The 144,179-nt window shown below is 27.0% G+C and overlaps 12 protein-coding genes and 1 pseudogene across 17 annotated transcripts in view; 8 read left to right on the forward strand and 5 right to left on the reverse strand.

Moving 5' to 3' along the window:
* The window catches only part of LOC132929339 (ADP-ribosylation factor-like protein 13B), a 5,773-nt gene extending 5,083 nt beyond the window's left edge, over positions 1-690 (forward strand). Inside the window, exons 7-8 of the mRNA XM_060994631.1 lie at positions 1-391; positions 469-690. The exon at positions 1-391 is cut by the window's left edge and continues 60 nt beyond it. Coding sequence (XP_060850614.1) covers positions 1-391; positions 469-596 — 519 coding nt within the window. The 3' untranslated portion in view covers positions 597-690. The remainder of the gene's footprint in view (positions 392-468) is intronic.
* A 9,042-nt stretch (positions 691-9,732) lies between these two features.
* Positions 9,733-45,853, reverse strand: LOC132929232 (proteoglycan Cow). Of its 2 annotated transcripts, none has more exons than XM_060994425.1 (11): positions 45,297-45,853; positions 19,633-19,702; positions 17,708-17,993; positions 13,528-13,673; positions 13,228-13,451; positions 12,959-13,160; positions 12,733-12,895; positions 12,570-12,667; positions 12,223-12,360; positions 11,970-12,136; positions 9,733-11,149 (listed from the first exon to the last, which is right to left on the reverse strand). In XM_060994425.1, the coding sequence occupies exons 1-10, from the start codon at positions 45,405-45,407 to the stop codon at positions 11,997-11,999; spliced, it is 1,578 nt and encodes a 525-aa protein (XP_060850408.1). In that variant the 5' UTR covers positions 45,408-45,853; the 3' UTR covers positions 9,733-11,149; positions 11,970-11,996. The 2 variants fall into 2 exon arrangements, with proteins under 2 accessions (XP_060850408.1, XP_060850407.1); XM_060994424.1 differs by having other exon boundaries at positions 13,528-13,676; positions 45,297-45,852.
* Positions 45,854-56,079: 10,226 nt separating this feature from the next.
* On the reverse strand, positions 56,080-57,321 carry LOC132929258 (frataxin homolog, mitochondrial). The gene is made up of 3 exons (XM_060994474.1): positions 56,765-57,321; positions 56,579-56,693; positions 56,080-56,491 (listed from the first exon to the last, which is right to left on the reverse strand). The coding sequence occupies exons 1-3, from the start codon at positions 56,977-56,979 to the stop codon at positions 56,240-56,242; spliced, it is 582 nt and encodes a 193-aa protein (XP_060850457.1). The 5' UTR covers positions 56,980-57,321; the 3' UTR covers positions 56,080-56,239.
* A 165-nt stretch (positions 57,322-57,486) lies between these two features.
* Positions 57,487-61,166, forward strand: LOC132929008 (3-hydroxyisobutyryl-CoA hydrolase, mitochondrial). 2 transcript variants are annotated; one of them, XM_060994022.1, is made up of 3 exons: positions 57,487-57,617; positions 59,852-60,842; positions 60,906-61,166. In XM_060994022.1, the coding sequence occupies exons 2-3, from the start codon at positions 59,852-59,854 to the stop codon at positions 61,037-61,039; spliced, it is 1,125 nt and encodes a 374-aa protein (XP_060850005.1). In that variant the 5' UTR covers positions 57,487-57,617; the 3' UTR covers positions 61,040-61,166. The 2 variants fall into 2 exon arrangements, with proteins under 2 accessions (XP_060850005.1, XP_060850004.1); XM_060994021.1 differs by lacking the exon at positions 57,487-57,617 and adding an exon at positions 57,628-57,838.
* Positions 61,167-61,416: 250 nt separating this feature from the next.
* LOC132929009 (uncharacterized) lies at positions 61,417-62,702 on the reverse strand. Of its 2 annotated transcripts, XM_060994025.1 has the most exons (5): positions 62,600-62,691; positions 62,462-62,528; positions 62,175-62,376; positions 61,933-62,091; positions 61,417-61,861 (listed from the first exon to the last, which is right to left on the reverse strand). In XM_060994025.1, exons 2-5 carry the CDS (start codon positions 62,491-62,493, stop codon positions 61,640-61,642), a joined length of 615 nt encoding a protein of 204 aa, XP_060850008.1. In that variant the 5' UTR covers positions 62,494-62,528; positions 62,600-62,691; the 3' UTR covers positions 61,417-61,639. The 2 variants fall into 2 exon arrangements, with proteins under 2 accessions (XP_060850008.1, XP_060850006.1); XM_060994023.1 differs by having other exon boundaries at positions 62,462-62,702.
* A 120-nt stretch (positions 62,703-62,822) lies between these two features.
* LOC132929010 (V-type proton ATPase subunit G) lies at positions 62,823-64,580 on the forward strand. Its single transcript, XM_060994026.1, has 3 exons — positions 62,823-63,057; positions 63,945-64,045; positions 64,116-64,580. Exons 1-3 carry the CDS (start codon positions 62,976-62,978, stop codon positions 64,296-64,298), a joined length of 366 nt encoding a protein of 121 aa, XP_060850009.1. The 5' UTR covers positions 62,823-62,975; the 3' UTR covers positions 64,299-64,580.
* Positions 64,581-67,430: 2,850 nt separating this feature from the next.
* Positions 67,431-70,622, forward strand: LOC132929320 (uncharacterized). Its single transcript, XM_060994597.1, has 4 exons — positions 67,431-68,081; positions 68,141-68,344; positions 68,407-68,451; positions 70,264-70,622. Exons 1-4 carry the CDS (start codon positions 67,975-67,977, stop codon positions 70,502-70,504), a joined length of 597 nt encoding a protein of 198 aa, XP_060850580.1. The 5' UTR covers positions 67,431-67,974; the 3' UTR covers positions 70,505-70,622.
* Positions 70,623-72,010: 1,388 nt separating this feature from the next.
* On the forward strand, positions 72,011-75,348 carry LOC132930556 (uncharacterized). 2 transcript variants are annotated; one of them, XM_060996491.1, is made up of 7 exons: positions 72,011-72,204; positions 72,294-72,357; positions 72,483-72,724; positions 72,845-73,124; positions 73,195-73,353; positions 73,552-73,696; positions 73,787-75,348. In XM_060996491.1, exons 3-7 carry the CDS (start codon positions 72,618-72,620, stop codon positions 73,957-73,959), a joined length of 864 nt encoding a protein of 287 aa, XP_060852474.1. In that variant the 5' UTR covers positions 72,011-72,204; positions 72,294-72,357; positions 72,483-72,617; the 3' UTR covers positions 73,960-75,348. The 2 variants fall into 2 exon arrangements, with proteins under 2 accessions (XP_060852474.1, XP_060852473.1); XM_060996490.1 differs by lacking the exon at positions 72,294-72,357.
* Positions 75,349-77,207: 1,859 nt separating this feature from the next.
* On the reverse strand, positions 77,208-91,472 carry LOC132928775 (synaptic vesicle glycoprotein 2B-like). The gene is made up of 12 exons (XM_060993640.1): positions 90,883-91,472; positions 84,466-84,519; positions 84,174-84,335; positions 83,543-83,705; positions 83,008-83,129; positions 82,547-82,785; positions 81,820-82,028; positions 81,478-81,743; positions 79,473-79,632; positions 79,125-79,252; positions 77,920-78,035; positions 77,208-77,723 (listed from the first exon to the last, which is right to left on the reverse strand). The coding sequence occupies exons 1-11, from the start codon at positions 90,884-90,886 to the stop codon at positions 77,980-77,982; spliced, it is 1,563 nt and encodes a 520-aa protein (XP_060849623.1). The 5' UTR covers positions 90,887-91,472; the 3' UTR covers positions 77,208-77,723; positions 77,920-77,979.
* An 8,545-nt stretch (positions 91,473-100,017) lies between these two features.
* Positions 100,018-101,019, reverse strand: LOC132930037 (uncharacterized; annotated as a pseudogene).
* A 2,936-nt stretch (positions 101,020-103,955) lies between these two features.
* Positions 103,956-112,571, forward strand: LOC132928777 (ras-related protein Rab-13-like). The gene is made up of 6 exons (XM_060993641.1): positions 103,956-104,142; positions 107,507-107,567; positions 110,354-110,492; positions 110,658-110,747; positions 110,997-111,110; positions 112,201-112,571. The coding sequence occupies exons 1-6, from the start codon at positions 104,025-104,027 to the stop codon at positions 112,297-112,299; spliced, it is 621 nt and encodes a 206-aa protein (XP_060849624.1). The 5' UTR covers positions 103,956-104,024; the 3' UTR covers positions 112,300-112,571.
* A 2,815-nt stretch (positions 112,572-115,386) lies between these two features.
* LOC132928778 (uncharacterized) lies at positions 115,387-121,331 on the forward strand. 2 transcript variants are annotated; one of them, XM_060993642.1, is made up of 5 exons: positions 115,387-115,656; positions 115,745-116,295; positions 118,626-118,781; positions 119,737-119,904; positions 121,140-121,331. In XM_060993642.1, the coding sequence occupies exons 2-5, from the start codon at positions 116,221-116,223 to the stop codon at positions 121,314-121,316; spliced, it is 576 nt and encodes a 191-aa protein (XP_060849625.1). In that variant the 5' UTR covers positions 115,387-115,656; positions 115,745-116,220; the 3' UTR covers positions 121,317-121,331. The 2 variants fall into 2 exon arrangements, with proteins under 2 accessions (XP_060849625.1, XP_060849626.1); XM_060993643.1 differs by lacking the exons at positions 115,387-115,656; positions 115,745-116,295 and adding an exon at positions 118,083-118,175.
* Positions 121,332-131,741: 10,410 nt separating this feature from the next.
* On the forward strand, positions 131,742-132,913 carry LOC132930038 (tigger transposable element-derived protein 4-like). Its single transcript, XM_060995694.1, has 3 exons — positions 131,742-132,072; positions 132,133-132,196; positions 132,301-132,913. The coding sequence occupies exons 1-3, from the start codon at positions 131,742-131,744 to the stop codon at positions 132,911-132,913; spliced, it is 1,008 nt and encodes a 335-aa protein (XP_060851677.1).
* The last annotated feature ends 11,266 nt before the right edge of the window (positions 132,914-144,179 follow it).

Below are 144,179 nucleotides of genomic sequence, written 5' to 3' on the forward strand. Positions count from 1 at the left end.
ATACCACTTAGAAGTGAATCTGATGAGGAGTATGAACCACCTGATCTTCAACCACAGCCTGAGCCAACTGCATTCCGAAATAAAGTCGCTCCAACATTACCGACAAAAATACAAACAGAATCAATGCCATCGGTCAAATCGCGATCACCACTTTTTAGGGCCAAGTCCAGAGAGTATGATAGGAATTTAGTCGAAACCGTAACGACCACCGCTAATACCACTACCGCCATTAGCTCCACTGAAATGTTTATTCAAAACGAATCTGCAGGCACAGCAAAAATGAAACGATCTATTTTTAGCAATAAGTCAAATTCAGCTGGTGCTAGTGGTAGTGGTACTACTCGTTCATCAAAACCTAATCGGTCGTCTAGTGCTAAGTCATTAAAGAAAAGTAAATATTCAAAATAACCTTATGCCAGCCATATGGTAAAGAACATTATATAAAAATTGATTTTCGTTTTTTCACAGGTGAATCATCTAACAAACAAGATGATAATCAGAAATCTGAAAAGTTGTATCCAAACGATGAAGAAGATGTGGTTGTACAACAGCCGGATGTATCAATCGTTAGTTCAGAAATAATAGGCCATATGTGAATACGACTGATGGTTATAAGACAATTTACACAATTATTATTGTTTTATTGAATAAAAATAAGCGACTGTTGCTTAATAAAATAGTTTAAATGATTATCTATCTACTTCTATTTATAAATTATACAATTCTAGTATTGTTAATTTATATAGAAAATGGCCAAATCCATTTTTAAAAATCAGATTTAATATTAAATTCATTCATTTGGTAAGAGTATTTTTAATTTTAAATAAAAAATGTATATAATATAGGCATGCTATTATGCTATATTTTTTTATTCAAGCTTAAAAATTATAACATTAAAATAGATGGATTTATTAAAAAAAGCAAACAATTTTGTAAATTAAATTTTGTATTGTAAACTGTACATATATAAGTAATGTATACAGTACAATATATTAATTATTAATAAACAATTTTTTAACATGGTATATCATATACTTATACAGTCCATGTATATTTAAATAATCATTAAAAGCGTATGTACCTATACACAATACAATACTACCAAGACAGATAGACTGAAAATTAATAAATATTTAAGTTTTTTTTATTAAATTGCATATAAATTATTAAAATAAAAATGCATAAATAATACTATTGTTTGACGTTTTTATGAATAATTACCTAAGAATTAAGATTTTAGAAAACAACTGTTTACAAAGAATTTGATATACAATAATATTATAAATCGAGCTTGCTTTATTGACTCTCTAAAGTGGTTTTTAGTTGAATATAAAACATAAATATATACCTACATATTACATTAAATGTTAAACGCGTAGACATACAGCTGCAGATAAGAATAAATCATAGCAATAATGTAATAATTCCACTAATAAAATTACCTTTTGTAAAACGAGCATGGTAAACTCTTACTTTTAAACTCCATATAACTTATTAATTTTCAAATAACTGCACGCTATAACAGCTTAAGGTACGGTTTCCCTGCAGCGTCCAAACGCGGCGTCTAGCGTCAACTACCGGTCTGGACATAGGTAAGCGTCTAGACGCAGCGTCATGACGCCATGCTATTCCACTCTTTGACGCTGCAGGGAAACCGTACCTTTACATTAGTTTTTTTTTTAATAATAATTTAATGCTTATTGCTTTAATTATAGAATTGAAAATTTGATTTTAATTAATGGTATTAGTCATTATTAATTGAGGTGCAAAATTAAATTAATTAATTTTATTTATAGATAATGATAGTATAATCAAGATTCAAAGTAACATAATAGGCAATATAAATAAAAAATACTTGTTGAATGTTGATAACTAATATTAATCTAAAAGAGATCGAATTATTTTGAAAAATAAGTTTCTGTATGCAAGTTTCTTCATTATAGCATTATCTGAGTGAAGGAATTAGTTTTGACTTTCGAAAATTCACATCCACGATTAGGTTTGTTGCCAAAACGACATACGCATATAAAAATGTAAAAAGTCACAATTTTCTCATATGGTCCACGATCCCATATTAAAAATTTGTTGAAAAAAACTAATTTTATGTCTTTTTAAGATTATAGACTGGTTGTGAGACTTCTACAAATAGGCTAGGTTTATATGTATACATTATATTATATGAAAGAACGTCGCCCTATCTTTTAAAACAGTAAAAATTTCAAAAATCTTAAAATTCACCATGAAAGTCCTCGAAAAACCGTTTTAAAAAAAAAAAACTATATTGTTTCTTCTCAGACTGAGCAGAGTGAATTGTATTTTACAATGATGTATGTTATTTTTATTTTTTATAAGTTGATATTATATTATGGTAATGGTAAATATTTATATTATTATAATAATTAAATATCAATAAACAAAATATTTTCAGGGAAAATTATATGAATATACCATAGGATTAAAAGTAAAATAAATGATTTTAATAGTTAACAACACATAACTTCATATATATATATATATATATATATAGGTATATCAAAAATACATATAAAATATAGTTTGTAATTTAGGCTGATACATCGTCTTCGCTGAGAAACAATGATAGGTATAATATTGAATTCAAATTTACACACCCATAATAGTAACCTACTCGACACTTAATGTGTAGCAGAGCAGTATACCAATATTTCAAACTTTTTTTAACGTATGAACTTTACAATAAAATATTAATACTTTCAGCACTCTCATTTTTTTTTAATGATTAAATTTTATTTCATTCTGTTAACAATACATTCTCTAAAATCGATAGATGACACGGCTATTTTAATATCATTATACTAGGAATATAAAAATGTATCTCGGTTCCTATACTACTATACATAGTATAGTATATATTATGTAACATACCTATGTATACTTTAGAGTTATGGTTATAATATAATGTACGAGTATTCTGTGTAAGTAGGAACTTACCAAAAATGTATAAATATTAATATATTATATGTATCACGTAAAGTGTAAAGAACAATCAACAAAGTTTAAATATAAAAATTACTCAAATAACCATAACTATAATAAAGACGTAGATATGAATTCATGATATAGCTGACATAAATATTTGGTACGTACGCGTTTTACTTTGATTCGTTATAGGGTCTTCGAATGGTAATCTTCGGTAAACGGGTGAAGCATTTTTTCGAAACAGAAACGACGAGGATCGCAAATTGCAAGTATAGAAGGTATATATATATTATACATACAAAATTAGCTCTGCTGGAATATCATCGCACTGTACACATGCTACATCACTTTTATACACATTTGTAAACAACGACCGCGTAAATTGCCGTTCAGATCGAACGGTAGAAAATGGTACGACAAACGCGGAGAAAATTTCCAGTGACGGCTACGTTTTCTAAGATTCACTGTTTAACGGCGGGAATCATCGGGATTACCCGCCCGCAAGTATACCGTCGTAAACAATGTGAACTAAGGTCATGGAATTTATACCACAGTCGAAGTGACCATTGGTCACCAGCATCCTTATCATAATATGTCGTTTACGTTATTAATACATATTTTCTAAACCGAGTTTATAACTATACATCATCAGCCATGTCGTTTTTATCGTATTTTTTAACTGCAGCAGATTGGCTGTTCTACCCCCCACACGGCAATATTATATTTTGAAAATATTTTCAACACGTTGCAAGAAAAGTTTAAGTATTAATATAATATATACTATGCTAAAGTTGTGTCCAGAATGTTTTTGAACGACGTCAACGTATCGTCACATCGTGTTTTGTCAACACCTTTTTAGTAAAACTTCGCAACAGTATTATCATGGTGTATATTTTCAACATATTTTATGATATAGTTTGTGACAACGTTTGATTGTATTTATTTGCCGCAATATTATAGGTGTACCATACATTTTATTACGTTTATATGCGGCAGTCGGCAGTTAATGCACATTAAGTTAGTCCAAGACTCGGGTGCATATATAAACGCATTTTTAATTCGCATTAAAGTATTAAACTAATGCACATTTATTATTTAATTCAATTCATCAAATCGAATAAACTCTTACTCCGGGATTGAGAAACGCGTATAAACGCTTTAATGCGAATTGATAATTTTAACAGGAATTTCATAATGTAAAAAAAATAATTATTTTGGTCGTGGGATTCCAAGTATAAATCGGGGACTTAAAAACATTCGCGTTAAATTTTAATTTTATTCGGCATCTAATCTTTGGGTGCATATAAACCAGTTACCTAATGCGAATTAACTCGATACGCATTGAGTTAATGCGCATTAACTGCTGCATACAAACGTGATGTTTGTAATAATAATCGATCGTAAATATTATGGTCATTATATCGTTAGTATGCGTTTGTCATATTTATTATTTACTATATACGTCTCACTACGCACTACGGTATCATTCACTAACCACGATCTACCAGAAAATTTCTAGAGTCGGGTAGAACTCAAATCCTTTATACACGACACGATAAACGACCGACGTATACCTACGTCACGTTATATTATTGCTATAGCTGCGAACCCGACTTAATTCGCGAGTTGGAAACCGCGATGTTTTCTGTCGATCCGTCTGTCAGTCTCGAGGGAAAACGGCCACGGTGACCGCTGACTGTTTTTCTCACGTCACCCACGCCGTCCGATTCTCGTTGAAATTGTTCTCGCAGCCCCGTGACGCCGTGAGTGATGAGTGAGTACCTATATACCTATAAGTGTTGTGCAGTGCGACGACATTTGAACGCTACGACATCATATATACCCAGTTATAGTGTATAGTAATGTTTATTTTTGCGAGGCTCACCACTTTCGGTCTATAATGAAACGTTTTCGAAAACGGCACTCAAGGAAAAATGGCAGAGGTATATCAATCAACCACATGATATTATGTATGTTATATATTCACATATTTTTTACGTATACTTAGCACTACCGCTGTTTAAAATGTATTGTAGTTGCACATAATGCGTGAAATAAATACCTATAGTGTGAGATGTGAAATTATAGGTTTGTAAAACGCCAAAATAAAGCATTGATAAAATATTTATGTATAATCACCAAAACCTTGCTGCTCCCATTGTTGATATTTGTTTTATTTGCCTAAGAATAATTCATGCTATTTTATTAATACGTACCTACCTGTCTAAATACCGCAATGGAATATTTGGAAAAAATATCTACAGAATCCAAACTTAAGTATTAAAAAAAACACCATAAATCAATATTTGAATAAATTTATATTCTAGCCGTAAGAAAGGTTCAAAAAGTATAATGTTCAGTTAAGTTTGTATACCAATATTGTTTTAGTTTTGTCATATGAACATCACATAAATTATAAAGTAACAGCAAGGCTACTTGAAAAGTGCACTCGGAAAACAGTGCGGTTGGTTGGCACGTGTATTATATATAGTACATTATATATTATATACACTATTATTGTGTATAGTATATATATATACGGACATACGGTGTGGCCTGTGCCCTACTCGCCATCGATTTTTAACACCCATACAACGACGCAGTACTGCAGCAGATAGTATAGTTTGAATAAGGTCCTAAATATTTACATAAGACCTATATATTACACGACATGTATCCTATGGTATTCATTATTTGTGACGATTTTAATAACTTAAATCCATCATTAAATATAATATATGTAGTCTACGATAATTAGCGTTCATTATATATGTTATATACTATTATATCTAATCTAACCTTACTATATAAATTGGATTAAAATGCATAGGTACTTTCCTCTCCGAGCTATACCTACAGTAAATAAAATCTAATTGAAATAGACAAGACTCACGACTCGAATCTTGAAAATTGAAGTTAAATAGTAAAAAAATATTGACGCTCAAAAAAGTAAATTAATCAATAATAATTAAAATAATATGCATTTAATAATTAAATAATAAAAATGGAGTAAGTATATAACCGCTCCGCTGTACAAAAGAAATCGAGTGGGCCTTGTCATTTAGTAGGCATTGTAATGAGTAATGACTAATGGACGTGTTAAATTTAAATTCAATAATAAATCATTTTATACAATGAAAAACTATTCTGAGCGAAGATGTTCTATTTAAAGTTACCAAATAATTATTTTAATAATAATATTGACATTTTAACAAATGTTCATAATATTTTTTTATTTTTTTATTATTTAAAAAAATACTGAGATTTTTCAATTTTCACATCCCAGAAGTACCAACTAGATCTAATTTTGTAACAAAAATCTCCATTGAGATAGACGATCGGAGAATTGTTCTACTAGAAAAAGTTTCTTCAAACACAAAAATAAAAAAAATCACATATCAGTGTAAAATCAATACATTTAGCGCTCTGTTCAGAAACTAAAATTGAAATAATGAAATAGGTATACAAATAATATTGGATTGTGAGCTTGTACCCCTGTTATTGATGTTTAAAAAAATGTAAAATAAATAGTAAATAGACGATGGTATGTAATAGATATTATAAAAAAATTTAATATCGTAATAATTATGATTGAAGATCTAACCATTCAAAACAAAGTTAATTATACAGTAGGTGATATAATATTATGTATACACAGAAAAAAAATATAATATGTATATTAAAATGACCTTATACTAAATAAGGTATAATTATAATAAGTCATCCTACAAAACAAAAAATATAAAACTAAAATAAATCTATGTAGGACATACCCGCAATAGGTACCTCCTAATTATCATAGCATTTTTGCTTAACTGTTTAACTGAAATAATAGTAGGTACTAAAAATCATATCATGTAATACACTAACACGTAAACTTTTTAGTTTTTCGATAAATAAAACAATAATTTGTTCAAATGGTAACTGCTGCTATTTTTTCTAGTATAGATTCAAGAAAATAAGAGCCCTATGCGACAATATGTGCGTTTTCGTTTATTGATCGACTTTAAAATTATATTTTAAGATTTTACATTTCGTTCCATCTACTTTTACAATATTGCAATAATAATATCATTGTCGAAACGACAAAAACCACTTTATATACGAATGTATACGAACCATTCGGTACACAATACACATATAGACCATAGATCTAAAGATAGGTACACCTAGTTTTTACTTAATGGGCTGGGTCTTGGGTGACGTCAATTCACTCAATTCGCTACACATAAAAAGCAAGTAAATTTTTAATAATTGTTGACTGTTTTGTAAAGATACCTACGCGGTTTTTGATATTACATTAAATTGTTATCGTACTAATAAGTACATTCAAAAGCCATTCAAACGTCGACTAAGTATCGTCTGAACGCTTAAAACACCAATTATCGTTTGAGTACTTAACACAAAAACAATAAATTATAATCGACCGTTATTGTTGTTCCAAAGTATACGGTTGAATGAGCATAATACACCGCGTATCTACATCTAACATAATTTAGATTACTGCGGTACAATTAATATTAATATTGAATTATTATTATTGTTATTATTATATATCAGCTTACACAATAATAGTCTTACTTTATTCATCGTGTACAAACCTTTTGGCCATTAGGAGGTAGGTACCTATGTATAGTATTATTAGTATTATATTATACATTTAAACACTATACTTCGATCTCGTTTTGAATTTCGTACTTGATCCGTCTATGGTAGGTATATTATTTTTGCAAGATACCTATTGCTGAAAGTACCTACGCATTTGTCTCAAAGTGAATACCTACTGAACACAGAAATCGACTAAATAAATGTCAGTAATGTCACTTTAGCCATAATTATTTGACCACGAACTTGGTATTTACGTAGGTATGTCGTGTAACACGTTCTACGCACAATATATAACGATTATCTATTAATGCAATTTCATTAAGGACCGTAGTGTCCGTAAAGATATTAGAATATTTTATTATTATTACGTTTTATAAGGTAGTTACATTATCACTATAACTTATCCTTCTCATTAATTTACTTGCATATTTTGATTATTATCCTATATTATTTGATGATCGTGCATTGTACAGAAAATGCACGAGAAAATTATCTTCATAAAGGATAATAATATTTGTGTTTTAGTTTTATTTAAAATTAGGTTTTTTATTAATTAAATACTCATCAGTCATCCCTAATTCGCCGTTTACTAAACGTTCAAATAAATCGATCTGCAATTCCTATTAACTGGTATGAGATGAAAATAAATACTTCTTTCACTTTTAAAAGCAGTTATATAATAATTAAATAGAAACTGAAATAACTGCTAAATATTCGTGATTTCACAAATATAGTTTTGAATATTATTTGAAATCGTTAGAAAATTACATTGTTGGTTGTGGCCTGTAGGAGCCCTGAATTTGTAACCCAGGTTGCCCTACCTTAAATTCGGTCCTGTTCCCGTCCCATAATGTTTTTAAAATATAGATGTGTTTAATATGAAAATAAATAACATAATATAAAATAAATGAAGATAAATAATTGTTTACAAAAAGTGATTTTAAGTGGAGACAGTTAGTAGAACTTGTGGTTCTATTTCAATCGATACAATATAATAATTTCTACAATCTACAAACATAATCACATAATAATTAAGTATGCAAAAGGCAACAATGGAACTACTTGTAAGTTACTTTAAATTAGTATTTAAATATATCTAAGATTCATTATTTAAATTTTTATCAAATTTAATTCAAATAAACCATAATAAACCGTTTCAAAATGTCTCAACATAAAAATGTACTGTACAATTTTACTATAAAGTTGTAGGAGTAAATTTGGTTTGTTAGAAGGGGGGGTTAAAATTGTAAACATAGAACAGTCTAGCGGAGGGCTTGCCCCCGCATCCCCTACATATAAATATTACAATTATTGTATTATAACATTTATTATATATAGGTATAGAAGATTATAAATACTTCCAAAATTATTTATTTAACAAAACCATACAAATTTTAATTTAGTTATTTGTAAAATTTTCTTCATATTAATTTAACATTACATATATATTTATGTTCATCTATAAATTGCTTAAGAATTGTCTGATCGGAATGATTTTTCCGATTAACGATAATAATAGAGGCTAAATACATTGCATGTCGCCATTTATAGAAATTAATTTTGTTATGGCGTACATAACCAGTTATTGTTGCCGATATAAAATATTAACGTAGCTCAATCATTCAAATTTTATTATAAATTTACAATACAAAATGCATGCATGAACATTAAACGTTCACATAACACATATCTATCGAATATCCTGCTTAGGAATTACGTAGTACATTATTATAATTTTATCTAATTTAATAAATGAAATTTGTTAAATTTAAAAAAAAATGTAAGGGGACTATACAAATGTTTGTAATTTACACCTATATAGGCTATATATAAAGTATCAGCTAATTTTAATAAGAAAAATAAACAGAAAATTATTAATAAAAGTGAGATAATGATTGTAATAATTATTTTTAATATTTGGAAATATATGCACAGGTAACAAATTTACTTAATTCAAAAAAATATTTCAAACATTTTAATACAAATTATTTTTCTAGTGAATTTCAATGGATAATTTGAGGAATTAATTACCAGTATTAGAAAAAGAATAATAAGATTCATAAATAATAAATTAGTGTTTTGTTCAAATTATTATAGGAACAACTGTCTCAAAGGAATTTTGAAATAAATTTGATCAGGTATGAACTGAATAAAAGTAACATGAGCTTATTTCAACTTATACCGATTCATATATTATAATTTTAAGTTACAATAAATAATATTACCTAATAAACATAATAATAATAATAATAATTATAATAATATAATAATCATAATGATAATAATTAAATTAAAACCCACTGACGCGAGAAAATGACAAAGTCAATAATAAACACAACTCTAAACATCTATACAACAACAAGTCATCTATAATGGCAGAAATGGGCCTACTTATACTTTTGAGAAATAAAAAATTTCAACATTATAATGATTAATAAATTTGGTACAAATAATTTATTTTTAAATATTCTATGAAAATCTTATTTGATAAGTTTTGTGTTAATCAGATTAGTAAGAACATAATGATAGAAATATGGATCATATATTATTGGTAACAAAAAAAAAAAAAATAATAATAATAATAATAATAAATAATAATACAAATAATACAAATTAAAATCATGGACGGCAAATCTGCGAATGTGAATAATCGTACAATATTTTGTAGTTTTTAATAATAGATAACCTTATTAATTATAAATGGACAAAAATAATAATATCAAAATTAAGTGTTTACAACTACATTGATATTTTGTTTAGTTAAGTAAACTATGTATAATTGGACGATTACAATTTAAGAGGTTATTTAAACTAATTGATAGCAATTTAGTCAACAAGTGAAACAATGAAGAATATCATATTACCCATGTAATCTATTGCTCGTCCATAGCTATTAAATAATATTATGTAGTCTATGAAAAAAAATCTCCTAATATACAATTAATTATGTGACCTTAAATTTAATTACAGGAGTATTTTCATATTATGCTGTTTATAAAACATATTAAGAAAAATTGTAAAATTAAAGTGCAATACACTATACTTTTTATAAATCATACAATTAAAACATAAATCATAAATATAATGTATAAAAAAAACGAATATAAAATTAATATAATGACCTACTGAAAGTAAGTATATAACATGTTAGAGGAAAGGGTTTGGTGAAAAAAAAATGGCACAAGGTAGAAGGGGGAAGAGGAATACAATTTAATAATCTGTTATCTATCTAATAATTTTTACTTTTAATACATTCATTAAATAAAATGGGAGTACACACAACCGTACATTTACTATAGTAGTTAGTTAATAATAATAATTAATACATATAATACGCAAATTACTCTGGAGTATAAACATTGTTAATCCTATTGAGAAAAAAATGTTTTTGTTAATTTTAGAACACATACACAGCATAATACCTAATTTATAATACTAATAAAAATTGTTCAAAAAAAAAAAAAGCACTGAATCTAAAAACTGCATTGTAGTTGAGGGTTATGATAATTATGAACTTAGACAAATTTTGTTCACTCTTTACTTGTTGGAAAATATTATTTATTATAACTGTTCAGTAGTTGTTCTGAAACATAAAACATAATGTCATAATAAATTATAAGTTTTTTTCATTTTATCATTGGTGTATTACATTACTGTGATAAAATTGTTATTTAATATTTTAATGGATAAGAATATGTATTAATTAAAAGTATACATAATTAAAATTCACATAGCAGAATACACATAGTGGTTGGAAAATACACATTAAGGATTTGTTAAGCTTTCTCGTGGTTAAAAAGTTAGTAAGAATATGCATTAATTTATAATTTATGTTTAACAGCATTTACATGTTAAGCTCAAAACATCTATATAAAAACAAAAAGGTTTAGGTATCTATAACTCTAATTATACAACATTCATATTATTATCATCAGCAGGGGGTTAAAATTAATTAATGACACAAACCAAGTAAGTTAATTTATTTGCTTTTATTTTTATAAAAGTTGAACCATATAAAACTAATGTTCTAAAAAAAAATTTTCTAAAACTAAATTTATTATTAATTATTATGCTTCAAAAGAGCAATAACTAAATATAGCTCAATTGCTGGCTGTTAGTAAAATACAATATTATGTAATTACTAAACAATTATTGTTACAATAATTAACTAATATTTAAAGTTTATAAGTTTAAATTTACTCTATACCCATCTATATTGGGTATATACATATATTTTTAAGTAAGAGCTGTTACAGTTTATTCTTATTCTTTTGTCAAATGAAAAAACATGGATATTATACAGGCTCGCATTTATAAAGATTTGCAGGTGATAAAGTAAATTATGTTAGAAAGTGGTACCTAAATATATGTATGTAAAGTAAATATTAAATACTTGAATTTACCAGAGTGATTGATGATAGAATTGTTTTTTAAAATTCCAAAGACTGATCTGCGCTGCCTTCTACTTCTGAGTCTCCATCTTCGTCATCCATATCAGTATCACTGTCTAATATACCATTATCCACTGATTTATCTTTTTGGTTATCTTCTTTTCCATACCATAAGGCTGCTACAAAGTGAATTTAATTCATGTTTAGTACATTTATTACATTCAATTGTCTAGATAGGTTATATAGACTATAATAGTACACTTACAGCAATTTGGTTTTCCTCGAACACGCGAGTTAGGCACTTCTACACCATGTTTATCTACACACCAGCACATACCTACTGAAGAATGACATTGAGTATGTTCATAGTATCCTTCTGCATCACAAGCTGGGACATAAACACCTAAAAATATACATTTATATATAATATAACAAATATGGTTTCTTAGTATCGTTTTTTCAAACATAAATGTACCAAAAGTAAAAAAAGCATTAATTAATAGTCTATTAATTGTATAATTAAGAAATATAATCAATTAAATTTATTATAGTATTACTACTAGTATTGCAGGATTTCATTGTACATTTATTGAAATTTAAAATTGTTAATACCTAGAGCATTTGGTGATATTCTTCGTTTAATAGCTGTGCATGGGCGATCAGTTTTGTCAAAACATCGACACCATTCATAAGGGCTCACAAAAATGTCACTAAAAGATAAATATTTAGAATGAAATTAATTTTTTAGAACATATATTTTGTATGAAATCCATACCCATCAGTATCACAAGTATCTAAGAAAGGTTTAATGCACATTTCATTTTTATCATGTTCTAAGTCGTAGAGTTCTTGTAATGACAATTTTCCATCTGAATCCAAATCCAGATGTTGGTACATCCAACGAACTTCCCACTTGCATCCATTAATAAATTTTACCGCTATAAAACATTTCAAAGTAAAATACAATGTACTTAATAACATTATAACATTAATTTAACTACCTTTTCCCTTATTCTTTGTACGTCTGCGTTTAGCATCAGCCATGATCACTGAAAACCAATCCAATAATCGGTCACCCATGGATTGCAATGCAGAAGGTGGGCAGTCTTTGTTCCAAGAAGGATGAGATATTTGGTTTGTTGCAATAATTTCATTATCCATTTTTTCATGGCGTTTGTCTTTTATTGGTTCAAAATTAGAGTTCTGTAAGTAAAATCAATAAATATAATAAGATAATACATTTGTGGACAAAGACTATTAATTTACAAACCTTGGATATTTGATTGTTGTTTTTTATATATTTGATGTATTTATAATGTTTGTTTTCATACTTGAAATCTTCTGGTGCAAAAATATACTTTTCTTCATACTTGGATACTGGAGCAACAGTACTCTGTTTCAATTTCTCACTTTCCAGTGTAGCTTTGTATTTGTTCATAAAGTTTGTCATACGTTCAGCTTGTTTTTGTTTTTTACGTTCAACATCTTCTTGTTCTGTTAAACGATAGAATTCCAAATAATAATAATAAAAGTATAATGACTTTATAAGTACTAATTATTTAATTCATACCTTTGCACGGACAAAATCCCTTGCAGTTTACTTTAATGTTTGTAGTATGAAGACAATTATGATAATCTAGACGACATAGTGAACTATATGTGCGATTATCAGAACCACATAGGAATGTAGGCTTCATTACAGGACATGGGTTGCATCTACTGAAAGTTTAAATTTAATTAGTAATGATTAAATAATAATTTAAATTTAAAAATGTCTGATTCAAAATCAACAACGATATTATTATTAAAAATTTCAGGCTTTTTGCATATTTCTGAAAAATCCAATTGGAATAAGTTTTTTAAGGTAGTAATTGATAAAATATTGAAATATTATTTTATTTTTTTGAAATTGAAAAAAAAATCGTTCTTTGTATTTACTTTTTGAATAATTTATACTCGTAAATGTTTTAACATTATTATGTTATGAAACTTTATCTTCCAGTTTCTGCAATTAAGCTTTACAGTTGTTAGCAATAAATACGGCTTATATAAATAACTAACAATGACATTATTTTGTCCCTATTTAGTTTATAGTATACACTGTATACTATTAATTATACTGATTTTATAAATTTATTTTTTAAATTATATTATTTAACAAGTATCTAAACCTAAAGTGTTTTATATTACAATTGTAAAATCTTGAAAATCTGATACTTTATTGCCGGAGTATTTGTACGTTAAAAATGTTAAGAACATGTGTAATTTTATGTTAGTTAAAATCACGGGGTACCAATAGTAACACGGAGCGCTGTTTTTGAAAACTTGGATTGGCAGAACATTAGATGGTTTAACAGGGCTCTCCAAATGTGTATACCATATTGTGACCAAACTGGTGGTTTCATTATGGCATTGTATAGAAGTAATTCTATACATGATTATAAAAATACCTATACGTTAACCTTTTAGTCATCCGTGATTCAGAAATATTTTTATCCTTATAAAATGAAACTTTTTGCTATATTTTTATTATTTACTGCATGTTATGAAAACATAACTCTGATGTTGTCAAATAATAATATGTATAAGTATCTAGTTGTTTTGCACTAATATTATGTATATATGTACATTTCTCTTTTGACAGAAAAAAAACTAATACTATACCTACATTTTTGAGCTCTTTACTTTTTATGAGCCTTTGTTAAGACGATAACAATTTATACCTAATATTTATTCCATTGAAGAATATTTAGAACTTGTTTCCCTCCTTTAAAACTTGGTCCCTATTCAACTTTTTAAGTGAAACAACCAACAAAGGCCTTTAAACCGACGTGTATAAGGCGGGGATAAAACTTTCTTGGCGGATACCTTTACGGAAATAAGAACATTATTTTCCACAAGTATTCTACCATAGACATCTATATTTTATTTTTTATCCCAACACGAATTAGTCATAAATGAGTTTCTCAGTTAATAATAAAACATACACCTTAATACATAATAAAGTAATAATAATCTTCAACTCACGCCTAATATTAATATATTAGAGATTAAAAACTGAATAAACTATAATACCTATAGGCAGGCATACTATAATCAAGAACCATTTAAAATATAAACATGTTATGCATTTTGTTGCTAAACATCAGTTTAATAAGGCTTATACAATTCATATGCTTATAAACATATTTAAATATGTTACAATAAATGTGGCACAACAAGAATATGATTCAAAATAGACGATAGTCAAATCAATATAAAATTATAAACAATAAAGATAATATATATATATATCTACTCAAGTTTATTATTTAAACATTTATTTATAAAATATCACCAATCATAATTATTAATTACAATTACAAACTATATTTATAATTAACTGGTTTGGTTACCTAGGTATTAATTTTAGATTCAATTAATATTGGTTGTTTCACATTTGTATACCTGTAATAGGTATTAATATAACAAAATGTTAAAAAAATATATATATTGTTTTTTGAACGAACACATAACCTCACACTTATGTATAATTGCAATAATAGTTTAGTGGAAGATAAATTAGAAACTCCTAATTTTTGTCAAAATAAGTTTTATACGAGAAAGCTGTAAAATTATTCAATGTGGGATGTGTCCAATGTAAAATATTCAGCCCACAAAATATAATTACATTGTATTTTGTAAAGTAGACAGCGCTGTATAGTAGGTATATACAAGTTACTATATATGGTTACTTGTTAAACTATGCGCAACATATAAAACTATTTTTGCATATATAAAAAATATATGGGTAATACCGAATGAGTGATAAAGTTAATAAATACTTTGCTTGAATCTTTTGAAATTTGAAATTTTAATTAAACTTATTTTTCGAGTAGTCTTAATTGAATATTACGTAACTTTTATTATATTGGCTCAACTATATCGAAATTATATATTATAAAATATTATTTATACGTTTTGATAGGTAACTGATGTTTATACATCGTCTAAAATACAAATTTCTTTTAATAAACAGTTTTACTTTAAAAATTAAATTTTTTATTAACAACATAATAATAAAATGTATAACTTTCAAGTTAATAACGAACAAAATCACAAGGTTTCTTGAAGTTTGCTATAACCCCATAACCTACAGCGATTTTATTGAATAATAAATAATTAATAAAAAAATAACTGAGAAAATATTTTTTAATAGCTATCTAAAAAAGGCAATATTTAATATATTTAAACAGGCGTTTTAATTTTTAACACCCCCCCCCCTCCACCGAAATGTCACGAACAAAAAATAAATTACCTGACCTATAAATGAATAGTATGATATTGATGAAAAATTTTCAACCCCCTCCCCCCGAAATTTTCTCCAGCGTTCACGCCTGTATTTACATAATGAATTGTTTTGATTATATTTTCATTTTTCATGATATTAATACTATTCAAAAGTATTAAAGACATTTTTTTGTTACAATTGATCATTTGATCCACATTTTAAGTTATAGCTTTGTAAAATACCTATTATTATTAAAATAATTTCAATAGTATTTATATTTTTGAGGTCCAAGAATAATGAATTATAATACATTTTTTTCTACATTATGTTTCATTTACTATTAACGTGATTATGATTACTTTTTATTTATAAAACTGTTTTTCATTTTAAAACAGTATCAAGTTATTGGTAACCATTACCCTTACTTTAATATTTTGGCGATAATTAATAAAAGTTAAAGTAAAAAATTCGTTGATTGTAAATAGGTTCAAAATACAGATAAAAATAAAATAACACATATAAACTGCGGTGGGTTTTTTTTTTTTTATCTAAAGTGAAAATAGTCGACGGAAATTACGTACTGTTTATTATCAGTTTATCACCATGTATAGTTAATAAAATAAATAATATAATAAATACAAATTATATAATTTTTGACTGTCGTGGGATACTTATTAAAATGTAATAATATAATTTGCATTGCAGTCATCAGGTTAAATAAATTAATAGTAAGATATAAATGATATAAACACGTTCATTGGCCATTGATATTTTAATATTTCATTATTTGTATTTACCAAACTTTTGGTTTCATTTCAAGATTTAGAAAATTTTTGTAACTAAACTGTTCTTTTATTTAATAAGTCTCTATTTGAATAAAGACTAGAATAAATTAATATTGAGAATGTTAAGTTAATCTACTAGCAGATCAATGCCACTAGATCATATAATATACTGATTAGATAAGATTATCTTAACTTTCTAAGAGATAACGTATATTATAGGTACAGTCGACTCTCGGTAACTCGAACCTTGATAACTCGAAATTCTTGATATCTCGAATAAATAAAATTCCCCTTCAAATAAACATACTTTTTAAAAGTTTTTGATAACTCGAAATTTTTAGTAAGTCGAATTTTTTTTTTCCCCCTTGAACTTCGAGTTACCGAGAGTCGACTGTATTTTTATAAAAATCATGATTTTGACTAAAATTAATATTTCTTTACCTAGTCTAATTTCAAGTATTTGTTTCGGGTACCTATACAGTTTACATTTAGTAATTATTATAACCTAACCTGTTTAGTACAGTCAATAATATTTTACAAGTCAATATTTTACTAAAAAGTTGAGCAGTTTACGTATGCCCAAAAAACGTTCATACTAAAGAGAAATGTGTTATTAAAATTGAGTTGTATGGAAATAAAGTAGGTATATCTCGTTTATATAATTAATGAATTTGGTATAAAAAAAAATATTTTACTTGTTTGTAGACAACGAACTGCTAATGCCACTATCATAAAATATATCATCGTCATCTTCCTCATCTTCTTCGATATCATCACTATCGTCTTCATCATCCTCGTCTTCAGCTAAAGCCTCTTCAAGAGCTTTCTTTCGAGCTGCTTCTTCAGCCATAAATTTCTCTCGGCTTATGATCACATCGCCATTCTTGTGAATTTCTTTTTTGCTCACACATACTGCTGTATATGCATCTTCAAGAAGACAGAGTTCTTTTTTTTTGCAACGCAGAGGTGTGCAAAGGTCACCTAAATTTAAAATTTGACTGATTAGTAAAATATATAAATAGCTTAAAAGCACTATATATACTTTCTATAGAAACTTAATAATAAAAGTTTTACAAGTTCAGAAAATAAACTGTATAATATATTATTTTGTAAATCTATACTTTCAAAAGCAGACTGTTGGCAATTTTCTACCGTTATTATCAAAGAAAATAAAAAAATCGTGAATTTTTATGTATCTTGTACATATCAAAAAGCACTTTCTTCATGACTATAACATTATATTACTTCTTTTTCTCAACGACAGTTTCTCGATTGAAATTTTTCTGGGTTCGAGCCAATCCAATATAATCCCATAGCAGTCAGTACATAGAAGTAAATAAATTCACTAATACTATAAGAGTAACGTGTCAATTGAATAAATCGATATTTTAATGTTAAGAAATACAGTGATTCATCACTATAATGTATACAATTATAAATAATGTGTAATAAAATAAGTAGGTAATACAATGATGAGAAATGAAAATTTCAAACATTTTTAAAATTATTATCTTAATAATTATGTATAAAATTAAAGCATATTGTAATAAAAAAAAAGTAAATATTATCATCAATTGTTATAACTAAGATAAAATATAATTAAGTTAAAATACGAGGCCAACTCCCATCATAAAATGATGAGTCAACCGCGAAAAATTAATATTTGAGTTAGCTATTATACAACTAGAGAACTAATTATTATTAAATATTAATAAGTATTATATAAATAATAATAATAATAGTAACTATAGGTATTATTAAGTAGTAATATTGCTGAATAATACCTATAAGTGAAAACTGTATGGATTTAAAAATAAAGAAGCCAACTATATTATCGGTTTTTAAAGTTGTAATTTTGTATAGACTTCTTATTAACTTAAATATTATATTTCAAAAAAGTAAATACTATACTAAAATAAATAAATAAACGAACTGAGATACACTTCTATGAAAATCAACTTCATAAAATAGCAAAGGAATTTACATTTTAAAATTAAATGAAAGGAAGCAATGTATATTTATTTAGATATTTCCGTGGTATTGTCTGCAACACTTGTGTAGCCCGTGTTTTCTTAAAATACAAACACGAATTTGGTCGATACCCCATAACTGAAGTATAAGCATTTTCAGTACCTACCTACGCTTAGCTTCTTAACCTGTCAAATATGGAAGACATATTAGAACCGCACCCATTTTTATATAAATAATAATGTTTCAAAAAAAGTATGAAGTACCTAACTGCACGTACCGATAATGCGCCACACCCTATAAGACATACACATCACACAAATTCGACACCTGAGAAGACTTTTAAGTTATGAAGAACTACAAGGGGCTATAACGATTTCAATCTTATGAAATAGTCTACCAGTTTTAATTCATACCCCATTTCGTCTACAGTCGTAAAGATCTTTTATTATACTCTGGAGATTATATTTTTGAAACAAATGTAATACTTCCCCCGTCACAATACCATTAATATGCAAATTCGAAAAGTTCAAATAACCTATATTGTATACATATAATGTTATATGCAAGACTTAAATCTTTTAAGAGTACAAAGTAAATGAAACATCCAACTTCCAAAAAAAGAAACTAATTAATTGAGATTGGCACTTACTATTCGGATCATGAATCCATCTCTTTTTCTCTCCAAACTTGCCGATATCATTTGCAGGCTTTGAGTTTTCCTGTAAACAATTAATAACAATTATTTTTTACTAATTCATTTTTAAAATATTTGTAAAAATACCTATTTTAATATAAACTTGAATAATAATTTTTACGATAATATCATAAAGATTATCATATTTTATTAAATGTTTAACTAGTTTATTTTTTTATTTAACTATTTTTCTATATGAGATAAAATAAACATTTTCTTTTTTCATCAGTACTCATTTTTTATTCAGATGAAAGCAATTTATTTCTAAAAGAAACTTTGCATGCCAGTCAATGTGAAATATATGGATTTTCACACAGTGAATGTTACTACTTGATTATTTTCTTTTTGAAGAATTACATTACTTTAAAATATGTATGACTATAATTGTTGATTAAAAAAAAATATAGAAAAAATTAATTTTATTAATTATCAATTATTAAATATAATTTATAATAAATACCAGATTTAACTTTGATATTAATATGCATTTTAAATTTGTAACTTTAAAAAGATTTTAATACAATTAAGAAACTATATGAATGACTGGTGGTAATAAATAAAAATATTATATTATAATTAATTAAAAACAATAGTGGTGTATTACAATAACTAAATTGTATTAAAAAAATAGTAAAAAACATTAAATTGTATTGTTTACCAGACATTTTTCGTAAGGACACTTTTAAAACCATACGTAGGTAAATTGTATAGTAAAAGTATAGAAAATTTGTTTGATTTTGAAACCACAAATAAATATAAATAACCTGAAAATTAAAATGTGTTTAGGTAAACATATAAATTATTTTTTATAATATTTTATTAAGGTTTAATTTTTTAATTGTGTATATTTCATATTATTTAATCGAATTTTGGTCATAAATTATAATATTCGGTAAAAGTGCTCACTTTCTTACTATATACAATATGACAATTTTATTGTTAATAATTTAATTTATTCTACATTCTATCCATCAGTATAATCGTATTTTGAATAATAATTATTATAATATCTTATAAAAGCTTGTTTAATGTATTTATTAATTACAGATATTATTTATTTTTTATTATTTTTCACCCTATCAAATGCATATTGTACGTAAACTATTAAATTTCAGAAAATTTATAAATTAAAAATATATTGACAGTAACAATACATATTATGTTTCACGAAACAACAGCAACATTAAAATTCCGTTTACAATTCTAATGCAATTTACATGGATGATACGGATTAATGACCCTTTTATACTTGACGTATAATCGCCTAGTCTATAGTAATTGGGGTTTAATATCGTTATGCCCAAACGAAACTATTTTACACATCCATTGTCACTATGACACTATATAATATCATACATTTATAAATCGATTATATGTGAAGATTAAAAATGCAAATGAAAGCTCAAACAAAACCTCATCACGGATAAACGAACGTTTCGAGAAGAAGACATGCATTGTTATATAGTTGAAGGCTCAATTTAAGGTTTAAACCTTAGAATATAGTATATGAATGAGTAATCCACAACTATACGTATACGACGTACCAATACATAATAATGCTAATGCTATATAGTATACCTATTATAGTTACTACTTACTGCTACTAAACCTACCCACTCGTGTGTGCACACGATTACACGAATATAATTTAATTTGAATGTCGCTTATCCACGCGTATTACACATTGCGCAAACGTACCTATGTCCTATACACAACGAGCGCGGTTAGCGTTTATAATAATGTTACATTATACAGCCGAAGCTTTTGATATAAATTTATAAAGCCCGACCATAGATGTGTACCTATATAGATACCCCATGACTGTGTGGTACGCAGGGCGAGCGCATACTATCACAGTCGAGTTATCCGACGCCATAAATTATTCTAAGTCACATAGGCGAAAATCCTATTTTCAATATCGCGGTGATTTGTCGAAGCCGCATGCGAGTAGCGTCGATCACCCGTGACGGGGCCCGCGCAAGGACGAAGTGAAAAAGTCTGTATTTACACGTTTATAATACACGCGCAATACACACATAATATTATATATATTATATACACAGATCGGAGAAAACGAGCATCAAATGTGACGTTTAATTTTGCGCATAATATACGTGTACACGAACTTACACTGCACCCGTGGAAAGCCAAACAATAGTTTTTAATATTTTTTTATTTTTCACACGTTTTACGCATTCTATTTTGTCGCAGCGTGCAGTAATAATAATAATATTTCATAAATGATTAAACCACCCTCCGACCATCACCGTCATCACGTAGTCGAAAGAATTTTTTTTTCGCGTGCCACATTATAATAATAACGTGGCACTCGACGGCGGTTACCTATTATAATACATTATACATAATATTTTTAAGTGCGGCAGTAAATATATGTGTAATATCATTCAAACTGCACATACACGCACGCACATGAGATACAAATTACTGGATTATAATTATTATAACATTATACCAGTAGAAAGAGCATGTCGTTGTTATACCGGCCGAGGGGGAAAATCGTGCAAAAGTAAAAGCTAAGGATGTTGATGATGAAAATACTTTGCACACTACGTATACGCGTGTATGTGTGTTGTGAGCGCGTAAATGGGTAAAGCCACGTATAAAGAGTACAAGCTGCCGAGAGGACGATGGGGTTGATGATGAGGAAAAGGATGATGTAGTGGGATGGGATGGCCGATGTGGTGAAGGGGGGGGTGTGGTAGTGGTGTCCCGCACCTACCCCGTGCCGAAGGACGCGGAGGCGGCAATCCATGTCGGCGGTGTATTGATTTTTATACTACCACTACTACTACCTACACTACCACTACCACCGCCGCCGTCGCTGCCACCACTACTACAGCGGCGGCGGTGGCGGCGGCGGCGGCGACGACGACGACGACGACGACGACGACTACGACGTCGCCTCTGCGCGCCGGTTGCTCGTCGTGGCCGCCGCCGCGCTACGTGTCCGTACAATATTGGCCTCCAAAAACAGCATTTCAACCCTCAATCCCGACGAACCGACGCTGCACCCGAACGGATTTTACGCGCCCACACCTGGCGATTACCCCATTTACCATTATCGGTCGATATCCATTATTGATGAACCACCGGTCACCGTATATAGTTGGGGATCGATGCACGACGGCCGTGCGAGAAAAATATGATTTTTTTCCACCCTTCCAGCACAATGTTATTATATATTATAATGTATACCGACGCAACTGGGCGTGCGGAATCAGAGACTGGGGCGAGTTATGTTAGCTAACGTTAATATAGCCCGAAATACCTATATGCACGTTATATATGTACGTACACATATACTCGTCTTCTTCACGACCCTATATAATATTATATACGCATAAACTGTGTGTGTGTGTGTGTGTGTGTGTGTGTGTGTGTGTGTGTGTGTGTGTGCATACTCATGTATTACGCACTTCATATCAGAGACGCAAACGATTACACCCCGTCGAGCCTTATTGTATACTCGAAATGAATTGAATTTACATAATTAGATAAGCCACGAGAAATCGCCGTCTTTCCAAAGAAACACACCCACACCCACACACACACACACATATTTGTATACAATGCGTTTGTGAATTTAATACACGACCGACAAAATTCGAACGATCTGAGGTCTGAACTTATACATAACTGTCATACATAATATGTAAATAAATATTACTCAAAAGCCATAGTAGATATTTTACAATAAAGTACTTTCAGATTGATGTCTTGAAAAATATGTTCTTTATATGCGCTCGTACAAGTCATATAATATTATTATCTCATAACTTATTACGGACTATACCTACAATACCACATACAAACCAGCAATTTCCGAGTGCATAATATATTATAATTTAATAATTATACATATTATTATAAGTTTTACACAATAATATATTCAACTTATTATTTTTAAATCATCAAGGACTCAAACAACTTTGACCAGGAAAAAATGTCTTATAATCTCTAAAATAATGTTGAAACAATCCATGCACTAACTTATGTATAATAGTATGAAATGCTTTGAGAAGTTTTCATACAGTTCACTACCTAATTATAATAAACTATTAAGAAATATTAAAGAATATCGTACAATTAAGACAGTTATAATGCTAATAAAAAATCAAAATAATTATTAGAATATAACAATTAATTTATAAATATTTGGTAATATATATTTGCATACTTTTCAATAATGAGTTATTCAGTAAAATGTTATTTTTTTTCGTAAAAAGAAATTTATTTAGTTTCATTGAAAATACAGTAATATATTATATAAGTACTGATATATATATTACATGAGATTAATTTAATTGTAGTACTTAATATAGTTTAATATTAAATACTTGTATTTTTTTCTCAATTAAATAAAATAGTATAAATTGGATATTTGTATACCGGTGTAGTACCTATAGTATAAAATCAATTCAAATAACTATTATAATACCCTTTCGAAATTAAAATCAAGAAGCGCATAATATACATTGATGCACTTGATAACTATCTTTACGACGGATAATAATGTAATTAAATTATATTTGATCAAACGCACTTTATATAATGATTGTGATATAATTAATTGCATTTTTTCCCCTCGACTAATTCTAACAATAGCCACGAGCATCATACAATACAATTTATAAATTATAACAAAGTTAATTTACATATTAATTTTCAATTATGATATAAATATATAATATCATTAAATTTAATAAAAATATAAATGAATATATAATAATATCTTATTTACCAATCTTATTCAATTTAACTAATTAGGTAAAACTATATTTTTTAATGAAATGGTATCTTAAATTAACTTACATTTAAAGATAATAAAATTTAGCATTTAGAATGAAAGATTGACCTTTCAATAAATGTAATTATTGTAATTTAATTACTTATTAATAGAAATCAGTAATCGAGTTTAAGATAAACAAAAATGTATACTTTTTAAATATTCTTATTAATTTATTATAAATTTATATATTACTAGTATCTAAATAATTTTTAAATTGTGCTAGCCAAATATGTACTCGTACGTTAGTAATAACTTATTTGATTAAGAACTACATTATAAGTTAATTATATTTTTAGATTTCAGATTTATGGATAACAAGATACAATGATAAAATAATTTTGAGAAATGTGACAATACTAGTATACTAAACTTTAAGACAGTATAACTAGGTACGTATAATATCAATAATGTATTAAATATCTCGTTATCGAACAATGTGTCGAGTATAAAGATGAGATATAGCTACAGCCGCTACAGGCCACGGTACAAACTAAACAATTTCTGAAATTAGTTTGTTTTCAGTTCTAATAGATTATAATAGTTTTTCTAAAACTTGTCTTTATAAAAATCATAATTTTTAATTTTTATAATGTTTGAAAATGCAATACAAGCTGGAAATAGTATTAAATGTATTTAACAATGTATAATGTCATATATACCCATTGTATTGAAAAATTCTAAGTGTTATAACTACTTATAAAATATTTTTTTTAAGTAATTTAATTCCATTGTCAAACTATAGTTTTAAAGTTTTTATTGTTTTAATTTTTTAAATACTTTTTTTGAAAGAAAACATACATATTTAATTTCGATTCAGCAGCATACAACACTGACATCATAAGCGGACATTTGATTGAATTTTTATGGGGGCTAAGCCCCCCTAAGTCCCCCCGATGTCTGCTATGAGTGACACTATATAACCACTGAATAACTATTATATTGAATCTAATCTGAAATATAACCACTATAATAAACACGTGGATGATAATAATATATTATACATAAATATATAAAATTTATATATATTTACCAGTATACGTATAGTATATACTTCAAACTTTTATCACTTTAAAATCTTATATTCATGATACATATTGCATTCATTATAATAGTAGTTAAAAGTAACACTACATTTTTTGTTACAAGAAGAACTATACTAAAATTCATTACAAGTGTACTTTACCCACAAAAATACTAGTTATTAAACATTAAACAAAAGAAAATTGTAGTAAAATACCATCATCACCGACAAGGATTTTTATTTTATAGTAATATTTTAATAATCTAACGCTGTTAGTATTTGACCCATACACCCATACATAATACATTCAAGTGTGTAATACGATGTATGTTTAGTAAAATCTGTTTTCAACAATAATGAATTTATTATTCGATTATCAATGTGTTCCTCGATTATACCAACTATAATTATTGTTATTTGTTTATTTATGTATTATGTATTTATATCTGCATTTTTGATTTAATTGTACGTATTATTACGGTCACAGCATAATAATAATAAACTACGCATACAATTTAAAAGATAATAATTATTTTTATGAAAATATTTACCACCTTACACAAAAAGAAACGTATTGTAACTATATAGGTATATGTACTATAAATCCAATACCCAGCTAAAACTAAATGCACGCATGCAGTGGTTATAAATTATACACCATACGCTTCATCGCTACATGAAGGAATAACGAGCTAATATTGACGAGGAATATTGGCTTTTAATGTTCAAATAGTAACAATTTATTTTTACTTTCGAAAAATAATAGAATCAGTTTTAATGACCCGATGTTAAATGTTAGAGATGCGACTGTGTAACAATAGGCTATTGTTAACTGATTTCGTTTCAAAATATGTTTGTGATATACGATGAGTTTGATGAATACGAATGACATATATTATATGATTATAATATATATAATATATAGAAAGAAAAATAGAGAGAAGACAGACTGCAGAAAACGACAAAGACAGAAGATTCCATTTAAAGGTAGGTTTTCTGTCAACGTTCAACGTGAATAAGTTGAAAATAATTTATAAGACGTATTCGAAAAATATTGGGGCGTTCCGAAAAGTCAATATGGTTATTGAAAATTGAAATCCTTACAGAGGAATATATTACACTATATTACTTAAACCCAGTTTATTGGTAAGGTCATCGAATTCTAGTGCAATGCACCTACCGTACGCGCGTATAGATAATAATAAATTATATAGTATTCCTAGTGGCTTTTAATGTGCAGTATACATTTTACAGACGTATAGCATAAAACAGCTGTGTACAAGGGGCGCGGGGAGACGTATGACAGCGGCGACGGCGAAGGAACGCAGCAACAATACATATATATAATATTTATGTGGTACAAACAAAAAGGATGACAGGTAAAGACTCTGTAACTGGCAGCTGGCATACATGATATCATAAATGTGGAATAATTAATGTTCAATTTTTCCCATGGGGTTTTTGAACATATATATATAATTTTTTGTATCGACCTATTACGTTGAGAAATCTCTGTGCCACTGATAAAAACGTGTCGAACCTCCTCCGGAAGAATAAAGTATATATATTATATTATATGACGACGACCTTATAATTGTTGTAGGTATACACATTGTAATGTATTGTAACGCGCATCACGTTCGTCACACACATAGTCAGACGACTAACTGGCGCAGACAATATTTTTATTTTATCTCTCTTTTCCTATGCATTATCACTTATATTATGTTTTTTTTACATGTTTCGGATAATTTGGATAATGAATATAAAAACTGAAAAACGTATTGTTCAGAATTACAAAACGCAATAAAATAAATTATATTTACTGGATGTAAGATGAAGACTGATGTACTGAAGTATTATAAAAAATAACGTACCAATATATATATATATATATATATATTCTTCAAACACCATTGATCATAAGTAAGGCTAAGATTTATATGTTTTAAATAAACAAAAATATGTAGTATATAAATACATGTCGTGTGGTTAGTTATTCTATTAATCTTCTAAAAATTTAAAGTTTGCAAATGTTTACATTAAATCATATTTTTAAATTATCGTTTGTTTGATTTTTGATTAGAAACTGCTAAAGTAAGATCTGACATTGCGTTGCCATCATGACCTCTTTTTTTTTTAAAGTCATCTATTTTATTTTTAAAAGTTTTCACGGTAGTATTTTACTGTAATAAACCATGTCTTATGTGTACATTTATTTTAACTTATCTACGCGACTTCATACTGAACACATAAATAATATATTAATTTAAATTGAAATTATTGCCGAAAACATCCAATTATGTATAAAAATATGACAAAATATATAAAAAATTATATTTTTGTAACGAAATATTTAAATATATGTAAAACAAAAATAACTCCATTATTTTGAAACAGATTTTACACCTTTCAATGCTGGTTTATTATACTTTATAAAAATATTTATTTACATACCAATCTGAACCCTAGTCATCATTAGTAATGAATCAATACACATTATAAATCTTAGTAAGTACCTATTACCTGGCACCTACTCCATCATTCTAAAACTTTTGAATGTTAATAACTTCAACATAAACATTAAAATGTTTAATTTATGATATAATTTATTCATATGAGATGCACATTTTGATTAATCTATCTTATGAGTTATGACTAATTATACTCAAAACTTTAAAAACTGTTGCAGATTGAAACAGTTTTCAGATAATTTGTACTTTTATGATTTGTTTAAAAAACTAAAAATAGCAGTGAAGGTTTAAAATTTTATTCATTACAACATTTTTAATTATGACATTATTACACAGTAAAATATATCATATAATATAAAATACATATCATTATATTAATAAAAACTTAATAAAACTAATAACGTTAGTTAGATTAAAGTAGTTAAACCTCATAAAACTGCTATTTTACTTGGTTTACGTTATATTATATGTTAACATTAATTCAAGTATCGCAGCGATAAGTGCTGAACTCATAACATTTTGGCAGATACTGAGTTCAAAAATAAAGTTTAATTTTTTTCCTTTGTTATTTGCTTTAATATAAACTATAATACTAATTATTATTTATTTTTATTTAAGTTTTAACAATATTTTTACTGTAGATATATTTATAAAAATTCAAAATTTAAAGTATGAATACCAAAGTTAATTATGAATTATAAATTTATTATCTACATTGATTCGTTATGAAACTCTTAATCATACTTGAGATAATTTACAAATTTTCAAACTTTTTTGTTAGTCTACAAAAGTTCAAATTACTTTTTACAATTTCAAAAGTAAAAACATTTTACAAACAAAAGTTTTAGTTTTATACACACAATTGTTGAAATAATTTATAATTTTAACTTAACTTATAATACTGTGACTTGTCTGAAAGTTTTGAAAGAAATTGACTCCTAAATATTATATGTTATTTGAACCTTATATTTTTATACTCGACTTATAGTGAAGTACTTAATATGTATTTTAAAGAACTTGTAAAAAAAATGTTTTGATTCAAATAGATTTTGATATATTTATTTTATGAATACACTTTATTGTCGTTATTCGATATAAAATTAGTTATTTACTATCAAAGTTTCATAAGTGTATAACATTTCCAAGAGTTATCAAAATTAAAAATCAATACACGTAATATTATAATAAATTTAAAATATTTTGAATACACATACATTAATTAATAATTTTATTTTATTGATTAAATACCTACTTTATACTTACCCTTGGTTATTTGGCATTAGATTATACATTTCATTACCTAATTATGTTAAAATACTTGAAGTACATTATTTATTATTACACTTATATAGCACAAACAATAACCGTCTATTTTATATGCATAAAAATATATTAATTGAATACAAATCAAAAGCAATGGTATTAAAATGTTATTAATTGTATAATCAATCGAATATTATAACTACACATTCATTCAATTAAATTAAAACATTAACTGACGTCTGACAGATTGATTAAATTAAATTAAATTTTGAGTAAATTTATTACCGGTATACATATTATATTCTACTTATTAGTCAGCGATGCGTGTGTAGAATGTAAATATTTCATTTTTCAAACATTGAAAGATTTATATTCGGCAATAATGTTCTACGTTTACTTAACCTAACTTACCTACTCTATTTATTCTGTTTTTATTATCATAATATTATTATACCCTTTATACCCACGACCAGAACGTATAGATTTTTCTATTCTGAAACACGGTGAATATCAAGTATTAGAACCCTAAGTATTGCCTTTAAACATTATTATTACGAGTTAATATTTGTTCTTGGAAAATGAATTGGACGAAAAAAGCGGAAACGATTAAAAAATAAATAAAAAAATACCAGTGCTTGGAGCGAGTCGTGCTACGGAATCGTCTGAAAAAGGCGTGCACGACGAGTATAAGGACACCGCAAGAGCAACCGAAGTGTACATCACGCGTACCCACCACTTCCGCGAAAATACCGCGGGACTGACGGACGAGACGTTTACGGTGTCAAACCATAATAAGTACCTACAATAATAACAACGTCCAACAACAACAATAATAATAATAATAATAATATTATAATGTATATTATTATTACCCGGACGTTTGGCGGGTGTTGTCGTTTGTGCCATATCGCTTAAACGGGATCACGAAGGTTAAAATATTATAAGGTAGCAGCGACGGGACAGTACGTGACGGGGTGAGCGCTGGCGAGGGGTGAGTCGCGGGACCCGGGGCGAGGGTTGACGACGTCTACGACGATAGGGAGTACACGATCGCGTCCGTGGCGGCAGCAGTTGATGGTGCGGGGCGAGGCGGGGGAGGATAGACGCTTGTGTACATATGCACAGACCTAACCGAGACGACGTCGACGACGTTACGACCGGCAAACGGAGAGACAGCGGACAGGCGCCGCACGCCGTATAAACACGCTATATACGTCGGCGGCACACACAACAGCGGCGCCCGACGTTTATAATGCACACACAGACACACGCGCGCGCGCGCGACCTGCAGCCACTGCCGCCACTGCCTGCCGGCCGACCGTCGCAGTCGCGCGTCGTCTCCAATAGACGGGACGACCGCCGACGTCTAAACGCGTGTAATAAATCCAAAGACCGTCCACTTCTATTCGGTCGGAGTATCGTTTTTTATTCTCTCTCTCTCTCTCTCTCTCTTTCTTTCTTCACTCTATAATATTAATATATTATTCTCCTTACCGTCGTCGCCACTGCCCCCGCGTTAAACGCTTCCACGTATATATCATACGCGTCACATATCGCAGTCGTCGCCGAAGACTACTGCCTCGCCTTGCCGCCGCGTCGTTCGGAAATCGCCACCGACCGACCGACCGTTACTTACGGCGGTGGCGCCGCATCTCCGCCTCTGCGTCGCGATAGCTATATAGTGTTCGATTGAATGTTAGGCGGGTGGGGGGGGGAGAGGAGGGGAGTGTGTTGACGGTTACATGGCATGTCCTCGAGCGACGGACGAGGGTACGTTGTTATTATTATTATTATTATTTTTATATTATCTTTATTACCAGTATTATAATAATAATAATAATGCTTTTATAGGCGCTTTTTATTAGCCGCGTGTTGGACACTCGCGGAGATTATATCAGGTGGACGGAGACGCGTCGTCCATATAGTCTCTAATCTACTTATATACGCGTCGCCCGATTTTGTAGCGATCCAAATGCTCTCCGCATTATATGGATGTTCAATTATGGTACATTTGATAAATACACAACGATTTAAAAAGACGTCACATATTATGTGTTTTGCCTCCGTCTTACAAGTGTACAACTTAGCTGCAGATTTCCCACATGCCATGACTCGCTTAAAAATTAAAATACCGTAACCAACGAGAGAACACAGCTCTTATACTTTTGCATTGAATTGTATAATATCAATAGGTCAATTCCCTCTAATACTAAACCTTATAAGTTACAACACAAACATTGAACTTATAAACACAAATAGCTAGAGTTATATAATCCTAATAATGGTTTAAATTAATCAAAAGAATCTTGATTCATTCAACTATTCAAGTCCAAGGAAAATTAAAGTTAACTCAAGCACGAAATCCAGTTTATAAGATTAGTATACCCATAGGCCTAATCTACACCCTCCCTTTACGATACTAAATGATGCGTAACATGAATTCTTTAAATATATAATAATTTAGATCTCCTGGAGAAGACAAATTTTACTAATATTATAAAAAATACCAAATACAAACACACGCTATATTATATGACTATAGTTTTATTTTGACTTCAAAATAATAATTAATAGAATTTAAAATATTTATTTTAGATTCAACGTAGCAAAATTTAAAATTTATTGAATTAACAATGAAGTAGTTTTTTTATGTCTGTCTTCACCTTTTGGAGCAGGAATAAAGCTTCAATTTTTAATTTTTAAAGTGGGATTTAGTGACAAATGGATCTAGGAAGTCACAAATAAAAAATTCTAAGTTTATTTCTAAATGATCAATAAAAATAAAATTAGGGGAAGGGATTAGAACATATGTCTAAGTAAATTCACTAATTTTCAACAAGTGTTTTATTATTGCAAAATTCGTCGAAAATCAAAAAAATATTTAGATTAAAGTTAAACTATATTTATATCATAAAATTAACTACACCTAGGTAATACAGAAAACTATTCTTTGCATATTATTTGAGGTATTTAAATGTTTCAAATTTAGATACACTCTTATTTGATCAATCATTTTGTTCAATTCAAATATTTTAGGAAAGGGATATAATAGATATTTTTTTAAGACAATAATTAATTATTATTAAATACTTGATAAATAGTCATTATCAATAATGTTTATAAACAAATTAAATTTGTTTACCAACGGTAAATTCGAGTAGCAAATACTGCTTAAAGAGCTTTTAATTTGAGCGTTCTGAACATCAAAGTAAATAAAAATATTTGTTGATAAGAAGTGTTATAATATATTATTGCCTACCTATTTTATACCTCTTCAATAAATTCCTTCTATAAATTTAAACTTATATTTTTAAATCACAGCGATAGTGTGTTCATATAAATTTCTAATTTTAATTTGAAATTTTCTAGATAAAATATTTTAATAGTATTGAAATATATAGGGTACTTATTCATTGTATCAGTGAATAAAATTAAATTTAACGAGTTAAATTCGTTAACAGCATAATAAATAAATATTAAAATATGAAATATTTATTTTAAATTTGTAATTAAAAATAAAACAAGATATAAAAATTTCAAATTTACTAAGTAACGTAAAATAAATAGTTTTTAGTATATCTATATTAGACCCGTAGTCAGCATAAAGGGTAGGTACAACGACTTGGGCGACGGCCAATGATTAATTAGAACCGAGAGAAAAAAGAAACATATTGATAAGAAAATAAGTTACATTCTGAACATTTCACATGTATAAATTATGCATTTAGCTATGCATATTTAACGTGTTTGCTATAGTATAATAAAAGAAAATATAGCTAAGTACACAGTTTTAGCTTCAAAATGTCAATATTTATATTTCACTTGAATTAAATGAACATGTTAATAAATAATTATTAACAAAAAATACTCCAAACAATCACACAACATATTCTAAAAAATTATACTCTGCTTATTCGAGTTATCTTCGTTTGAGCGAGTTATATTAAGATAAATATACCAGTATAAATACCATCGTTCATTAAAAACGTACATGAATGTATACTAGCGTTTCCCATTCCGAGTAAATACAGTTGGATTATAACGGTGTTGTAAGTTGTATCGATTATTTGCTTTCCATTAGAGACTGTGATCAGAGAAAGAGAGACAGAATTTCTTAAAGGCTAATTCTGTCTATATTGAACGTATACCATACGTAATTCTAAAATTAAATTAATTGAAAATCTTCGTCAGTCAGTTCATTAAATAAAAAATGCAGTTCAGTATTAAAGAGCCTTTAAATAGACGCTAAGCAATAAATATAATAAGTAACATTTATAGTCCAACGATGGCCAGTATCGAAGATGAATTTATATCACAATACTCTTATGAAAAGTATTTCAAAAAAAAAAAATATATATTAATTATTAACAGTCGACAGATGATATTATAATGAAAAATATATTAAAATTTACTTAAATTATAAAATTTTAAAAATTTTTGCATAGGTTAACGGTGTCCCATACATACAAAATTATTAAAAACATTAAATCATATATTATAGCAGTGTATTATATTTTACTGCTACTCTTTTAAATATACTTATTCAACAAGATTCAATTCAATTTTTAAAGGTATTATTCAATTTTTTAAATGTACAAGTTATTATTTAATAGATTATAATTAGGACTCGATGAAAGTTAGGAGTTAAAATAGATAAAATATGCATGACAAAATTATTTAAAATTTAAAAAAAAGATTTCTTTAAATTGAAAAAATATTTTTATTTAAGAAAATACTGTACAATTTCAATTGTGTACAACAAATTCACTAATAAATAAACAAGAAATATATTTACGATAAGTTAAATCGATAACATAGCGAAAATAAGATAATATTTCGACATATTAGCGCAGTATAGAATATAGATTAAATGGATATCGCATCGTTTTCGTCAAATTAATAATTGATAGCGAAGATGACAATAAATACCTACATAAAAAATATTAAGTTTTATACTCAATATTCTTTAAAGTACATAGACTAAGAATTTTCATTATCGCAAACTCAAAATAAATATGGGTTACGTTTTGATATAACTTTCTATTGACGAGACTTGATTCTTATTTACAAAAACAATAACTAAACCAACAAGAAATTATAAATATATTTTGAAAATAACCAAAGAAAACATTGAAAGACTAATAATAATTTAAATTATTTATTTGATTTATTAACCTAAGAAGGCACTTCATAAATATACATATAACTATTGTAATAATAAATATGCATATATTTTATTCCATAAAAAAAATGTAATGTATTTCCTAATGTCGATTATACACATCACTGTGATAAATAAATCAGTGATATAGATAGCATAATATTTTTAATTTTTCAAAATTTAAACGAATTAAAAAATTTGTCTGTCTTAAATTTATGGTTTTATAAAAGTAATTTTCTTAAATAAATACTGCTAATTATGCTTATTATAGTTATTATCCTTTTAAACATTTTTATTTAATAGGAATATTATAAAATAATTAATTACATTACTCGATACAGCTACAAACATAACATAATAAATAAAATAAAAACAAAAATATGACATCTCTAATATTTTTTGTCGGAAAATTGAAATATTTTTTTATTACATCATTTATATTATTATACAAGTTACAACTACAGCCAATCCGAGAGCCAATCATTATTCCATTTTTATTATTATTATTATACATATTTTTTGTAAAATCCATAAATAATAATTGAGTACTATGGGCTGTTTTTGACGTACTTATGCAATGTGTATTAATACAAGAGAAGAAATATAACGGATAGATATAAATTTAAAAAAAAAGGAATCTGAAAAAGTCACGACATGATCTTGAATACTTTTTCCTGATTAGACCTTAGAGTTTACAACGGAGTCTGAGATATAATAATACATAATCTTCTAAGTTAACAATATATCTCCTTCGAACGATAAACCACCTGCAGCTTCAGTACGTCTGATCAAGTATAAAATATTATAATATGTTATTAGACACCCACAGTGCATGACTATTAGGAACAACCTCGGGAACAAGCGACAGATCCATAACATAATAAAATATCTCACATCGTCACCATACTGTTTTTACCATACTAAATGTTAATGTTTATATAATAATACCTTATTTTTTACTTATATACCATCAGTAATATTGGCAAAAACAATTAAACAATTGTTAAGGCGCAAGATTTTGACCTTGGTATTTTCAGATCACTAATGGTCACCAAACTGAAAATACAAAGGGTGTCATACGTCAACTACAAAATAGTATTCGAGAGCATATAAAGAAGATCTTCATTCATTTCCATTCAAACCATCCAATTGTTATATTTTTCTTTCTCAATTTCATGAGAGATGATAAGGACTCAATATATTATATATAATAATATATAAGGAGAAAAAACACAATAGTGTATATACCTAGAGTATATTCAAAAAGTGGTCGAGTAAAATACTCTAGGGAAGAATAAAAACAGCATCTACGCGCGACATACAATTCGTGTACCATGGAATATTCTTTCTTCTTTTACTTTCAAAAGTAAAAAGCTTTCAATTTTTTTAAAATAGAAAACTTTTTAAAATAAAACTATTTGTCATGATACTTTTTCATATACGTTATTTTATTATCGACATGTGTATACACGATTACAATAAGAACATATTTTTATTCTCCAGTAGTCTTTCGTCCAAATTATATATCTACTCTCTTTCCAAGAAATGTAGTCGATATGCAATAAAATCACATATACAAGACCGTTCATAGAAAGGAGAGTCAGAGGGTACCACCCCCTCACTTTTTTAAACAATGTTTGTATAGACTATAGAGTATATTTTTAAAAGCATACATTAACATATTTATTTATTTATATGCATATAATATATATATATACATTTCCCCCCATTCCAAAATGTTTATGAGCCCGCCCTTGCGTATGAAAAATAAAGTGTAATATTGATAATATACTCACATACATGGTTCATGCAAGATACACCTGCTGTATACATAATACAGGAGATAATCATACAAAAATGTGTTTAATACTTAAAAATGAATTTAATTCAAAAAATCTAATTTAACTAGTAAAGGAGTAAACAAGGAGGATAAAAATAACTTGGTTTGGCACCTGTATTCATTTCCTCAACTCTACTATTCGTATAATAAAATTTTAATAAAAACAATATATTTCAAGAAAATACTTCATAAATTAAAACACATTTTATAAAAAAAATTAATTTAATGAACTAGACGATCCTTCTATTATGTCAATTGAAATTTATTATCGAGTACTTAATTATTAATAAGTCAGAAACAATATGTTGTATAGTATTGTACATTTTAAAATATACTTGTATAAATCAATATTATATTAAAACCTACGTCAACAATATAACTTATTTAACTCCTTTAATTTGAGTTTCAAGTTTAATAGTTAAACATTCGGTAGGTACTTATTCACAAATGTTAAAGAATAAACTCTATTTTTTTTTTTTTTGTTTTAACAGTTTAAATAATTTAACATTATTGATTAGCATTAGCTATTTCAGTTAAGAACAACATTAAGCGGTTTAGAAATAAAACGTTGATTTACTGCAGTAGTTTAATATAATATGCCATTTATCTGATAAAAGTAAAACGGAGGATATAAATAATGAGTCCAATTCCACTGTTTTTGAAAGTTAGCCAAGAAACTAAATCCTTCTCATCTTTTCTTTATATCGAATTGGTTCGGTTTTCGAAGTTTTCCACTAAGACTATTTAGACATGTTATAGTGTGCCTATCGTATAACCTTTTACTTTTATACATGGACATATCATTATTTCTATCCCATTTAAAACTCATAAACCCAAACTGGCGTTCCATTCGTTACATCACTTACATCAGTTAATATTTATTTAAATTAATTTCATTGTTAATAGACAAATACAAAAAATAAATTTGCTAATAGAAATTATTTATAGAAAAAATCGATAAGGGCTCTATAGGTAGGTACATAGTCCTGGCATAGTCTGAATAAATTAGCAATGTAGGAAATTCATCAATAAACCATAATATCTGAAGTTGGACATAATTTAATTTTTATAATGCCTAGTAAGTATTTTATTATTTGTTTTCCTAGTCAAAACAACAAGTAAAAACGAGGATTTATGTCACGTCATATAATCCATATGAAGAAAAATGTTCGTGTTTGGCAAGCTGACAATAGTAATAGTAATAAAATATATATCACGTCAGAAAAAGACCATGAAAACCATTCAGTAATAAACAACACCCCGGTATCAGCCTTCATTCCAATCACGGTCAATGTCATCTCATTATTAATAAAGTATTAAAGTATTTATGCGACCTCACTACAAATATTGCAGTCCCTATCCGATGCTTTTAATATGCATTAAATCAGTTAAATTATTTTACAAATAATTAACTTTTAGTTTATTATAGGAACTATTTTATTCAATGTGTGATTAAAAGGTGAACAAAGCGACCGATTACCACAACTAAATTTTCAGATATTTTTAACGTATTTTTAAACCTATTTTACTACTATACCTTATTTATTCTAAAAGACAGGTAAACAATTTTATAAATGAAAATTATTCTCATACATGGAGTATAATAAATGAAGATAAATAGAACATATTTGTTTGCAATGTTAAATGTATTTTGTTAATTCCATTGAAAGTATCTAGGACAATTCACCATCATGGCCATTTTGAAGTAGCCGTTTTGACGTAGCCATTAAATATTTTCTAATAATATAATAATAAAGGTTGAAAAATAATAATACAATTTTGGTATATTTTGTCATGTTCATAATTTTCAAATACTATAATAATAAAGGTAATCAATAATAATGGTAGTGAGGTATTATCGGGTATTATATATACTAGAAATAGGTATACCTTTTAAATATGAAATATATAGTCTTTATTGTCATATTGTTGTATTATTTTTAAAATGCATCTATCTAGAATCTAGATCGCTAATTTTTTTAAATTTTTTGAGTGAACTTTTTTCTGTATTTAACTGAGAATAAAAATAATTATGGTCAAATTGAACTTTTTAATCTATAATATACCTAGATAAACCTAACCTACAGATTTCTAAGTCGACTGTGAGTTGTGTCACCAGGGAATGGAGAGTAATCAAGGGCCCTTGGGTAAAATTTTATATTTAAGTAAAAATTAGGTAAAATATAGGGTCTAGTTGCTTTGGTCGGGCCCGGGCCCGAAGCTACAGCCCCGGCTGTCCCCCTCTCGTCGAGCATGGGCTATGGACGATGAGTATAGGTTTTAAAATAAGATAAAATAAATAAATAAAATCCAATAATATCAATAATAATATAACATAACATTATACACATGGTAAATTAAAAATGTTTGGTTCTAACTATACACAATTTTTCGACCACAACAATATGTCCCTACGACAAAACAACTCATTGCGAAATTTCCTCCAAGAAAAATGGCTCTCTGTCACATTTCATTGTTTAAACTGTTTAAAGGTTGAATATCTCCTGCGATGTCGCTTAGTTTTGACTTAGTTCTAACATGTTTCTTGTTATAATTATAAATCGGAATTTAATTTAGACATTTTAGACAAAAATATAAATACGAATTAAATATATTTTAACTTATTAAATTTGAATATACTTATTATAAGCAATTAACTTAATTAAAATATTTAAAACTAGACTTTATTAATAATTCATTAAAAAAAATATACTAATAATATTACCTATATTACCTACGAAAGTGCACTACCTTTCTGATGTTTGAGAAATGATATACATATTATTGAGGATATAAATAAAGGGTGTAGGGGCGAAAGTATATTAACTAAGGAAACAAATATGTTTTGTATTATTACAGTACTTCTACTATTTATTTTTTAGGTCAAACACAGATTTTATAATACATACTTGATATATATATATATACATATATTATATTGCTCTAACATGTATCATAAAAAAAATTATAGTACATAACAAAATAGATATGCGTTGACGGAGTAAAATTAATTTTTTTGAATTTGAATTAACTAAGTGTTTGATAATAATTCAGGTATAATTGCATAAGTCACTAATTATTATTATTAATATTATTATTATTTTAATTAACTGTTAAGGCTTCAACTTCAACTTGTATTAGCCTACTTTTAGCTTAAATATTTAAGTTATAGATAAACCAAAAGGAAGAGAGTTTACAATATTCATAATTATTTACAATTTTTTACTTAAGTTTATACTATTGACACTAAATATCATAACTATAGTTTAGGTGTTAACTTATATGCAATTGATATATTTTTAGTCTCAACCTCTCCTTTATAATAAGGATAGAATATAATCAACAGAAATATGATTAAACAAATATTTTTTACCGCTTTTATATGTTTGAAGAAATATTTCAACCTAAATAATGATTAATTAAACCAAGTAGAACGTATAAATATATGCTGCATTCACGTAATAATATTGGATAACTCCATTGGCGGCATGATGTGTCATTCAAATATTAATTATTTATACGTCTCTATCCATCGACAATATAATGTTTAAAAACATGCAATACAGTCTAAATTAACAATATCATATTTTCTTATTGACATGTATTATAAAATAAATAAAAATTAATTTTAAATTCTAAGTGGATCGGTAATCTTAATGAGTGGAGCGATAATTTTAGACATTTTAAGTTAATTTTTTAAGAAATTAGTTACTTAAATTTTAAATAAAAATAATAATTCTAATTTTTTTGTATTAATTGATACTTTTTACCAATATATTTATTATTATTTATTGTCTATACACTATAAAATGTTTAAAATATTTAGATTAATTTTAAGCTATATATTATGTATACGACAGCAACCGTACTGTGCGTGCGTATTTTCTTTCTAAGATACATCGTTGTTAAGTTAATAACAATTATATGGTATATAGTAAATATGCAATGTTTTAAAATAATAATAATAATAATAATATCATGTTAATAATAGTAAGTAGTATAAATAAATTATAAAACATCCTTAGAAATAAAGACTGATCAGTTTCCGCTCAAAATCGTTTTTTGTTTCCCCAGATAATAAATTCAAATTTAACAAATCCATTAACCAATACTGCAGTGACCTACTCAATGACGAAGTATACTCGAAAACCTATACTGTACATCAAAACGACGACTTTTTTTTTAACCTAGGCTTAGTCAATTTTAACTTTAAAGCTTTAAAGGTAAATTCTTTAAGAAAAAAACATTCAATTTAATTGTGCGAAAGTGGCACGATTATTTGGATGAAAACGACACGAGGGTGTCTCAATGTTTCCACGAAATGAAGAAAAAGACACTTTTATTTACGCTCAGTCAGAACATTCCATTTTCTGAAACGTAGGACAATAATAACAAGGCAATGGCTTGAGGGCTTCTATCATTTCAGTTGACGCTGACAAATCTCCGGTTCAGCCAATTTCCTTCCATCTACTCGCCGATAAACCCAAACTGTTTTCTCTTGAATTTGGACAATAATGACCATTGTTTCTGCTACCTACCATTATTTTTTTATACGGTTTTTCACTCCCCTTAGTTTTTAACACCGACAAAAAACCGAAGTTAATAAATGTCCGCTTGTCAATATTACACAGTGATCGATTATTCGTTGAAATATAGTTTGTGGCAGAAAAATTTTCCAAACGAATGATCAGTGATCATTGAAGTTTACAATAAAAAAGCGTTAATAGTTCTGATACTCCTAAAAGTGTTTTTTTAATTAACAGTAACAGCTACTAAACATAACAAATGAGCTTTTGGTATACTATTACAGTCTGCATTGTACCGATAAAATAAAATAAATTATAAAAGAGATTATATATCTTTGTTCCTACTTCTATAGGGTAATATTTCCATTATACCTTCACTGCATAAATTTTAAAATTTATAAAATTGTATTAATAACAAACTTAAATGTATAGTAGTCTAAGAATAGTAGGGTGGTAAGACTGGTGTTTACAAGACATACCAAAAATATAGTCATATATCAAAAAAATGAAACAATGTTAAAAGTTGATAGATAAAATAATTTATTTTTATACAGGTATGTTGTACTTATGTTCAATAATTATGTATTATAATGGAAATAATAATATACCTACTAACTTAAATTAAAAAATATTAAATATTGAATTGTATCACCAAATCTATATTGTATATAATAAAAATATATTAGATACCTACAATATTTACAACCCAATTATTATGATATTAACGGTTCAGTTTAATAAAGTAATTTACTTACAATATAAAATAAAAATAAATAAATTTGTTTAAATTGTAACAGTTATTTCAATAGATAATAAATAAGTGTGAAAAACAGATAAATATATTAAACGCTAAGTGACAAAAAAGTACATGTTATTTTTTTTCAATTTAAATAAATACAAGTAAAAATAGGTGCATTATCAAGATTATAAAGGTCAGTTAAGGTAACATAAAATATCATCCTAAATATTTTTAGAAATCTTTGATTGAATTTAAAATTATTTATACAGAATATGTGGTACGAAGCTAATAAAAATAAAATACAAACATCGTTTTGGAGTAAGAAATAACAAAAAAAAATAACTCTACAAATGACCAAAGTATATTAAATCAGAGTTAAATTAAATTCCTTAGTAAAACTTTTTTTCAGTGGTTTTTAACCAAATTTATAACAAAATAATATTGTACCTCCAACTGGGATAAATATAAAAACTAAAACTCGAACTAAACATTCCTAAACATGAAAAACGAAGGCAACAAGATTAATTTTTAAAAAAAATAGTTGAACTTTGCCTAAAGGGGTGTTGTTACATACATTTTATCTCGAATTTTATGTACACCTAATCAACGTACATGTTTTTCACGCCCATTTAATCATGAACACTAATGGAAAATTATTATAATTCAACATTTCTATTTATAACACTTCATAATAAAACCTGGTTTAAGGTTATATCCCGAACATAGTTAGATGGGATAAAGAATATATTAGAATTTAAAAAAAATTATTTTATTTTTAACAAAATGCATAATTTATTAACTAAATATTAACTACTATTAATAAACAGTAGTCATCTCTTTGAGTGTGTGGTTTTAATTTCTTTATTTTAATACGTAGTTGAATAATTATCTTTATACGTCTATTGGAGTATTATAACATCTCTGTAATTTTTACTTATTGACTCGTAATACTTGAGAAATTCTTTCTGTACTTTTTACCCTTCACTAATCAACGAATTCGCATTGTATACGAACTATATAATATATTATATTTGTTTTAATAATCAAAATTATGAAAAACATAAATAAAAACTAAAATTATATAATTATTTTTATTTATTTATTTTTATATTTACCTATACCAGTATTAATTTAAAATTATTACTAACACTACATTTATACGAGATTTTCGAAGCAAATTAAAAGCGAGATTAAAATATAAACGTTCAACAAATTATTTTAATTTTCAAAGACCATATGGGTTTACCAGAGAATATTTACCTATAGAGATAATGTTTTTATTTCCTGTATCGTGTTAATGAATAATATCAACCCTTTTCTGTCTCTGTCTTTCACTCAATACATTAAACCATAATGACAAAAAAAGGGTATGCCACAAATATTATGCGTTGGCACGGAGGACCTGCTATGGCTGCCAAAAGGACTGCGACCGGTGTCTTTGTCGAGTTTGTCGTCCTTTTATAGCTTTATTTGAACTAATAAAGCATGGCTCGGGGCGACGATGACCTGTTCCGTTTTATGCGTGTATACTGACACACACAATCACCACAGTACACAACGACGCACATACAGTGTTTGTGTGTGTGAGGTCTCTAGAAAACCTGTTACTAACAAAAAACCAGTCCCTATGTGTCTTCACTCTTTCTCACTCCCACTACAATTATACTTCGGTACTGATAGCCTCTATGTACGGTACACGCATACAACGAGCACTGTTTTTTCACCCCGATTCAAGGTTAAACTAAATGTAACACTTTTTTTTAATAAATAATAATTATTAATATTTTTGACATTTTGACAACGTGTTGTGGTTATCTATAGGTACTTATCAAAATGATTAAATTCTGCGATAAAACATAAAAATTAAAGCGCAAACATCAAAATCGTCGATATACAATTATTATGCTGCTTGTTTCTAGTTGGCCATACATTATAAATAAGAATTTTAAAAATATAACAATATATAATACAACTGTTTTGTAATAATTACTAATTATTAAAGTATGAATAGTATCCAAATTGTATATAAATACTAAAATCTTTTATTAAACAATAAACGTACATATAATATACTACGTACACCACAATTAGAATTATAATAATATTATGTTTTCCAAAACATATTAAACACATTAAAGAATATACCTTTAATTGCTGACGACACTGTCGACACTGGTTTTTGAGTAAATTACCGTTATATTGTTAAAAATAAATTAACAAGCACAAAATAAATAACACTATACATATAATTTACTCCGTAATTTACAATGATTTGTACCCACTGTCAATAAAATATACGTGATGATTTCATTGGGAGTATATGGGTGTGTAAAATCGTTGAATACCTATCAGTTTATAGGACATAAATATTTTTTGTCTAAATTCATCCCACTATTAAAAACAATACTATTACGATATTACATCTCAATCAAAACACGACACCCGCGCAATTTATTTTTAAACAAGGATACGATTTGAGTAAAAATTATATACCATATAACCTACTGAATTAAGCATATAATTAGATATACGTGATAAATTTATTTGCTATTTTCTAATTAGTAAATCACGTCATGTTAACTCATATAATAACGTAAACAGTTTACGACTTGCAGCAAAATACAACGAAACCGGTTTGCGTTAATACATATTATATATTTGTAAGTATAGTGAGTGTATATATTAAGCGTGTATTTTAAAATATAATATATAATATTTTCTCATAAATAGTATACCTACCTAATAATTAGAAGGCGGTCACTTTTTTCATAAAAAAAAAATAAAGGTTCGCGCATACAAATACAGTTTTAATGATAGATTGTCCATAACGATGTTAACAGTCGAAAGACTCAAAGACACACGTTGGGTGAAAAAGTCTTCGTATCGATAGTAAGTACGATACCTATCTAGCTATTTTGTCTGTAAACGGAGAGTAGGAGAAGTGTGTATGTTATAGATAATACTATTATAGATTTATTGACGTATCGATATTAATAAAAATAAAGGGTAAAAGGATTTCGTATTCGGGCCAAGGTCGAACGTAGTAGCATGGTATAGTCGTCCTCAGTACCTGGCACAGACATTGAGGAAACTTTGTTGTTTTTTTCCAAGAATAAAAAAATCCAATACCAAACACGCCAGGCGGTGTGGCTTTCTAAATAGTGACCGGGGATTATCGTTATAAAGACGGATGTGTCCGTACCGCATTATAATATACAACAATATTATAATATATGTATATATATATATAGGTAATATTATCTAAGCACACGGGTATAGGCGTATTACAATGATAATAGAGCACCGCCTAACAAAGAGAAGATGCGGCGCACACAGGATAACACCTGGACCCGCCGCTGCCGCACGACCACCGTGTGATCTGCCGCGTGCAATATAACACTATTATAATAATATGTACCTCCTACTCGGTGAAGTCGCCGTACAGTCTACACGTGCACAATGAGCCCCGGGTTCGCCGAAAATCCGTAAAGATACGCGTCATAAAAACACGCATTATCGTGTACGAGGTACCTCAAAATACAATGTACAATATTTATGACCTAAATGCGTGCCTATAAATAATAGCACGGTGTACCCCAATGATAAGTATTATAAATAGTAATATCGGCATGATGCCTCGCGGTCACCGCCGGTCCAGGTCTACGAAAACGATCAGTAGCGCTATACGATCAACGGTACCTACGGTGAGGTGTTTATGCACAACTGCTGTACGTTTCCATTGATAAAACTATAAGTGTGATAGCAAACAATAAGTAAGCACGTACCTCTTCGAATGCAAAATCTTCGTCGGCTTTCCACTTTTTTTTTGCGTCCGCTGCGCAAGCGACGAGCAGCAGCAACACAGCCGTGCCGGTGGTTAACCACCACTTGTTCATCGTCGTCGTCGTTGGTTAACGACAGCAATGATAATATTCGATCGCCGGTTTCGTGAACGGGCGCGCAAGTTATTTACCGTAAATCGCGGACAGAAAAACAAAATAAAATAAAAAAATGAACGCCCGGGCAAGCAATCTGATAGGTATCGCCTGAATAAACGGAGCGCTTTCTATTTTTTGATTTATTTACTCTTTCCCCCCTCACATTTACACGCGTCCGGCGACAAAAACGACGGTCGAACGACCATAAAAATTAAATCCAAATTGTTTGGGAAAATTTTTAAAAACGTGACTGTCCGAACTTTTACACTCGGCGGCAGGGCAACTGGTGAAACACAATGCGATGCGTGCGGCGCGGGGCGATCGACTGCAGCGGCGGCGGCGAACGCGCGAGGTCGAGGAAAATACGAAATAATATTATCGTGCGCGGTAGAACGCTATGATCGGCGGTACACTGCTCGCGGCCCCCGCCCGCCAGCCGGTCAGTCAACGTCCCTCGACGAACGAACCGGGAGCTGCAGTGCGTACTCCACGACCATAACGAAATTACCGTAGGGTCGTCGTCGTAGTCTCAGCGTGGTTGCCCGCCGCATGTTTATCGATTCGATAAAAATGTGTCGCGCACGGTGATAAGGCAGTAGGAGTCAACCGAGTCAGGAGACAGTCGTTTAAAAGTTAATGCTGCCCGTGGTAATAGAGTGTATTAGGTAATAGTCAATAGACATCTACCATCTAGGCACTAGGCAGTAACCAATAAATTATAAGCACGTACGTAGATTCAAGTGTACAATTGCAATTTGGAAATCAAATTTAGCAATTGATTTTAATCGATAATACATAATTATTATTAATACACTATTAAATGTTACATCTACCTACTATTTATAATAACACCGTTATTCATTAATAGCTGTTTATTGTTATCGAAATATCGTCTATTGTTTATGTTTAAAAACAAAAAAATGAAATTGCCAACTACAGAGTTCATGACATAAAATATAATAATCTAGTTGCGGAAATAAAATAATATAGAAATAATACAATTTAAGTTTTTTTTTAAAAACTTGTTACTTGCTCTATTTCTAAGACTATTTTATAATAAATGAGTTTAACAATGATGTATGTTATTTTTTATTTTTCTATCTGTCATCACCATTTGAAGCAGTAAAAATGTATTTGAACTTCAACTTAAATTTTTCTGATAGAAAAGTAATTCTTATTGGTATTTCAGGGTCAGAAATTAAGATCTAAGCAATTTAATTATTGATAATTGAGAAAAAAATAGAGAACAACGGAAATTTTTACGCAAATCCAATTTTTGACAAAACTGATTTTGTTATTTTGTAATTATTCAAATGGAATGTGCAACTTGGAATATTCTTACTAATAGTACTTAGAAAATTTTAGTTATTTTGATGTTTTTACCGATAGTATCTAAATTAAAATAATGTACTAGGGACATTAGGGTAGTACTAAGCTTACTATTTAATTGATTGACTTATATTATATTCTTGTACATGGTACTAGTACCAGTAGTACCTACATCAAATATTATATTTATTATTTATATCATTATATGTACGTTACCTTCGTGCTTCATTTTTATAACTATCTATATTGTACATTTGTTTTCTTGTCCCATCGCAGACGTAAATTATTTTTTATAAATAAAAAATAATTTATTTTGAGCTTTTTATAAGACATTTGAAATTTGCTATTATTTTCTATAAATGTCTTTAAAAATTGTTTACTCGATTAAAAGCTTAAAATGTAATACAATATTTCTCGTAAGTTGTTATTACTGAAATAAAAAAGTAAAACGTATTATATCTAAAAACCCATAATAATTATTTATTATACCTAAGTTATTCAAATTATTTTGTAGTTTTCATACAATTTTAAACATTTTTTTTTATAATAGTTTATATCGTTTTGTGAATTCGAATGACAGAGCTAATGAAAATTTAAAACTGCCTGGAATTTTAAATTTTGTGTTGTTTTTTCATAGGTGTAGTTGAGATAATAATATCCCTTTGAAAATAATAGTCTTCTTAACTGCATGCAGAAAGACGCCTTTATAGAAACAGTTAGTACAACATATGCTGTGAACATAATGTGTTCAAATATTGTACGATAACGATCAACAATTATTGTAGAAACTTCGATTGATCCAATATATGGCAATATAGAATACAGATTGGTGAAGTCAGATTTATACTAGCAAGCGGAAAGTTAATCGGTGAAGATTAATTAATGGAGATCAGCCACTTTTACTCGGGAGAAATAAGGCTGAAGTATAGAGAAGAATAGATGGACCCTTTATTTTCTGGCTCAAAAAAGTTTTTGATTGCCGATATTTATAGAAGTTTTATAGATGGGATCGAAACGCGTTACGTCGTTACTTCCGATAATTCAGTAAGAGGGATTTGAAGTGTTCCATACCGAATTCAACTGTTATACATTCTGCAGACGAATTATAGGTATATATTGGTAGATGTTTAAATAGTATCGAGTATAATCATCAGCAAAGTTAGGTTGATTCATTGACTGATGCTTACATTTAAAGCATAGAAAGATCATGACATGGATATGTAACCCAACATTTTGAAAATATTGAGAGGCACTTCGCACTTCGCAGTGTACGCACTAATGCCTAAATCCTCCAATTCCTCTTAGATCAATATTGTTGGAAGATCCCAAAAATAGAATATAGTTTGACTTATATTTGTTGCATTTTTAAATGGCATCCGAAAAGTTTATCATTTAAAGTATAATATTAATAATTGTATAATATTTTTATAATAAGTCTTCGTGTACGTTTTTATAATATTTATTTTAAAATTATAATTTTTTTATTTTATTATGTTCAATAATAAAAGAAAATATTAAATAGTTATATTTAATAATAGGTAATAATTATATGACATCAGCGCATCAACCAATTTATTAGTGTAAACTGTAGATCACATCATTTCAAAGCCAAAACACGTTTATAAACCATCAACGATAATTTATATCCGAACAGCGCTCATTTTTGAAACTTTTATACCAAAAAATACATTTAATCAATGCATATATTAAAAAAGAACTATAAACAACCAGTCTTTTCAAATGTATTAAATAATTATTAATAATGATAAATAGCTTAAAATTATTCTAAATATTTTTTAAATGTTATTGTGTAACTATAAATATGTACCTATATAGAAAATTATAATATAATATATATAAGTATAATAACTAATAGTGAGTAAAATGTTTCAAGTTTATATAGTGATTATAAAATTATTAACTGTACGTTAATATCTTCTAAATTACAACTAAAATCGTTACATTTGAAATTGTAGTATTCAGTTTCATCAAAAAATAGGTTAAGTATAGATAAGGATTATAAAAAAATAATTTGAAATTTTTTAAATATCTGTGATTTAAACTTATATAAGGATTCTATTATATTGTATTATATTTTCAAACTTTCACCAAGAACATACTATTATAATATATTATTATATAAATATTTTTTTCAAAATATTAAGTCTACATTTAATCCTTTCTAAATTACAATAAAAAACAAAATCTAGCGATCCGTAAATATTCCTGTTTCACCGTTTTTGTTATTTTTTACCAAATTATTCAAGAAATATTTCCTACTTTTGATCATAAAGTAACTATATAGTAAACTCAATTTGCTACCAAAGATCGCCCACAGTATTATAGATTGAAGCATTATTTTTACTCAAAAAACTGACAAATAAAAAAAAATCACTATTATAAAATCAATATAGCAAGGTATTTACATAATGAGTTCGCCCAGAATCTAATAATATACCTACACATTTATCATAAATACTGTATTTAACATATTTTAGAAAAATGTTATTTTACATATTTTATGTTGTGCGTCATTCTGGACTCTATATTAGGGGGCACCAAATTATGGTACCCCGCGGGCCGCATACAACCCACGGGCAAATTTTATCAGGCCCACAGACAAGGAAAAAAGTATTACTTAAAATTCTATTATAATAAAAAAAAATGTTAAAAATATATACTTTGAATTTTTCTGGCCGGCAAAAAATTTCCAAATTTCTTATGTGGCCTTTCAAAAATACTAATCAGTAACCCCTACTCTGCAGTAGGTACTCTAGAACTATAAAATTAAATTGCCCAATATTTAATTAACTTTATTGTAGCACCAGTCATATAATATAATGTATGAAAAAATATCAGAATTTGTTAGGATTCCGTAATAAGTGCATTTAATAGTTAATTTCCCTAGATAATTTAAAACAAATGAACAATTCTATAATCGACCTTCTTATATTAACATTCGTTTTAGTTTAATAGTTTTATACTAAAATTTAAACAAATTTTAGCTTAATCGCTTCGATGAATTTAATAATTTTATCTTGATGAATTTTTTTTTTGTGTATTGGTACATGATAAATTATTAATAAAATGCTCGGATTTTAAAAATGGATATATTTTTGAGAAGTCAAACTTAAAAATGCTTAGTACTTATTTTTATAATTAGGAAAAATGAACAAAAAAATAATAAAACGCGAGAATTTTTATGTTAATCCATTTTTTGACAAAATCGATTTTGTTTATTTTTTCAGTTAAATAATTCGAAAACAAATAACTGTAGGTACTTAATATTTCCACAAAATGTTCATATTATTGTTTTTCTATTAATAATACAATTTTAAAAATATTTTTGAGCTATTTATTGGCATAAGAGTTATTATAATAATTAAAAATTATTTGCTGAGCAGAAACTCTTGAAAATTTAATCCAAAGCTCCTCATAAGTAAATTATTAATTTCTCAATTACAAAATATCGAAAGCCTATAGTCACAATACTTTATTATAAGTGTTTAAAGTTAGAACTTTGATAAAATTCATAAGAATCCAGAATATTAATTAATTATTTTGCAGTTAGAAATTCGTAAATTTTTTTTTTTTTACCTATAAATACAATGATAATTTATATATAATAATACAATATAAATACAATTTTTTTCTAAAAAATTGTATCAACCTACTATTATACCAAAAGTAAAATGAATGACTTCAATAGCTATATTAATAAACCCATCACTTGGTGATGTAGGCTTTTCGCTCTGAATCGTTTTTCGAATACTCATATATCATTGAATGCAAATTTAACAGACCTATAATATAGTGACGCACTCGACACCTAATGTAAATTAGAGAGGTACCCACTTATACAGTTATACAGTTATACCTACTTTTTTTTAAAAAGATCTATATCGTAATCCCTACAATAGAATATTATACAAATGCATATTTTCCTAACTATATGGACTAAAAATTATTTCATTCAATTATACAAGTAATATAGCAGTCTAGTGTTTCTCTATATTGGGTCTTAGTATATTTTTTAACTAATTGTATGTAATAATATGTTATATGTATTTGCAATTGGCTTATAATGGAAATTTACTTATGTATGTTGAAAATTAGTTATGAGTTATGGCCTATGGATCTAGCAACTAGCTATAATATGTTATATTTTGAGTAATTTTTAAGCTTTGATAAATATTTATAGAATTTTATAGTGAAATAGAATGCAATTTCAAAAAAAAATATATTTTTATTAATTTAAAACAAATATTTGTTATTTTTTTAGGTCATTTTTTAATGTTTTTAAGGTCATAAACATCAGAACTCCCCTACTAAAATATACAGTATACGGTCTATACGTCTGGTTTAACTGCCAGATGAGTAAAGGATAAGTTTGTAACATACTTGATAACGATAAAATACGAATTGGAAAATTTTTGGATAAAATAATTCGGCCAGTACATTATAAAGATGCATTATTTCTTTTATAATTAAAAATAAAAATAATACAGTCAATGGGGGATTTGAACCCCGTGACCCCCCCCCACTGAGCAAGCCCCTGAGCTATATAATTGTACTTATATACCTATCAATTATTTAATATTACGTATAACTTATACGGTATAAGTAAATATTATGCTATGTAAAATAAAAATTACTATAAATGTATTAATTAATATAACATTAAAATATTTTATACAGCTATAGGAGTGGTACAGCGTACCTATTGATTTCCATACAATTGAAGTTAATTAATAAGTAGTATTAGCTAGGTCTAGTCAACCTAATAATTTCAAGTCACCGAGTAACATAACAAATAAATTGTATGGCTTTTACAAATAAATAATGTCGCAATAAATTAAATCAAAATCTCAAATACTTAAAAATATATATAAGTACCTACTGTGAATTCATAATTTTAAATTAAAAAAAAAACTAAGTATTTTTTTTCATAATATTAATATAATACCCAATACCCATAGTAGATACTATTACTGAACGGTTCCCTCTCTTAAGTTAAACTACATAATTATACTTTCATATCATTTACTCAATATTTAAAACTAACTTAAATTAAGTTTTTTCAGTGAAAAAAAAATAATAATAATAGTCAATTACTACAAAAGACGTAAATTAAAATTAATAGGTATAGCCTTTTATAATAAAGATTAAAGAATGTCGGAGTGAACAAAAACAACATATTATTATCCTGAAACAGTTATAAAATTAAAATGTTAAAAGTTTAATAAATTAGAAAATAAAACGATTATAATATTATGCAAAATAAGAGTATACTGTACAACATGCATGTATGAGCTATGAAGGGTCTAGTTTCAAAGTGTACAGTTTCTAATTTTCATGAAGAATGAAATAGATGTCGTTTCATAATATGTAATTTTTAGCACTGAATTCGAATAACTTACTATTGTCGAGCAAAATGGTTAAATTCCAGTAGATTAAAAAGCTTGAACATTACATTTAGTATCAAAACGTATAATATCCAATGATAAGTATGTTTAAAACATCTCTTTTGACCAATATGATTCTGTTTATAATAATTAGTAAGTACTTATTACTTACGCAAGGCCGTGTTTAAAAATTTGACGCCCCCGGGCATATAATTTATGTCCCCCACCGGTCTCACCAACTAACAATATTTAATTAGTATAGTATTAATTTTTTACTAATTATTCCATCCATGATCAGGATTCTTTAATATTAAAATCTAACTTATCAATTACTAAATGAAAATCGTTTAATAGTTTAAAAATTTTTTTTATTAACAAATTATAACATAATAAAACATACAAATTTCTTTTTTTTAACATACATTTTTCCAATATTCAATAAAATGAGATTATTTTTTTTTCCATTACATTTTTAAAATTAATTTCGCTAAAATATTTTGCCGCCCCCGGGCCTGTACTTACGTACTATCGTAATGGTGTTACATTAATTATATATTTATTAATATTATAATTATTGTGGTATTCTTTGATATCATCGATTACTACAAAAAATATAATATTACATTCTACACCATTGGCAGGGTTTTTCATGTTTACTCATATATTGTTCATCAGCGGTATATAATGATGGTGTGCTTATATTCATAATCAATAATTATTTAATAATTATTATTTTTAGTTTTTTAAATAAAAAATGAATAATGAAATCTAATACTGTAATAGTCTTGAAATTAATTTTAAAGCAAGCAATCTCCTATTATTTGCTTCATGCTACACAATCTCTAACTAAAAATATGTTGACATAACCAAGATAAAATCTTATCCTTTTAAGCAAAAAACTAATAAATTATCTTTCATAACTATATATAAAAGTTTAAAAAATTAGTAAAGAAAAAACATTTTTTTATTAATAAGTTATTCTTTTTGTTGGTTTTCTAAAAATTTAATGAACACGAAGATTGTACACTTTGAAACTAGACCCCTTATATATATTTATATACAAATAGTATTTGGTTACGTATACACTGTACAGTATTATGTTACTTAGGTACATAGTTACATATTGTGATAGGTATGTAAGGTATCTATTATCTATAAGTTAAAATATATTAATATATATTTTTTAAATACTACAATAAATAAGTATAATTTTATTATTTAGTATTTTGGTTCAATTATCTAATTAAATTATTCTCTGTAACTTTTTGGGATATTGTTTTATTATAATATAAATGTATGTAAAGGATGATTTTTTTGACGCAGGACACATGATTTCAAAAAAATTAAAATTTTTAAAAAATATATTACATTTAAGTTTTATCTTTTTTATAGTTTTTAGTGTTTTTATAATATATTTTTTTGAATTACTTATTTTTTTGATTACCAATAAGTAACCTATAATTTCATATTCCTAGCAGAATTTTTTTCAAAGAATTTCAAGGTATTCAAATTAAATTTCGAGCTAATAGTTAATTAGTTACAACTTACAAATGTTTATAGATTAGATGAGCGATGAGTTATGGACCAACATTTGGTGGAATACGAATACCAACTACCAAGAGTACCTAGAATCTAGATACCTTACTACCTATACATTATCTAACTTAAAAATTTTAAATATTATTTTATATTTTTATGTTATAAATATTATAATTTATCAACCAAAATTCTACTTTTGTACATTGACACTTTCGAAATATTTCTATGAATATTCTTCTTTAAATATGAAATTAAAAATGTATGTTATAGTTAAAAAAATAAAAATTTCTAAATTATTACGGTAAAAAATTGTTAAAATATTGTTTTGTAAAATTATCAAATAATATGAATTTTGAACAATGTTATAATAAATAGGTAGGCAAATTTTTGAAATTATGAGTGATGTTCTTTGATAAAGCATCATTGTACTTGTACATACGAAAAATATGTATAAATTCATTTATTTTTTTTTTCATAAAATGATATGTGTTAGTATTATTAGTAATTGTTAGTTAGATATCTTTACATACTTGTTTAGTGTCTACCAATGATTGCAGATAAACAACCAATAGGTATAAGTTATCAGTTTATCACTTACCTATCGGCTATGGCTATCTATTCGAGTCTCGAAGTCTATTATATATTTATATATATATTATAGTACAACGTACTATGATTTTTACGTTTTAATTTTTCAATGTTGAATAATTTCTATTTTTCTTTTATTCTTAACACGGTTTATGAATAGAGGGAAGGCGGACTAAAGAGCTTGAATCTCCTCTTATATAGCTCTTCGAAATCACTACTATAGTGTTCGAAAAAAATGCTTCATTTAAAGATACATAAGTATGTTGAAATGTTTAATGTCACAATTCTTTAGAAAATAAAATCATAATATACGATATAATATAAACAACAGAATAAATTATCTAAAGTAGGTATTTCTACACATCTTTGTTAGATTTTAAACTAAAAACATAGGCAATATTATTACACTATTTTTAATCAAATATCGAATATTGCAGCGCTATCTAGTAACATAATGACTAAAATAAAATAAGATATTTTTATTTTTCTTTAAATTATTATACCTTCACTTTGTAAATCATACTTTTTATAGTATGATATTAAAATATTATGATCTTATAATTGTTTTTGTACATTTATTTACCTGTGAGATTTAATAAAATAAAAATTAAACTAGTAAAATTAATTTTTTAATAGGTAAAATAGGTATATTGCTTTTTATATTTATATTTTAATATTAGAAAAAGTTATAGAAACTTGGTTTAAGCAGAATTGTACTTAATTATATTTGGCATAATATAATCATAGCATTTAAATTATTTTTTATGATTTAAAATTAATATTGATTGGTAAAAGAAGAAGTAGTTAACTATTATTAAGGACCAAACTAAAATCTTCCATAACATTTATGATATTTCTTTCTTTGTAGCAGTGAATTTTTGGATTTATTTATGATCTTAATGGAAATACAATAACTGTATTCTTGTTGAACAAAACTGATACTTGAAACTAGCTAAATTTTAAGACATTTTATTTTGGTTCTACTTTATTTAAACATTTTTTTTTTAAATTTATATCATTTTAGCTTAGAGCTAATTTAATTATTATATTATATAATATAACTATCCTATGTTAAATCACAATAATAATTATTTTTTTTCAAAAATTTAAAACAATTTTATTTGTCATATATAAAAATGTATACATTTTACTTGATTATTGAGACATAATGTTAATAACTTTAGGTTCAATGACCACTTTTTCATAAATGGCTTGCAATATTAACCTATCAAGATAATTCTAAAAAAAGATGTTTAATTTAAAAAAATAATATGTCATATTAGTAAATTTACTCTTTACTATTTAATACAAAAATGTTCTTTCAGAAATTAATATAGGTATTAGTAAGCATAACTAAATATAAAGCATAAATGGCAGTTTTAGGAAATTTATTATTTTTTCAGTTTTTTAAACTATGTTTATAATTTAAAAGTAACAATCGACAGTTAAGGTAAAATATAGTACATATTTTTAATGATTAATAATCAATTCAAAAAAAATTTGGGAAAAGATTAATCAAAAATTATTTATCAATTATGTTAAAATACAAATTAATTGTTAATTAGCCACTTGCAGAACTGAAAGCAAAATATTGAAATTTCAACAGCACCAGTTATTTTGGATTATATAAAAAAAGCCATCGGATTGGGAAGGGACAATATGTCCTCTTTCTCTACGTGAAAACACCCATGGGTACAAATACAAAGTACTTAAACTCAGCAAAATGCCAATTCTAAACTCTATATACAGTAATAAAATAATAATAATAATATGGATATTCAATATCTTTATTCCTCAAAATCACGTCTAATCAAGTACTTAATACTTAAAACCCTTGATTAGAAACTGTATAAACATAATTTATATTTTTTAATTTTTAACAACATAATCTAAGATTCCTAATATTATAAATAATTGAACAAAATATAACTATTTACTTAAAGTACCACTAAATATGCATTTAGAAAAGTTTACATTAAATGAATATTCTTTAGATAATTCACAAGTCAATAATTCATGTAAGCTGACACCATCATGTTTGTAAACCCATTTTATACCATTAAAATCATATCGTTTTGGACCACTTATTGGTGAACTCAACCAAATTTGTTTATTTGGTGTCTGTCGATTAATAACATATGTGCCATAAGGTTCACCTAATTGAACTGTTAATACACCATCCTATAACATTTCATAAGAAAAGTTAAACATAATATATTTCATTGAATAAATAATTATAAATACGTATGTTATTTATATTATACATACACTGAATAAAATGTCAGGGTTTTCAAGATGTGGATTATCTTCCACGATTTGTTCAAAATATTCACATAATGATTCTAACGTTTCATTGCACGTCTGTTCAAAATCTATTTCAGTCCTAAAGCAAAAACAAATAGATTTATTTTCAATTTATCAAAATTATTATTGTATATAATAGTAGTTAAGTACTGATTATTAGAAGTAGAAAATTGTTTGGACATAGAAAACTTTTGAATGCTGAGGCTGTCATATGGGTTGCATTTTATTTGATGTAGAAGCGAGTAATTTTTAAACTGTAATCGATTAATAATAAAACAACAATACTCCCATTTGGGTTTAAGTAATATTTTGGTAAAAAATTCATTTTTTGAGACTATTGATTGTAATATCTTCAAAGACGTCATGACAAAATTTGTAATGATTGAAGATAATTGTATTAAACACTACAGGGCACAGATAATAAATATTGTGTATAAGTTATAAATATATATTGTTGACCCAAATTTAATCACAGACACAAATACAAATACTAAAGCATCATACAACTATAAAAATATGGCAAACTGCTAAAGAACTCAATCACAAATTTACAAAAAAACATAACTGATGTTGATGGAACATTATAGAGAATATTAATATAAGTATTATAGTTTAATTACTCTAAAGGTATTATACTATTATATTCTAAGACTTATGTAGTTGTAGTATGAACTTCAGGCTGCAGTAGTGCAATCCTTCTTGCTTATTTACAGATAACCGTGTGCTTATCACATTTATAGATATTAGATAATATGTTATCTGTATTACAACGTGGTCTTTTCCTTATCACGGCATATTTATTTTTTAAACTCTTTCAATTAGATAATAGGTATCTGATAAGTGATAATATGAATGAAAACATTTACCAGTTATTTTTTTTTTTTTTAGGAAATTTTAACTTAATCTAGTTAAAGTTAAAATATTTTTAAATTATATAATTTAGTATTTATTATATAGGTACATGCTTCTGCGCTGATTCTTTCTATGGGCCATACTTATCTACGTAATATATTAATCAAACATTAGTCAATAAGCATATGATAATATTGGTAACATCTATTGAGTATCCATCAATCACTATATTAATAATTATAATAGTGTACTTTTACATTTCCATAACCAAAAAAATTAACCTAGCTTTATTATTATGTTAGATAACATTTAATTTTATTCAAATTTTACACGACTCCATTACTCATTGTATATATTTATTCGAATAAAAAGGTAAGTACCTTTACTATAGTTAAATTAACACATACTATAGTCTCTAACATTTTAAATTTATTAGGTTCCTTAACCTTAATTCTTTAAGACTTGAATATTGAAATATAAAAATTAATTTAGCAAAATGTATATTATTATTGTTATTATTGTATCTACTTATGTCTTTTTTATAATTACTTAATGATTAGTATTGTAAATAAAGGGTACATTAAAATTATATTTAAAATACCCCTCACCTCCCTTCTTGAATCCGCATTGGTTATAACTTATAAGCCATAAGGTCTTTATAATTAATAAATATATACAATTGTCCGTACAAAATTATAAATACCGAACTTGTTTACAAATAAAATTAACAATTTGAAAATAAATAAATTCAGTATATAATCGGTGTTTGGTACCAATAATAAGTAGTTTGTTAGTATTTGAGAGTTGAGACATAGTCACTATGTCATAAGGATAAAGTTTCAGGGAGTTAAAATTAAACTCAGCACCCCTAGGTAAGCTTACTTCAAAATGTTAAAAATAAAAATTGTTTTTATGTTATGTATTACCAAAAATAGTACCTACCTATATTTGACATTGGCTCGTAAACGAAATCGACGGGAAGGAGTTCTGATTTAGGACCCCTACATCTGAGCATTCTGAGCCGTTATGCCATATGAAATAATGTATCAATCAAGTTTATTTATTTAATCTAGAGTATACCTAGTGGCTAGGAAGTAGTATGCCTAGTAGTATGGAATAAATTATTAACTTGTAATAATTTGATACACAGACTATAAACAACTATATGATTAATATAATGGCAATTTGCAATATTTGGCACAAAAATCAATAGTATGGTTAATATTTATATAAAAAATAAATTTAAATAACTAATCAAACACCTATATAGTTAATACATTAACAAAATTAATATTTATTTTTATTATTAATATTTTTAAATGGTAATTTTTTTCGGTAAGAACTACATTGTTTCATATTCAAATTTTAATGAAAAGTATTTCGCTCATCCTGACACCTTGAAAATAGCAGGTGAACAAGCAATAAAAAGATTGATTATTATAGACAAATAGAAATTACAATATAATATATATTATAATCAATAATAATAGGTAGGTATGTAGAATATTAAGGACTGCCATTTGACTGATAATTGTAGTAATGATAATTATCTATTTATAGTACCTACTTATATAACCCACTTCTTATGAACCTAACCTTACCTATAATATAATCTTTGAGGACGCCGCTGCCACAGGTGTTGTTAATTTGTTATACCAATTCAAATAAATTGCTTATTACTCGATTAAAAATTGAAATATTAATAGAAAACATACGAGACTCGATAAAATTGTGTCAATTCACTATTATATATTAAATCTAATATTACAAAAAAGAATTTTCTACTTCTACTGAATACATATTTGTAGGTTGTAGTTAGTTAGTGCGTAATTATGAAGAGACAACACATGTGGATAGGCGTCTTCTTAAATATGGTATTTGGACGTTCCCTCCGTGTATTTCCCCATCAGTTGATTTCACTTGTACTGGACATTTCCTCTTTGAATCAAAATATATTTTTTTATTCTTAATATAATAATCGGTTCCGTTTGAGGGGTGGGAGGAGGTGTGTCATTCAATGAATCGGGGGTCAAAAGACACTGAGAGAAACGTCCTAGATTTGTACCAATTCGTTTGTCCCTTATCCTTATGACATGTATGTATAACTATTTTTTTAGAAATTATTTTAAATACGTATGGGTATACTATACTATAATCCTGTTGACTCGACAGCCTACAGGTATCTTTCCAATAAATAACGTAGGTATTTAAATTTCAAAACCTACATATTCGTACAATAATTGAAATGCACGGTTTTACCTAAAAGTAATTTAATTAGTTAAAAAATATTATTCTCGTACACCGAACATCATACACGGTGTACGCGAAACACGAATAATACGTCGTCTCGACTTTAATATTATATTGTCGTCGTTCTTGTCGCAGATGATTTATTGGACTCGCCTAGGGTTTTCGAGACGTTTGTTGGCGTTTAGACGGAATCTTTCAACCGCCGGCATGGACGACGTGCTATTCGAAGTCAAAAACGACGTGGGCATCGTCACGCTGAACAGACCGAAAGCGCTGAACGCCCTCAACATGTCGATGGTCACCAAGATCTTGCCAAAACTGAAGGAGTACGAATCGCAGGTGCGAATGGTGATCGTCCAGGGTGCCGGCGGCAAGGCGTTTTGCGCGGGCGGCGACGTGAAGTCCATCGTCCTGAGCGGGGTGGGCGCCACGTCGCTCGAGTTGGGCGCAAACTTCTTCCGGACCGAATACTCGATGAACAGCACGATCGGCAAGTACAAAATCCCGTACGTGTCGCTGATCGACGGCATCACGATGGGCGGCGGCGTCGGCATATCCGTGCACGGCAAGTACAGGGTGGCCACCGAGCGGACGCTGTTCGCCATGCCGGAGACCGCCATCGGGCTGTTCTGCGACGTGGGCGGCAGTCACGTTCTGTCCAGGCTGGACAGGCACCTGGGCGTAATGTTGGGCTTGACCGGGTGCAGGCTGAAGGGCGCCGACGTCGTCAAGGCCGGCATAGCCACGCATTTCGTGCACAGTTCGAAGATGGACGATCTCCGGACCAAGCTCATCGAGGACGTCCGGGACCCGGGCACCGTGCTCGCGGAGAACACGGAAGACCTGAGCGCCGTGGAGTTCACCATGGCGCCGTTTGTGGAGAAAATCGATTCGATATTTTCCCACGAGAGAGTCGAAGCGATTGTCGACGCGCTAAAAGCGGATGGTTCGGAGTGGGCGCAAGGGGTGCTCAAATCGCTCAACGAGGTCAGTCCCACGGGACTGAAAATCACGCGAAAGGAGATTTCGAAAGGAAAAAACCTCAGTCTGGACGAATGCCTGATAATGGAACACCGATTGGCGTACAGGTGCACCGAAGCCAAATATTCTGAAGACTTTTTCGAAGGTTATATTTTTATTTATTAACTGCTATTATTACTGTTATTTTCATTTTTTTTTTCCTGTGCAGGAGTCCGAGCACTGTTGATTGATAAAGACAAGAGTCCAAAATGGTGTCCAGCTTCGTTGGAAGATGTGAAAGATGAAATTATTGACAAATATTTTGAACCATTATCAAAAGATAAAGACCTGAAGTTCTTATAAATAAATATTTAATAATACTATTTAGGTACTTATAAATTATAATTTACAATTGTTTTTTTTTATATATATATATATGTATACAGACCAAATAAATTAATAAAATCTAAATTTTTTTTTAATTTACAAATGTGATGTTCTGTAATTTTGTTAAGATGCTAATTGGGACAAATATAATATAAATTATACCTATAATTTAAAAAAAAATATATATAATATTGAATGCTAATGTGTGGTGTAGTCTTGCACTCTTGCCTACCAGAAACTGCAATGATTCATTGCAACCAAAATATTTCAATGTTTTATATTACATACAATATTTTCAATATTTGTTCATCATAAGGGCATTAGGCTATGGTTTGTAATATTTGTACACTCAATTTTATTTTTATTTTTGTATACATAAGATTTTAATGGTATAAAATAACAATTATATAATTATAAAAATAGAATTAATAAAAATAATAATCAACAAATTACATAAACTATGGCCAAATTTGTATAAAAGATTTATACTTACATAAAGCGTTAAATATCACTATTGTTCATATTATAGTGAATAAATAAAAATATTTTATAATATATCTTAATTAATCACACTTATTATTGTGAAAGTGAATCTAGTTTTACTTGAATTGCTTCTAATGTATCGTAGAGATTCTTCAACTCTTTTTCATCTAAATCCAAATTAATTTCTTTGATTTTGGGTTCATTGTGATATTGGCTGTCTTCAACTTTTAATTCTATTAAACATCTAGGTTCCGGATCAGATAATTCAATTCCAACATTTGATGAAATATTCAAAGCCCAATTTACATCCTTTAACTAAATAAAAAAAAAAAACTATTCGCATTGAGTATTTTGTGTATTGTTTAATATAGTAAAATTATAATTACCCTGTATGAATGAGTTAAGTTTTGTTGAAGCCTAGACACAACTTGTTCAGCATTTGTAGACCAACATTCACAAAATAATTCAACTTTTTTCTCATTCAACAAAAATAATTTAGACATCACATTTCTTAGTACCAAAGGTTTTGTCACATCACTTATAACCTAAATAAATAAATTGAAAATGTTAAAATAAAACAAGATAAGAAAAATTTGATTTTCAAACAATATATTAACATAATATTAACTTCTTTCAGTAATTGACTTAAGCAATTCAGTAAACACTGACACTGACTACTATTCAACTTTAATGATTTTTCCATAGATGCTAGTTCGTGTTCAGAAAATGAAGATAATCGATTGGGTTCAAAATCTCGTATCATCCTATCAATCAAACGAACAAACTTCTTGTCATCGATATTGTTCAATAACTCTAATCCCGAAACAAAACTAAAATTAAAATAATTAATTTTCTATCATTTGCAACATTTCGAACGATAAATAAATAAATATAAGCTAGACAGTGAACACTTACGATTGATCTTTGGCCAGATTTTCAAATGACATAATGTATGATTCAATATTTCAATAATTATTAATTGCTGAAAAGTGTAAAAAGAAATAATTAATAATTATTGTTTATAAATGAATTTTGCGGCGAGTCGCCGAATACTTCGATTCCTGGTGGGATTTGAAATTTGAATTTCAAACGATTGATGTTTCGCAGTTAAGTTTAAAGTTAGTTTTTAGTAATTGTTATCGTAATATCGTTCATCGATAAGTGATAATAGTCAATCATGGAGAATCCAAAAGTAAAATAACAAGTCAGCCTGACAATCAGCTGTTTGTTTTGTAAAACCTTGGCCCGTTGGCGACACCCATTTATTTTCCCAATTCCCATTTATTTACAGATAAGTACAAGGCGGCAGGCGCTCTTGTTCCCGTATCATCAGCTCATCTCTGCTGGGTGCTGATTGCTGATCGTTCCCGTCATTCGTAATATTAAAAAATTGTTTTCGAAAACAAAAACATTTTAATTATTCATCGTGATGGCCAGCCAAACTCAAGGAATCCAACAATTGTTGGCTGCTGAAAAGAGGGCCGCGGAAAAAGTTGCCGAAGCTAAGAAACGTAAGTACCAAGTCGACAAATTTAAGGTGTGGCTGATATCATCTGATATAAGATATGTTTCCAATTAGTTGAAAAAAATCCAAAAACCATTAACTATCTTATACATGGAAAATTTTAATACGGCTTAACGTTTTTTTTTATTGATTTTACAAAAAGCTTTTCAATAGGTAGGTAAATACATATTTGTATGACCTCTTCGGTGGGCTCACCGAAAGCCACACCTTATTCATTTAAAAATTGTTTGTGATTTGTATAGGTACAATTATCTTCAATATATACAATATTTTGGTCTATATCATTCTAAGTTTTAAAATAAAATACCTAGTTATTTTATGAAATAAAAATTTTGTTAAAAACCCATGTTATTACAATAGATTTAGTAGGCGTGGTTTTTACCAAGGATCTCATTATTGGTTAATTAATGATGACGATTAATCAGTTTTTATTGTTTTTGTGTATTTAATCAATATTAAACAAAGATTCTGATGCCATGATAAACAATCACTATAAATCTAATGAAAAAACTATTAGCTAATAGTCCTATAAACTCAATTTAGTGACCTATTAATAGTCCTTCTAATTTTAGTAAGTCATTAAATCAATAAATTTTTTATGCAACAGCATGTGCATAACAGTAAAATCATTAGATTGGGAACATGTTTTTTTTTTCTTGGGTAGTAAAAGTTTTATGTAGCACCACTAGATTTGATATTCTAACACTGATGCATTTATAAAAATGTTTCAGTTGTTATTTATTTTTGTTGGATAACTGATAAAGAAAGCTTTGTTCAGAAACTTTTTTAATTCAATGATTTGTGATTGCTTTAAAATGAAGCAGTATGTCACCCAACTTTGATGTTGACATTTTATTTTATACTTATTTATAGGCAAAGCAAGACGTTTAAAACAAGCTAAAGAAGAAGCTCAAGATGAAATTGAAAAATACAGACAAGAAAGGGAAAAACAATTCAAGGAATTTGAAATTAAAGTAAAAATTTAATTGTGTATAATATTATATTATATGGTTTTAACAATGTTTTTTTTATTTACAATTTTAGCACATGGGTTCCCGGGAGGATGTTGCTGCTAGAATAGATGCTGACACTAAAATAAAGATTGAAGAAATGAATAAGGCTGTAATTGTTAATAAACAGGCAGTCATTGATCAAATTCTTGAACTGGTTTATGACATCAAACCAGAGTTGCACAAAAATTTTAAAGCTACAGCTAACAAAGAATGATATGTGTGTGTCATAGTATTTTTCTTTTTTTTTTCAATTCCATATAAGAAATATAAAGGTGTACAAATTTAATTTTGGTTTTAGTTTTCGTTTCACTGAAACATTCCATATGTTGTTCAATTTTATAGTGTATTATTATCATGATTATTTATTTGTTTAGGATTTCAATATTAAAGTGTTAAGAACATATTTTGTTTTGTTTTCGGATGTCTAAAAAAAATGTAATCATATTACTATTGTTCCATGTTAAATAAAATGCTGTGTTATTTTTTCTGGTATAAATACAGTTTTGATTAAACATTTAAAGTTTAAACACATAAACATGTAAATTGTTAGCTTATGATATAATATTGGTTCACATATAAGAAAACAAAAGAATAATCAAAAACCTGAAAAACAACATCTTATTATTGATTGCATTGTTAGTGACACAACATAGTCATCTTTGAAGTTAATTGTTACTAAATTACCCCTCTAATTAATTTTAAAAATGTAATCATTTTTACTTTAGTTTGTTAAATACCTAAAATATACTTTTGTAGTTTAAGTAACTTAAATATTACCATAATTCACTCATTTTTGTCAGTAATAATAGTTTTTATAAATACAAATCATATCTTATATTCAAATGTTGAGCACATTTTACTTGTATCCAATTTATTTTGCTTAACTACTAATAATTTTAAAAATGAATTTTTTATTTTTAATAATTCAGTAATTTAATTTGAACACTAATGAGTGCTTTTGATAAAATTTTAATGTTAAATTACAAACTTGTACACAAATCCTCTATAATATTAATCCCAAATAATTTAATTATCTATTGCACGACTAAAAATTAGTATCACTCGAATATTTATAATTCTTTAAATTTTAATGTGAGAAAAAAATATCTTAATTATCCAGTATGATTTTTATCTAGTCTGGTAACCTACTTAACTACTTGTATTTAAAATAGATTATCCCAAAGAGAAATATAGGAAACCATACTATTTTTTTTTTAATTAGAGTATTATAAATTTAATACCACATCTTAACTAAATAAATATTTATCTCAAAATATTACCTGTATTATAAATCTATAAACCACGGTATATTATATACTGAATTATAGTTGTTTAGAATTTTAATTGTGGTCTAACAGCTTACAATAGTTTACCTATTGTACCTATTGTATAAATAATATTTTTATGTAATGTTTATTCCAATTTAGTACTAGTATTTTTTACCATAATATACAAAATCAGTAATGGTCCATTCAGATGTAAGTTTTCAATAATGTATAAGCAGGGATGCAATTATAATAAAAATAAAAACTGGGTAAAAAATGAATCCTATTATTTTTAGTTAGGTAGACTTGTAATTATGGATTACACAATGAACAAAGTTGTCATCTCCACACCACTGCTATTCGTCTATTAAATTTTTAATAATGGCTTTGTACTGTATAATGTATTAATGTATATATTATTATATAAATTATTAAAATAAAAAAAAGAATTGGTACACTTTGGAGAATGCTTCATCCAAATGCATTGTCTCCGCCTTGACCGTACAACATAGTAAAACTGTTTCATACGAGTAAGAACCACTTAGGCTGTAGTACAAGTAAAGCAACCAAATTTTCACACTAAAAAGAAAAGATTTTGAACTGTGTAACATCGTTTTTATATTTCCAATATCAGAATTATAAAAAAAGTTATTCAACTTTTAAAAACACAAAAATTATGGATTTGGAAACAATAAGAACTTTTTTCATATTAGTCATGTCAAAAAGTTAGAAACGATGCAACATAGACAATATTTTCGTTATTATATAGTAAAATTGAGTTTATAGCTTGGATTACAGCCCTAGTACCTATTTCTTGCCCGTATGAAACGACTTACTATGTTATACATTTGTAAGGCGGAGACAACTCATGTGGGTGTGACGTACTCTTAAGTATAATTAATAATGTGAAATTAACATTCTTAATTCTAGATATTCTAGTATCTGTTTTGCACTTAGGTTTGTTGCCGCAGCTTGTTTAGTGTGTTCACATTTTTTATATATCATAATAAAATTAACTTGAAAAAAAATAATAATGGCAGACATATTCAAGCTTATAGCCTATATTCTTGCTTAATGCTTAAATATACAGAGTATCACCAATAGGTATTGTGGAATCGGGATGAAACTATTTATTAGACAAAAATAAGTTAAAAAAGCACGTAATGCATTCAAAAAATTGGAATCGCGATTGCCGTTACTGCTGGAGGTGGATAGCGAATAGCTAGAGTCTAGAAGGTTGGTTTGGGAATCAAAAACAAATAAGAGTATATATATAATAAATACAGTAGTTACCAGAGACTAAAGAGCTAATGTTAGCTAATTTTAATACCTATTAATTATTTTAGATGAGTCATTTTTACCCACTAACCCACCGGCTACCAATCATTTTTTGATAGTTCAAAATGTTCAAATATGTAGGAATACACTACGTCACTACAGTATATCAGTATTTACTATTTAACATAATCTAAGAATAAAATAGATGTTGCGGACACACACACACTTCATTGAAATTAGAAATCTGTGGTTGTGGATTATGGATATCACTGTCTCTAAGGTCTCAGATCATACAGTGTTATTAGTGTAGGTCACGATTAAAGATATACACAGGGCCGGATTTAGACTCCCGGATGCCCTGGGCAAATCTTTTTTTGATTTCCCTGACAGAAAAAAAATTAAAAATACCCAATATCTAAGTAGTTAAGGAAAAAAATTACAAATGTGCAAACTTACACATTATGTCTATTCACCTAAAATGTATTTATTTCTAGTTTGATATACCACTGTTCAAGTATCACAAATTTAAAAATTCATTTAAAGATCTCAATATTATAATAATTTTATTAAGCCTTCATAATTTGAAGAGTTAAAATAAGTATATTAATCTCATTATATTTTATTTATTAAAATTTTGAAATTTAACCTTCACACTGTTACATTATTAATAAATCAATATTTAATTTTTTAGTATTTCAATATTCGGATGCCCCCAAACATCTGTTGCCCGTGGCAAGTGCCCCCTAAAGCCCCCCGTCAAATCCGGCCCTGGATATACAGAATACAGATTACAGAATATATATAAAGTATATCTTTATTCGTGCTCATGAATATTAGAGAATTCTCTAATGTTCATGTTCGTACTGCATGTCAAGAATTCAAGATCACGATTAAAAATTGTACAATCGTTTCATTTCCCGGTAATCATAATATTGTGTTATCAGTTATCACTGAACCATTCAACACGATCATCACGGACTCCATCATTTTTTACCCGCGCTTTTTAGCTCGTTCGAGATACGACGACGAAATCGGAATATTAGAATACTAGATTCTGAAAGAGTTGTGAATTTGTGATTCGTGGTCTGTCATCTGCATTGCGTTTTTTCTGCTTGTTTTATATAACCAGTAATTATTTTTTCTTACGAATTTCCCAATATTAATTAATGATAATATTACATGGTCGTACACTTACTAAGTTACGAATACTATATAAGATATATTAATATATATAGCTTGATTCGTACCAACTCATTAGATCTTTGACTAATCGTACTTACTTTGTTTTGATGACAGAATCATAGTTTAAAACCAATTGTTTTCGTTTTTTATTTAATTTCTGGAACCATGTCTAAGCACCTTGTTGACATGGCATCCAAGCAAAAAGACGTCATGTTTAATATGTTGTCATTAAAGCACAAGTTATTGATCCCAGAAAAAGAATGTGAAAAATGGTATGTAATTTTGTATTTTTGAAATTTTATTCATTAATCAGTTGTTTATTTTGTTTTAGTGAACAATATACTAAAGATTGGTTGATTATTAACGTCTGTCATCATTTACTCTGTATAAATTGTGCAAACATTCAGGACGGTACAAACTGTTGTCAAATATGCAATATCACATTCGATCCAAATACACAAGTCAGTACAGTTACTGAAATGAAAATAGCGTTTTCTCAAGTTGAAGATCTAGTGTGGAAAGTAATTGCATTAGAGTAAGTTGTGTTAGTAATTTGTTTACTTGATGATTTTAAATGAATATAATTTCATTTCATAGGAATGGAACATTGGACGAATTATATCCCGATGAAGAATTTAATAAGTAATTATTGATATGTATTTAAAAATTAATAATATTTAAAAGACTTATTATATGTAGGTGTGCTAAAACTTATACGCTTAAGATGCTTTTATATGCTTATTAGTATATAATGCTTGCTTGGCTACTACACAACAAGAATTATTATCTATTTAAAATAAAAATTCTTCTTGTTAAGTTAGTTAATTCTAAGTGAAAAGTTAAGTGCCCCTGCATTTAATCTAGACTAAAGATATTCAAAATATATTATTAAAGATGTGTTGTAACTTATAATTTTATGAGTGTTTATCAACTATATTAAAAAAAGGAGAATCAAATTTATATAAATATATAATATTTCATTTTGGTTTATCTTACTTAACCAATTTTCTTTTCTTATTATTTATGAATAATATATAAATATAAATATAAATGTTATTATACTTGCATTCATATACACATTAAATATTCTGTCATTAATGATTTGAGTGCCTCTAGAAGTCTAGACAAAGAAGCTATGGGATCAAAAAGTTTACATTCTTCTAACTTAGACAATAGAAATCTTCATCCTTTACTTTTAGCTCAACAGCAAGTATTATGTGACTAAAGGTTACACGAGCATCAGTTTTACTGTCATTAACTTAGGCTAGAGTAGCTTAAAATTTTTTTCAATTATTTAATCTCATTTAATAATGTATCATACCATTTCTCACATTTTCATGTACTTTTTGGATTTTGATAATTTGTAATTTTGTATAAAAAAAGACTGAATTAATGATCTTATTATTATTGTGTATTTGATTCAGGTTTTTTATTGTCGGCATATTATATTTATTAACTTGTAAACATTTTCGCTGTTATTATATTTTTAATACTGATAACGTTTATTTAATTGTAAAATAACTGTATGACAAATGTATTACCTATGTAGATTAAGGTATAATGAATTGTCATACTTATACCATAATACTATATTGTACACAGTGGCGTATCCAGGTTGGGATGCACAGGGGCCATGGCCCTCCCTCGTTGGCTGTATTTACTATTTTTTGTTTTAAAGATTTATATTTATTTGTATACGTGAATACATACTACAATATGTCTTAAAAAATTTTAGACAGTGTGTGTGTCTCCCCCTAAAAAAGTTCTGGATCATATTATATTACGTTACTAATTTTTTTTTACAAATAACATAATTATGAATTTTAATTACCGCCAAACTAAATTTTAAAAGTGCCTATTATTGCTTTGAATTATTTTACATGCATTATTTTTTTAACATTTTAAATTATAAATATATCTATATTTTTTTGGTACATTTGTTTTTATACATAGATTTATCTGTAGTGATATAAAGTAAAATATCTAATTTTTTAGTTATAGTTAATGAAAAATAATTTATTATCATATTGATAATATTGTGCAAAAAAAATTAATTTAAAATCTTGAACCCATATCTATTTATATATACAGTAGAAACTCGTTTAACTGTCACTCTCTATTATCTGTCTTCGGTCAATATCAAAAAACAAGTTGATGACGGATTATTATGTTGAGTATATTTTAGTACGTTATTATTTTTGTCTGCAAATGGTGTTGTAAAATATTTGCGTTTATTGAAAAACCTTGTTTTGTATTATTGTATTTCTGTTAACAGTCTAATCGATTGACTGTCATTGTCCCGGCCCCGACAGTGACGGTTAAATAGTTTCTACGGTATATATATTGTTATTTGAAACATAAAAATAAAATGTAATAATTTAATAATAATTCTAATTTTTATTATTTTTTAAAGATTTAATTTGACTAATTAGTTTAATTTATTGATTATTACAGCAAAAACAAACCAGATATGATTCATATAAACTCAATTAAATCTTCAATGCAAAACCATTTGTATAGCCAAAATAATGAATCTAACAGAGATTCTAATTTAAGTTTATCTCAATCATCAGTAGATCTATTTGAAGAAACCGAGGACATTGAAGTTCCAGAACAAGAAAAAGATAATCATCAGTCTAATGGATCTGTTTCTATTGGTGTTAATTCTGATAAAAACGATGAACTGGTAAAATAGAATTTTCTATTAAACCTATAGGTGATAAATTATCATATGATACAGTTTTAACATTTTTGTTTTTTATTTGATAATAATATGTTCTTAACAGATTTGTAAAATAGTATCTAATTGATCATTTTTGTTTTTAGTTTATCCTTTATTAATATGAAGATAGTATATAATAGGTTACCTGCCATTACTAATAGCTTGACATTATTTACTCCAATAAATGTTGAAAAAATTGTTATTTGTACATCCCCATTTTTTGGAAATATCTATTTATCTACATTAAGTTTACTAGTGTTAGGTGTATAATATATGATGTTTGCTTTGTACAAATGAATCACCATTGATTATTTTTTAAATAAATTTAACTAATAATTAGGCATCAATTATACTTATTTAAAATGTTTAATAATTCAATAGGTAGGTAATAAAGTTAAACTTCTACTCCCTCAGTATTGAAAACACTGTAGTGTATAATCATAGTTAAATGTATATATTCTTTTAAAACAATAATGTTTATAAAATATTTGTAGTTAAAACTAGCTTGTTAGTAACTTATATTATATAATATAATGTATTAAATATATATTCATCATATTAATTTATTTTGTATACAACTGTGAATTGATCATTACTATTAACTTATATATTATATTTATATTTTAAATTGTTTTAAATAAAGTAACTACCAATGTAAGATAAATAATTATTAACCAAATGTGGTTGTTTGTGTTTTGTGAAGTAATTTTGTAATAATTCTTAGTTGAAGAAAATTTGTTTTTTATTAATAAAAATAAAAAAATGTTTACAATCATATTTTTTTGCACAATGAGGAAATACTAAATTTGATAAACATTTACCTTAACATATTATTTTAATTAAATTATTGTTAGTTAAAGAGGATTTCAAAAAGAAAAATAATTTTTCATAAGCTATTATTTTATTATATTGCCATACATTATATTCCATATTATATTAAATAAATACTAAACTGAATGAAATTACGGAATTACATACCTAAATTAACTATAGGTACTGCTAAATGTTAACATTTAATAATTTATTAAATGCAAATATTTGCATCTTAAAATTCTAGTGTCATGCACCTGATATTTAAGATATATATATACAAAATACTATTACATCATGTTCCTTGGACCATGATATTATTTACTTATATCGTGCCCAAGGTGGATATATTATATGGATATAACCTCCTTGATTGTACCTTTGACAAATCTTGTAAAATTGTAAGTTGTAACTTGAATATTGACTTGATTAAAATTTAACTAAATATAGTAAATATGTACTAAATTAGTAAGTACAAAATACAAAAATGTACAATATTACTACGATTAATAAACTTGCAGTGTATGCATTTTACTGGAAAAAATTTGAAATGTGTAACGTCCACACGCGGAGGTCCTGCCGCTCGACCATTTATGGTATATACCGTTAAAAATGTGGTAGGTTGTGGTATTAGTCTGTAGATTCTAACCGTGTTATTTACTTATTCAATTATATGTATCTTGGAACCTGCACTCGAGAGATGAGATAAATAACCACTTGTTTAGATTTTACCGCTCATATTATTATTATTTTATCTTATTTATTATATCTACATATTGTTTTTATGTAATTTTACAAACATTTTTCATACAATTATTCTATAGTTTTCAATTAAATGAATCGTTAAACCAATGAATCACTCGGTACGATCTATTTTATTTACCGTTACGTTTATAGTTTTGTTTTGGTATACGGAACAATATTAATGTTGTGGAGTTTGATGTTGTTTTAGCTCTATGAAAACCTGGACATGGCTGCAGAATGCGGACCATGACTTTACTGCTCTGTTTTATTAGGTTATTTCAACATTTTAACTCGCATATTAATACCGTATTTGTGTAGTGTAATATAACATGATAATGATAACCATGCTTGTACATTTCCATTTTACTGATCGTTGAGTTATCTATATTTTATACAGACTGCGAACGTTCCTGACATTATTGCTGAATGGGACACCGACTCGGACTCTGAAACTATTATATTAAGCGATTTGCAGATTGAAAGTTCTACTTTTATCAGTTCCGACTTAGACTTTCAACACCAAGATCTAAATATGAACGGTGATGATAATTATGATCAAAGCGCTACAGATACTAGTAACAGTGACAGTGAATCTGAGGATGATGTTGTCCAGGGAACAATAGACAGATGCAGTGTCTCGTAAGTCATAAATATTTATTTAAAAGATGTTATAGTATTTACTTTCCCAACCACCAACATAATTTTATGAACTAGTGATATATAAAATTATTATTCATATAAATTTAATGCTGTTTTTAGTAACCCTTGGAATCATTCTGTAAAAAATAAACATATAGTTGTAACATATACCAATATTGAAAACGAAGATCTTGAAGTGATACAAGAGTTGGTGGATACGTTTAAACTAAATGCACACGTACGTTGGAATGATAGTGTTACACATTTAATTGTGAAAATTCTTCCAAATGGTAAATGTGTTCGAACTAGAAAAATTATGAATGCGCTATTATTAAACTGCTTTATTGTTAGTTTTGAATGGGCTAAAGACTGTATAACTTCTAAGACATTACTGCCAGAGGTATATAATTTTTATACAATTTTAGTATTTTTAACAATTTTTTTTAAAAATATATTTTATTTCATTCAAGGTAGATTATATACCACCCGATTATTCTGGCGAACCATCCCCATTAGTGTCTTGGCGTGTGGGACGGGGAATAATTGATTCACCAATGGAATGGACTAGAAAATGCATTTTATATCTTCATAGTTCTATTGAATTCAATGAGTCATATACGGACATAAAAGTAAGGTTTTCAATTATTTTAGTTGTTTTTTAATATAATAAATATTATTATGTTATAAAATGTTTTTTTTTTAAAAAATCTTATTGAAATTAAATTAATTACCCAATAAAGTTCAATCATGTTGAAAAAATTATCATCTCAAATATTCCACCTTAAATTGTAATAAAAAAATATGATGCTATTATTATATTTTGTCAGTTATGGGCTCAAAGAGCTGGTTTTGTGTTGACTAATGATTTGGGAGAGTTCAATGATGACTACAAATTGCGAATTATATTGGCTGATAAAAATAGTACAACTAATGATGTTCGAGCTAAATTACCCAACAAAACAGAAATTACAAGTAAAATAATTTTTTATTTAATAAATTGATAAAATGTATAATATATTTGTAGAATTGTGTATATTTTATAGTTAATACAATTTTTTTTAGGTTGGATATGTGATTATAAAGCTGTTACATTATTCTTGGATTGGTTTCTTGAGTGTTTGTTTCAATACAAATTTGTTGAAATTGGTCGCGATTACCAGATTATGAAACTAAATTCAAACATGGTAGAATTTACCAATATGGAAGAATCTCTGTTTGAATTTGAAAATTGTTGAATAATACATTTTTTATGTGTAAATTAAATATTTGTATCATTAAGATATTTTTGGATTATTAGGAACCATAATCATGAAACAAATATTTTTATTTTTATGTTAAGTTAAGTTTATTATGTAATTTATTTTGTTAAATTTGTGTTACTTCTTGGTTTCATGCCATTTGACTACAGTGTTTTTTTTTTTATTAATTTTTTATATAATTAGTGTTTAAACAAAATAGAGTACAAATGATAGTGACAAAATATTTTATTGCTAAGTTTTACTCTGATGAGAAAAAAGATGTTGAATAAGTTTAATACAAAATTAACTTAAAATATTTTAATAATAATACAGTATGATTATTTATTGAATACAAATAACTGTTGATTTATTATAATTATATTACATTATAATTGATTTTCCAACTAGAAGTCTAGAAATAATACAATTCAATGGTTTTTTAGCATAAGTTTTTCATTGTACATCATCATTTAATTAAACCATATTTTTAAAAGAATTGTATATTTTTGTTTTATATATCTAGTAAATGCCAAATATAATTAAATATAATACTTTAAATGGTTTGGCTAATATACATTTTATTTTCCAATCATGATATGTATAAAAAAATGTTTTAATAAAAGCAAGCATAGCGGGCTTTAAATTATCTTTTTTCTTTTACCTCAGTCAAGGAATTCTACTAATCAACAAATAAAACATGTTTGTAATTTCAACAATTTTGTATAAATAATGCTTAAGAATTTAATAATATTAAGAAAAATGTATAAGTTCTTTTGGTGAAATATAATTGCACCTTATTTTTTTGTCGAAAGACAAATAATAGTCAATTATATTATAGAAATTTAAATCAAAATTATTGTATACTTTTTAAAAATAATAATACTTGTTACTTAATGCATAGGATATTAACTGCAGTACTGATATAATTAATAAATATTATTATGTATGACCATGAATTGAGATGACTAAATACTTATCAAGACTTAAGGTCAGTATTCTCTTAATTTGTACGTACAGTGTTTTTAAAATGTAATTGTTAACAAATTGTATTGTATAAAACAAATATAATTAATCACTGTGCACTTTATTTCATAAAGAGTAATCCTAATGATCTCTGCCATGCCTGTTATACTTCTCTGTTTTTATCGTACAAAATATCATACTTAAATTTCATTAGGTAGGTACCTAGAGTCAATTGAAAACTTAATTATATATTATGATCAGTGGTGTAGTCGTAAATATTTTTTTGGGTATACACCTAAATTGAGAAATATGTAATACGTAAGGCTCTGCCCCCCACACCACTCGTTTACTAATTAACTTCAATTTATCTATTATTATAAATATATTTAAATACATAATAATATATAATTCTATTATAGCAAATGTACTTATTTATTATTTATAATTTATAAATTTTTCCACTTTATTTTTCTAATGGCTCCATTTTTTTTTAAGGTTATCATCGGCCGATCTGTGCTGCAACAGCCAGCTTCCAACATATTTGGTTGGGTTCTCTATACTAAGAGGTGGCCCATTTATATTGATAAACATAAGATTTGTTATATATTTTAATTGTCAATTTAGATCTTAGATCTGAACATTAATCCCCGTTCACATTAGTATTAGTATATTTAATTCCTGTATTTCTTCATTCATTGTATTATTATGAATAAAGTTTCTCATTCCTTGTACTAGTACAGATGTATTCAATACAAATCTACGGCCCAATTGTTATATTTCATTTTCCCCATGTCTTATATTATATATCATATTGCCGTCGTCATAACTCATAATATTAATTTAATTTTAAATATTTGTTTTATTATATTAAATGTAATAAATGACAAGCATGTACTATCACTTATCAGTATCTATTACCTAGTATCTACTAGCTGCCTAATTTATTATGTTTACATAGTATTCAATGTTTATAGTCTATGATTTTGAAAAAAATCAGAAATGTTCAAATTATATGTATATTATTAATAAATTATGATTATATGGTTATCATCCAAAAGGCTACGACCCTCCCTACACCACTGAATTTATGATCCCTGGAAGTTCTTCCAGAAGAATATCTGACCAAACTCCAGGAGTATCATCAGTGCGGGCAGTTTCTTTTCTCAATAAGCCATCATGCCAAGGTTTAAAATACTCTACATATTATATTATATGAAAAATATGTTTATTGTGATTGTAAAAGAGAAATAAACATCAATACCATACTTACTCAACTGGTTTTGGTTATAAGTTTTTAATAATATTTCATTATATTTTGTCATATTTTTAAATATATGATTAATACCTATTATATAATATGTGCCCTATAAAAATGGAAAATTATCACAATTCAATATCCCTCTAATATATTAAATAATTAAATTTAATAATAGCTTTCGGGCTGTAAACGAGTTACAAGTATAGGATTAATATGCAATATTACAGCATGATCCTTATGAATGACACTGTCATAAAATAATAAAATTATAATGTGCATAATAAATAATAATAGATTATGACTGATTATTGATTATAGACATTTATTGTTTTATATGTTAAGATTCCTGTATCTACAATTTTTTTTTTTTTAAATTTTATTATGTATTAAAGCAGATGAATTAAATGATATGACTTATAATAATATTTATACCTCCTTAAAGCAAGATTGTGTTGGTGGTAGAGAGTTAAAATTTTTCAACAATTAGATTAAAATAACAATCATAAAATATAACTATGAATACATATAAATAGAATTTTAAATTAAGTAATATTACACATTTAATATTATTATTACATATACATAATATACAAACTACTCTAATGATGATATGAGTAATCAAATATATATATATATATATATATATAAATATAAATATTATTTATTAATATCACAAAATAGAATGAACCTATATTGCCTATCTAATGTGCCGTCCTACTAAATCTATAGTGATATCACTAAGACATGACGAAATGAATAAAATATATTGACTCTAAAAAGTCTAAAATATATTATAATTTTTAATACAATTTTTACGTAATAAATAATTCTTCTAAAAATCATATATGTACTTATGGATCCAGATTTAAAATAGTAGAGTTGAAAAATATATATCATACAGGTTGGTTAGAAAAAATTACTTTGATGAATAACCGGGGAACTATTTTTGTGGACTAGAGAACTTCCATTTTTATTCAAAGAAACCGACTAATCATCAAGTAGTGTTAATAAAAGAATAATAAAATATAAAAACACATTTTTACTTCATTTTATAATTAGTTATATATAATATAATATATATAGTGTATAATATTATAATAAGTTTTAATAAAAATCGTTATCATAATAATAATAACAATCGAACAAAATATGTTATATTATATAGGTAAAACGGAATAAAAATAAGGTAACATTTCGTAACTTCATAAATAAAACATAATATTTTAATAAAAGTTACAAAATCGTAGGGCGTATTATAACTTATGCTTAAAATATTATTTTATTTATTATCTTATAACAATATAATATGAAAAAAAAAGAATGAAAAATTCACACATGATAGGTACTTAAAAATTAAATATTTATCGGATACACTTATTTATTTACAAAAAAAAAAATAGTTGTCACATTATAATTAAGTTATAAACTTACAAATAATTTTTTTTCCAAAAATAAATATTTTGTAGGTATCCAGAAGAACAGTAATTCAGCACACTCACGCTGACATTCTCCGTGAATTCAACAGCAGTTAAAGCAATATCTGTAAATAAATAGATAAATATAGGTACAATGTTAAATGTACACTCTACAGTTTTATTCTAAAAGGCTAAAACCATAAATCATCAAAAAAACTGCATAAATGATAGTAGGGGATTAGATACAGCCCTACTCCCTAAATGCTTAGTGCACTAAAATAAAAATGTTATATAGTTATACATTATATCAGCCGTACTTACTTTATCTATGCATATTACCGAATGTATATATCCGATGGAGTGGTCTGCGGTTACCGACCGCTAGTCTAAGTCTTTGTTGTTTCCGTTTGGAAGAGCCAAAGAGAGCAGTCCGCTTACTGCAAAGTGCAAATACAATTATATATATAAATAAATAAATAAGAATACGACTGGCATAAATGGTTTCTATTTTATTTTAGACGATAGAATGCTAAATTCCTGTGGGTTTTGAGATAAATATCAGACAAGTTTGAAAGAAAAATAACGAGTTTGAACTTATTTGTTTTTCGTGTAACTTTTTTCCTCAACAAGAGACTATTTTTTTATATAAATATTGGACAAGTAACTTTTAACTCAACAACCGTACCTAATGTAAACTTCTGGTTTTAAAAAGTCTTGTGACATACATAAGAGTATATAATACAGGCGATGCGTTGTTCATGTCATTGTCATATACTTTAATTTTATAAATTATCAGTTGATATACCAGTGTTTTTTTCAAAAACATTTTGATTTAAATTTTTTCATTTTGCGAAGTAATTAAATTGTTTTTTCTAAATTTATCTTTATAATATTATATAACCCTGAAATGGTTGTTTTTATTACCATACAGGATGATATCACAGGTGAATTCATATTGCATTGCTTAATTTTCCGGAGAGGGGAAATAATGAATTACCTAATCTAACAGGAAGTCGGATTGTATATATTAACTTACTGTTCCATAAGAAATACCAATTTTAATCGATATCGATATGTATAAGTATATAAATACACTGAGTACAATAATAATTTGCGAGTATCTATTAATAGTGCATTTTTTATTTATATCCAACAGGAAATACAGAAAACTTTCCGTGTAATTAAAAATTCGAAAACAATAATGATCATCGTATTTGAAAAACTATTCTGAGCGGCTTTTGAGTTTTATATATACGATGACTATTGTAAAAAGTTTACCTACATGTTGCTTATAACAATAATATTTATGTGGGATTGTATATTTATAGAAGTTCACTTCAAAAGATTTTTAATAATTAATTTATATTTCAAACTTTCAGAGCTGCATTTTACACAAAACTATAAATGGTTACATAAATAAATTGAAAATATTTTTAGCCCACCGTCATTATAGGTTAGGTACCTATTTAATAATATATTATATGTTCGAGTTATGAAAACTTTTCGAATTTAATATTAATACGTACTTATCAACAACGAGCTGAATATGATGATTAGCAGAATGCAGTGAGAGTCGATGAGCAGTCCGAATGTGATGTTGGCCATCAATGATCCAAGGCGGCCGAACGTCGCTGAAGCCGCGGCTGCCATTACTCTACACGCACACCAAAACGTATTTTATTCAATATAATTTTTTTATTTTTATTTTTTTTATTAATTATATGCCAAATAGTCTATTGGATAAATAGGTATGCACAAATAAAAAAGAGGAATGTTGATACATTTTATGGAGAGATTTACTAGATTTAGCATTTTCTAATGACTTTGTGTATATGCCCTAATTTATAATTTATATGGCTGGCGATGGGTCTTACCTCATATTGGTGGGGAACAGATCGACCATGATGCATAGCAACACACTGATTCCCAGTCCGCTGAATGCTTCGAACAGGCACGACAGTATGAGGTTTTGCAAAGCGTTTTTCACGAAGTACAGAGCGGCGGCCACAATTCCAGATACAAATAGGCACATCACTGTAGGTAGTTAAATAGTTTAAATATTATTATTATTGACTTTTGTGTATTGTTATTTCACTTTTGATCTAATCAAAACTAGACACATTTCAAATATTTTCAATGCGTCATTTTCACTTTTTGTTTTATAAAATTTACTACTAATTGTTTGCAATGTGATTAATTTTTCCCTTTGCCTATGTTTTTTGGTCAGTGGTAAATCCACATGACTGTTTATTATAGTGTAAAGTTGCGGTAAACTCTCTATCGAATAAAGTATGAGTATTAATGTGATGTCGGCAGTAATGCAAAATATTCTTAAACTAGGCCAACCATTAGTCATTACTCATTACCGTGTTTCAGAAAAGTAAACGCTAATACGGTATAAGGATTATGATTACAGGGATAATTTATGTTACAGATTTAATATTTAACCATTTTAACCAAATGGTTGTTTCGACCCTTCTTATATTTGAACTTGTGTTTCAATTGATAAAAATTTCCTAAGCTAATTGAATTCCCCTTCCTATACAAATATACAATCTAATATTAGGATTGCTGATAGGGCAGCATACAGCTGGTCTCGATAAGCAGTTAACATATTTTACTCTCGCAAATTAATGTTTATTCCAGTTTATCAGATGACTCGGTAACCGATTTTCAAAATTAATACTAAAGTGATTTCCCATATGATGAGATCAATACATTTCCCACGATGATATTTGATTATTTCATCGTCTGGTATTCGTTTAGTTTAGTACTGGAGTTATATCACATAATATGTTAATTCAGGTTTCGATTCGATAGTAGACAGGAAATTTAAAAACGCCGGAAAACATTCTCGAAAATGTTCTATTGGTAATCTGATTGAATTTTGTGTTCGTGTATATTTATATTAATCGAAAAATTCGCCTATATTACTCATACAGTTATTTGCAGGTAATAAAACTCTGGATGAAATTTATATTTTAAAATAATATTTTTGTGTGGAAATATATACGGCTAAAAATATTGCAAAAAAAAAATATGTGTCGATATGACAATTTTATCGTAAACCTGACGACTAGGGCATAGAATATTGTTGTATTATTTTTCAAATAACTAATAATGTCTTAATTGCATTATTCTAAGCACTGATTTATCATATATCATATTAAAATGTGATTTAACGATTATTTTATAGCTTATACGCTTATAGATTATTATATTTGTTGGGTGATTTCTTCACGATATTTCACAAAAATTTGTTGAAGTGTTTATACATAATATACTTTTAACATATCGTAGTAATTTAGGTTTTAAGACATTTAAATACATTACAGTTACAGCATATCAGCATGCGTAACTAATTTTCCTATGCATTTTTTTCCAATTATTTTCATTTATATATCAGTCTCAGGTATTTGAGTTCCGCTCTTCCTTACACTAAATTTATACTGTTTCCAAAGATCATCAAACTTTTCAATTATGAATATAACTGTTAACCATAAAATAAACTTGCATGAATCTACCTATAATAGAAACCATTAACTGCAGTATACTGGATAGGTCGTAATAGTATCATTATATCAGGACTTATTTTTTGTTTGTAATACTAAATTTATTATGTGTCGAACTGGTTGAAGTGTATTACGAAATTATGAAACTTGTACGTGTATTAAAGTGAATAATGACTAATGTGTTACATTATATTTTAAAACAAACTACAATATTTGTAAAATTGTTTAAAATAAAAATGGCGAATAAGTTTATTATCTTTTTTTTTATAAATTAAGGTATACTGTTCCAAAAGTTTGTAATTCCAAAATGACCAAAAATTGACCCCGCTTTTTATGTATAGTAAGTTAAGTAGTCTTGTAATATTACCCAAGAAGAATTTAGCGCCAAGTCGGTGCACGCATAGGGGCATCCACAGTGATGTGGGTATGCATGCTATGCCGATCCACAGAGTGTGCGTGTACACGGACTCGCCAACTGCTGATCCGCACAAGTCAGCCGTGTTCAAAGCGCCATCATGTTCTATGTACACGGATGACACTTGACACACTGACACTTCTACTCCGGGTTTTTGGCGTTCGAATGTCTCGAACCTATTGAACAGCTCCGGGAACCACATCATCAGCGTGTAGTAACTGTAACGATAAGATATTATGTATAGTAATTATTTAATTTCTATTCCAGCTTGTATTTAGCAGCAGATTAGCTTACCTGGAAGTCAGTCCAAACTGTATGAGGCACGTGAGCAACGTGTTCTTTAGGTGTGGTGGTTTAAACATTTCTTTAGTCTGGTACCACACCTCGTTAAGCAGGTTCTTGAGGTCCTTTGGCGTTTTGACCGTCTTCATGCTGCGTAACGAACGCTTTGACTGTATGCTGATAACGCTGCATCGGACTTCGTTCTCTATGAGACTCCGTACCTTAAACATAAGTATATAAATCAATTCATGCTATTTTAACAAAGCGCGATGTATGAGGTATTGAGGTGGAATAAATGAAGTAAAATGCAGTAACTACATACATGCATCGGGCGGGGAGGTTTTGTATTATTTACTTAGCAGCATTTACTTATAACAAGAAAAAATATTGTTCTTAAAAACTCACGAAGATATGATCAGCATCCCTAGTTAGAATAAGGATTTTATTGGCTTAAACTATATAAGTTTGAGCTAGTTGTAAAAAATCTCCTTTACGGCCATTTGGATTTGTATACAGTGTATTCGCAAGTGCAGCAATGTAGCCATAATTACCATTATAGGTACAGCTATCTAGCCAATATAAGGTTAAATCCACCATGCACAAACGAATTACAAAAGTTTCTATTGTTTGGTAGACGAAGTGTAAGCCATGCTCACATTCGTCAGTGATATGAGTATATGACCTATCCGTTCTTGGACATTATATATAATAATAATAATAATTAGGCATTGTAACGTACAGGATATGCGTCTCCTGGTTCGCCGGTATTCTCCGTGTAAATCCGCTTTAGACATTCGAGTGCCTCATCAAATTCACCGCACTCCAACAGAAACTTTGGGCTTTCCGGGAATCGGGTCAGCCACAAGGCCAAAAGGATACTGGGCAATGAGCACAACGTTAGGAACAGATTCCATGACGAATACCTGAGTATCCCGATAGTGTAGTTGGACGGCAACGGGATGATACCCCAAGCAACCACTGTTGATGAACACGATAAATGATGGTTAAATATTTTATTATTATTATTATTATATTATATTATAATTATTGTTAGTTACTTATACTTAGTATCTATTATGTTATATAACGTATGCTATAAAGTACCAGTAAATAATTGTAGGACCCTTCAGGTTAGTAAATCCTATTATTAGGATATCGTCTAAATGTTCTATATTATGATTATCATACTATTATACATACGTGGTAGCAGTATAATGCCAACTGTCCAAAACATTTCCAACCATGACAGCACTTTTTCTCTATAGATTTTCGGCTGAAATTCACCCAAATACGAGAAACAAATTCCCAAGTATCCGGACAGACTATAAACAAATGTCATGATGATGTACGATTTGAATAATATAAGTACTATTCAATGCTTATTTAATGAATATAATATTTTTATAAAAAAAGAAACGTCTGTAGATATTTTATACTTTTATTATACGTGCGTACTTATAAAATAAAGTAATTTACTACAATTTATTTGGATCTGCTGGATGCAATAATAAAATACACATTACAATATTACCATTAATCATAATATAATATATTACAACATATATACAGTTTTTACGATTATTAAATATATTTTTAATTGAGTTAAGATAAAGTCAAAAACTTAAAAGATAAATCCTCGTATAAATTACACATAAAAGTGATATTGTTAAATATTAGTAGTATTTAAATATTAAATAGTAGGTATACTATTATTATAATAGTGTATTGTACTCACCCGAAACCACTGAAGAAACGACAGAACAAAAATGGCCAAAAGAAAGTGAGGAAGCTCGAAAGCAGGCTGAATAGGCCATCCACGAGCAGCGCTGCGATCAAAGCCTTCTTTCTACCGTGCATGTCGGCTAGACAGCCCCAAAAGTACGCTCCCAGGAGCATGCCTATAAATTAGGTATATATATTATATACAGAAATGTCGAAATTCAATGAGTTTAATTTAGTTTTATTTACTAACGCTAAGCGAAAGTTTTATAACTTTAAAAGTAAGCAATATAGGTAATTACATAATAAACTTGTAACAAAATTAGACTTAGATACATAATAGCGAATAACCGATAAAGTACAAATGTTGTAGTTACGTTTTTTTTTATGAAATATTATTATATAAGTAATATTATTATCAAAGGTGTACAAGTAACTGAAAAAAATTAACTTGAGTTCGTTTATAGTTAAAACAATGTTACGAATGTTAAATTATAAATTTAAATAATAGTTAATTGATTGACCATAAATTATACCAAAACATTTAAATATAATAATATTGAGAAACACATTAACTTAACTAATTAAAAAAAAAAAATTAATTAATTATGATAATGCTTAATCTAATTATTATATTGTATAATTACCTAAAAGAGGCACGGCGTTCAATAAGCCCTTGTCTGATGAGCTGAGATTGAAGTCGCATTGCGCCGAAGGCAGGACGAAAGATACAACACTTACGGATATAGCGCAGTTCATGTAGATGAGACCACATAGTGCCAATAAGAAATAGTGGAATCGGCCGAATTCTGTTGGGTGATAATATAAATAAATTATCGATGATAAGAAAAATCAAAAAAAATCTTTGTTTATAATTTAAAGTATTAATATAAAGTAGCTTAAGGTATAATATAAGTGTTGGAAAAAATAATTTATTACCTGCACACGTTATGGCGTGCTCAAAAATTGAGCCATTATCCAAGAAATCCAAACCTAAACGTATAACAGAGAACAAATCATAAATTGTACGAGTTATAAATGGTGTAACATAATATATTTATGAATGATGATAATTTAATACGTATTCATAGGCTATCGAAGCAATTGAACACAATTAGTTTCGTATTAATGACAAAATACTGTCAATATACTCAATAAATTCTCGTTAGATAAATTCCGTCAATTATAGCTTGTGCGTTAATTAAAAAAGGCTTAAACATGTAGCGACAACATTGACTAAGATTTTACACTTTTTTTTTCAACAATTTTCAATTGAAAACCAAGGAGTAAACGATAATTTTGTTATTTATTAAAGACGACTGGAAGTACTTATGCAGCATTAATGACAATTTATTTATTTTTTATTTTCAATACATATGTATTATACATTAATTACCAACATAAGTATATTATGAATAAATGGTATCAATTTTTTGTCTATCAGCTATAGAAATGTCGTGCACTGAAGTATAGGTTTATGTATTATTTTTATTTTTCGTCATTAATTTCTTCTATTTCTAAGTGAATTGAACAATTTTTAGAAAAAATCTCTGAAGTTTTTTATTATTATATCCGATTGAAAACTAGCCCAAATATTTTTGATGTGTTTATAAATATAAATTACCAACTCATTATTTTCTGTTAAAAATACAAAAATAGTTAAAATTTGTGAAATCTTTTATCACGAAATGAACATTTGATTGTTATAAATTTTTACTATGAATGTACATAATTCTATGATAAAAATATATATGCTGTTAACTTATTTTTACAATTTTGTTTAATGTATATATTTGTTGTTTTGTGTGAAGGACATGCACTATCATACAGAAGAGTGAAGTGCACAAATGCACAGTATTGAATATATATATTTATACATTTGTATGACTTTACTTATCAAATAAACAAGTATGTATGTATAATTACAATAATTATAATTTTATATAATGAATTTTTTCATAAACATGTTATACATAAATACATAATTGTACTGGGAAATTCTTAGTTTCTTACAATATTAATCATTTATCTTGTATAGAATCAACATTTTAAAATAACAGTTGTATAATTATTGCTGTTATATTTTATCAGTTTTTTAGCTATTTGAATGATTATAATACGTTTTAAATTTCGAAGCAGAATATTTTGATAATATAAAAAAACCGAATTTTGATCGAGTAATTAAATAATTTCAAAACTTAAAGTTTTTATAAGTATTAAAAAAGTGGAGTGTTGCACCCCTGTACAATTTTGATGCATCACTTCACCCATCTAAACTAATTATTTACAACCAATTAAATTTTCGTTAAAAACACGATTTTTGACCATCAAAATTCTAGGAAAATTATTTTGATTTCAAATTGTTAAAAAAGATATTTTTAAATAACTTTTAAACTTTTTTTTTTAAATTGTTTAAAATTTTCAAAATAATTAGTGAATAGCAGAACAGGTAGTGTTTTTTGTTAAAAGAATCACTCAGTATGTATAGCCACTTCTGCGAATACTTTTTAACTTCATCGCAAACATTAATTGATTAATTTTTTTTTATTGATGTATTTACACAATATTATATTAAACCTAACCTTACCAATTGCTTTACCGCAATACTAATTAAATAATATTAATCATATTTAAACAAAATGTTTTAATCTACACACTTCATGAACGGTTTTCAAGTATACATATTTAAAAAAAAACATTGAAAAAAGTTAGGTGGGTACCAATATATAAAGGGTTTAGAATTATTACATACTATATGAGTATGATTACAATAATATTACAAGATAACTTTTTTAAATTGATTGTGTAACAGAGTTTTTTTTATAATTATCCGTTATTACGAGTATAATTAAATTGTTCAGTATTTATAATATCATCGTTGGGTTCTTAACGTGTATTTAATAAACAAAAATGTATTATAGCCATGATATTATGTTTGCTATATTATTTGCAGATTAGTGTACAATAACTTTATTATTCTTTTTTTCAATATTTATCAGAGAACCTAATTATATTGTAGAAAAAACTAAATGCATATATACATATTGATATACTTAGTTACTTGCGTTTTATTATATACGATTTTAATGTAAAAATGGAATTTTCTTGTTTCCATCTACTGTAAATCTATTTTTATGAACCTATATTTAAAAAAAAATTAAGTTGATGTCACCAATATTTGCTCTTTTATCAAAAATATATAAACGTAGCCATGTAAGTTTTTAAAATTTTAAAAATATTTTTGATAGGTATATTTTTACTCTACATACAATGTTTCTATTGTAACCGAAACATATAAATACTGCGTGCAAAATAAAATAGATTCTTATATTGAAATATACTATTTGAAAGGTTCTTCAGATATTAAACATTGTGTACCGATGAAATTACTTTTTGGAAAATTTCGTTCAATATTGAATTACAAAAACAGCAATAACAAAAATATTGAGCACTACAGGTTACCTCAAAATTCAATATCAGACGGAGAATAAATAGATTTGAAAGAATTTATTTTGCAGGGCAAGGTCACAAAGATTATTATACGATATTCAAATGAAATAGAGATTGTTATTTTATAAAAAATGTATTACCTGGCCATCTAAATATTGATTATTAAATGAACAATCTTAAACGACTCTCAAAATCGCAATAATATTTTGATTGAATAATTTTGTTATTACTTCTTCAGCAGTGATAGAAAAATGTCATGTTGAAACAGTTTAACAATTGATGACGAATTCGGCGTTTAAGTTTATAATATTTATATTATTTATACAATTATAATATATATTATTATATATACTCATCTAGAGTAATTTAAATACTTGAATATAGCCATTACGCATTACATTGCCCCTGGCGTCATAATTTTCATATTTTAAAAACGGCGTCAACTATTTTTAGTGCCACTAACCTATTATTTGAAAAATTGATTTTGGCTCTGGCGTCTTTAACTCTTAAATCTATCGCTGCCTACATATCGTTTTCTCTATTTATTTACCTTTACATAACAATTCATAAAAATCGTACATGGATTATATACATATAATGATGCAGTCAGCTTAAATAGGTATTTAGTTTATTTATTAATTTATTATCAATAACATATTATAAGTCTAAATACCGCAGTAGAATGTAGATGTCAGCCATCAATGATTCAAGGAACGTTAAAGTCATTATATTCGATCTTTATGAAAACATGACATCCCCTTGGACCAAATCATATCTTAATGTTATATTTATTATAGGTATATGTACCATGTAAAATATTATTTCAACTATTGGTTTATAAAAAAATCATGGAAGATAAAAAAAAAAAACCATAATTGTTTCTCCTATGTGTAATAATTTCTCTTGTATTAACTAGTCTATTAGTACATTTAATAATATTTTACTACTATATATTATTATATACCGAAATTTGGGGTATTAAAATTGTTTGTGTAATTATTATTATAATGTGATGATATTATTTGTTCATACAATTATATTTTAGTAGTTCATTTACATGTTTGTAATATTGACTAACGCGTATGTTAGTCAACACATTATGCTAATTCACAAAAATATCTACTTTTATAAAAGTAAGTAAAAATTTATGTAATTAGTTTATTATTAATGGTATGTTGTTCAAATGATAAACTTGCATGGAACAAATCTAAATGTAAAAAAAAATGATCTATATAAATAGAATCCCGGAAAAATTGACAAAAATAAAAAAATTTATTATTTTAAATTTATACTTTTATTTTCTATAGTTAATATTATATATTTAATATATTTTTTTTAAATATTGAAATTTTAAATATTTTGTAAAAAAAAAAAAATGTGTACCTATACTTTTTAATCTAATGTGAAGACTAAAAACGGTATAAGAGATATAGACATTTTTTAACGGCCATGTATCACACCCAATACGATATCAATAATAGGTACATTTATTTTCCTTATGATAATGTAAAGTGCTTCTGGGCATTAATTCTTATATGATTAATAATTATTTTTTTCAATTGAAATTTAATATTTAAAATTTTAATGCATTTTAAATTGTAAGTAAAAGTCAAGTATCGAAATCTGTTAAATACTTAAATATAATTTATATTATTAGTAATCCTTTGAAGAATGCAAAAACGTTGAAACTCATAAAATATTATAATATTATAAAATATTATAACGTGTGAGTGTTGCAGCTAACTCGATTTCGTTCTGTATTATTCGCTCATACTGTATAGTGATTTAACCATAGATTCTTGCATGTAACCCAGCTCCTTTCCGCCCCATAATGTTCTTTTACAATATCCTACTATGTTTGTTCGACTTATTGGTCACGGTTTGGATAAACGTCGACTGTACAGGTCTGTTTCACTGATAACTGGCTTACCGATCGACGATAAGCACCGCTGCCGAAATCACCCGTTAACTTTTTTTCGTAATTCAGGGAGCTACTAAGAAAATAAGGTTATATAGGTATACCGTATATTTACAATGTTTAGACCTCGCTTTAATTGTCTGTATTAATTTTTTGAAGTGATGGTATTATATTAAAACTTAAAAATTTAATGAAAAAAAAAACGCTTGTCAAGTCAGGGGTCGGCAAGTAAACATTCTTAATTTTCGATTTTTAGAAATTTATTATTTGTATGCAATATGTATGTACTCGTATAATGTATTTTATTTTCATTTTCATTTAGTGAGATAGATCTTTGAAACCGGAGAGCAGATTTTATTGTTTGGGGTCTTGGTAGATTCACATTGGCTATAGGAGAAGTGCAGTGAAGATTTTCAGAACTTTATCTTTTATAGTTAATTCACTACAGAGCTTCAAAAAAAAAAAAAATTTTAAAAATTTTATTGGGCGTTTTTTTTTTTTTATGTTTTTCAGCTTTATAGCTCTGTAGGGAGTTAACGATTAAAGATAACGTTCTAAAAATCTTCACAGCACTTCTCCTAGACAATGTGAATCAAACAAGACCCCAAATAACAAAATCTGTTCTCCAGTTTCGGTAATCTACCACGGTAAATGAAAATCTAGCAAAAAATAACTATTTTTTTAACTGAAAAATTAAATAATTTTTTTTTGAAAATTTTTAATTTTACATTTTGTATCTACTTGATAATTCCTTTTTAATGAGCTATCAACCAACTTTTTAGCTATAATGGTTTTGGAGAAAAGTTAAAAAATAGAAATTTGGGACTGTTTACGCCGACGTTTTTGTGGATTCAAATCGTTATACACTTGGGTGTGATTTCGGGTCTCTCTCATTAATATTTTATGTTAAAGCTAGTTTAATTATCCACCTACTCATTACTGAGTTACATTTTTATCATTTTCCTATTGAAAAAAAATTCTTGAAGTTTTAAAAATTCAGACTTTTTTATTTCAATTTCCATACTTACTTGATTAAAAATCAAGAAAGTAAAACATTTTTTTACTCAAATTTTTAGGTCTGAAAAAATGTTATATAAGAACAACAAATATTAAACATTTTGTACTTCTCATTAAATTATTTTTATATTTGTTGAATCACTGTAATAATAATTCTTCCAATATTCATGAAAAATATTTTTAACAATCATTTGTTAATATTTATAATATTTTAAATGATTTATTTCGAGAAAAATTATAGTTTTTACAATTATTTATATGGTTATACATCAACTTTCAATTTTGTTAAATTTACTCTAGTTACCTTTATTGTATACGTTGATTTTTAAATTATTTTCATATAGTTTAATTTTTATTTAAACTCATTGTTAGAAAAATTAGTTAGTATAGATGCAATTAGCTAGGGGGTTCTTAGGGTGTATAAAGTACCCTTAAATATTTTTTTATAACATCACATTCAGTTTTTTTTTTATTGAAATTGTGTCTATGTTAGTTAGATATAACTTAACCTAATACTCACGAGCATTTAATATTTAAAGTAACATTAAACAAAATGCAACTTATCAGATTATTAGAGAAAATATTGATGTCTTCTCCTATAAATGTATCAATAACGGTAGATATGACTAATAATGATTTTTTATATTGTGGTAATATTGGCAAGTTAAAATAATGTTTAAATATAATAAAAAAATATATTTTAAAATTGTGCTCATAATTATTAGGTATGTATATGCTGTATTATTTGTATAATATTGTAACAGGCATTATGATAACTACTAAAATATGATTATTTATTCAGTATTAACTAATAACAAATTATTTTTCATCTAACACGGAAAAATATGATAGTCTGTCCTTTATATATAACGTATTATAACTTATAAGTTGTAACGTGTACCACGATATTATAATATTTGAAATAGTGTATGTTAATAGTATAATGTTATAATAACTAATAAGTATATTACCCATCACGTCCCTGGTGCTTCGTAAGTCTGTAGTATGAGTTTCTGCATAGATGAACCAAAACCGAAAAGTATAGTTGAAAATAAAAACAAAACCAAATCAAAAAATTTCAATCAATAACAGCGTACAAAAATATGACGTATATGTAATAATAATATTATAATACAATATTATGTGTCTTAGGAAAAAAATAACGTTTATCTATTACACGGACACATGTGTATACGCGAACGAATACGAAGACGACACGAGGATAATAATTACAATGTAATATTATATAATATTTATCTGTATGATAATTATTCGGATCTGGTCGGTTTTTCAACTTTTGCGGGCGCACACATTCACGTGCAAGCTCTAACTAAATGTCGTGTATATAATAATATTATATCGTCGTGGTAGATTTGGGTGGTTTTTCGGTGGTATTATCGCGATCGGGTACCGCGTACCTATAATTGTTGTGGTAGACTGCCGCGGTGCGCGTACAACATATATGTAAAAACGACGGCCCGAAAATAATAAGTTCAGATAAAAACACGAGTAATAGAGAGATACATCAGTGGTGGCGGTGGTTTACTGCGTTTATCGAGTCGGTGGTCTGCGTCGATCGTGGTAGGAGTATCATATTATAATATAGAATCAGAAAACAATAATAATATAATATCTGACGACTGTTTTTATTATAGCTTTTAAAACGACAAATCGCGCACGCACACACGTACACACTCGCCGACCACTTTAATATAATATATATTTATATATTATGAAGGAACTGAGTTAGGATTGTTTCTGTTCACTTGAGCCGGCGTGTGAGGAGAAACAACTATAGATTTATAACCAGCACCTCAACTCTCGTACGAATTTCCGGTGGTTTTTGTGCAACCGACAACGCCAAAATTATACCGCTCACCTCTTGCCGGAATGCCTAGAATATATTATTATTAATATAAAGTATATATAATTTATTGTTTAAAATTCGTCACCATATCATCGGTTATCGCCAAGGTCAACATAATTTATTGTTTTTATATTTTAATAATAACAATAATAATATTATGTCATCATCTTAATATACAAATATTCGCGTATAACCGCAAATAGGTTATTTGTATTGTTTTTATTCCAATATTATGAATTCTCGTACATTATACATGGATGGACTAAGGTGGATCTAAGGGACCCAAGGGTCTTAGTTCACTTAGTCCATTAACCTTCCTTTGATATTTACAAAAATTATCTTTAATATAGTAGAATTTTTTTAGAAGCTCCCAGAAATCAACCCTAGATCTACCAATGTATAAAAAGAATTCAATATTTATTTGTGTTTTATATTTCCTAGATAAATAACAATCGCTGCTTTCCAGCAGCAAATCACGGTGGGTCATTTTGTGCAAGGATGCCGATATCATAAATCAATTTGTCGAGTTTATGTAAATACATTATACCGTTTGTGCTGTTATAATAAAATTGGTATAATGTATATTGCGACCATAATCACTATAGAAGTAATTTGGTGATTTGGGCAAAATGTATTATTATTTTTCGTATTTAATTTTATGGCCCCACTCTAATAATTCAGGCTATTTGTTTTCATATACGTTTTGATGTTTCGACTTATTATTGTCTCTGCTGCAGGCCTCTGTTCACCACGTTGATACTTATTATAATTTTTTTATTATTATACTGCCACTGTATGTCACGCGTACAGGTAGAGATAGTATCTATATATAATGTGTTTATATGTAAATAAAATTGCACAGAATAATTATATAGCTCATCTATCTATATTCTATGTATGCTACAGGATTATAAAACTTTGTGCAAACAATAAACACTCGACGCAAAATCAAACAAAAATAAAGAAATAAAATAAATATCGGAGATACGATGACGCCAATACAATATAATTCGACGACTACCATTCCAGTTGAGTGTTTTTGTAATCGCAACTCACTAACCGCGCGGTCGGTGACGATTCTAGTATAGAATATAATATTTTATAGGCACTATAGGTAGTAGGTAGGTATTGTTATCTATTATTTAATCAATCTTTTTTGTCTACTATAGAGCAATGCGATTCAATTTAAATGTATTGTATATGCCAATCGTATCTAACTAATATACGACATATCGTGAATGTTAATTTTCACGTCTTTTACATTTCATGTGGTGTGTACGATTGTGCAGGTTGAACGAAAAACGTTAGTATAAAAATGCTTTATGCCTGTATATTATGATAAAGAAATAAATACATATTAAATTAATACATTAATTAAGTACATATGTATTTATTATAATATATAGTCTCGTGTTTAAATACGTTTCTGTTGAAGTAATGGTGATTTTATAGACCTCTTAAATGTCTTAATATTATTTTATTCTTGAAAATATTTTGTCAATACAAAGTATTTAAATATATGGTAAAATTAAAATTATGTTTTAATAATATATTAAATACATGATAATTTGTAGTAAACAATCAACGAAATAAAGAGTATATGCACATTTACCAATACGCTTTAAGACAACATGATTAATTAATTGAAATTAATAAATACCTAAGAAAAAAATATTTAAAATGTTTAACAGTTTAATTTTAACGTTTTAGAACAAAGAAGTATTTATACTATATTATTCAAGAAATCAAGCGGACAAATAAAATAAGTGATTTAGTACATATAATTTGTATTATGACTGTTAAATGATTATAACCTCGTAGATTGTAAGTATAAATTATTTATAAAAATGTAATTGTATCAGTATTAGTATTAAGAAATAAACTTAATATTAATACTGCTAGTGAATAGAAGATACTGGATAGAGTATACGTAGATACTTTACTATTTACGGTTTTCAAATCTCAATAGTTATATAGAGACGTACATCCTGTATCAGTGTTTTTGAATTACGATTATTGATTACCAATTTATCATATAATATTTAATACAAAATTTAATAAACATACTACAAATCACATACGTAGAATGTGTGATGTGTATGTGATTAATGTTTTGTTTTAATCTTTTACACATATTATACGTGCTTGAAATTATAATGCTCAAAATCCTCTTCGAGACTGTAAACGAATTAATATTTACTTATTCGATAAAAAAAAATAATAGGTACTAACCTAAGTTCTTCCCGCGTCATATAATTAAAAAAAAAAACAACACCGAGACTATTATATTAAGCCACCACGACGATATTGTAGACTTTAGTTTTTGCGCGAGATTAAAATATTATATTTATCCTTCTAAATAAATAAACGGAACTGAAAGACTTATAAGTATAACGTATTACTAATTATTATATGTCCCCACGTGCGTAGAGTAATAATGGTTACACTCTCATCTCTGACTATGCAAAGGTACGCATTTCAACCCATTCTTAAAAATCTGCGTCCAATCTACGTCACTCACACTCTTATCCCAGAACACCGTCATAATAACACTTAGATAGTGTCGGTGTAGGCTTGGCACAAAAAGTACAAATCAAATATAATATTACAACACCGATAATTATAATAATAATAAAACTATAACAGTTTAATCATTATAGATGTACATTCGGGTGTTGTCAGCATATAATCGGTTAATTATAATTTATAATACATACTTTAAAAGTATATGATATTGGATAAAGTAAAAATTGACGAATGTGAACATAGATTGTGATTTAAACACACATTATTTTTTTTGAGAAAATGTGATTAAATATTTAGTGTATTATTACCTAATATATAATTAAATAAATTGTTTAATAAACCTTTACCATTTCGGAGTATGTTATGTACAAGTACATTTCAGGAAGCAACATTTTCGTCGTTGTATTTGTTGTCTAATTGTGCTGAGAAAAAGTTTATTGCGTTGTGACCCGGGACTTGTGAAGAATAGTACTCGTTGGGAGTTTGGGACTATAGTAGGCTGCAGTACATTCTTAAATTAATTTCATTTTCCCCGAACCAATAACATACACATCAACTTCACGCCCAAAACATTTGCAATACTTTTGTTTAATTTTTAAATAAATTAAATCTAATAAATATTTTGTAAAAAATATAACATAATACCTATTAATAATGAATACTTCTTCATTTTGATGTCCACTTATATCTTTCTTCGCCAATTTTGTTGAATCGGTTTCCAGCAGTCGATAGATTGTTTTTATATTTGGTTGAAATGGTCACTCCTATTTCTGCACCAATAAATGTATTATTTTTTTTTAAATATAAATTTAAAATTAAACTAAGCTAATTAATTTATAATAATAGGTACTTGTGTAATTTATAATATATTCTCTTAATTAACATTGACGTGGCCAACTATTTTATAAGGAACACCGATATATTTTTTTAAACTCCACGAATGGGAGGAGAATATACTTTTTTTAAACGATTCATTAATCATTAGGTATTCGATATTTATGTATCTCTGTGAGAATCTCTCTGTATATAATTATATATACATGTATATAAGTATATTTCTTCATTAAGTAATGCAGAATAATTGTATAAACAATTATAAAATTGAAATTAAACCAATTATGGACCATAAAATCACGTTTAAAGAATTGTAAACTTAATAATGATTCATTAAAAGTTTAGTGATTTGTTTATATACACCCCAACTATCACAGTACATTCAGTACAAGCATATAATTATACTTAGTCCACAGCCGAATAGGTAGGTAAGATGTACAATTTATTTTTTGGATCAACATTGATATAATAGTATATGTGCTATATGTGATACGTATCGTATATTTTTTTCAATACAACTCTGCCACTATCAGCAAATGTACTTATATCCATATATACAATGACATCTGTGGTAAATGAAGTTGGTATATCACTTTTTTTTTATTTCTAAATTTATTGACATTGCAGGCTATAATATATTAATAATTATAAATAAGAATAATAAATAATTAGTATATTGATATTATATTGATGATCATTTTTTTCTTTTGCAAATAATGAAAAAAAATTATAGTTTATGATCCTACAAAAAACTACTATTTTCAAAAATAATTATAAATTTTTTCCACCACACGAATTATATGATTTTTTTAATTTGTTTTGTTCAATACCATCGTATAATCATAATGACAAAAAGTAATAGCATAGTGTAAAGATCGACTGAAAAATGATAAGATCTAAAATAAGATTATTAGTATTGGCCTATAAGCTATAGTATCATTAATTCATTATATTTACCTCGATATATTAGTTCAGAGCTTGATAAGAGATCGGTAGCGTTATAATATTTAGGATAGAAATGAAAATATTCGTCAATTTACTATAAGTTTATGAATATTGCTCACCTCTTTTATAAATTTAAATCTGTAACGGTGAAATTGTGGAAATAGATCTGATTATTCTTGTATAATTTTTCACTAACAAATTTTAAGGATTTATTGAATTTACGTACGATCCGAATAATAAAAACTTAATGTGTAGAAAGACCAGGCTATTAGTCTTATAAAAGTATTTAGAAAAAAAATGAACGATTATTGTGCTGGACTCGTTATAGTTGAATACAACAGGTCACACCGGGGTTAGTCTAAGAAAAACGGAGTAATTACATTAAGTATAGTATATTAGTATACTACTCGTCTACGCTCAGATTCGTTCTTTGGAACGGTCGCGATATTGCCATCATTGATAATTTGAATAAATAAATGTTATCTTAATCATATCGTGTGGTATAAAATAATTACTACGAACGTATTATACATTTATAAATATAAATATATGCGTGAATTAATTAATTTTAATGATAATTAAATTATTGATTGTAATATGTATTATAATAATTAATATGTCAATACAATTTTTAAATGTTAATATATTGAAATTATGAGGTAGAGTGACCAACGATCGTATATAAAATAAATGGAATAACATTAATATGCTATGTTCATTCAATTATAATAATGATATTTAACGTTAATACGTTAAAGTTAGGTTGTGTTGTCAGCGTGTATTATATCTAATCTCTAGTGACTAAATAAAATATACTATGTAAACATAATATAATACATATTCTTATAATATCCCAATAAATTATTACCTAAATTCATAAATAACAAATTTTATAATAATTTCATATGGACAGTTTGGGATGATGACTATTAAAGAAATTTTAGGTAGTGATATAGACCTATAGGGAGGTTTCTAAGTAATTTAGTATTGGACATAGAGAAAGTAGGAAAATGGGATTTAAAAAAAAGAAAAATAAGTGGATGTACTTTAAAGTTTTGTAAACATTGAGCATAAGCGAAATTTGATTAGCTTATTTAGAGGAGTTGAAAGGTATTATTTTATAAGTTTTACTATATACACGAGTAAAATAAACCTAATATTAAAAAAAAACATTTGAACTAACTAAAGGACTAAAGGAGTTAGTTTTATACTTGAGAGGGTAGTTTTATCGATTTCGCCGGAAATTCGTAAACGAATGTTGATTCCATATGCATATTGCATATAGACATATAGTACGTCAGATAAAAACAATAATTTATTAAATAATAAATATAATGACTCAAATATTGATGGAGGCTATTATTTTTAAACAAATTCAAATTAAATTGTTATTTTTCAAAATAGTGATTATTGATTTGATGCCATTGTATCTATCGATTTTTTATAACCGTGAAATATGTTTGATATACAATATACATATATTGTTTTTATTTCATAGATTTTGTTTTTGCTGATTTAATTTATTTTCAGTTCTCTTATTATTATAAATGTATTAATTTGTACTTTTTAATTTAATACACGCAAAAACAAAAATAGTATTTTAGTGATTTGTGAGGTAAGTTTTGATGAAACGATTCACAAAGGTTAATTTTTCGTATCAATGGTAATGAAAGCTAAAAGCATTGCCCATATTTTCGAATTACCATTAATGTGATTATCACATAATTTTTGTTAAGCCCCTTGTTATCAATTTTTAGTAAAAAACATATAATAATATATACTAACAGAATCAGCATAAAAAAAAGTTAGATGGAGTCGATAGCCGGCACAATCGATTAGTTTCTTATAGTTATTCATATCGTATTATTCTATACTTATTTGAGTAACAAATCATTATTTTACTTTTTCTCTTCAAATAGCTTTACATTTTTTTTATTATTATACTTAGTTGTTCCTAATTTATTAACATACACTATGTATTTAAGTATCAACCTAATATATAATATCCTATATACTAGGTACCTATATTGTCTTTAAAGTTTTAATTTCTAAGTTTTGCATGTTTTCTTTTCTTCGTGTAAAATTCAATAGCATTAATAATCACAGATGATTCATTTTTTGAATAATTTTATTAACAGTCTTGTCAATGTAAATTTTATGAGCAATGTAGTGTAAGTTACACTTAGTAATTCATAATTCATATTTCACTTAATTCCTATTCTATTATCAGTTTTATTTTTACTTTTTCTACTCTATAATATTCATTGTTTCGAAAACCACCAAATATCCATCGTCAAAGATGACTCATCTCGAGACTTAAATTGTTTATTTTTTTGTTTGGTTTAAAATAATAGCTGTTAAATTGCGTACCTATACAAAAATAATTTTAAATAACATTGAATTCTCAGGATTTAGAGTTGCAAATCAAGTACCTATATAGTCGCAGGTATGAAAGTAAAAGCAAGATATTTTTAGTCAAACAAAATTTAGTTATGTCATTAAAAATAGTCATTACTATATTATCTCATAAAATAATGAAATCCATTAAGTTCCTATTTGTTTTGTAGTGCATTCAAATGTTTAAACCAACGCTTTAATTTATATTTATAAAATATATATTGATTAACCGCTTGTACATGCATTTCATAAGACTAACGTCTCCAAACCAACTGCAAACGTTAAATTATGACATTTATGTAGCATATATAAGTACAATGCTACTTGTATAATATTATACAGTTTTATTACTCTTAAATAAATGAGAAAACAAATTACAATTTTGTAGTAATCCAATGGTAATGTTGTAAACGTATAAAACTTCTTATATTACTGTTTGGTTAGTATATAAGCTACATTTGTAAGGTTATCCCCTAAGATTCAAATGGCCTTCACATGCCTTTGGTAACATCTATCTCATTATTATCATTATTATTTTACTCTTTCATACTTTATACGATAAGCCATAAGCTAAATTATATAGTTCTTGATATATAGTTATATATATATATATATATACGATAAAATTAGCGACATTTCTTTACAGCTATTTTCATTTTTCGAATAAAAACCAAATATATAAGAGTCGTCAAAGTAAATTGCTACACACAGATACAGTTATATTAATTTGCATAGGAATTTTTCAAAACGAATATAGACGTCTATATTATACTAAGTCTATATGTTTAAGAATATAGCCCAACGCATAGAGTTGGTATAGAACAGTGGTTCTCAACGGAAGTGACAGGGTCCCAAGCATATTGGCGACAAAAAATAAAATAAATAAGAGAATTATTAATTTTGTCGAATAAAATCGTATTATTCCCAACGCTAACGTTAATCACCACCAACGCCGAAACAACATAATAATAAAAATAACTGTTTACACTAAATGGCATATCACAAAGTTTATATCTTTATATTAATTCTATTTATTTTTTAGACCGAAATGTCGATATTCATTCAACACTACAGCTAGAATAAAATGTATAATTATTATTTTTTTACATACTGTATTTTTTAAAGCACTCATATTTTTCTTCTAAAATGTACAGTAAAGTTTAGGTTGTTTAATATTTTGACTTTAGGGCGACGCAGTATTGACTTCTTGCTAATAAGTATTACATGAATCCAAAAAGGTTGAGAACCACTGGTATAGAATAATAATGTAAAAAATATAATTATGTCGCTAATAACGATCTACAAAACTAAATAAAAATCTTGTAGAGACGATCACGCACATATAGACTTAGTGGTAACGGTCCAATATGCGACCTACGTCATAAATGTAAAATACAAATAATTTTAAATAACCTTTTTTTTTCCACTTCTCAGTGTCGTCTATAACTGTATTAGTTCAGTTCATATTGTTATAAAACGTATTTTTCATATTGGTCAAAAAGTTATCAAAAATGGTTTTTGGATTTTGACACGATCTCTACCACTCTTCTTGGAGTTGTCTATCTAGTAAAGGAGACGCCCCGTTCTTTTTAATATTATATTTGGATTTTATAATTCTCCATAAGCCTTCAATTTGTTGAGTGTGTGCTCTTGTTTCCGGGTCAATAAAAAATTCTGAATGGTTAACTGTTTGATGAATATATCCATGTTGATTTAATGTTGAGTACACTCTCCGTTGGTCACTATAAATTGTCGTTCCCGTTTTTATTTCATTTTTAATAATTTGTAAAAGAGTTTCTCGGTCCCGTTTTTCTACGATAAAAAATCGCCGTTCTAATAATAAGTCTGGCCGTTTCCAACAAATACCAAATACCCATGGGCCTACTATACGATTCCCGTAATTTTTATTTGTGTATACTATTTCATTTTCGTCAGAATCTTCGCTGTTGGAATTATTTATTTGCCTTAATGGCTGATGGTCCCCACATTGTAATCGACCACGGTTATACTTTCTTTTATCTTGAAAAAGGGATTCTTCAATTTGGACAGTACAACCATGACCACCCATTTTCTCTCTTTAAAAAAAATAATTTACTGGTATATCTCTGCAAAGATTATACCAATCAATGATGGTGTTTTTGCTTCTGCTAGTCCAATTTACAGCTTGATTTACTGGAACTAAATTAACCCAAAACCAAACTATTTCAATTATTTCACATAGTGATAGCTGACTATTACAATGGCCGTTAAGACCCGTGTAGGTAAAAAACTCATTATCTTTACGAATCGATTGATAAGTCTGGAAATCTCGTTTAGTACATCGTAATGTTACAACTTTTTTCATGGTACCGTCAGAATTTCGTTTTTTACTATTTCTTTAATATTCCACAAGTTGGCCATTACATATAACACCATCTTTCACCTTTATACATGTCATCGGATTATTGGCCAGTAATAACCTTAGGTCTTTTAAATATTGAACACATGTCACTTCATCTCTAATAATGTGCCTATATAGGTTGCCAATAGTAGATGTCATGTTAAACAAAGTACAAAATAAAATTCACAAAATTCACAAAATGAGCACACACGAATGAAATCGGAACTGTACTGACTAAGGACGGTAAATACAAGTATTAATGATTGCAAGTATTGGGGAACAAGAATAAAATAGAATAAAATGACCATAACGAAAATAACCGCGATAAAGAAACATGTAGATCAACACAATCTTATCGGTAGGTCGAGTAATATTTGTAGGTCACATATTGGACCGTTACCAACGTATTATTGGATTGATTGGAGTACAATCCAATCATATTTTACAATATATTTTTATTATGTATATTATATTATGTGTGTCTGTGCTTGGTGTAGGTATACTATTAATGATTATTCATTATTATGATAGTGTTGTATGCGATAATGTATAAACTTATATACAATAATTACGTATTGCGGTCACGTTTAGGGAGGTATAAGAAAACAAATATGAAACAATAAAGCGCGACAGCTAGGAACTAACATAGAAATAAATAATAATAATCAAATAGCGTGACATAATTAACACCGCAAAATAGCATATTTTACGTATATGGCTGGTGCGGAAATCGCACGAAACGAATTTACGACGCGATTTTTTTTTTAACATTTTTATTTAGAAAATTTACAAGCCAAGAGGCGCAATATAAGCAAATTATACATCATAACAAAAAAAAATGATTTTGCGTAAAAATTGTGTTTTTTCCTTATTTTATTTTTATTTTTCATTATTATTATTATTATCAGAAAAATACAAGAATTTATTAATTTTGACCTCCCAAAAATTAACAACAATAATATAATAAATATAATGTTTTCGGGATAATTAATCCACCATACCATATTACCAATAGTAAAATAAATTATATTTTAAATACGATATAAATATACAATAAAAAATAGTTAGTAATATAGGCTTCGCTCATCTTCGCTCAGAATCGTTTTTCGCGTATCCAATGATTATCATTGAATTTAAATTGAATACATACATTAAATCAATTGTCTTCAAAGTGTTTCCTAACATTTTTTGCGTAGAGATTAAAACCTCGTCGGGATTTTTACAGTTTACGGGATTAGAGTGAAAAATTAGACTGTTTTAAAATCTTTTTTGATTTTTCGCCTACATATTTAAGTTTAAGATCAGAATGGAGAATAGTAACAACTTCTAAGACACGTAAGGTTGTACATTAGAAATTCTGCACAATGGTGTTTTCTGGAAAGTTTGAATTTTATAAATTGGCATAACCCTAAAGTTGAGACCACAATGCGGTTCTTGACTACGAAATAGTTTCTATATATTTTATTCTAAAGTATATAACCGTATTACACGTTATACTCACAAGACTCAGTAATTTGGCAAAATCAATTGGTTGTTATGTTTTAGTAGGTTTACACCTGTTTAAATTCATATTTTATGCGAATCAGTGCTATTGAGTTGGAAAAAAGTATGTTATATTAAATGCTCCTACACCCTAAGTCCTCACATAGGATTTAAGTATTATGCACTATACAAGCTGTATCGTAGTACATTTAGCTGTGACATTTATTATTATATATAGGTATATAGGAATAATTTTGATGGAAAGTTTTGTAGAGTAGGTACTTTACGTTAGAGCTTATACTTATGGATAATAAATTTCTGCATATAGTATTTAGCTAAATATAAAAATATAGGACGGTTTGTAAAATGCTAAGGCTAGCTAAATTTCTTAAGCTTATACTAAAAGTGGATTTGAGGGCATGTTGTTATTGATTATTTATCAAACTTTGTCCAGATTCCGAGAGGGGATAATGCATGTTTTATATACGCTTTTTTTCGGTCAACGCTTTTTAAGGCAAAAGAAAAGCTATATAAAAGTTTCACTCAGCACTTTTTTTGGATTGAAAATATATAATTTAATACAGATTGTGCTTTAGAGAGGTCATTTTCCCAATTTTCTTCGATATCTTCATTTTTATGTATCATTGAGATATTTAAATAAATACATCGCTGGCTTCTCTAACTGTTACGTAATTTATTATGATTTTTGTATGATAATAAATAATAATATTGCGATATTGTTATAAGTACGATGTATATAGATGTATAATTTATAATTATATTAAACGACATCATAACCGATTTTCCAAGATTAATGTAAGTTCAAAAAGCATTTTTCACATAATTCGTAAGCAGGTCACACATCCGATTTTTTTCCAATATTTTAAAAATATGTTCTACAATATTGGTTTCTATATTTACAATTACATTGTAATAGCTTGTACGAGTAGCTCATCATTGTCAATATTTTAACAAAAAAAAAAATTATTCTAATCGACCAAATCGATTTAACTATGCTATTGGAATGTTAAACGGTGTAGAGTGAACAAAGTTAATAATATCTTTAGACAGGTTCGCTATAATCAATAAAAAAAATACCTCGTAATATACCTATTAAAACGATAATTTGGCGGTTATTGTAATAATAATATCTAGGAAAAACGGCAAATCTCAAATAATATTATTTTAATACAATGTGGCAGCGGTGGCGGTGAAGATCCGGTGGATCGGACCCTGGTTGTATGATCGTTTGAAAGAAAAAAAGAAAATAAAGGGGTATATTTATTTTGTGTCATGTATATAATAGTGTGTGTACCACTTTTGGCCCCGACTGGGTTGCCGACTCCGAATCGATATTCATTGGGTGAGTCATCGTCTGCGGTGGCGAGAGGGGTTGTAGTCGTCGGTGTATAATATGGTCCGTTTCGGGGCAAAGAGTGGTGTGGGCGGACTCTCGCGCACGATAATCGAGCTTTTTTGGCAAGTGCGACGCGATAATATACTATATAGTACGCCATCATATTATACACTACTCCAAGACATCGATGTCTAGTATTTCCCGATACGATAATCGAACGATTGCGACTTCCGACAGCGCAAATAAGGGACGACGACGTGTACACACACGCCACTATAACGCCGTCGCCGCCGATCAGTGTGTGTCTCGAGGGCTATGCCGTGACATGAACACCGGCGAATCGTACAAGGTGCTCGTGCTGGGCGACTCGAACGTCGGCAAAACATGTCTGATGCACAGGTTCTGCGACGAGACGTATTACGACACGTACATATCGACCATAGGTAAGTTATATTTATGAACTAGTGTCCAAGACTTGACGGACTTGTTGCGAGAATTTTCTCGAATTTTCTTTCGGACAATATATTATAACGCTCGCTGTACGTCATAGTTTGTATATGTGTAATAATATATGTGTATTTAAATGTTTAAAAATTATATATTGCATGAAATATCCTTTCCACAGTTAGACTAGTAAATTGCCTACCGATCACAATTTATTAATTGTATAGCGACTGTGTATTATATTTATATATTATATGGGTACTAAAATTCTTAATTATCCATTACGATAATCGTTGATGACGGAACGGAATCATTGCAACGTGGATATAATATGTATATTTATATTTATTTGTAATACTGCAAACTAGAAATCTGATTTCTCAAATTCTCAGATGTTTCAATCGATGCAGTGATGCATGTGTCGTATGTGTCGCGCGTGTATGCGTATAATCCTAGATGTATTTTGATCAAGTCCAAAATTCATAAAAATTACAATAGTAGTGAAGAAATTTTACCCTTCACAACCTAGGTATCTAGTTTTTTTAGGGAAAAATTACAAGAATAAATCATAAATTAAGTCTCTCTTAGCCAACCATTCCTATTTTACGTTTAATGTACAAATGTGAACTCATATTCATAACTTCACACACTGCTAATAACCCACACAAAAGTCTCAATAATAATAATAATAATAATAATATACTTCATTCGCAGACAAATTTGCGCATCCTTAAAATATAATGTTACCAGGTGTGCAAACTTCATGTTCTTTATACTAAGCACGTCGTTAAATTCATCAATGGTGACCTTTATGCGTAAGTATCAAATGTCCTTGCGCTAACCTACATTATACCCAAAACCCAATATATGAAATGCAGAAATACGTATTATATATTATAAGGCGTGCATGCGGTAACCGGGTAACATATTAAACAATGATATATTCAACTATGGGTGAATATAATTAGCGGGCGTATAATTACATAATGAATATTTTTAGCGTGCAGCAACAATAAATACTAGTAATTATATTATATATCATACGTAATAGCCAATAGGTAATACGCCTTGTATATGTGTATAACGTTAAATATTTTGTAAGTGTTTAAATCCGATTTGACCACGACCGTCGATCACCAAATAAATACATGATTAGAATATTATGCACCACCGTATGGCTCAGAGAAATGAAATCGATTGTTTTAACGGAATCCTTTTTGAATTTATCATTTATTATTATTAGTTTTAAATTTACGATAATTTTTTAATATACATGTAGTATTTATATTGTGTACATATACTACCTTGGAAGGTGTATGGGTAATGTCTGCGCGGTTTCATGATGAGTATCAATGAACGGGCAATGTACTAATATGCCTACGTATAAATCAGGGCCGTATTACCACTTAGGCTGTTTAGGTTAAAGCCTAGGGTGGCAAATTTTAACGGTCGAAACGAAATAGCTTCTTTTTTTTAGTTGGTAAATTTATTTCAGCTTATGGGCGGCAAGAACTTTAATCCAGCCCTGGTATTAATTATATTAGATACATTTTACAGTTGTATATGCGCATTTTATGTTGCATGTGACTATAAGTAAAAATAAATTCTATAGCTCAAACTCATATAGAAAAGTATTGAATTATTATCATCAATGATGCTATGTTTATTTTTATATAGGCACGCAAATATATTATTTTATACGATATTTCTGAATGATTAATGTTGCATAAAGGGACAAACAACCATCCATATATAAATAATGATGGATATTTATTAATATGAATATTATATAGGATATAGATACTATACACCGTTGAAACTAGGTTTCGTCGTCCGAAAATCGAAACCTAACGTAATTTGACCAACATCCCGTCGGGGATTTCACCAAAGGATGTATCCATGTATCCCATATTAGATAATAATACACCATATTATGGTAATATATTATAAGGTTGTTTTTGCTGCATACGTCAACGAAACCTTTGGTTTTAATACCTATATAATATATATACATACAAAGTGTTTGATCGTATTCGTCCAAGTTAATACATTTTATTTTTATACTTAATATTTTCGAAGTATGATTTAAGAAAAAGGTTATTAGAGTCCCACAGCGCAATTATTAAAATTTTTGATGTTTTGTATTGGGTTATAGCTGAATACAAAATAAAAATAATTAAAAAAAAAAAAATGTTTTTCTTGTGTTTTGTAGAATTTTGAGATTGGTCCACTTTAAAAAGATAATTATGTAAATATTTTAAAAGATGAATTTATTACTTTAGATCCCATTAAATATTCAAATAGCTATGTATAGATAAATAGGAGGGTAAGAGTAACGAGTAATAGTAGGTGGGTAGCAAGGAAAAACACGAAGCAAAACTCTGTATAGTAAACTATAATAAATATACAGGTTTAACGATTTTAATTTATTTTATTCCATTTTAATCCAAATTGTATCATAAATATTATAGAAGAAAAATGCCGGTATTGTTTAAATTTTAAAATCTCATTAAATAGTCGTTGCTACGTATATTACGCCCATAAAGTTATATTATACCTTCTGAAAAATATTAGATATTTTATTATTTACCTTTTTTTTTCATTTCGTAAAAGCATTGATTACAAATTGTTTTAATTATTTACTTAATAAATTCGTACTTGGGATTATTTAACATTAAACTATGATTTTATTGTTTAGCTCTTGATGCGTAATCCGTATATCAGTATGACAGTATGGCGGTTAACAGATAAAAGATAATGATTGCTATTTGTTTAAAACTATTATTGTTATAATAACTAATATTATGATATAATAAAATTCATTCATCGTGCACGCGTTATATTACACTCTTATTAAGTAAATAAATAAATTAATAAATATTACAATCGAATAGAAAAATTGAGCCAAAGGCAAACCTAAAAACAAATATTTTTTTTTTGCAAATTCTAATTGAATCGGATATACAATATTGGTACTTATACTTGTTCCGGACTACAAAATATTAAAACAGCCGGAAATTTACAACTCGTACATGTTTTACACGACGATTATTTTCTTTTTTGTCACAACGTTTTCTGCGACGTGTTTCTTAGACAATTATCATTAAATTGCGTGGTTGTCGCGCGGTATTTAGGTTACATTACAATGTCTACCCATGCAAATCAAACGGTTAAAAGGGGTAAAATTGTACGAGCTAACATCGTTACACGAGAGCATATTTTATTTATATATGCTAACGCGACGACTCGTAAAATGCAAATGTCGAGGCATTTTGTAGAATGTCAAAACAATAATATACCTGCTTACTATAATATCTATATTCTATATAGGATGCTAAAAATAATAATATTTTCGGATTTCAGGAGTCGATTACAAACAGAAGATAATTCAATTGGACGAAAAGCCGGTAAAGTTACAAATATGGTAAGCCAGTTCATATAATATAATATATTATAAATATAATATTATTATACATAACGACAAGCGTATTTATTATTTAAAATATTTAATTAATATCTATAGTTAAATGATCTCTCCTTAATCTAATCTAACCATAGGTAATATTGATACAACATTATTTTTTGGCATTATCGGTGCAGTCGTCTTATTTGACGAAAACTAATATCAAAACACCAATGAATAATATAGAATAAAATATAATTGCAGTTAATTTCATTTCAATACATTTAAAACCAATTTTAATAATAATAGTACCTATCTAAAGTTAAAATCGTTTGATTTTGAACGAATTAAATAAATAAATTGTACAACTGTGAAATTATTAACGTTATATTATGTATGCAGAATGACGCGGTGTGAAATAGTATTATTTTTCTAAAAAATACGCGAGTGTCGTTTTAAATTATTTTTATTTTATACGCAAATTCAACTAAAATTAAAATTTTTAGTCAAATACCGAGACATTGTACTGTATATACAAAAATAGACAATTTAACACTGAACAAATAAAATTGCACTGTGTTATAATAACGAAATCGTTATTATATTATTATGATACAATTAATTAAAATTCGTTTTTGCATGCACATGACGTATATTATGTACCCATACTTACTTGTTACATGACCAGTTATTATACCCACTACAGTTGTTGTTTACTGTTTCAACGAGTGTATTTTTATTTCAAAATGTATATAGATTGTATGTTATAGGCATTAGGTACTTACTACTTGAAAAAAATAAAAGTATCTATATCCTATCATATCGTTACGTAATATAATAAAACAATCATAATGCCAAATATAAAAGCCAACAGCTGTTTGATATTTTTCATATTTATGTGAAATATATTTCACCACACATAACGAAAAATTGTAAGTACTATTTTAAAATTAATCCAACTTGTATTTCATAAGAAAACGCCTAATAAAATGTATTATTCAAGTATTAAATATAATTTATTTTAGTATATGTATAAAAATACTTTAACTTCATATTTTATACAGAACAGCTTGACTGAAAATAAAACTGAATATAAATCGATTAATTTAAAATGTAAATTACTACAGCGAAACATCCGCGACGTAATATTTAATTTATATTCAATAATATTATAACTGAGTAGATTAAACCAATAATATAGCTAGGTAAATCAACGTCATGATGTGTGCAAAATATGACATAAAGTCAATACAATTTTGTCGCGGTTGGCAGGATAAATAATTTTATTTAAATTATAATTATTAATTGACAAATTATGGTATCTTGGCATTGTACGTTTTCATACTTCAATTAATAATATAATATTATTATAAGTATACAAATAAACGTCACTAGCTTATTAAATGATCGAATGATCCATGTAATTGAATTTTTTAATCTTTCTATGACATTAACCCACTTTCTATTGTTATGTTCATTTGATAGGTATTTTTGTACAAAATGATTCAATTAGGTCTTATATTATGTAGGAAAATCTGCTATAGCATAATCATTAATAACATATTATTATTGTTTTAAGTTCTGTAAAAATGAAAAAAAACTTACACAATAAAACGCAAACAAACAATTTTAGTGTATATATTTGATGTATGAGTAATATTATACGATAATAGAACAATAAGGCCGTCTTATGAAATATCAATAAAAAAAAGCAAAATTAATTAGCAAACGATAATAGTCTTATAAATATAACTATAATAAAATGCAACATATGTAGTATGTACTTAATACAATAATTAGGTATACTTAACTACAATTCTACCAAACTCGACAAAATGTGATGTAGACATTTATTATATAACATGTTATAAATGAAAGATATTCTTATTTCTAAGATTTTATGGTGTATAATATAATATAAAATTGTGTAAGATGGTGCAATAAAATTTATTACCGTTGTTAAAACAATATCTAAAAAAGTTTAAATAAGTTATTTTTGTATCGAATCCTATGTATACTCGTATTTTGAAATAATAATATTCCAGCAGAATTTAAATAATAAAAGCATCGTGGGTATCTATTTTTATTTAAGGTAGGTAAATATTAATTTTTTCGAAAAGTTTTAAAATGTTGCGAATTTTTTTTTTCTATAGATATATTTTTGAAATCATAATAGTTTAATTATTATTTTTGATTTTCTGTTAATTGTTTTTATTTTTTTTTTATTAATGAAATCATGTATATTTCTAATTTTATAGTCCAAAAACCATCTTTTTTTTAGAATCTTGAACGAGTTGTTAACTTTAAATATTTAAATACAATAAATAATAAGCTTCTTGTATGACAGGGTCCTTATATATATTATGTATTATACATTCCATATTGGTTATTACTCTATAAGCTATATGCTTAAAAATAAATTGATAGTAATTTTAAATTATATTATTATGTTATGAAGATTTACTAGCACACTTAAACATGATTTCTATACTTGCGTCAAATTCACTTTTTGAAAATCTATTGCACCGTGCAGAAATGACATTTTATATAGTAAATATATAGATGCAAATAACAAAAATTATATGAAAAAATAATTTTAAGTTAACAATTTAATATGTAAAAATGGTTCAAAAAAGAACTTTATTGTTCTTATATAATATATTGTTGTAGCCAACTTATAATTAAAGTTCTTTAATGACCTGCGATTCATTATCACGAAATAAAAAATATCAGCGTAATTAATTATTATACCTATTAATATATTAAAATATTTGTATTAATATATTAATAAATAATAACATACACAGGGACACTGCCGGGCAAGAGCGTTTCCGAACACTGACTACGGCCTACTATCGAGGCGCAATGGGCATATTACTTGTTTATGACGTCACGAATTTGGATTCATTCGACCATTTGACGTACTGGTTGAAGAATATTCAAGAGGTGAGTTTTAACGAACAGTTTAATTGTATAATAATCGCGAACAAGAACATGATGGTCCAATTATTCAATATATATATGCAACTAATAATACCTAATTATAATATGAATATTACAATGTAAATTATGTAATAATTACATACAATAATAAATAATACATATGTTTAGAACGCTTCGCCGGATGTTATTAAAGTTTTGGCAGGTAACAAATGTGACAACGAGACAGTAAGAGCCGTGGACAAAGCAGACGGTGAAAAAGTGAGTATTCAGATAATTTGTCAATACGAAATAATATTGTTATACTATAGCGGTCCATTGCATCGACGATTAAACATAAATTTTTACATTTTACGATCATGTTTGAAAATAAATAAAATAAATTAATCGATACAGCACTAATGCACAACAATATTATGTATGCAGTATATATTATATACTATACCTAGTACATTATATTGTATAATACTTTATATTACGTATTATATTAATTTTACCAATTATGTTTAGATAGCGGAATGCTACGATATGCCGTTTTTCGAAGTCTCGTGTAAAATGGACGTCAATGTGGAAGAAGCGTTTCAGGCATTGGCTAAAATGATCAAAGAACGTTCCAAATACTCGGTGAGCTATTACATGTAAAAATGATATTATATTAAAATGATGTGATTTTGGTATTAAATCATATTACTATATGGCACAATCATACTATCAAATAAGTTTAAAAAAGAAATATTATTAATATAATTAATTGTATTTTTATATCTATGTCCTATTTATTGAAACTTTTAAAAAGAGAATCTATTTCAGAAAATAAAATTATACATACCTATGCTGTAATTCAAAAACATAAAATCTCATGCATTTAAAGGTATCAATAAAAAAGTATATATATATATTTGTAAATACATATTTTTTTAAGGACTTAAAATTTTGTAAAAAACAGTTTCTAAAAATACGTTAATACTTTTCATGGAAATGAGTGTTTAACTTTTAACTTTAAAAGTCACCTCATATATTATATTACCTACCTATATTTATACCTAGGCATTTTTTTAAAATTTATATGCAGATCGTTAAATAAAATACTTATTCTTTTTAAAGTTGCTATATTAATTCCGATACATAAAAAAAAGATTTTATCTCATATTTTAGTAATTTTTTACCTTTTCTTAGGATTGAAAAATATTTAAAAAAAAATGGAGGATTTTTAGATTTCTGCTATAAATGAATAATCTATTAAAAAAAGAAGTTTATATGGGGTAAAGGAATATCTCCAAGTCCAGCTATATAACTATATAATTTAATGAAACGCTCTATAAAACGAAAATAGTATAGTATGCATCAATTTAATTGGATCTATATTATATATAAATAAAACCTTCGACGCGGTCAACTATAGGCATACTATAGATAATAAGTATACTAAATAAAATTAATTATATACGGATATCTGGTTCTAGGTCTTGTCACATCATCCTATACCTTAATATAAGAAAACGAAAAAATAATATTATTATTTATTATAGTGATGTTTGTAGACAGTAATGTTGTTTCCCTTAAATTACAAAAAAAGAAAAATGACACCCGGCCATGGCTCCCACTAGAATACATTATAAATACGTACCTATTTAAATATGCACGTATAAAATAATGTATTATTTACATATTATTTTTGTATTCGCTTGTTAATTTGCACATATATCATTTATAGGGAGCGTTCGGGCTAAGAGACGAAACACCGAGGGAAAAATGTTCACCACTTTTCGAAAAAGCTTTTGCCGAATCCACACGGAAGTGCAGTTCCTGTTAATGTCCATAAATTTAATAATAATAATAATCATAAAAGTTTAGCTGTTTTTAATTTCATGAAAAATCCTAAAGCCTATTATAATAATACACGTGTTGGCTTATATCGCGCCTATCTGACGTCGAGAAATTAAACTAACATACTTTAACGACGGAACATAAATGTGGTTAATTATTAGTGATTACTATAATACAAATAGTAAATACATAATATAATACGCATAATATTATAACGTTATTACAGTATTGAAATAAATATACTTAAATAATACGTAATGAAGTGAATTTATTATTTATGGTATCTTTACCCATAATCATATTTTGTAAAATCGAAATGCACAAAATTATTCTTTTACCGTTAGAATAATCCACGCGTTTTATTTCTATTTGAATACATATAAATATAATCTATCAACATCTATTTTATACGTTCTATCAAAAACCAAATTAAACACATAAAGACTTTAATATGATTAAATATACACACGTAAACAGTGTGTCATCAAATAATGACAGGGTCAGATATTTTACTTGTTCAGATATAACGTTTCAATTTTAAATGTTTACTGTTTACGTAATTTTTCAAACAGTTTATATTATATTATGTATAGTCAGAAAAAAAATATAAAAATATAATCACTACATTATTATATGAATAAATACATATAGCTACGAATCTTTCACGTTTTGCCTTTACATATATTATTGTTTCTGATATTATTATTATTATTATTATTATTATATAAATCTATATAATATTTTCCTGCGAATTCACATGTATTTTTTTAAAATATTTATTTTGATTTATACCTTTTTGATGTTGTATACCTAATATTCATCTTTGTTTATTGTAATCCATTAATTCATTGATAAATTTAATAAATTGGGAACGTAATACAGTTTTTGAAAAAATCATCATTATTATGTTATTATGTTGTACCTATTTATTATATAGAACTAGTCTGCAAAAATTTCGTTAATGGATTGTATGGATAGGTGAATTTATAATCCATTAAGAGAAAAATATGAAGCATACTGTAACCAAAATAATTTTAAACCATTGACTTGTAATATTTTATAAACGGTCTTTTTTGTGTACGATTATATACATCATACATCTATCATATAATATATGGCCTGTGAGATTTAAAAAAAAATTGGTTAAAATTGGTTCTCTTTTAAAAAAGTTTAGTTCTTTTTAGCTTTGTGTTAAGGGGACGTTACGGTTATGAGTGTAGACAAAAATGTTTTGTTATTGGAAATTTAAATAAAATATAAATTAAAATTAAAACTTGAAAATTAAAATGTACATTTGAATAATTTTGAATTTATTTTTAAAGTGATGAATGATGATTACAAGTGGTTTCACGTAAATTCTAATATAAGTTGTTGGGTAATATTAAGATTTACAAAATCCAATGTACAAAAATTCTAGTGTGAATGAGATCTCTAAAAAGACGTCAAAATGACAATAGATTCTTGACTTTATTCGTGTCTATTGTACAATAATTGTATGTTTATACAATTACAATATAGCACGTACATCACATAATGTGTACAAAAGGTATACAATAATACAATGATAATATTCACCTACCAATTATTGGATATTCAAACGGTGTTGCAGCGGTCGTCAATTATTGTAAATATGTATATGCATATTATGACTTGAAATAGTTTTTGCGTAAGCTCCAAAAAAAAAAAAAAAATAAAATTAAATAACACTGTAACGTCTGTAACAGACAACTTCCGAATGGGAAATATTAACAACTAAAAACTGTATCAGAACGTACAAATAGTCAGCCTAGTGTGTATGCACTAAAATATATTTTTCATGATTCGATCACAAATTTGTGTATAAGAGGGATGTGCCGCACGTAAACTGGTAAACTGATGAGTATGATACCGGCTTTTTCGGACCTTCTATATTATACAAGACGTTCAGGACAGTAATGCGTTCACCAAAATAATAACCGCTTTGCATCCCTACCACAAATAGAAAACGAAAAACAAACGAAAGAAACGGTTTTCAGTCGTGTGCCGTTGTTATTTTACATACGTGTATAATATATAATACGCATCACAACAACCCGCGTGAATCGCTTGCTAAGGATATATTTTATAATGTCTGATGCATTTTTATGATGTTGAATAATATTATTATGCCGTCACGACTGTTTTTGCAATTGGGTTTATTATCGTTACTCTTCTACCCACCGCGGAGTCCCTTTATTTTTTTTCCTCGGAGTCAGCGCTGAGGGCGGATGTCGCATTATACGTCTAATGTATGTATATTATTGTTATGTTCGAGTAAACCTGCAACCACGAGTGATCGAAATATTGTTTACATTTGTTCGTATAGGGTTATTCGTCTGTTCGTCTTGTTTTCGTCACATATTAATATTATGTTTTGTGAAAGTGAATGTATATAATAATAATGTTTATACGATTAAATATTCGGTCACATCTTATAGTAATTTATTAAAAATAAAAATTGTATCATAATATTTATAATATTATATTATTATGCATGTACGCACAAACGTAATAAAATGAACGAAGGACCACTCGGCTGGTCAACACCGAGAATAATAATTATTGACCATTTAATAATATATAAATTAAACGCCTGTCACTGGTCGGGGTAGACAATTCATCTGCAACTTTGGATTGACGGTGCACGATAGGCAACCTAACACACGACGACGACACTGGACGGGTTTATAATGGAATCTGGAAAGGAAACTAGACAAGGGAATGAGGATGATGCAGGTTAATTATTGGGGGGGGGATCTATGGTCGGAGTCGGTCTGGTGCAATGACCATAGAGTTTACAACAACGGGGGACAAATAGTCTTATTAACTAACTTAAACTACGGTCTACGGAAGTTCGGCGATGGTGAATAGCGATGATGGTGACGGTCAGCGGAGACGTTCGACAACCTGGGCGGCCTCTCACACAACTCGCCTGCCCGAGTTGCTGGTGGACTTACGCGGACTGATGTTGACGCTCTGGCGCCGATGTTGACAATAGAAGGTGGTACTGCGTTTGAATATGTTTGATAGGTAAACGCGGGAAATTTGCCCCCCTTGTATTAAAATAAACTATTAAGTAATTTATTTTATTTATGATTGTATAACATTATAATTTTGTTATTTATTTATATTTAATATATTATTTCATAGTAAATTAATAACCAATTAACTCATCTGAAGAAGCGTGTTGCTCAAATAAGGAGGACACATCTGTTCAAGAAACTCCAAAATCAAATAAAATATTAGATAATGTTGTACCTTCAACGAGTAATGGAGTAATAGGACAATTATTATATGAAGTTAACTCCAACATTGAAGTAGAAAGGTAAATATTTATTTTTCGTTGAAAATTACAGTTCTTGATATACTTATATCACTTTGGAAGTTAATTTTTATATTTACATCAATTTTAGATGGCTGACGTATAATAAATACCTGTTGTTTATTATTTTTGAAGAAATATCAAAAATTAATCATCAACCATTTGGCTGTACGTTTAAAAATTTGGTTTTTGTCGAGGAGAGGAGAAATGGTTTGTATAGTGAATATATGTATTCATGTATATATAAAATATATATTATATTTGATTGTGCTTTATGCCGGAAAGAATAAGTAATTAAATCTGAAGATCCTAGTAGGTACGTCATTAATGGACATCAATACAGTAGCTGTAACGGCATCAGTAAATGCAGGATAAGGTTTTGTACAATTAAAAATATTCTCTATTTTATTGAGTATGCCAAATGTGAGCAATAAATTATACCAAAAAGTACATAAAAAATTTGATCAATTTACACATAATACTGCTTGGGAATCAATGTCTTTTGCATCGAAAGAGAGGCTAAATTAGCTAAAGGATAACGGCGATGTAAATGAAAATGGAGTTCCTATGATCACAGTTATAGCTGACGGAGCTTTGTTCAAAAGGAGTTATAGGACAAACTTTAATGCCTTATCTGGTGTTGTAAGTACAAAAAAATAATAAAATATTATACCTTAACTTCTATATTATATTTTATTATTAATTATAGTTAGTTTATTCGATTCTAAACGAAGTGATAAATGTAATGATTTCGCAGTGATATAATCCTTGATGATTTTTATTCAACATTTTATAATTTTTTACGAGATGGATGGTGTTAAAAACAACTTCCTTTCACTTACGCTTTTTTTTTTTTATTAAAATTTAGCTTATATTTTGTAGCCTTATAGGTTAATAGCTTTAAGTATACCTCTACCTATTATAGAATAAAATGGTATTATACAATAGATATGTATTCATAATTTACCTTGATAGCAGTGTCGGTCTAGTTCATGATAGGATCATTTGGATCCTAGCTTAAATATTTTTAATGAACCCCTAGCCCTACAAAAACTAGGTACAAAAATAATTTAACTAATCTTTTAATAAATTGCAATAAAATAATTTTATTTTTAATTAAAAAATAAATTATTACTTTAAGACATTATAAACAAAAATGTTTTTGATACATACTTTTTTTACGATTGACGATTGTACCTTGACGTAAAGTATATAAATAATATATTATCATATTGTAAAACAAAATGCAATACCTATCTTAACATAAAAAACGTTTTAGTTAAATATATTATATAGGTATTGTTATTAAAATGAGAGTTTGTCATTGGTTTAAAAGTAACTTGAAATCGTCGATTCGCGACTCATAAGCCTACACCTAATTAAATTATATACTTTTTCTCATTTTGCTATTGGCCCTAAATTTGAAAATATTAAAGGGCCCTCATCATCAAACGCCGGTTAGCCGCCAGCCAGGTGAACCAATTAGGTATAGGTACCAAACCGACACTGTTTGAGTTGTTTGACACTTGCTAGCATTTATAAATAATCAATTTTTATACATTGAGTAAATATTTTTTATAGTTACATGTTTTCATTTGTATTGTTATTATTTATTTATACTTGTGTGCAAGGTTGATTGATATCAATTTACGTTGCTAAGTTGATTATCTACTGAGATTACATGTATTGTGTAATTATATTACATAGCTCATAGCTACAGGTAAGTACATGTGTATATAGGTATAAATTTATAATAATATAATATTATAATGTATTCAAACATAAATTTATTACCAATTGACAATGGATTTAACATGATTAAATATATATCTAGATCACAGAATAATTATTTTTTGTTATGCGATTTAATATGGTACCTATGGATCACACTTCAATGCAGTAAATAATTATTAAAAGCCTCAGTGAAAAAATACAAAAATTATCCTTGAACGGTTTGAATATAAAAATAACTAAAAGCTAATTATATCAATTCCTATTATATTATGAAAATTAAATTGTGTGTAGAAACTAGAAACAAATATAACGATAAAAATGATCATCAACTATAATTATGTATTATATTGTTTATTATAGATATTATACTGCTATGATGCCTAATATTCAAATAAAACAAAATATTATGAATGGAATTTTATAAATTTAAGTAGTGCAACTGTGCAAGGTTAGTACCTACCTATTGTTCAAGTTTACATGATACAAAGCTATGTATTAAATAATTAATAACCAAATATTTATAATTATAAAACCAAGTTATAATGTTCTAAGTACCTATCATTACATTTTTCGTTTCAGTTACTTCAAACTAACTTTTAAGTTATTTATAAATTAAATTATACTTATATATTTTGAAAAATAAATAATAATATTTATCATATCTTAAAGCAAATTTTAAGTGAAGCAAAAGAACGATGAAATATTTATATTTATATATTATTATTACGTTTATATTTGTTGATAGTTCTGAAATGAAAAAATCTAAGTTTTTTCCAAACTTACCCGTCGTAAGTTTTTATTTTTTTTTACGTATATATGTTGGTCTAAGTGAGTATTATTATTTACTATTGTAGTATTATAGTTTTTAAAATAAGCACAAATGATAAATAATAATAATAAGTAGTCAGAAGACTTGATTGAAGAAACCATCCACATGCAATGGTTATAGTGCTACTTTCACCAGGGAAAGACCACGAAATGCATTTATGCCAGTTTACGAGACACGACACGATTTCTGTTTTTTATGTCTTCTAGGAAAGTACAAATTGTATTTATATTTAGTATACATACATATAATTATTAACTTATAATACGCCCGGAGGTTATATTTTTTTTAAAAGCTTCCCTCCCCTCCCCTTAGAAATGTCTTGCAATATTGATATAAACATACAAATATTGTAATCATGTAATTTTAGAAATAATAAATTAACTTAATAAATATTTAACTGTGTTTTTAGGGTGAATATCGAGTAAACTTCAAAGCTATCATGAAATGTAATTTACCAACAGATATTGATTTCGGACATAATTTTTATCTGAGTAAAATATCTAGTAATACAACTGAACTAAGAGGAAATCTCACACTAAACAGACCAATGAGTGATAATTTAACAGTAAGTTATTAATACATTATAATTAAAATAACGAGTTCGGTATAAATCACTGTGCAGATCGTTTTACATTTAAAAAAATTTTAAAAAAGCAATAGATAACCTAACCATTTGGACAGACACCTTCAAGAGATAATACCTATACAATTTGGATGCAGCCTTTAGGTACTTGCCTATCACCTAATGGCTAATACCTATAGAAAAAGTATTTTGTTCCCCTTAATTTAAATCGAATTAAAATGTTCTTTCTTTTCATCGATTGTCTTCCCGTATATCGTTTACATACCATGTTTACCCTGGGTGCATGACTACATAATTTCTAAAAATAATAATATAAATTTTTAAAAATTTAAAATAATATTTGCCGAATTTGAAAAAGCAATACATTCATCATTATTAATTGTTGAACTCGAAAAGATAAGAAGTACTTATAAGCCCAAGTTGTTAGCTACAATAGGATGCATTACAGTTGCAATTAATCAAATTGTATTTATTTATATTGTGTATTTATAATATTTCGATATATTTTCAATATTTATTTCACTAGGTACCTATAATATATTAATATTATAATAATTAACTATGGGCTATGACATATTATTTTAAATTTATATGGTGTAATTGCAATAAAATTATAGATAATTTATTTTTAATTGTTTTATATATATATTAATTAGATATGAATTATGATATTGAATTTTCAAAATATCTTAATTATTTTTTTTATATACCATTTTATATATTACTCGATATGTTGATTGTTGATGCGTAAATTATGTATTATTTGACGCAGGTAAACATACCATGCGCAAGCGATCACCGGGCTTTCATGGTTCATACATTCAATTTGTATATGTATCTACTACCTAATATCTAATGTGGTGTTGTAACTTGTAGCTTATGAACATAATGCGTCAAGACCTTAATCGTGTTAAGACATTATTATTATTTTGTTTAGGTGCATATGAATATGGCTATTAAAGACTCGATCGGAGGCTGGAAAGATAATGCTCACTTGTTAAAATCTCCAAAAGCTTGCTCTACAGTAAAGAGTATTTTAGGAACAGAGTGGCCATTATACTTGAAATCTTTTGGAATTAATAACTTTAATTGTCCAATAGCGCCGGTAATTATTTTAAATTTTTCCAAGGCTTTAAATTTGGTAATAAAATTACTTATCTTTCACTTTTAGACAAACTATATTTATAAGCATTTAGTATTTCCAAAACTAATATATTTTGATTTTAACAATAAAATATATAGATATAAATGAAAAATGGACGTAATTTGAGTGATTGACGAAGAAGTGTTTAATAAAACTAGTGGTATACAAGAAATTAAATTAATTCAAGTTCTTGTTATTATACAATTTATTGGTCAATATATTTTGTTTAAATAAACGTAATGTTGTATTATGAGACTTACTTATAATTATTCTCAACATTTAAAAAAAAAACCACAATTTAGTTTTAAGTTTTTTTTGCACAAAAATGTTTAGGGTTACACATTTTTTGTTTGTATAATATAGTATACTCTGTACATCTATTAATTATTACTATTTACTATTTATACCTATGTCAGTATTGGGCAAGATACGTGTGTTTAGTGTATCTAGATACAAGATACAAGATACGTGTATCTTTATTGTGCTTTGATACATGATACTTTTATATTTCCAATTGAATTTTATTAACTATTAAACGTAAAAGGTCTATACAGTATAGTGTATACACAATACATTATACTGTCCATACTTTATACTCTATAGTAGTTTAGCATTATAGCCTATAGCTATAGCATATAGGAACAATAAAGTCATACATATTAAATAATACAATAAGTCAGTCAATACACATTATAAAATGATTACTAATAAATCACTATATGTATTATGTATATAAATACACCAAAATTAATAAATTACATAAAAATTACAACTTTAACTTTAACTTTACTTATATATAATTATACTATTATATATGTGTTTAATTGGTAACGGATTTATAGTTAAAAATTAATATATAAATTTAATTGGTTATAGTCTTATGGTTAGTTTTTAATTTAAATGTTATTTTTATAAATAAAATCTTGATTTTCTTTAAGAAAAATTAATATATAACAAAAATTATCATTATTGTTCAATTTATCTAAGTTTTAAAGGTTCTGCAAATCGAATTCAAATTTCTTGGTACTATTCACTGTTCAGTACAAACATTTACAATAATAGTATCTTGTATCTTTTGACAAAAAAAGATGCAATTGTATCTTTGATACTGCCCAACCCTGACCTATTTTATGTAAATTATAAATTATATTTTATTAGAATTCAATACAAAATATAAATTATTTATTTATTTTCAGGGAGTTTATGTGTCAAAAGGTTATGACCTAACAAACGCTGTACTACGTTCCAATTTTCCAAAAACATTTTTTTATGGAACTTACAAAACTCGTTTTCATTTTACAGATCAACTTAATAACGAATTTGGTTGTTCGATTTTTGTTATAGAAGTAAAACGCCCATGGGAAATAGAATAAATTATTTATTATTAATTATGTATTTACAATATAATATGGAATTCACAGTAAATTATCCATATGATTAATAAAAATTAAAACTAAAAACTTGCTTTTGTATACAGGGAAAAGCGTAAATAAATTTTTTAAATTTATCATAAAATTTGCTCTACTATTTACTAACTGGTAACTGCTAATAATAGTCTCCTCGACGGACTCACGGCTCACCATGTCAATGTTCGGTTCCGTTAAAACTCGTAGCGTCGATAAGGCGGTTGCATCCAAAAACCGCACAATTTTGATTTTAACCTTAAAAAGGTCGATAGACAAAAACCGCAAAGCTCGGGGATGTACGCAGAAAAAAGTTTTGGAGGGGTGTTTTTGAAAATTAGTTATTGAAAGTTGAACTTATTTTTAATAAATATACAAAACATTTTTATGATTATTAGGTATACTTAAAATACTTTTTTTAGATACAAACATAAATCTAACAAAATTAATATTAAAATTGAATAAGTAAATAACCATGCGAAAACCCAAATATTTCAGGGGTTGTTTGAACATCCAAAACACCCCCCTGTGTACGTCCCTGGCATAGCTTATCGGTAATTTTATAACAAATTACCACACATTTAGAGTGGGTTAAAATCGCACAATATTTTTAGTGAAAATAGTGAAAAGATAAGGTCATAAGATAAGTACTATACAATAAACAAGTCTTTAGTTGCCACTTAAGTTGTCTATTTATTTTTAGAAGCATTTGTTTCAATTTTGAGAAAAAATTTTACGTGACGGAGATCGTATAAAGTTTTTAAATAACGTCGGTAGACGGTACCGCTAACCAACAATTAATACGATTTTTTTAAACGATTAACAAAGTTTGATTTCTCTCGGCAGTTACGGATAACGAGCAATAAACAATTCCTACATAATATTCGGTCCATTGCAGCTATACAAGTGCAGTAGTGCTCCACGTATACAAGCAACCGTGTAGTGTGGAGGTGGTGTGCTGTAGCTTCTGGTAAAATAAACTAGTCATAAAATTCTTCTAAGTGTTTTTTTTTTTTCAATTACACATATTTTCAAGTCAATGGACTGGCGCAAAGGTGCTCGCCCTAACTCTGGTAAATCACGTGTCGCAAAAATTATATAGGCACATAAAAACGTAAAAAATTTCAATTTTTTGTTTTGTGGCCACGGACACACCTGTTAATGGTTAAAAAAAAAATTAATTTTACGAAATTTATGACTATAAGGCTTGTGTTAGAATTCTACAAATATACTGGCATGTTCAAGAAACCATCGCTTTAAGTTTTTCGAGTTATTTTTGCATTTTTTAAAGCATAAAAATCACGGCCCTAATGTTACTACCTATTTATCATGACGTGCACATTAATCATTATAAACACAATTTTTACATTAACGACAGTGCTATTGTGGAGAAATTGTGTTTTATTATATAAAACATCAAAAATAATTAAGTACGACTACGACCAACTTGCGGTAAATAGGTGCAAATGTAGTATTTAAGAATAGCTAAGAATTTTCTAATCAACAATTATCAATTTATTTACCGTGTCAAACAGTAGGAAATAATATTATGGAAGTACAAATAAAAAACAAGAAATATATTTTTAGTTGTATTTATGATTTTATTAAAGTTAACATTTTATTTTATTAGACTGTTCAAATTACTTTAATCGTGACAAAATATTCAAATGTTTCTTTATACGCCTGTTTTTAATTTTTTTTTCGATGCACGTATTATGTTTATGTTATAATAGCTATCATAAAACTGGTTGGATCCTGTTGGGTTATTCTTTCCATGCAGAAGTGCGTAATTAGGTTGTCAAAAGCTGTTCTATTTTCTGGAAAATAAATTATTATTAGATTTATTAGATTTGTTCTTTATGCTCAACTAGTGATGCACAACGATATATTTTCAGTCATCGATATCGGTTCATTGATAGTGATATCATATCGCGATATAACGATATTAATATATCGACAAACGACATAACGATATCATTTTAATTTTGTTTTGGAATTTATATTTCTTACATTAAAAAAAGTTTTTATATCATATGATTATTACACTAATTGTAAAAATCCTACAGTCATAGCTACATACGTATTTTGTTTATTGTAGGGGATTTATCGTTTTGATTATCATTAGTGTTTAATCGTCAATTGAATCGTCAATTCATTGTCAAAACTTATATTATAATTAATAGAAAATAGAAATTTCAAATTGCAACGATATCAATTTTTGATATCGATATCGATAAAATGTTAGATAGTTTTGTCATATCGATATCGTAAAATTATTACGATATCAATATCGATATCGAAATACGATATCGTTGTGCATCACTATGCTCAACGCATAACACCCAGGACTCGCTAATTTATACTCGTCCTTTGGGATTACGTGTTTATGTTATCCTTTCACTCAGTTGATTATTGTCAGTTTATTATTTAAACCAGGGCCAACACGGCTGACCCAAATTATTTATTTTTATTTAATTATTGTGTATTTAATGAACACTGTCTATTTGTTACGGCGTTCAAATGTCAAACAACAAAATATTATTTTACGATTAGTTGCACTCTGTTTGACATTGAATATAAACACTATTAATTACTATTATAGTATTTTTATTCAATATTCTAGTATTTATATACCTATACATACCTGGAATCTGGATAAAAGCAGAGTACTGATCTAAAATTACTGAAAATATATAATTTACAATAACGACTTTTATTGGTAGAACAGTATAACTATAATTAGGTAACTTTTTTGGAAAATATATAATAAATTCAACAAATTTTACATCAGGCGAAACAGTATTTTTTTAACGTTGTATAGGGGTATATAATTAATTGGTCGCAATAAGTTGGGCGTGGAGAGAATTGGTCGTGGTGTAATAACACCTCGCGTGGCGCGTCATATAGTCGTTTTGGTTCGCGGTGAATTGGTCGCGAACAATTGATCGCCGGTGAATTGGTCGCCGGTGAATTGATCGCGGGCGAATTGATCGCGAATACAATTGGTCGCCAAGATAATTGATCGCCAAACGAACTTTTTTAGTTTTTAAGTATTTTATTATCCTAGGTATATTACCGAATTTTATGTTTATTATTTTAGAATATTTAAGTATTTTTAAAATTTAATTAATTTACATTATTATTTATTATTTTATTTTATTCATGTGTAATTATTAACTATTGACAATATAATGTGTAATTTTTATATATATTTTGAAATTTAATTAATTGACATTATTATTTATTATTTTATTTTATTTATGTGTAATTATTAACTATTAACAATATAATGTATAATTTTTATTTGATTTAATTTTAAATTTTCATTATCGAGTTCGTATCATTATATTGTTATAAAGTATTTATTATTGATATTATATACCCACACGGGCATTATCAGTTTATTTCTGTCGTTTCTAATCACGGCGGCATAATCTCAAATTGTTCGTCAAAAGCCAACGTCTTCTCATTGTTAAATTATCAATACCGTGAAGTCACGTAATTTTATTATTATATAATTGTCAAATTAACTTGTATTATTATTAACCCTTTTAGTGTTAAGGTGATATCAACATGGCCGTGATCAAATTGTTATTATTATTATCCACTATATACATAATCTATTTATTATTTTTTTAAATTAAAATTAGCATTTAACTGTACGTTATTTAAAAATAAAACAATAAGAATACTTAAATATTCTAAAATAATAAACATAAAATTCGGTAATATACCTAGGATAATAAAATACTTAAAAAACTAAAAAAGTTCGTTTGGCGATCAATTATCTTGGCGACCAATTGTATTCGCGATCAATTCGCCCGCGATCAATTCACCGGCGACCAATTCACCGGCGATCAATTGTTCGCGACCAATTCACCGGATACCAGTCGTTTTATATTACGATAGATCGCATAAAATTAATGATATTGTCGGATATGTAAATTATGTTTAAATTCAATTCATCTATCTATTTGGATTTTTATCAATGTATTGAAAAAAGATAATAATAATAATATTATTATATTTCATACTTACTAATAAGTTATGCGTATTTTATTTAAACTAGGTATTATTAATTATTATATTATTTTGACTGTTGGTATTATACACATTACAATATTTATTGAAAATTTGATGAAGTATATATTATTGTACATATAGGCATGTATCGTCACCATCCGAAATAACGCGCGATGTATTACACCAGCGGCCAACTTACCAAGCTCAATTTATCGCAATGTATTTACGTGACACGCCTTATATAGGTAATTCATTAACGTAATTGATTAGTGAACAATTTATTTCTGCAACTTCTGATGTTCAAATAATACATTTTTAAATTTGTATAATATACTATTATATTAAACACGTAATTGGTATGAAACTGATATGACCAATTCCTAAATTTGCATTATTTGATGTACCATTAACACAACAACAACAAATTATGTTTATCACAACTCTTGATTACCCAAATGGTAAATGCAGTTATTTAATGAACAATATTGATAACTAAAAATGTTTATATGCATTAAACTCTAATATATAGTTTTTAAAAACATATGTTTAACAATTTTTTTTGTGAGAAACGGAATGTGTAAATACATTTTACACGAAATAATACTAAGAATATATACTTACTGCGGACTTTAGATACTAAAAGAAAAAAAAATTACCTACCGTTAAATTGTTGGTATAAAATTAAAAAAAGGTGGGCAAGTGGGTATCGTTTTGCTGTATAGTAGAGATTATATTATAATAATTAGTAGGATATATCATATGAATACCTATATTTAATAATAATATTGTAATATATCGTTATTTTACTCGATTTTGTAAACAAATAAATTTCATATGCTCATAAAATTTTTTCTTTATTGACACTAGAGTTTTTTTTTACTGTCATTTGTAAGAACACTTATGGATAACCTTGTATTGGGTTTTTTAACCTTAGGCATAAGTCACAAAAATTTTACGAATTTTCAACTTCAAAATTCCTTGCAAATTTTTGCGATTTTGATATATTTCGTAAACATTTGAACTTCAAATGCTTATAAACGAAAATTGTGACTAATGATTTTTTATTTTTTTTATCACAATAAGAAAAACTTATAATAAACCTTTTTATTAAATTTTGAAGATTTTTTGGAAAGTCAAATTTTTTTTTTGGCAATTCAAGAAAAATTTTTTAGAAAAATCGAAAATTTAAATAGTCTATAAATAGTTTAAAAAAATTCATATTATTTTTAAAATTTAATCGTAAATATATAACACTAATATAAACATTTTGTGAAAATGTCAAGTATTTACAATGATTCGTTTTTGAGTTACAGCAAAATCAAAAAATCGATTTTGTCGAAAAGTGGTTATTTGTAAAAATTCCCGATTTCTTTTATTTTTTCAAGGTTTTTCCTGACGCTTTTGAAAACTACTGGAAATTTTTTACAATTGATCCCCAAAAGTACTAACTAGATTCAATTTCATTTTCAAAGAGAGGCTGAAGTCAAAAATCAAAGCACTATTACTACTCCAAAACGTGATAACAGATACACACACACAAAAAAAAAAAAAATAAGTAGGTATACATCCTTGTAAAATCAATACATTTATCACTCCATTCAGAATCTAAAATTCACATAAGCTTATAAATGTTCATTAATTATAATCAGAGTTGGAAAAAATAATAGTTATAGTTTTTTTAAATAATATATACAAAATTTTTTTGTTTAGAACGTTACTATTTTATGTTTAAACTTTATCAAAACATTTTAAACACTGGTTAAAACGTTTAAACGATCTATGTAATATACATAACATTGTTTAAGCGAATTCCATGTTTATATTTCAACCTGACTTTTATTTAGACCAATTTTAAATTGGCGAAAACATATATATATATACATTACATTTTAAAATGTTTGTTAATTTTTATGGGATTATAGGAACTCATAGAAAACTTGTTATAAAAAGTGATTAATTCTAAAGGGAAATGATAATAATAGCCATAAAAATAATGGATAATTAAGCCTTATTAAATAGCTTAGTAAATATATCGTTTAGATACCTATGGTTCACGGTAAATATAAATAAAAGTAATTAAATACAAACCACATAAATTGAGTTAAAAAATGCAATACACGAAAAATAATAATAATATTACAAAATATACTTACAACGAGCATCTATAAAAAAAAAAATAAACATACATATAATAATAATATTTAGGATTAGATTTTACAAACCTTAAACGAGAAAGACATTAATATTATGTATATATTATATATTATACATAATATATTTTTATATGTATAATTTTACAACTATCTGACAACAGAAGTCAACCGTTTGCACACCAATATAGAAAATAACTACAATATTTATACATAGTAGGAAAATCATTATCATTGTTCACGGTACACTTTTTGAATTTCGTTAACAAATTGCTATTTTATTAATAATTATAGTGTATTGATGTGAAACACCAGTGTATTCCCGTGTTTAGTATTAATCTGCCGTTGAAGCTTCAATTAATATTTATTTTAATACATTTTTACTAAAAATACTTGTAATTTGTGGTTTTCATAATTTTATAATACCAAATCGTTTTTGATTAATCATAATAACAAAAATCTTTTAGGAAAAATAGTTATTATAAATTATAATATGGTTGAATATTTAATACCATAAAATTTCATATTTTCATCAAACATTTATAAAAATTAATTTGAATTTTTGATTGAATTTGTTTATAATTGATGTTTAAAATATATAAAGAACTTTCTATTACATTTTAATGTCTTTGGTATAAGCAAAATAATTTAAAGACTTTTGTTAAACAATCAATACGGAACTAACTAACGGAATCTACTAAGGATGTTCAAACGTTAAACTTTGCTAATGATTTACTTATCGTGAAACATGTGAGTTAAATTGAACCCCAACTTTCATGTTTATATTATAATTAATCTTCTTTAATCCAACAGGCAACAGAATATAATTAAATTTATTATATAACGATATATTTTATGAAAGTTTTATACCTATTTTAAAGTATTTTTTTTTTAATTTACAGATATTAAAGAGAAATATACTTTGAAAATAAATCCATTCTTTACTTACAAAAATGCACATTTTTCTCAGAATGAAGATTAAATATAACACTTTACTTACTATTACTATTCACTGGAATTAAAGTTTAAAAGTAGTTGTTACTATTCGTTAAGTATTTATAATTGTTCTACTATAATATCGTGGATTGGAATTATAATTATCAATACATGGTTTAAAAATTTCAAATAGCATGTATATACCATATAAAACTGGTATTGAAAAGATTAAAAAAAATCAATTAAAAAAATGTGTTTAAACTGTTTGGAGTGTGTACGATTGGGAGACCTGTACAATACCAGTGAAAAAACATATATAAGGCTAGAATAATTTAAAATGCGGCGATATATGGGGCATTTCAAAAATAAGATGGATACACAAAATAACCAATAAAAAAATACTTAAAAGAATATCAGAAGGAAAACTATTATGAATATAAATAAAAAGTAAGATGATGGAAAAACGGATTGGCCATAAACGATTTTTAAAACTAGTTATAGAACAGAGCGTAGGGGGAAGAATCCTAATGGAAGGACAAGATTGAAATATTTTCAAGGATCGAACTGGACCAAGAACAACTGATAAAAGAGAAGAGTGGAAATTGGCTGCAAATAAATTTACGGATTTATACAAATACATGAACGAGATTTAGAGAAATTGAAATTTGATAAGTAAAATAAAAGCTTTTTTTTTTATTAAGAATTCTGAAAATGATTGTTGACACTTCAAAACAAAAAAAAAAAAAAAAAATCAACAAACCATTTAAATTATTATTTATTCACAGCCATAGAAATCTTTAACTAAATACACAACATTTAAGATTCGTATTATAAAAATACTTTGTTATAAAATTAAATGTAACTTACATGCAGAAACTAAAAAAATATATCCAATTTTAATTAATAAATATTATTATAATATATTAATGAGTTATTATTATCTTAATTGTAAAAACTAGGGAATTGTTTGAAAAAATATCAGTACATTAACAATATATTCAATTTGATAACTTTGAAATTTATAAGTCGTTGATAGTAATAAAAAAAAAATGTTGTTTAATTACAAGCATACCGATACCACAATTTATAAATTCAAAAGATTATAATATTTTGAAGCCACGTCGTCCATCGTTTAAAATAGCACTAAAAGTTATGAAGAATCAAAACCGGTTTAATGTACAAACAGTTGAATAAAAAAATATATTGAATAGAAATGGAGATACCTAAAATCTTTAACACTTATTATTGTTTATTAAATCACACTGAAAACGTTATCGGAATTTCAATGAAAAACCAATTCAAGAAAATATTATGCTTTTAAACACAATTTAAGTAACCTTATATATTCGTAAAAGGTCTCATTCCGTTATATAATCTACAATTTTAAATTTATTATAAAACAATTGAGAGAAAGAAATTCCTTATTTAAATGTATTAGGAAATTCGTCAAACAGAATTAATTTTTATTAATCAATTAAATAAAAAATATAAGCGATAATTGGTACATACCGTCTGGAAAATAATAAACAAATAATAATTAATAATTATATTATAGTTGTAATATATTTTAGTTATTATATTATAAAATACATTTTGTTTTACATAATAATATACGAGTATTCTAAAATATATTAGGTGCATTTAGCATTTTATTGGAATAAATATAATTTTGTAGGATTTGAATCAGAGAGAAATCTCAATGTATCAAATTCACTAGGTGATTTATCTTCAAAACTATAATTTTTTGTAAGTATTGCATTCATTTTTATAATTTTGTATTTTAAATTTTTTCCTGTAATCAAGATATTTTAAACCTAAAATTCTTTTCTGGTTTTTAAAAAATATTTAAATTATTGTTTTTGGCAAGAAAAAATTGAACACACACGTTTTTTAAATCCACTTATATTCTACAGTGTAATTATTAGTTAATTTAACCTTTGTATTCAAAATACATTTTATTCCAAGAAATTTAATTTTATGTCCATACTGTAACTGTGTTGAGAAATAGAGCTCAGTTTAAAAAATGTATTTATAATGTTAAATTTAACAGTGGTATTTCGGAATACCAATCACTCCTAACTATAAGTTTTCTTTGATTAACTATCTAGTCTCTTGATGTTTCAAACTTATTTTTTTATATATATATAATATATATCCACTTGCTTTTAACTCGTTGAAGTTCAAGGATTATATAGGCATTCAATGATCTCACTCATAGGGATTTTTATGGGTAGCCGTTATAAAATATTAATATAATTTCCCAAATTATCGATTCTTTTGTTTGTATTTAAATTGTTCGTAATTTATTCAAATCTAAAAAAAAATGTTTAAAAGATTTAACCATATTAGGCACTCTGGTATAGAATTCATCGATAAGTGTTATTGTACATAGTATAATATTATCTGATCTTCGGTATTTTATATATCGGCAAAAATATTTGAGGTCAGAGGTAAGAATTTTTTAAGACATTTTTTTTTTGTATTTTGCATGTAATAGCTTATATAAAAATATAAATCTATAAATTCTTTTCAATATCAAAGAGTATATAGTAGTGAGCTACTAGTTTTTAAGTAGTAGACAGAAGAGTTGATAAAATAATTATTCTGCTTGATGCGTCGATCTAACGATCCTCCCCCTTGTTAGTTATTATTTATGTTGTATTATTAGTTTTTATATAGGTACTATAAAGCCCTGACTGTTTTTGATAATTCATAATATATCAAACAAAAGCATGATAACTGTGTGGAGTTATCACTTTTGATTTACTGATAGCTCTTTTATAAATTGATCTCTATGGATATTTGTTAACTTGGTTAACACTGTAACAGTGATTTACAACACTAAACATATTAGTATAGAAAGTGAATTTTCAAAAAATGATTTTTTCAAGAGTTTGATTTCAAGCAAATGAACTTTGTTATGACAAATTTCAAATTCTACATACATAGAATTATGAAATTGTTTATTGTATTCAGTTAAACAACGATAATAACTTACCCGTATTTGCTAGAAAAAAAGTTATTATAATTATTATTTATAAGTTGTTATAAATAATTTATGGTGTATAATGATTTATAATAATTTCAACATGTTTAAAAAAAATCTAATTTTAGAATGAAGTGACTTATCAGTTATCACTTACGTTTGAACAAAAATGTAAAAATATTCTGAATAGAGACCACCGCGGCATACCAGTATATATATACAAGCTCGCACATTAAATTTGGCTGTAAATGGTCCCGTTTGGCAGAAAAAGCAAATGAGATCGCAAAAAGGTTGAACATAATGGACTTTGGTGGATCTAATGGTTGGCTTGATCGTTTTAGAAAAAGGCACGGTATTGTCTATCGTAAAATTTGTGGGGAAGCCGATGCTGTAGATGACAACAGTATTAAATCGTGGAAAGAGACAATTCTACCAAATTTGTTGAAAGATTATTCACCCGAGAATATATACAATGCTGATGAGTTTGGCTTGTTCTTTAAATTGATGCCAGATAAGTCACTTGTGATGAAAGACGAAACATGTCATGGTGGTAAGTTAAGTAAGGACCGGTTAACTGTTTTAACTTGCTCAAATTGGTCTGGAACTGACAAGCTAAAACTTTTGGTAATAGGTAAATCGAAATCCCCCCGATGTTTTTAAAATGTACACACTTTACCGTGTGATTATAAAGCTCAAAACCGTGCGTGGATGACTGGAAGTTTATTCATTGAATGGGTTCAACAGCTCAACTGCGAGTTTGTTAAACAGAAAAGAAACGTCCTTTTATTTGTCGATAATTGCCCTGTTCATCCGAAGAAATAACCCTTACAAATATCAAACTTGTGTTTTTCCCGCCAAGTGCTACGAGCAAGCTTCAGCCTCTTGATCAAGGTGTGATCAAAGTTTTAAAACAGAAATACCGTAAGAAATTAGTTCAACGGTATTTACTAGAAATGGAATCTGTGACCGATGAAGAAATCCCCAAAATCCCCAAAATCAATGTTTTAGATGCTATTCATTATGTTTCAATTGCGTGGGATGAGATAAAACCAGAAGTTATTAAAAACTGTTTCAACAAAGCCTATTTTGGTAACGTCTCACAAGAAGACCCTCACGTTTTGGACTCAGACGAATTTCGGGACTTTGAGGAGGTTTATCCAGGCTACACATCCATTGACGACCAATTGATAACGAACGAGGCACTAGAACTTGAAGAAATTATCAATCAGGCTACAGTAAACGATGAACCAGATGAGCCAAGTGATGATGAGGAAGAATACATTCCACCACTTCCGTCAATCGCTAGTACTGTACAATCAATATCTACATTGAGACAGGCACTTGCTGCAACTGATGGCTCCGAAAACATGCTTCTATATCTAGGTAGGGTGGAAAATTTCTTATTGAATAAATATAAAAATAATGTATTGAAACAACCAACCATTACCACTTTTTTTAATCCAAGAAAATAATACATAATTATAAAATATGTTCCTAATAATTTTATTGTGTGTATATTTGATGTTTTTTTATTATTAATTTTAAATACAACTTATGTTACTGTGTAATACATAACAAGTCACACTATGAACATTTTTCTAATTTATTCTATCTACATATTATCACATTTAAAACGCTTTTAATAGGCGGGTATCGCCTATAACGCTTTAAGAGCGTAATAGGCGGGATATCGCCTATAACGCTATCCCGCATATTGCGCGGTTTTACGATTTCCCCTTCGAGAGCGTCTTAACGAGGTTTTACTGTATATGTATGTATGTATAAAATATCTTTATATTTATCTTATATAAAGTATTTTTTAAGAATAGTAACTTTCATGTATTTTTATGTAAATTAAATATTAGTAGAAAAGATTTTCAACATTCGGGGAAGCTTCGAAGAAAATTAATAAGTTTTGGTTAAAAAAAATAATACGCACTTATTTTACCTGTAAACGATAACGCTTATTTTTAAAACTATGTACATTATATTTGCTATCAATAGATTAAAGTCTTATGCTTATACATATATAATGATTAAAGTAAGAATTTTATAGATATTGGGAAAAAAGTATTTCAGATTATTATAAAATGTTCAGATATTTTAGAATTGAATGATTAATTATCTAAAATACCTATTAAATACGCTGTTGTCAAATTAAATAAATCAATAACATTTAGCTACTACACTCCTGAAAATATCACAACGATGTATGGACAAGATAAATTATTATAACAACTTTTATTAGAACCAGATAGAATAATAATATTGTTATTGAACGGTTGGTATACTATCTATTAAATAGAATAACAAAAATTGTTTTCTACAAATAAGTTTCGTTAACAAAAGGTTAGGTTAGTAATTAAAAATATTAAAATAATAAAATATCAGAGTAAATATAAATTAACATACCAATTCTCTCTATAAAAAAAATACAATATAATGTTTTGATGTTATTAATTATACAATTATATATTATAATATGTAGTTTGCAATGGATTTAATGTGAAATATCTTTGGATTTCCCCGTGGCTAAAGAAAATTATTACATTTTTATGAGTGGATATTCACGTAAAACAACGTATTTCTGTTTTTGAGTTATCTTAGAGTAAAATTCCCATTACAATAATAATTATTTTGAATAATATTTCGAAGATTATAACTTATCACTTTGTCTAAATATTTTCTAGAAAATTATTTAATATATTTAATTTTACAATTTTAGATTCTGAGCAGAGAGATGAATGTATTGATTTTACAAAGATGAATATATTTTTAAGCATTTAATACAAGGTTCCTCGTAAGTTGTTCAATAGATAAGATAGATGTTCAGATAAAAAAATAACAATATTTTATTGTCACGATATTTTTTTGTAAGCGTTTAAATTTAGAACTTTAACAAATATATGTAATTGAATTCAAATTTAAGCGTCCATCACAGTGATATATTTGACGTCTACTGTTTCGTCTACTGTTTCGAGATAAAAAAAAGTAGATTTTTCATCTCGCCAAATCGTTTCCAAGTCTTGGCAACGGATGAACAAGAAAACGTCTTCGTCACAAATGAAAATCAACTCGTCACCCAATCTAACGAAATCTCACCAACCCAAAGTACTTAATATTAAACTTCCGAAGAGTGTCCTAACAAACGTAACCGATTTTTGTTCAATAAGCAAAGATCTAACTCGCATGGTGGGCCCAGAAGGGTTCACGTCATGTAAAGCTATTAGATCTAATATATTCTAACTTCATGGCTATTAAGTCATATCTAATAGATGCCGAACACGAATACCACTCTTATCTTCCTTGTTCCTCCCAACCATTCTGTGTCGTACTACGTCATCTTTATTACTCCACACTTACCACAGATATCGTAAACTGTCTAAGTGATCTTGGGCATAAAGTAATCAGCATTACAAATATAACACACCGTATGAACAAATTGCCACTTCCACTATTTAACACCAGCCTAGTTCGTAACATCAATAATCGTGAAATATTTAAAATCACCAAAATATTAAACTCAATAGTTAAATTCGAATACACAAAGAGACAACTTGGTCCTCCCCAATGCCATCACTGCCAAAAATATGGGCACACATGCAACTACTGCCACCACAATCCACGATGCGTGAAATGTGGGGCTGAACATTTCACCGATAATTGCACAAAAAAACTGGAGGAACTGTGGTGAAAACCACACTGATGCTAATTATAAAGGATGGCAAACCTTTAAAAAAATATTAAGCCGCATTAAATCTAAAACTGGAACATTAAAAAGAGAAACACATTCAAACACACGCTGTACCATTTGCACCTCGCAGGAGTGGGCATGACGCGCTAAGATCAAATCCAAAAGAAAAACCCTCGTAAGCCGAAGCCACAGCGAACACACCACCATCCGATCAACCTCTGAAAATTGTCACCAATTTCCTTAACGAGTTGAAATTAATCCTAAACCTTCTCCTAGCTGCTCTAACATCCCTAATAAACAAAATCTCACTCCCCATCACTCTCATTCCAATAAATTAACACACGAATCACATATCTTCTGATTATCCATTCCATAAATAATATATATTATATATAAATAAATTTTTAATTGTATTAAAAAAACTTGTAGTACCCAACATGTAATATGTTGACACATTTAAAATATAATAAATGAAAAAAATCTATGTTGTACGTTGGTCTGATAGAGAAAATATGACGCTGATTTAGTGATATCCACTTAATAAAATATAAAATAAATTATACTACTCTTTAAACATATGAGATTAATATATTTCGTATGTTTCATATTGTGTAATGGCTTTAAATCGTTGTTTTACGGAACACACTATTATCTATTCTAATAAAAATATTGAGGATAACAACGATTGAAATTTTCATTTTCATTAGATAAAATCATTCATTTTATAAAAATAACTTGAAATCTCAATAAAGTTAAAGTATAAATTTAATTAAAAAACGAAACAAAATGGTACGTACCAATTACTTCTACATAAAAATTAATACTAATTAATAACTATATGAAAAATTTTATAAATACTTTAAATGGAGAACTTATAATACATTGAAACTGAATAATTTATAACTTATTCAAACAATTATTGTAATCAACTAATAATACAAAACATTCCCAAAAGTTAAACGTACATCAGTGTTATTATCCACTGTAAGTAATTTTGTTTGAAAAAAGGATACTTGAAATAAAAATAAGATAAGTTGCCATAATATACTTTAATGTAATAACCGGACATAACATTTATACAAAATAAAAAAATTATAATAAATCTGAGTTTAATTAATAGGTCATTTTCATTGATATAGTGCTCTTTTTTTTCACAAATGTTTTATGATGACGATGAAAATAATTATTTATAAATTATATTATGAAAAACATAGCATTTAAGATAAGACGCATTATAATTTTAAACTTTAAAATTACATACCTTTTAACATAGCTAAATAAAATAAAACAAATAAGTAAAATAAATAATTTATTATTATGGCTTAAAAATAATTTGGAATACGACGTATAAAACGTATGAGTAAAATGATAGAAATTGAACTTACTCATTTCACCTATACGAAATGAAAAAATACAATTATTTTAATAACATAATAACCATCATACAATAATATTATTAAACTAAAATGATATTGGTTTGTGATTTTATTGTGATTGAGATGAATTAAATATCACAAGATTAATTTACAAATTAATATGATAATGATGTATAAATTATAAATTATTAAATTTGTTAGTTGTTATAAATTATTTACACGTATCTAATCACTCGATATAAAAAAATATAATTATTTATTATTGAAAATAAATACGAACTATTCAATTTTATAATATGTCTATTTGGTATTGTATATAACACTATTTTATTCTCCAATTTTTGAATAAAACTATCCCAAGGTTCTGTAACCATATATTTTTATTTCGGTTAAATCGACGACGCCGAGGGAACCGCTTGCGCATTACTTTCACGGCGCTATTTCCGCCATATTAACCATATTTTAATCTAACAATGATAACTTTGATTTTAATTTATTAGAAAGTTTGAAATAATTTTAATTTTGTCAGCGTAAGATAATATAAGCAACACACATACCCTTCAAACATTTTTTTTATTAGTTAATCAAATAATAAAACTCATAACACCCTAAAAGACATCCCATTCTCACATCTGGACTTCATCAAAAACGAATTCATATAGACGCCCCTTTGGTTACTAAACAACTCCATCAATAGAGGACTAAGTTAATTTTCGAAGAGCTACACCACACCCATAATTTAAAATGAACGTCTACATACATTCGTCTCCGATTTTCATAGTTATACTGAGATATACACTGACGGCTCTAAAATGCTAAAATGGAAAGTGGTGTCGGTGCAGCTGTAGTATTCCAAGACCACGTTTCTATGCTCAGACTACCTAATTTTTGTTCAATATACACAGCTGAGGCAGTGGTAATTTCATTTGCCTTGGACCTCATAAAAACAAGACGTATTCACAAAGCAGTAATCCTTAGCGACTCACTAAGTACTCTGAAGAGTATTGAAAACCTCTCCAAAAAAATTCCGGGAAACGAAAGAGCTGACGAGAAAGCACGCCAAGCAATAACATCACTTGATGCTATTAGACTTAATTGTTTTATCCTACACGGGCGCTAAATCCATAACAAAAATAATTTTGAACAACATATGGCTACGGGCATGGAAACAAGGTCTCTCAAAATTAAATGAAATTAAAAATACCATCCAAACATGACTCTCTCCATCGGACTTCATAAGGAAAATAGAAACTGAAATCAACAGGACGCGAATAGGATACACGTCGCTAAAACACCAGTATTTGATGAAAAAGGAAGACCCACCTATATGTGCCAGTTGCGGTATACCTCTTTTAATCAAACACATCGTATCCGAATGCCTCATATATAAAACAGAAAAACGTGAAGCAGGCGCATTAAACATTCTGTCAGGAACCCTCCACCCAGAAAATATAAGACACATAATCACTTTTATAGTTCAGACCAACCTTATTAATATTTTATAATCTATAACCTATGTAATATCTAATATACTGTATATGTAAAACTCTTTGTTGCCAATTGTCTTAGACGCCGAGGCTTAATTTAAATAAATAATAAAAAAAAATAAAACTCATAGATATTTACCAGTGTTATCTATAAAAATAAATAAATAGTTTCTAATTAATGGAATAATTTTTAGTCAGTGTTTTTAAACAATTTTTTTTCGAAAATCAATAAATCTATGATCAATATATAATAAATTAATAAATCGTCAGTTTATATAATTTATTATATACCGATAATGTACAGTTGAACACTGTAAAACTAACATGATCTATTAACAGGTTAATGAAAATACAAATACATACTCTTTTTGTTCCCTATAAAATAAAATAAAATAGTCATATATTAATACATTATTACAAATGATTGAAAATAGGAATTTTTAAGTATAAAAATTTATTTAGTATTCAAAATTTCAAATTTTAGTTAGGTATAGTTATTGATATTAAACTGTTTGTTTACTGTTGGTAATAGTAGTCAATAGTTTGGATAACGAAGTTGAAACCATTAACTAACAGCAGCTAACTCTAATTTTCAAAATATCATTTTTCTTTTTTTAATCAATATGCATTGATAGCCTATAGATGTTATAACTTAGTATAGCCAAATTATACTAAATTTATATCTAAATCATGATACGGTAACAAAAATAACCTTTATTTTTGTATTTTAATACTATTATCAACAGTTCGGAACAACCACCCTTGTTAGTTACGCCTGCTTAGGCCACGTCAAACGGACCCAGTCTGTCTCAGTAATGTATTAAGTATAATATTATTATATAGAAAAAAACAGCATGAGAAAGCTTCAATATTATCGACAATTTACGAGACTGCGTACTCGTATGGTATGTAGTACGTATCGTTTCAACCATTATTAGAACTATAAAAATATTATTTATTGTATATGCAACTAAGTAATACTATTGGTAATAAAAATACAGCAAATACGTACTTAAAGTCTCTAAAAAATAATTATGATTAATTATTTACTATTTATTGATAAGAAGATAAATTTAAGTGTTTTATTATTATATTTAAGAATCTTCAGTAATTAATTTGTAGAAGTTTTTAATTTACAGAACAAGATAATTCTTTAGGTGGTGTACATTAAATAAGAAATATTACAAAGCCACAATGGGTAAGATAATATTTGAAAAGTCCTAAAATAATTTATTTATTTTTAAACAACTACCTTCATATTGATTGATCTTGTTAACGTCTTTAACTGAATCTGAAATTGAATTATATAAATATAAATATTTTTTTATAGTACATATTAGTACTCAGATATATAGGTACGTCAATTGGTTGTAAAAAATGTATCGCTTGACAATGGATCATAAATGTAATGTTTTATATTTATATCACACAATTAAATTTAGACTTTGATAAAAATAAAATAAAAATTAATTTAGGTACGTATGTAATAACTATTATAAAACTTAAATAAACTTGCTATTAAAAATTATATGCAATGCTTCGAATAAAACACATGTACCTAATTTTAATTTTACGAAAAACTTCTATTTTGTTATATTATATAAGTAATTGCAATTAATTGTTGTGTGGTAAATTATTTACGATACATTTACAGGTTATCTTAATGTTTATTATAATTTGTTATAGATATTATTCATAAAATAGTGCTTTATTTGTATCCAATATCTCATCAAATAAATATTATAGAGATATTATAATAATTTGTAAAATCGTATAAAATTACAAATCTTTAATTATTGAATGTTTATCGTTTGAATAATTACTCAGATAACATAATGCTCTTGTAATAAAAATAAATACTAGTTGAAATACTTCGCTACGTAAAATGGTTAAGTTAGGATCCTAAAAAGGGGTGTGATAGACACAAAATATATACACACACACACACACACACATATATATTGTAAAACATATGCATAACTTTAAAAAATGACATATCAATATATCATTATCTTACAAGCATTGTAGATAGGTGATTATTGTTGAATACCAAAGACCATTTCATAGTTTTGTAATTAATAATAAAAATTATAAACATAGGGCAGTTAAATGATTAAAGTTAGTGAAAATAGACCGCAGCAACCAAGCCTTCTAAAATATTATATTAAAAAAAATATAAATTGTGTACCGAGAAATACGAATTGTTATGTGGTATGATAGAAAAAAAAGATACTAAATGCGCTTTATGAATTATTTATAAGTATAGTATAGAAATCGTATGGAATCGTAATACATTTTACCATTCTTATATGCTTTTATCGGAAATTAACATGTATAAAAATACTAAATACATTAATTTGTAGTTATAAATGTATGTGTATATATTTTGTATTCCCTAAATTTACCTTAAACATTATCAATCTTTATATAATATACTTATGCCGGGTTGCATGAACTTCCGTTAAACGTTTAACGAGCCGTTAGCGCGCTAACGAATGATTAAAATTTTATTCATCCGTTAAACAATCTTTAAACGTTCAATAGTTTTATTGGGCCGTTAAAATATAGGTTACCAGCTCATTAAACTAATAGGCCGATTTCGGCTTTTTAAATTTTAATCATTCGATAATCCTACAGTTATCACGTGTACGTATCAGTAATACATCGTCACTATAGAACTTAATATAGAATTTTTTTTTTTTTTGATAAGCTTGAACTTCTACACAAATCTTGGTATCATGTTTAATATCAATATATTTTTATTATTTTTTTTATTTAATTGTTTTTATTATTTTTATGTGATTACATTTAAATGACTTTCTTGTAAATTACAATTACTTACTTTCAAATCCAGCAAACTTAATTAAATCTATTAAATTTAAAAAAAAAAATTAAATAAGAAAAATTAGTTTGATTAATAATGCTACTTTTATTTTATATAACCAATAAAATAACTCATATAGCGGGTTAATATACAAGTTAAAAATAATGTTTTAGAGAGAACAACTTGCTGATAATTAATTAAATTAATGATTAGTAGGGCTCTGAAGTTGATCACCTTAAAACATTAAAAAGTGACAAAAAAAATATGCAAATATGACATAAAAATGTCAAAAAATGTCCTTAAAAAAATTACAAATATTTGTTTTAAATTAATAAAAAATATATATTTTTTTAAATTGTACTATATTTTACTTAACAGTTCTATATACATTTATCAAAGCTTATAAATTACTTAAAATATGACATAAAAATTACACAAAGTGTCCTTTAAAATTAAATAAAATAATAAAATTTAGGTATAATAATATTCAATACAACGCGACAACGATGAATGTAATCGGTGAGATAAAATTGAATAGGTACTAATTTTAGTCCGTGGTAATTTCAAAGTTCTAAGTAAGTTATCGGCATAATAATAAGACGTGAAAAAATGTGAAATCAGTAAAAATGACTAAAAATGTGGAAAAATGACTTAAAAAATAAAAATGTCAGAAAATGTCTTAAAAAGTAATAAACACCAAAAAATGCAAAAAAATGGAAAATAAAAATTAGTTATTTAGATTCACATGCTAATGAAACACATTTGTGCATCAACTTCCGAGCCCTAGTGATTAGCTAAATAATCTGGTATTTGTTTAACAAATTAGTACTATGTACTAGTGTATATAATAATATATTATAAACTTTTTAATTCTTTTGAATAATTATCTGTATTATAACTATTCTATGTAACGATTTGTTAAGTAATAATAATAAATATAGTAAAAAATATGTATTACATATACAGTCGTCTGAAAAAATAATATTTTAATTAGTCCATATTTTGTCTTTATTATATTTAGTATTTACTATTAGTAAATACTAAATAACATAACATAACACAATAACAATAACATAATAATTTTCACATTATAATTTACTAAAAAAATGGAACCATCTATTTGATTATTTTAATCTCATCATTTAGTTAATATAAATAAAATTAATTCATTGTTGTTTGAATAAAGCTAAATCAAATTTCAACAATAAATTATAAGTTATTTGAAATACCATACTAAATTAAAATATTATTACACAATCATAAACTATGCACTTTTTAAACAATGTTTAAGTAAAACATTTTTATACTCTACTCTAAATCAAAATTTTGCCAAAATTTAAAATCAAGAAAAAAGTCATTGTTGATCAATTTACAATATAAAAAATTACAAAAGTAAATAACTGTTCTATATCAATAAATTAAACTTTACTTTGTAATTTATCGATATCGTCAAGAGGTATAACTGACATAACACTACAAATTGAAATAGTTACAATTGTAATAGTTATTAAACTGTGCTTAAAAAAGAACATTTTGATTTAATACAAGAAAATATTAAAAATTATGTAAACGTTAAATAATAAATTGAATATAATAACGTATGTCAAGTTCTTTTATAAGCGATCCGTCCCAAACCCACCTTTCCTAGGAACAAAATGAATAATGTTTAAAATAATTTGTTTATTTAGTAAAAACTAATATTGCATGATCAAAGCAAATACTTTTTACTTGTTTAGTTGTTTTGATCTTCAATTTATTGCTTTACGGTTATGTCGATTTATATAGTAGGTAAAAATTTAATAATAATAATAATTTATTTGCGTCAACTAATCTGTAGTTACAAATATAATTACAATTAAATTTAACATAATTTATTATTTATATTACTTTCGTGGACACAATTAAAAAAAAATATATAAATTAATGAATACATTTGAAACAAATATTTGTATTATTTAGTTTTTAAAATATTTTTTTATTTTTTTATTTTGATGATTTTAAACCATTTCATGATATAAATATATATAAATATTGATTTTATTTTTATGACACTACATGATTTTTATTTCTAATAGTCTTCATCAAACTCTTAATTTTTAATGTACTTGTATTTATGATATTACTAAACTAACTAAAATCACTAAAAAAATTCCTTTAAAAACACAAAGCTTTAAAGCACCTCTTTATCTTTAAAAAAATAAAAATGACAATACTCCAAGTATTTAATACGGAGACCAAAGTATTAAACTACGGGTAATACTAAAAAAAAAAATCCCCTAATAGCTTTGTACTCCGCTTAAAGGATACAAAAAGTTAAATGTTTTGAAAATTTATTCTTTTCAAAACATATGGTATTTGATGATTAGATACAAAAGGACATTATGTAAAACTATATAAACCCAAAACTATACTAACTGGTATCTAGCCTTGGTCTATGGGAGGATACGCGATGTTCGAAAAAAGGAAGATCCAAAAAAAAAAAAAAATTATCGGAACACACTAAATCATAAGCAAATCACAAGATAAAATTTTTAAAGCATTTAGGCTCTTTTTAATAATAATTAAATTATTGAATTTTTAAAATAAACAAATATCAATAAAAATTTTTTCACTAGATCAAAAAACTTGAAAATGTAATATAAGACCCTCCCTACCATACATTGTGCTTACATCCATACAAAAATATTTAAATGAGCTATTAGTTTTATATACATATAAATTAGAATTTAGCATTTTAACAAACTATCATAGTTTTATTCGAAACTATACAATTTTTATAAAATTTTTATATCATATATTTTTAAATATTTTAAAATATTTCTTGATTTTGAAGAAATTGGTTAAAATGTATTTACATACATAATTATAAGTCTGTGTTAATTATTGTTTTATATTACTTATTAGTAAAAAACAAAAACGATTTTTTTATTCACTCAGAAGCATCGTCATATATAAAAATACAAATATGCCCAATCATTGTATAACCATTAAATTCATTAATTTATTTCGAAACTAGTTACAAAATATGTCAATCTAGGTATATATAATCGATATTTTTAGATTGCTAATGGCCCAGTTAGAACAATTGGTCGTTTGTTCGCACGAAATAAACTTAAATAAAGTTTTCAATTACAATACAATTTAACGTTTATATACTCATTGTGATGTGAGAAATTAAAGATGTACAAACAATTAAAAAAAAATCCTCATCTTTGCTTAATAGTAGATTTTCAAACATTTTTACCCAGAAAATAATTATTTATCGACATTTATAAAAAATTGTTTTATGTCTCTATAATAATAGCTCAAAAATAGCCAAAACATTTTATTGTAATTAGTAAACTATAATATAAATCT

This window comes from Rhopalosiphum padi, chromosome 4, assembly GCF_020882245.1.
Source record: "Rhopalosiphum padi isolate XX-2018 chromosome 4, ASM2088224v1, whole genome shotgun sequence".
In the NCBI taxonomy this organism is placed as follows: domain Eukaryota; kingdom Metazoa; phylum Arthropoda; class Insecta; order Hemiptera; family Aphididae; genus Rhopalosiphum; species Rhopalosiphum padi.

What these genes read in the sequence shown, in the direction of transcription:
- LOC132929232 (XM_060994424.1), bottom strand. Translation starts at nt 45,407, where the DNA reads ATGAACAAGTGGTGGTTAACCACCGGCACGGCTGTGTTGCTGCTGCTC. An exon ending in AGTTCGTTGTCTACAAACAA is followed by an intron (nt 13,677 to 17,707) that starts GTAAAATATTTT and finishes TTAAACTTTCAG; the next exon opens with TAGATGCAACCCATGTCCTG. An exon ending in GATACTTGTGATACTGATGG is followed by an intron (nt 12,668 to 12,732) that starts GTATGGATTTCA and finishes TTTATCTTTTAG; the next exon opens with TGACATTTTTGTGAGCCCTT.
- LOC132929258 (XM_060994474.1), bottom strand. Translation starts at nt 56,979, where the DNA reads ATGACGTCTTTGAAGATATTACAATCAATAGTCTCAAAAAATGAATTT. An exon ending in TTTTCTACTTCTAATAATCA is followed by an intron (nt 56,694 to 56,764) that starts GTACTTAACTAC and finishes TTTTTGCTTTAG; the next exon opens with GACTGAAATAGATTTTGAAC. An exon ending in ACCCTGACATTTTATTCAGT is followed by an intron (nt 56,492 to 56,578) that starts GTATGTATAATA and finishes GAAATGTTATAG; the next exon opens with GATGGTGTATTAACAGTTCA.
- LOC132929008 (XM_060994022.1), top strand. Translation starts at nt 59,852, where the DNA reads ATGATTTATTGGACTCGCCTAGGGTTTTCGAGACGTTTGTTGGCGTTT. An exon ending in TTCTGAAGACTTTTTCGAAG is followed by an intron (nt 60,843 to 60,905) that starts GTTATATTTTTA and finishes TTTCCTGTGCAG; the next exon opens with GAGTCCGAGCACTGTTGATT.
- LOC132929009 (XM_060994023.1), bottom strand. Translation starts at nt 62,493, where the DNA reads ATGTCATTTGAAAATCTGGCCAAAGATCAATC. An exon ending in TAAGTCAATTACTGAAAGAA is followed by an intron (nt 62,092 to 62,174) that starts GTTAATATTATG and finishes TTATTTATTTAG; the next exon opens with GTTATAAGTGATGTGACAAA. An exon ending in ACTTAACTCATTCATACAGG is followed by an intron (nt 61,862 to 61,932) that starts GTAATTATAATT and finishes TTTTTTATTTAG; the next exon opens with TTAAAGGATGTAAATTGGGC.
- LOC132929010 (XM_060994026.1), top strand. Translation starts at nt 62,976, where the DNA reads ATGGCCAGCCAAACTCAAGGAATCCAACAATTGTTGGCTGCTGAAAAG. An exon ending in AGTTGCCGAAGCTAAGAAAC is followed by an intron (nt 63,058 to 63,944) that starts GTAAGTACCAAG and finishes ACTTATTTATAG; the next exon opens with GCAAAGCAAGACGTTTAAAA. An exon ending in TCAAGGAATTTGAAATTAAA is followed by an intron (nt 64,046 to 64,115) that starts GTAAAAATTTAA and finishes TTACAATTTTAG; the next exon opens with CACATGGGTTCCCGGGAGGA.
- LOC132929320 (XM_060994597.1), top strand. Translation starts at nt 67,975, where the DNA reads ATGTCTAAGCACCTTGTTGACATGGCATCCAAGCAAAAAGACGTCATG. An exon ending in GAAAAAGAATGTGAAAAATG is followed by an intron (nt 68,082 to 68,140) that starts GTATGTAATTTT and finishes ATTTTGTTTTAG; the next exon opens with TGAACAATATACTAAAGATT. An exon ending in CCCGATGAAGAATTTAATAA is followed by an intron (nt 68,452 to 70,263) that starts GTAATTATTGAT and finishes TGATTATTACAG; the next exon opens with CAAAAACAAACCAGATATGA.
- LOC132930556 (XM_060996490.1), top strand. An exon ending in ATAGACAGATGCAGTGTCTC is followed by an intron (nt 72,725 to 72,844) that starts GTAAGTCATAAA and finishes TGCTGTTTTTAG; the next exon opens with TAACCCTTGGAATCATTCTG. An exon ending in AGTCATATACGGACATAAAA is followed by an intron (nt 73,354 to 73,551) that starts GTAAGGTTTTCA and finishes ATATTTTGTCAG; the next exon opens with TTATGGGCTCAAAGAGCTGG.
- LOC132928775 (XM_060993640.1), bottom strand. An exon ending in AACCAGGAGACGCATATCCT is followed by an intron (nt 82,029 to 82,546) that starts GTACGTTACAAT and finishes CTTATGTTTAAG; the next exon opens with GTACGGAGTCTCATAGAGAA. An exon ending in CTGTTCCCCACCAATATGAG is followed by an intron (nt 79,253 to 79,472) that starts GTAAGACCCATC and finishes GTGTGCGTGTAG; the next exon opens with AGTAATGGCAGCCGCGGCTT.
- LOC132928777 (XM_060993641.1), top strand. Translation starts at nt 104,025, where the DNA reads ATGAACACCGGCGAATCGTACAAGGTGCTCGTGCTGGGCGACTCGAAC. An exon ending in CACGTACATATCGACCATAG is followed by an intron (nt 104,143 to 107,506) that starts GTAAGTTATATT and finishes TTCGGATTTCAG; the next exon opens with GAGTCGATTACAAACAGAAG. An exon ending in GGTTGAAGAATATTCAAGAG is followed by an intron (nt 110,493 to 110,657) that starts GTGAGTTTTAAC and finishes ACATATGTTTAG; the next exon opens with AACGCTTCGCCGGATGTTAT.
- LOC132928778 (XM_060993643.1), top strand. Translation starts at nt 118,083, where the DNA reads ATGAAATATTTATATTTATATATTATTATTACGTTTATATTTGTTGAT. An exon ending in TTTTTCCAAACTTACCCGTC is followed by an intron (nt 118,176 to 118,625) that starts GTAAGTTTTTAT and finishes CTGTGTTTTTAG; the next exon opens with GGTGAATATCGAGTAAACTT. An exon ending in CAATGAGTGATAATTTAACA is followed by an intron (nt 118,782 to 119,736) that starts GTAAGTTATTAA and finishes TATTTTGTTTAG; the next exon opens with GTGCATATGAATATGGCTAT.
- LOC132930038 (XM_060995694.1), top strand. Translation starts at nt 131,742, where the DNA reads ATGGACTTTGGTGGATCTAATGGTTGGCTTGATCGTTTTAGAAAAAGG. An exon ending in GCTAAAACTTTTGGTAATAG is followed by an intron (nt 132,073 to 132,132) that starts GTAAATCGAAAT and finishes GTGATTATAAAG; the next exon opens with CTCAAAACCGTGCGTGGATG. An exon ending in GTTCAACAGCTCAACTGCGA is followed by an intron (nt 132,197 to 132,300) that starts GTTTGTTAAACA and finishes TTTCCCGCCAAG; the next exon opens with TGCTACGAGCAAGCTTCAGC.